Source organism: Trifolium pratense, linkage group LG1, assembly GCF_020283565.1.
Source record: "Trifolium pratense cultivar HEN17-A07 linkage group LG1, ARS_RC_1.1, whole genome shotgun sequence".
Taxonomy (NCBI): domain Eukaryota; kingdom Viridiplantae; phylum Streptophyta; class Magnoliopsida; order Fabales; family Fabaceae; genus Trifolium; species Trifolium pratense.
The window spans coordinates 34,785,170-34,928,210 of record NC_060059.1 but is presented as its reverse complement, the minus strand read 5'-3'; the positions used below and the strand labels follow the sequence as shown (position 1 = coordinate 34,928,210).

General features: G+C 32.8%; 14 protein-coding genes and 4 non-coding genes across 25 annotated transcripts; 7 read left to right on the top strand and 11 right to left on the bottom strand.

Moving 5' to 3' along the window:
* Positions 1-680: 680 nt before the first annotated feature.
* On the top strand, positions 681-6,298 carry LOC123923739 (esterase-like). 4 transcript variants are annotated; one of them, XM_045976468.1, is made up of 6 exons: positions 693-966; positions 3,781-3,990; positions 4,129-4,298; positions 4,561-4,825; positions 5,054-5,344; positions 6,285-6,298. In XM_045976468.1, exons 1-5 carry the CDS (start codon positions 699-701, stop codon positions 5,314-5,316), a joined length of 1,176 nt encoding a protein of 391 aa, XP_045832424.1. In that variant the 5' UTR covers positions 693-698; the 3' UTR covers positions 5,317-5,344; positions 6,285-6,298. The 4 variants fall into 4 exon arrangements, with proteins under 4 accessions (XP_045832421.1, XP_045832424.1, XP_045832428.1 ...); XM_045976465.1 differs by lacking the exon at positions 6,285-6,298 and having other exon boundaries at positions 681-966; positions 5,054-5,505; XM_045976472.1 differs by lacking the exon at positions 6,285-6,298 and having other exon boundaries at positions 4,132-4,298; positions 5,054-5,505.
* Positions 6,299-8,216: 1,918 nt separating this feature from the next.
* On the top strand, positions 8,217-12,869 carry LOC123923719 (esterase-like). The gene is made up of 5 exons (XM_045976446.1): positions 8,217-8,588; positions 10,957-11,166; positions 11,293-11,462; positions 11,980-12,244; positions 12,469-12,869. The coding sequence occupies exons 1-5, from the start codon at positions 8,318-8,320 to the stop codon at positions 12,789-12,791; spliced, it is 1,239 nt and encodes a 412-aa protein (XP_045832402.1). The 5' UTR covers positions 8,217-8,317; the 3' UTR covers positions 12,792-12,869.
* Positions 12,870-19,644: 6,775 nt separating this feature from the next.
* Positions 19,645-29,284, top strand: LOC123923729 (esterase-like). The gene is made up of 6 exons (XM_045976455.1): positions 19,645-19,781; positions 26,167-26,399; positions 27,196-27,405; positions 27,486-27,655; positions 28,432-28,696; positions 28,918-29,284. The coding sequence occupies exons 1-6, from the start codon at positions 19,747-19,749 to the stop codon at positions 29,178-29,180; spliced, it is 1,176 nt and encodes a 391-aa protein (XP_045832411.1). The 5' UTR covers positions 19,645-19,746; the 3' UTR covers positions 29,181-29,284.
* Positions 29,229-37,186, bottom strand: LOC123923705 (long chain acyl-CoA synthetase 9, chloroplastic-like). 2 transcript variants are annotated; one of them, XM_045976426.1, is made up of 11 exons: positions 36,584-37,186; positions 34,627-34,707; positions 34,211-34,474; positions 33,660-33,791; positions 33,355-33,528; positions 32,624-32,853; positions 32,191-32,308; positions 31,201-31,332; positions 30,814-30,948; positions 30,274-30,480; positions 29,229-29,563 (listed from the first exon to the last, which is right to left on the bottom strand). In XM_045976426.1, the coding sequence occupies exons 1-11, from the start codon at positions 37,028-37,030 to the stop codon at positions 29,396-29,398; spliced, it is 2,088 nt and encodes a 695-aa protein (XP_045832382.1). In that variant the 5' UTR covers positions 37,031-37,186; the 3' UTR covers positions 29,229-29,395. The 2 variants fall into 2 exon arrangements, with proteins under 2 accessions (XP_045832382.1, XP_045832391.1); XM_045976435.1 differs by having other exon boundaries at positions 34,627-34,696.
* Positions 37,187-38,242: 1,056 nt separating this feature from the next.
* On the bottom strand, positions 38,243-49,095 carry LOC123923673 (small glutamine-rich tetratricopeptide repeat-containing protein). The gene is made up of 10 exons (XM_045976382.1): positions 48,878-49,095; positions 48,476-48,702; positions 44,956-44,989; positions 44,225-44,358; positions 42,039-42,105; positions 41,698-41,797; positions 40,114-40,277; positions 39,637-39,683; positions 39,510-39,560; positions 38,243-39,005 (listed from the first exon to the last, which is right to left on the bottom strand). The coding sequence occupies exons 1-10, from the start codon at positions 48,954-48,956 to the stop codon at positions 38,655-38,657; spliced, it is 1,254 nt and encodes a 417-aa protein (XP_045832338.1). The 5' UTR covers positions 48,957-49,095; the 3' UTR covers positions 38,243-38,654.
* Positions 49,096-53,261: 4,166 nt separating this feature from the next.
* Positions 53,262-58,948, top strand: LOC123923671 (UDP-galactose transporter 1). The gene is made up of 5 exons (XM_045976371.1): positions 53,262-53,671; positions 55,675-55,924; positions 56,014-56,221; positions 58,032-58,263; positions 58,631-58,948. Exons 1-5 carry the CDS (start codon positions 53,561-53,563, stop codon positions 58,856-58,858), a joined length of 1,029 nt encoding a protein of 342 aa, XP_045832327.1. The 5' UTR covers positions 53,262-53,560; the 3' UTR covers positions 58,859-58,948.
* A 985-nt stretch (positions 58,949-59,933) lies between these two features.
* Positions 59,934-60,050, top strand: LOC123903331. The gene has a single exon (XR_006807913.1). It is a non-coding gene; the product is annotated as a U5 spliceosomal RNA (small nuclear RNA).
* A 1,329-nt stretch (positions 60,051-61,379) lies between these two features.
* On the top strand, positions 61,380-61,495 carry LOC123903336. The gene has a single exon (XR_006807918.1). It is a non-coding gene; the product is annotated as a U5 spliceosomal RNA (small nuclear RNA).
* Positions 61,496-63,206: 1,711 nt separating this feature from the next.
* LOC123903332 lies at positions 63,207-63,325 on the top strand. Its single transcript, XR_006807914.1, has one exon. It is a non-coding gene; the product is annotated as a U5 spliceosomal RNA (small nuclear RNA).
* A 3,189-nt stretch (positions 63,326-66,514) lies between these two features.
* Positions 66,515-68,546, bottom strand: LOC123899182 (esterase-like). The gene is made up of 5 exons (XM_045950258.1): positions 68,291-68,546; positions 67,807-68,019; positions 67,264-67,433; positions 66,898-67,162; positions 66,515-66,805 (listed from the first exon to the last, which is right to left on the bottom strand). The coding sequence occupies exons 1-5, from the start codon at positions 68,544-68,546 to the stop codon at positions 66,543-66,545; spliced, it is 1,167 nt and encodes a 388-aa protein (XP_045806214.1). The 3' UTR covers positions 66,515-66,542.
* Positions 68,547-71,358: 2,812 nt separating this feature from the next.
* LOC123903366 lies at positions 71,359-71,465 on the bottom strand. Its single transcript, XR_006807943.1, has one exon. It is a non-coding gene; the product is annotated as a small nucleolar RNA R71 (small nucleolar RNA).
* Positions 71,466-81,512: 10,047 nt separating this feature from the next.
* On the bottom strand, positions 81,513-89,336 carry LOC123921561. Of its 3 annotated transcripts, XM_045974165.1 has the most exons (15): positions 88,919-89,336; positions 88,586-88,693; positions 88,219-88,386; positions 87,553-87,852; positions 87,326-87,442; positions 86,987-87,205; positions 86,375-86,434; positions 85,561-85,640; positions 84,600-84,919; positions 84,418-84,509; positions 84,198-84,327; positions 82,714-83,888; positions 82,341-82,636; positions 82,031-82,213; positions 81,513-81,928 (listed from the first exon to the last, which is right to left on the bottom strand). In XM_045974165.1, the coding sequence occupies exons 1-15, from the start codon at positions 89,063-89,065 to the stop codon at positions 81,769-81,771; spliced, it is 3,555 nt and encodes a 1,184-aa protein (XP_045830121.1). In that variant the 5' UTR covers positions 89,066-89,336; the 3' UTR covers positions 81,513-81,768. The 3 variants fall into 3 exon arrangements, with proteins under 3 accessions (XP_045830121.1, XP_045830113.1, XP_045830127.1); XM_045974157.1 differs by having other exon boundaries at positions 84,198-84,509; positions 88,919-89,266; XM_045974171.1 differs by lacking the exons at positions 88,586-88,693; positions 88,919-89,336 and having other exon boundaries at positions 87,553-87,662; positions 88,219-88,328.
* A 1,187-nt stretch (positions 89,337-90,523) lies between these two features.
* On the bottom strand, positions 90,524-93,567 carry LOC123885238. Its single transcript, XM_045934514.1, has 6 exons — positions 93,099-93,567; positions 92,381-92,495; positions 92,058-92,269; positions 91,934-91,961; positions 91,031-91,139; positions 90,524-90,853 (listed from the first exon to the last, which is right to left on the bottom strand). The coding sequence occupies exons 1-6, from the start codon at positions 93,360-93,362 to the stop codon at positions 90,751-90,753; spliced, it is 831 nt and encodes a 276-aa protein (XP_045790470.1). The 5' UTR covers positions 93,363-93,567; the 3' UTR covers positions 90,524-90,750.
* Positions 93,568-94,831: 1,264 nt separating this feature from the next.
* Positions 94,832-98,678, bottom strand: LOC123902103 (gamma-glutamylcyclotransferase 2-3). Its single transcript, XM_045951760.1, has 8 exons — positions 98,302-98,678; positions 98,133-98,209; positions 97,089-97,142; positions 96,524-96,580; positions 96,367-96,407; positions 96,210-96,281; positions 95,235-95,314; positions 94,832-95,154 (listed from the first exon to the last, which is right to left on the bottom strand). Exons 1-8 carry the CDS (start codon positions 98,408-98,410, stop codon positions 95,087-95,089), a joined length of 558 nt encoding a protein of 185 aa, XP_045807716.1. The 5' UTR covers positions 98,411-98,678; the 3' UTR covers positions 94,832-95,086.
* A 3,441-nt stretch (positions 98,679-102,119) lies between these two features.
* LOC123893051 lies at positions 102,120-102,546 on the bottom strand. The gene is made up of 2 exons (XM_045942974.1): positions 102,295-102,546; positions 102,120-102,209 (listed from the first exon to the last, which is right to left on the bottom strand). The coding sequence occupies exons 1-2, from the start codon at positions 102,544-102,546 to the stop codon at positions 102,120-102,122; spliced, it is 342 nt and encodes a 113-aa protein (XP_045798930.1).
* A 2,460-nt stretch (positions 102,547-105,006) lies between these two features.
* On the bottom strand, positions 105,007-105,778 carry LOC123902101 (probable calcium-binding protein CML44). The gene has a single exon (XM_045951759.1). The coding sequence runs from the start codon at positions 105,705-105,707 to the stop codon at positions 105,252-105,254; it is 456 nt and encodes a 151-aa protein (XP_045807715.1). The 5' UTR covers positions 105,708-105,778; the 3' UTR covers positions 105,007-105,251.
* Positions 105,779-105,817: 39 nt separating this feature from the next.
* LOC123902100 (bifunctional protein FolD 1, mitochondrial-like) lies at positions 105,818-111,287 on the bottom strand. Of its 2 annotated transcripts, none has more exons than XM_045951757.1 (6): positions 110,941-111,287; positions 110,054-110,281; positions 107,949-108,265; positions 106,836-107,072; positions 106,376-106,543; positions 105,818-106,283 (listed from the first exon to the last, which is right to left on the bottom strand). In XM_045951757.1, exons 2-6 carry the CDS (start codon positions 110,244-110,246, stop codon positions 106,113-106,115), a joined length of 1,086 nt encoding a protein of 361 aa, XP_045807713.1. In that variant the 5' UTR covers positions 110,247-110,281; positions 110,941-111,287; the 3' UTR covers positions 105,818-106,112. The 2 variants fall into 2 exon arrangements, with proteins under 2 accessions (XP_045807713.1, XP_045807714.1); XM_045951758.1 differs by having other exon boundaries at positions 106,047-106,283; positions 110,945-111,265.
* Positions 111,288-117,976: 6,689 nt separating this feature from the next.
* Positions 117,977-124,605, bottom strand: LOC123903307 (WAT1-related protein At1g44800-like). Its single transcript, XM_045953258.1, has 7 exons — positions 124,269-124,605; positions 123,728-123,790; positions 121,062-121,178; positions 119,830-120,070; positions 119,167-119,325; positions 118,892-119,043; positions 117,977-118,375 (listed from the first exon to the last, which is right to left on the bottom strand). The coding sequence occupies exons 1-7, from the start codon at positions 124,592-124,594 to the stop codon at positions 118,171-118,173; spliced, it is 1,263 nt and encodes a 420-aa protein (XP_045809214.1). The 5' UTR covers positions 124,595-124,605; the 3' UTR covers positions 117,977-118,170.
* Positions 124,606-143,041: the final 18,436 nt, after the last annotated feature.

Here is a 143,041-nt window from a genome sequence, read left to right as displayed (position 1 = left end):
TTCTTCTTCTTCCTTCACGGGTAAGTGATGATTTTAGGTCATCTACATTTTTTTCTTTCTCTCTTTTAATTTAAATAAGTGATTTCACATATATTGTGTTTTTAGTTTCTTTCTTTTGTTGTGGTGTCATCGTTTGATTGCGGCGTTTTGTTGGTCGTCGTCTTTGGTACGACATTGTTTGATTTTTTGTCTTGTTGCGGTGTTCTCTAGTTCATATTGAAATATCAACGTCAATCAATTGCAGATTCAATTAATTATTTATGCGCCAATGTTGCAGATCTGGAAGCATAGACATTCTGACCACTTTGATTTTATCATATTATTTGTAGGCATTTTGCCGTTATATGTTATTAACTTGGATGTTGTAAGTTTGTTCGCAGATTCATCCCTTTTATTTTTAGCGATGTTAAATTTGTATTTGCATCTAATGTACTCTATCAATTATTGGAATGATTGAATATCTTTATTTTCTTGTAATAAAAAAGCAAGATAAAAGCCACTAATTTTGATCTAGTACTGAGAGATTTAAGTAGTATGTTATAGGTCAAAGGTTCAATTCTCACTCATGGTAAACCAAACAAAAATACACCGTACTCGGTCAAACCAAAAAAGGGTAATCATTGAATTCAAATAATCGGCTATAAATTCAGGTTTTTGTTAAGCATATTATGATCATATTCATTCCTATATGCTTCATCATGAAAATTTTCATGTCTCAAATTGAGTTTCTTAGACACATACCACTTGTGTCTTTGACTGTGCTTATTTTATGTACAACTACTACTGTTCCAATATTTGCTACAAAGGGTTGTGATTTTCCAGCCATTTTCAACTTTGGTGCTTCAAATGCTGATACTGGTGGATTGGCTGCTGCCTTCCAAGCACTGCCGTTGCCATATGGAGAGACTTATTTTCATAGATCAACTGGAAGGTTCTCTGATGGCAGAATCATTCTTGATTTCATAGGTAATATCCAAAGTTTATTTTCTCTATTTCATTTTATAGTAACATATCTATTGCTTTATTTTGTTGATCACTTTTGAAAATGGTCTAAAACAAAGATTTTAATTATATCACACTTTTGATAAAGAACTATGGTCACACTACGATGAGTTTGGATCCTTACAACAGTTGCATATTCAGTACCGGTGGAAGCCGTTAGAATTCGAACTAGTGAGAGAAATCGTACGGAATTGGATTTTATGCAAATTCTGTTGTAACTGCGTAACATAGTTATAGCTTTCAGCCATCTGATTTGATTAGCGTATGAAACTGTGTGGAATCTTTACTATAGACAATCATAATCTTATAAATTTATAATCTCACGCACAATATATCATATTTGTCATAGAAGTTTAAGTTGCACCGTAGAAATGTTTAAAAAAAAAATACATTCTAGTAGCTCTGAACTTCTAAATGAAAAACATATTTATTTTCAAAGCTTTTACTTTGGGATAGAGCCGAAATTGAAATTAAATTGTTCACAATTATTATTAATGCAATAATTTTGACTACTTCATCTAAAAATGTATATGTTTGTTTTTCTACTTCTTCCGTCGTCTCATAAAAATGTTATATTTTCAACATTTCTATCTTAAAATAATTGTCACTATAAAATATTAATGAAATATTAATTATTAGGCTTTAATGCACTTTTGACCCCCTATTTTGAAAAATATGAACTTTTGATCTCCCTATTTTAAAAGCTAACTTTTTGACTCTCTATTTTGAAAAATCTGAAGTTTTGATCCCCCTAATTTAAAAGCCAACTTTTTGATCCTCCTATTTTGAAAAACCTGAAGTTTTGATCCCCATTTTAGATTTTTCTGAATTTTAGTCCCCGAACTCAATTTGGTCAAATTTTTGCTGATGTGTCAAACTCATTATTGACGTGACAGTGTCCATGATGACAAAGTATTAAACAATAAATTAATTAATTAATAATAATTTAAAAAAATAGTAAAATTAACTAAAAAAAAGTAACGAGTGTGATTATTTGTGTTTTTGATTTCTTAGGGTGTCATGATTTGGAATCAACGTTTGTTTTTCTGACTTTTTTGAGTAATTTACTGATTTTTAGCTATATAATAATGTAAAGAGCTTTATTTTAATTATTATTATATAATGTAAAGAGGTTTATTATTTTTTTTAATTATCATTAATTATTTTATTATTTTAACATTTTTAAAATATTTGATTTAAAAAAAATTAATGACATGAAAATGTTTTATCAACATGAAAAATGTCATGACATTAATGAGTTTGACACATCAGCAAAAATCTTACCAAATTGAGTTGGGGGACTAAAATTCAAAAAAAAATAAAATAGGGGATTAAAACTCAGGTTTTTCAAAATAGGGAATCAAAAAGTTGACTTTTAAAATAGGAGGATCAAAAGTTCAGATTTTTTAAAATAGGGGATCAAAAGTTCATGTTTTTCAAAATAGGGGGATCAAAAATGCATTAAAGCGTAATTATTATTATTATTATTATTATTATTATTTCCACTAATATATTCTTATTTGTTGTATTTCAATATATCTAACTACTCCACTAATCAAATTATTATTATCATTTTACATTTTACACATGTATAGACATTTGAGATTAAGAACAATCTTATAAAGTGACACTATACATATGATCTGATTTCATTAGATGTATATATAAACAAGTTTTATAGTATACTATCAATTAATCTCATATTTTATTATTATTATAAAATCAACACAATTAATTAATCAGCTGCCTCAACTTCAACAATAATTTGCAATAATTGATAATTGGATAGTATTGCAAATAAAACTCCTAAATATGTAGGTTGTCATTGTCCCTCCTAGTCAGACAAATGATAAATGTTGATGTTGGTCAACATGTATTGTACGAAGTATAGGCTTCATTTGTGAAGCAGTACTGTACAGAAATGAGTTCCATAATCAAACTTTGAATGAGTCCTTATTAACATATATACGGATGTTACACAATTTTTCCAACTAGTACATATGATATTTATTATACGCTCCATTATTTTTCAACTAGGCCCTTACTCACTATATGTAGCATTTTTTCCCCCAAAAACAAAAAATATGTTAACTAATTAATAATCATTATAGAGGAAAAGTCACAAGAAATATCAAGACACAATTTTGTGATGGAATATTCTGTTTAAAAAATAAATAAAAATTAAATTAAATAATGTCTGTCATAAAATTTGTCTCCTTATTGGGATAGAATTGTCGCAATACGGGAAAGGAATTAAACAATTATGTCGCAATATTGGGACGTAATTAATCATTGTGTTACAACAAATAATTACATTATGTCCTAGATTCCGTCTCGAAATTGTGACGAAAGATAAAATTCCATTCTTAACAAATTGCGCCAGGCAATTTCGTCGCAATGGGGGGAAGCATAACTGGAATATTAATAATAAATGTGGAGAATTCATAAACATAAATGGTACAAAAAATGTTGTGGGTTCGTGTCGAAATCCATCAACTAGAGTGGTATGGGATGAAACCCATTATACGGAGGCAGCTAACAAAATTGTATTTGATCAAATTTCTACTGGAGCTTTCACAGATCCTCCCATTCCCCTAAACATGGCATGTCAACAAAAATTCCCTTAAAATCATATGTACTAGTTAATGAAATTTTTTGTACTATCATGCGAGAAAATTTCCGTCCCATATGAAAATTTTCCCTATAGTAGGAGATATTTGTTATGTTTTTGAAAGAATTTAATTCTTAATTTTAACTTGTAAAATTTTGTAATTTCAGCACAGAGTTTTGGACTTCCCTATCTTAACTCATATCTTAATTCTCTTGGATCAAACTTCACACATGGTGCAAACTTTGCAACAGCAGGATCAACAATCAAAATCCCCAACAGTATTATACCTCATGGAATGTTTAGTCCATTTTCCCTAACAATTCAATACATTCAATTCAAAGATTTCATACCTAAAACAAAATTCATTAGGAATCAAGGTAAATTAAGAAAAAAAAGTTCAATGAATTTTTTGTTTTGGTTAAACATATTTTGGTGATTATTATGAGTTTAATTAAGGACACACAAATTACTTTTTTTTTTCCTTTCTTTTCTTAATTACGAAAATTTCTTTTCAGGAGGTATATTTGCAACCTTGACTCCTAAAGAAGATTATTTTTCCAAAGCTTTATACACATTTGATATTGGTCAAAATGATCTTACTGGTGGTTTTTTTAGCAATGCGACTATACAACAAATCAATGCTACGGTACCCGATATAGTAAACAATTTCATAGAAAATATTAAGGTATTGAACACCCTTCTTTCATAAATTTATTTTTGTTTTTGTTGAACCAAAACTTAACTCATACTCGCTCCTGGTAAATTGTTTTTTTTTTTTTGAACAAGCCAAAATGAGATATATTAACATAAATAGCTTTTCAGGTTAAATTTTCTTATAATCAATATTATATCTTCGGAATAATAATTTCATTGTCTTATAAATTTCTAACTTTTTTATTTCTTCTAAGTTTCTTGTTCTAATTTAATGAAACTTGTTGGTGATCTAGAACATATACAATTTGGGGGCAAGATCATTTTGGATACACAACACAGGACCAATTGGATGCCTTCCTTTAATTTTGGCTAATTTTCCATCCGCAATAAAGGATAGCTATGGTTGTGCAAAGCAATACAATGAAGTATCTCAGTATTTCAATTTCAAGTTGAAGGAAGGATTAGCTCAACTTCGAAAAGATCTTCCTCTTGCTGCAATCACATATGTGGATATCTACTCACCTAAGTACTCACTTTTTCAAAATCCAAAAAAATATGGTGAGCAAAATCAAGATGATCCCATATTTAAGTTAGTGTATATATATTTAGATTGACCGTGTGTTCGACAAAATTATGGTCATACCGTGATTTTTTTAAAGCTCCAAAGTACAACTTTTATTAAAACCATGGTGTCTCACCATGATGATTCTGATAATGTCTACGAATCCAAACCTATGTATTATAATGTATATATGTTATTAATTTGAAAGCTTCATTAACATGTAGGATTTGAGCTACCATTTGTTGCATGTTGTGGCTATGGAGGGAAGTACAACTATAACATTCGTAATAGATGTGGAGAAACCATAAACATAAATGGTACAAAAAATGTTGTGGGTTCGTGTCGAAATCCATCAACTAGAGTGGTATGGGATGGAACCCATTATACGGAGGCAGCTAACAAAATCGTCTTTGATCAAATTTCTACTGGAGCTTTCACAGATCCTCCCATTCCCCTAAATATGGCATGTCAACAAAAATTCCCTTAAAATGGGAAGCTTGTAAACTAAAAATGAGGTGAACCCTATTATCAATTTAAAAATTTATCTGACATATGGTATAAATTGAATAATGATAGTGGATTAGATTATAGCTAATTAAATAATTTAGATATTAGTAAGAGGTAATATTTATATTGTGAATTGGACTTTATTCAATTGTTTAGTTGTGTCTTTTTAATCTTTGGGCTTTTTTAATCTATTATCCAATAGAAGTCTATCTATCAATATAAAGGATCCCGATCTATGCAGTCGAAAGGCACTGCCGTCATGCAGTCAATAGATTTCAAGTCTTCCAATTTTGATCAGACGACCCAGTTGTTATTTCAGGATTTTATATTAAACAAAAATAGAAAACTATATTAAGATCTCAACCGCCTACTCTTAATCGGATAATTCTGAATCACTGACTGCATGTAGTCCAACTGCATTAAATCAAATTTCCAACATAAATACTACATGCATCTTACTAATATATAAATTATTTAATATTAATTTTTTTCCCCTTCTTGTCGTGTGAATTTTAGTTTTCTTTGTGACTATCCAAATATTGAATGTATATGTCAATTTTTAATTGTGCTCAACTATATGAGTTTATGTCTATACTGAACATGTACTATATTCTCATATTTCAATTCTTTTTCTTTTTTGACGAAATCATACTTCAATTCTTTCAGACTTATATTTATGTTTTTTATTTGGTTTTATATGTTAATTTGTTCAATTCACTACACAATTTTTTATATTATTTTTTGTTTTCTTATTTCTTATTCTCATATACTATTTTCTTGCAAATATATACTTAAATTTTAAATCATGACAATCTATTTTGAGATGAATATATGATGCATATTTTTTATCGGTAAGTAATCACAAAATTTGAGTTTTTTATTATAATTTTGTCAGTGATATTGTGTGTTGAATTTAATTATTAATTATTTATTATATTTCATTTGTAGGTGTGTAAAAAGACAAATGAATTAAAATCAAAATATTTGCAATTGAACTTGATGAATTAGTGGTAAATTCCAACTCCAATCCGAGAGAGACGTTTGATAGTTGTTTCTATTTTTTTTTTAATTAGTAAAAAGTATTTTTAGTCCCTATAAAATTGGCGAATTTAAATTTTAGTTCTTGTAAAAATAAATTCCATTTCGCCCCTATAAATTTAAACTCGTAAATTTTACTTCCTCGTGAGACCTGTCAGCAAATTAAACCATGACGCGATGCTTCACTAAGATAATGAAATTTACTAAAATAAATACAAAGAGCAGCATAAAATTAAATGGTAAATTTTACCATAATGAAATTCACTATTTGGTTCAAGATTTGATTTCTTATGACATTTAGTACGACGAAGTAATAAACTATCCCACCATATAGTCCAATCAATTTTAACCATTTGATTAGATTAAATAAAGAATATAGTTTTATGATAGACTCTCAATATATGAGGTTTTTTTTTAGTGTTCTCTTAAAAAGAAGAAGAAGAAAAACAAGAATAATGATGTTGTTGTTGGTTCATGGGAAGAACCTACGGGTGATGAAGCCTTGAGAGAAGCAATTATTGAAATTTTTGGGGTTCATACTATTGATTTTTTTTACACCTATTTTGATAAAACAAAAATTTCTTTATCTTAAAAGATAAAATTGTAAAAATAAAAAATTGAATATTTTTATATAAATAAAGTATGTTTATAAAAAAAAATAAAATTGGTCCTTTCTATTTTAATAACTGATTTTTAGATCTCAAATTAAATTCTTGTTTTAGAATTCTGATTAATTTTTTAATGATACGACATTTAAGTTTATAACATGACAATGTTTATTGAATATTGTTTGTTGACATATTCAAAATGAAGCTATTATTTTTTATATAGTCACATTTTTACCTGTGCTTGACATGAGTCATGAGTGCGTATTCTAGTGTTATCATTTTGTCTTGAAATACAAAAGATAATTTAGTCATATACTTTTAAAATAAATTTATTACTTGAACAATTTTATATACAAAATCAGTAATAGTCGTATACTTTTGAAACAAATTTATTATTCTAACAATTTTTCCGAATATCTTTTATAAAGAAAAATCTAATATATATGATATTTTTTAAAAGTTCGTATAATAAAAAACAGAGTGAGTATCATACTTAAAAGTTGACATTTTTTGTGTGTTAACGATAGAGCTATAGACCACTTCTAAGACCTTTAACATATTACTCAAACTTCGTAACCACTTGATTAAACATAAGAACAATCCGTGTGAACTCCGCCATCATCCAATAATGCAGCAAATAAGTCTCGTGCTTGTCATGTCTCTAGTGTGGGTCCTTTGAGATTGAATTCTATTTTAAATAAGTGATATATTTTCTAAATTAAGTTTAGCATGTGATATTTTCTATGTTTGGTTGTAGTTTAAATTTATGAAACAAAACTATCTGTATTTTTATAATATTTACGTCTTTCGACACTCTTTAAATATTGCTGGGTTGTCTTCGAGTATTTAGAGTTTCCAGACTAATAATAAAAATAGACTCTCAACAAAAAAAAAAACAAATAATGCAGCAAACCTTGTCATGTTTCTTGTGGCCACGCACCCACTAGCATTTCTCTTTGGATGCTCTGATATTATAATATGCAATAATGCTGTATGTCTCGATATTTGGACAGCACGCATGATTTTATACGATCTCTATAAATTTTGGAATAAATTATAGTGTGTACGATCTTTATAAATTTTTATTATTCAATGAATCTAAAATATAATTTTTTTTGCTTATAAGTAGAACTAGAGCGAATAATTTTTAAATTTATAGAAATTTTGATATATTTAATCTATCTATGATGTAAATTAAATACATTAAACAATTATGAATAAAAACAAACAAACAGTTTCTTTTAAAAAGGAGAGATAGTACTAAATAATTAGCTATAAACTAAAGTTTTTGATAAGCATATTACAATCATATCTTTGTATCCTTGGTGCTTCATCATGAAATTGTTCATGTCTCAAATTGAGTTTCTTAGGCACATGACACTTTTCGTGTCTTTCATTGTGCTTATTTTATTATGTAGTAATACTTCCCCAATATTTGCTACAAAGAGTTGTGATTTTCCTGCCATCTTCAACTTTGGTTCTTCAAACGTTGATACTGGTGGATCAGCTGCTGCCTTTGAAGCACTGCCATTGCCATATGGAGAGACTTATTTTAATAGATCAACTGGAAGATATTCTGACGGCAGAATCATTATTGATTTCATTGGTAATAATATTGTTTCTTTCTCTATTGATTTTCCATTAAAATATCTAATCTAATGCTTTATTTTGTTAATAATCATTTTTTGTTTTGTCAAGTAGTATAGTAGTTAGAAATTCAACTCTAAAAGTTGATAAGTAAGATGACCGACCCCTGCATATATAATGCAATGCCTTGTCAACTGAACTAAGTTCGGGAGGTTAATAATCACTTTTTATAAAAGGTCAATTAAGCACGAACCTTTAATATCAGTTTTAATAGTGGAGAGAAATATAGAAAGAAGACTATTTGTGTGGATGGATCCCTTGCATTAATTGCATAGTGCAGCTGAAAGATATGAATACTGATAGATTTAGTGAGAGAAATACTTATCATTTTACAATAAAACTGATGATCAAATTCAGAATCTCTAACATGTTACTCAAACCTTTTTCTACTAAACTAGACTTAGTGGCTTCAATGCTTCTCTCTTTTTGAAACATCGACTTGATTTTATTTTATTTTTGTCAAGTATGCAGCATTTAGTATGGGGAAGTGATAAATTTGTCCATCATGGTCTAGTTGATTTCTAACCATTGGATTAACTATAGAACACAAATTTATTGTAGTCTGTCAACATTAAATTGTTTTCACATTATCTTTCAGTTCACTACCATCCATCTCCTTCACTCTTGTGTCTTTTGCTGAGAACGGAAAATAATCCATGATTGTTCTTCCTCCGTTGGGAATATTTTAATCTCAATGCTACCGTTTCTCAAGAAAGAAACCCAAAAATAAAATAAAATCAACGTCTCAAACGTAAAACTTGTATGAATCATAGATCCGAGTTTATTGAAATTTAATTACTATAAGATTTATTTTTTGGAAACAGTAAAATTGGGAGGTTTTATGTTTATGACTTGTGAGTTCGAGATTGAAACAAGGGGCTTCTTGTTTAATTTCTATAATATTGGATATTAGTTTATCTTGCATAAATTTTAGATATATTTGTGGAAGATTAGTTTGAAAGTTTGAATATGGGTCTTGAGGTTGATGGTAATGGTTGGACAAAGAAGGAAGATGGGTTGTAGTGGGTGGGTGAAAATAATCAAGTGTTGCTGCAACTATTGTAAAATTGTGTTTTCTATTTGATCAGATGATTAAAAGTTAACTTGACCATGGTGGGGAAAAACGTTACTAGACCAGGCTAAATGCCACCCTTGATTTTTAAATTTCTTCTAAAACATCAAACATACTAATTAATAAACTTTCTTCTTTTAGGAGATATAAGATAAGAAATGTTTGATAGTTCAGGTAGGGGTGTAAGCGGATCAGAAAAATCCAATTGAACCGACGATTCAAACCAATTCAAACAAAAAATAATCAATTTTTATGGTTCGGATTTAAAACCGAATCGAACCAATTGAAAACCGATGTGGTTTGGTTTGGTTCTCGGTTACATTTTTAAGATCCATTGGACAAACCGAACCAGATCTATTATAAAATCTGCTCACTCATCACTTTACTTCTTCTAACAAAACCCTAACTTATAAACTTAACAAAACTCTAACACAAAAACACAGCCGCAGCTCTCTTCACTCTTATGGTTGTATTATGCATTTTATGTTTGATGAACTTATTAACTTTATTTCAATATGGTTGTATTTTATATTTGATGAACTATTATGAACTTAATGGTTGTATTATGTATTTGATGAACTTATGAGAATTGTATTTTGGATTTGATTTTAATATGGTTGTTTTATGTATTTGATGAATTTATGGTAAAAGAGATGTATTTTGTATTTGTTGTATATCGGGAAAAAACATAATAGCATGGAAATACATTGGAAATAATGCATCAGAAAAAATGCGATATAAAACCGATCAAAGTATCCGAAACAAACCGACGAGTTTGGTTCATATTCGTTTTTGAAAAACACTAAAAACCGAACCAATAGAGGGTTCATTGGTTCGGACATAGATTCACTCAAAACCGGTCCAAACCGGTACAATTACACCCAAGTTGAGGTGTAAGAGATAATGAATAAAAAGTCATAAATAAGTCAATAATTTGATTCCACCTCTAGTATAAAAAGTAATAAATCGTTAGTTGGTTCAACGATGGTGATTGACGCTGAACTTGGTAGGAAGATCACGGTTCGATTTTTCACAACTGCAATCGGGAGAGGGCTGAAATCATTTGATGTCAGAACTGACCCCAAACCAGATTAAACTGTGGTGAAAGTAAAAAAATAATAATGTTAATATTTTTCATTTAAAAAACCCAAAAACAAACACACATAATTTTACATCGATGAAAGATTATTGATATATTTTTTAAATATTTTATTCTTAATTTTAACTTGTATAATTTTGTAATTAATATTTTCAGCACAAAGTTTTGGACTTCCCTATTTGAGTCCATATCTTAATTCTCTTGGGTCCAACTTCACACATGGTGCAAACTTTGCAATAGCAGGATCAACAATTATAAACTCAGATAATATTTTACCTGAAAGAAGGTTTAGTCCATTCTCCTTTATAATTCAATACAAGCAATTTCGAGATTTCATACCCAACACAAAATTCATTAGAGATCAAGGTAAATATTTTTACTTTTTTTTGTTTTTTAATTTTATTAAATATATCTTATGGTGATTGTGATTTTAATCAGGAACACGAATTGAGTTTTTTTTTTCCTTTCTGATTTTCAAATTTTTCATGTTAGGAGGTGTATTTGCAACACTGATGCCCAAAGAAGATTATTTCTCCAAAGCCTTATACACATTTGATATTGGTCAATGTGATCTTGCTGTTGGGTTGGGTAATAATGCGACTATAGAACAAGTCAATGCTACTGTGCCGGATCTAGTAAACGAGTTTATAGAGAATATCAAGGTATTGAACACGCTTCTTTGATAAATTATATATGAATAAATAAAGGTGTTTGTGGCTCGGTTTGAATATATTAATTTGAAGTAAAAACTTAATAAAGACCAGAATGACTACCTAAAAACAAACTTGTGGACCTAATTTCAATTTCAATACATTCAAAGACGAATGTGATATCGAGATACAGACACCAAAAAGGTTATTTGCTCCATTATAAAGGCACGCTAGTATAATATGTTTGATGTAAAAATTTAGCATATAATAATATATTAAAAACTAGGGGCGGCACAAATGCATGTGCCACATAGGTCAAACGATACCTAAGTGTTTGTCATAGGCCAATTATAAAAGTAACATTGTAGAATTTCCCTTAATCGTGTACCACAAAAACAAACAAAAAAATAATTCTATAACCGATATTATATCTTTCCAATGCCAATTTCATAGTCTACCATGATTTTCTAATTTGCTTATTTCTTCTCAATTTCTTGTTCAAATTTGATGATATTTGTTGGTTATTTAGAACATATACAACTTAGGGGCAAAAGCATTTTGGATACACAACACAGGACCACATGGATGTCTTCCTATAACTCTGACTAATAATCCATCTGCTATAAAGGACAGATATGGTTGTGCAAAGCAATTCAATGAAATATCTCAGTATTTTAATTTAAAGTTGAAGGAAGCATTAACTCAACTTCGACAAAATCTTCCTCTTGCTGCAATCACATATGTAGATATTTACTCTGCTAAGTATTTACTTTTTCAAAATCCAAAAAAATATGGTGAGCAAAATTACAATGATCTCATTTTAAAATTAGTATATATTTAGATTGCTTGTGAGTTCGACAAATCTATATGGTTACATCGTGATTTTGTTGAAATCTCAAAACATATTTTTTTGCCTAAATCACGGTGACTAACCATGATTTTAATAAAGTCACGACAGATCTAAAATTACGTACAATAATGTATATATATTGTTAATTTGAAGGCTTCATTAACACAGGATTTGAGCTTCCATTTGTGACATGTTGCGGCTATGGAGGGAAGCATAACTGGAATATTAATAATAAATGTGGAGAATTCATAAACATAAATGGTACAAAACATGTTGTGAGTTCATGCAAAAATCCTTCTACAAGAGTGATATGGGATGGGGGTCATTACACAGAGGCAGCTAACAAAGTCATCTTTGATAAAATCTCTACAGGAGCATTCACAGATCCTCCCATTCCCTTAAATATGGCATGTCACCGAAAATTCGAAAAGACGGATACTCCTCGTTCATCGTCAGACAATCACCTTGAAATGACGAGCTTTGTAAACTAATAATATGGTGATGAATCCTATTATAAATATCCCTGACATGTGTTATAGATTGAATAATATTTCTCTAGTTTATTTTTCTCTTCGATCTGCATATTATATTTTTCCTTAGTTTACCAACAATCGATGAATTCGAAGCAGAAGAGAGAGTTGGACACAAAGTGCATGAGAGAATCCAATTCTTATATAGTGTCTAGCATTTGCATTATTATTTGCGATAGAAGTTTAGAAGAAAAAAAAAATATATAAATTTATTATTAGGTTTTATGGTCATTAATATAGAGATGACTTTCATTTTTCTCCTTTTAAGTTTTGCTATTTTAAGTATGGACCATGCTTAGAAGTTGATGTCTTTTGTAAGGCATACAGTACAATACGTGTGAACACCGCCATCATCCAATAATGCAACAAATAAATTTATAGATTTTTTTTTTGAAACAGAGTATGTTATTTGTCTTTCGTTTAAATTTTATTTTTATAGTTTATTATACAAAATTAGTTTGCACTTAATTTTTAGTTTATGTTTTTGATTCAATATGTATTTTTAAATAATTTTTTGCATGCATATTTAAAATATTATAAAATCTATTTTACAATAAATGAATTTAAAATTTGATTTTTAAGTCTAGATTTCAGTTACTTTTAGTTTGAACGTTTAATTTTAAAAAAAATAATATTTAATTTATCTTATAGTAAAAAATTGGCTAAATTAGATATTTAATCTCTTAATATGTATATTAATTTTATTTTGGTCCCATAATTAAAAGGAAATTAAAGGAATTGAGATACCAAATTATTTTCTTTGAATTTTCAACATATACTGTAGTTTATTGTTTTTATACTGTCATGTTTTTCTTCACCCATTTTTGTTTCCTTCCTTCTACTACAACCGCCAGCGGGATTTTTGGGTTTGAAATTTGAGCTTCGGTTTTGACTTATTGGTTGTTGGTAGGGGTGATCGTATCTGAACCAATACAAAAGTAAAATTGCAAATTGAATCAAATTAAACTGAAAATCGCATTTGGTTTGAATGACTTTCTTATTGAATCGTATACCGCAAATCGCAAAAACTACGGATACTGCAAAAACCTCATTAAGTCGACCAAATTAATGGAACATCGATCAAGTTGTTTTTATTGTTTGTACTGTAATATTATTTTGGTGTTGTAATGTTATTTTAGATAAACAATTTTTATCGGTGTTGTAATGTTATTTTAGATAAATAGCTTTTATCGATACTGTGATGTTATTTTGAAAATTAAGTTTTTTTTTTATATTTAAATTACATAAGATACTTGGGTTTTAGGTTTATGGATTTTGAGTTTCTAGGTTTTGATGAAAATTGTGATGAAGGAGAGGAAAGAAGAAAGGAAAATAAAATCAGTTGTGGAGTCTTTGGTGTGTGATCACCTTGGGACACCAGGCGTGATTCCTCATAGTCTTTGGTGTATTGAATGGAACAAACTTATGTACAGTTTCATATACACAGTTTTTACTGTGCTAAATATATGGAGGGAAATTACTTTTATTTAAAAACATTTTCCTTTTTTTTTTAATAAAAAATATAAATAACTACTTTTTATGAGAGAAACAAGAAAAACAGCAAAGAAATGCATATAAGTTTTGTCCATATTGAATTTCTTTTGTTCAGCGCAGTTTTCAAACAAATGATAGAGTGAGAGCTCTGCAAATGTTTCAGTGATGTTAAGTTGGGCAATATTATTAATAATAAATTTTAAGTATTAACAAAATAATTTAATATTTAATTTAAACTTTATAGATAAGTTAATAAGATTAAATATTAATTAGTTAAATCGATAAACTAACGATATTTTTAAAAAAATTCAATGACATATCATCAAAACAAATAATAATTGGAATATGCATATGTAGCAAGAACTTTTATAAGGAATTATGGACTAAAATTAAAAACAGAAAATTTTAAAGACCAAAATTTAGAAAATTACTTTTAGAAAACTAAAATTAAAAATTGATATATCTCAAGGGAAAAAATATTTAATCCTTATTTATATTTTAGGAAAATATGTACTAGTCATTAGTGAAATATACTAATAAAGAAATTTAATTTTGAAACGTGTGTTTTCAATACTTTAAAAATATAAAAGGTTATCTTTTTAACGTTAATTTTATCATTATATATTTTTTAATATATTAACAAGTGTCCCAAAAATATTGTTTATTATGACCCTATATTTTATACGGAGTATACTACTATAACACATTTAATGTTAACGAGTATCCCCGGGACACTCTTTAAGCATCTTCGTTTTAAAAAAAAATTATTCAAAAGTTAAAATACTACAATTTCCAATGTGTGTACTTTACAAATTTTTATAAAAATTTTATAAAAAATTATTATTTAAGATCTTAAATATTATTGCACATGCATCCTTTATATTTTATACTATTATAGCACATGCATCCAAGATTTACTCCAGCTCAGTGATCAATAGTATTATTCTCTTCTGTCCTATAAGATGCAAACCATTTTTTAATTCATTGAGCAAGTAATCTATTTTGTTTATAATTTGTTGAATTAACTTGTTTTTTATAAGTAAAATGCATTGTGTCTTTTAAGTTTTATATTTGTAATAAATAGGTTCTTTAAATTTTAAATTTTTTAAGTAATAAATTGATCATTTAAGTTTTACGTTTATAACATACTAGTTTAAAGACTCGTGCATTCGCACGGGTCCATTGATTTTTATTTGTATTTATCTTTTTTTTTTTTAGTGAAATTACAACGAAGGATATAAAAAGTCTTCCAATAAATATGTTAGATAAATGTAATTTTAACATATCATGACACTTTTGATGCAATTTTAACATATCAGTACACTTTTAACATAGCAGCACACTTTAATTAACATATCAGCACACTTTTAATATACCAACACACTTTAACTAACATATCAGCATATTTTTAACATACCAACACACTTTAATATAAGGGTAGAATGAGAGTATTTTAAAATATGTCGGGGATAAAGAGATAAATATAGGATATAGGGGTAGAAAAAAAAATTGGTCACATCTTAGTCATTCACTAGTTTATTTTTCTCTTCGATCTACATATTATATTTTTCCTTAGTTTACCAACAATCGATGAATTCGAAGCAGAAGAGAGAATTGGACACAAAGTGCAGGAGAGGATCCAATTATTATATAGTGTCTAGCATTTGCATTATTATTTGCGATAGAAATTTAGAAGGAAAAAAAGTATTTATTATTAGGTTTTATGGTCATTAATATGAGATGACTTTCATTTTTCTCCTTTTAAGTTTTGCTATTTTAAGTATGGACCATGCTTAGAAGTTTATGTCTTTTGTAAGGCATACATTACAATACGTGTGAACACCGCCATCATCCAATAATGCAACAAATAAATTTATAGATTACTTTTTTTTTGAAACAGAGTATGTTATTTGTCTTTCGTTTAAATTTTATTTTTATAGTTTATACAAAATTAGTTTGCACTTAATTTTTAGTTTATGTTTTTGATTCAATATGTATTTTTAAATAATTTTTTGCATGCGTATTTAAAATATTATAAAATCTATTTTACAATAAATGAATTTAAAATTTGATTTTTAAGTCTAGATTTCAGTTACTTTTATTTGAACGTTTAATTTTTAAAAAATTAATATTTAATTTATCTTATAGTAAAAAATTGGCTAAATTAGATATTTAATCTCTTAATATGTATATTAATTTTATTTTGGTCCCATAATTAAAAGGAAATTGAAGGAATTGAGATACCAAATTATTTTCTTTGAATTTTCAACATATACTTTAGTTTATTGTTTTTATAGTGTCATGTTTTTCTTCACCCATTTTTGTTTCCTTCCTTCTACTACAACCGCCGGCGGGATTTTTGGGTTTGAAATTTGGGCTTCGGTTTTGACTTATTGGTTGTTGCTTGGGGTGATCGTATCTGAACCAATACAAAAGTAAAATTGTAAATTGAATCAAATTAAACTGAAAATCGCAAAAATCGCATTTGGTTTGGATGTATTTGGATGACTTTTTTACTGAATCGCAAACCGCAAAAACCTCATTAAGTCGACCAAATTAATGGAACATCAAGTTGTTTCTATTGTTTGTACTGTAATATTATTTTGGTGTTGTAATGTTATTTTAGATAAACAACTTTTATCGGTGTTGTAATGTTATTTTAGATAAATAGCTTTTATCGATACTGTGATGTTATTTTGAAAATTAAGTTTGTTTTTTTTTATATTTAAAATACATAAGATACTTGGGTTTTAGGTTTATGGATTTTGAGTTTCTAGGTTTTGATGAAAATGGTGATGAAGGAGAGGAAAGAAGAAAGGAAAATAAAATCAGTTGTGGAGTTTTTGGTGTGTGTCACCATATTTGGGACACCAGGCGTGATTCCTCATAGTCTTTGGTGTATTGAATTTTTTTTGTTCAGTGCAGTTTTCAAACAAATGATAGAGTGAAATCTCTGCAAATGTTTCAGTGATGTTAAGTTGGAATATGCATATGTAGCAAGAACTTTTATAAGGAATTATGACTAAAATTAAAACAGAAAATTTTAAAGACCAAAATTTAGAAAATTACTTTAGAAAACTAAAATTAAAAATTGATATATCTGAAGGGAAAAAATATTTAATCCTTATTTATATTTTAGAAAAATGTTAAACAGTGTTGGTAGGTACTAGTCATTAGCTATGAAGCACGGACACATCTATGATCAGGCGTGTCACGGTGTCCGACATGTGTTGGTGTCCGACACTCGTATGACACTTGTACGACACATGTCGGATAGCTCAGATTCGTGTTTCAAAAAAAGTCAATTTTTCCTTTTCTTTGACACTTTTTTGATCGATGCCCGACACCTATATATAAGACGCTCATACGACACGTGTCGGACAAGTGTCCAACAAAAAAAAAAATTTGCTTATACTTTCAGATATATCTAAATAAGTAAAAAATGTGTCGAAACAACAATATTGATCAATGAGGGATTGAAGATATTACATTTTGATTTCAATATTTTTAGTTTTTTTAATAGTCGATAGATAAATAAAGGTAAAATATCATCATATCTTGTTTTAAAACCTTTTTTAAGAAATAACTTGCTCAACTTAGATTTACATTTATATATTTTGATTATGAATTTATATTTTTTCATAAATATGTAGCGATGTCGATGTCCCATATTTTTTACATTAGCGGTGTCGCTGTGTCCGTGTCAGAGTCGGTGCTGCATAGGTCATTATTCAAATATACTAATAAAGAAATTTAATTTTGAAACGTGTGTTTTCAATACTTTAAAAATATAAAAGGTTATCTTTTTAACGTTAATTTTATCATTATGAAAGAATGATAGTTTAAAAGTTGGTATGACAAAGTTATTTTTTTAAAAAAATAATAGCACAATAATAATTAATTAATAAACAATATAACTAAAGTATGTTCTTCATAAAATTTATTTATTTTGTCAAGTATGAAAAAAATTTGAGTAGTAATTTTTTTTATTTGGTTTATTTATTTAAAGTAAATTTTTGCAAAGTGCAAATTATATTTATGCATGCATAGTTTATATTTTATGTTTGGTAGTGTAAAATATGAAAGAGTATATATATCTATTCATTTTTTCTTTTATAATTTGATCTTTTTTTTTTTGTCTTTTTTTCATTATTACTATTATTTATGTTTACACTTGCTACTAATTTAAATTACTTGTCACTTGAACTTCACATGTATAATTATCAACATCAATATATCATTTTTTTTTTGTTCTTTGCAAAAAAAATATTGGGAGTCATTATTATTGTAACATATAGATAATTACTTTGGAGGATGAATGGACATACAAAATAAATTGTGGGACAAATTTTAAATAGATATGAGAGCTCTCTAAAGCATGCCACATCATCACAATGAAGGTCTAGGAGCAATTCAACATTCCTTTTACTAGTAAATAAAAGATATTTTTTAATATATTAACAAGTGTCCCAAAAATATTGTTTATTATGACCCTATATTTTATACAGAGTATACTACTATAACACATTTAATGCTAACGAGTATCTTCGGAACACTCTTTAAGCATCTTCGTTTTAAAAAAAAAAATTATTCAAAAGTTAAAATACTACAATTTTCAATGCGTTTACTTTACAAATTTTCATAAAAGTTTTATAAAAATTTATTATTTAAAATCTTAAAGAGTGTGGCGATATCGATTGTTAGCATTTGCCTATATTTTATACAATATTATTGCACATGCATCCTTTATATTTTATACAATATTATAGCACATGCATCCAAGATTTACTCCAGCTCAGTGATCAATAGTATTATTCTCTTCTGTCCTATAAGATGCAAACCATTTTTTAATTCATTGAGCAAGTAATCTATTTTGTTTATAATGTGTTGAATGAACTTAAGAAGTAATTTGTTTTTTATAAGTAAAATGCATTCATGTGTCTTTTAAGTTTTATATTTGTAATAAATAGGTTCTTTAAATTTTTTAAGTAATAAATTGGTCATTTAAGTTTTACGTTTATAACATATTAGTTTAAAGACTCGTGCATTCGCACGGGTCCATTGATTTTTATTTGTATTTATCTTTTTTTTTAATGAAATTACAACGAAGGATATAAAACTTGCAACGTGGTTACAAAAAATATGGATAATTTAGAAATTTTGGTGGTAATCGATTTTAATATATTAGTAATTACTAATTAGTAATTAGTAATAGATAAGTCATTTTGAATTTTTTAAGTATGAAATAATTCTTTTAAGTTTGTAATTTATAACAACCGGTTCCAACTATCCTTTGTTACTTAAAAAATAAGATATGGTCAAACCAAAAGGCTGCTAATTTTGATAGTAATACTAATCATAATCGGCTATAAATTCAAGTTTTTGTTAAGCATATTATGATCATATTCCTTTGTGCTTCATCATGAAATTGTTCATGTCTCAAATTGAGTTTCTTAGGCACATGACACTTGTGTCTAGATTTCAGTTACTTTTAGTTTGAACGTTTAATTTTAAAAAAAATAATATTTAATTTATCTTATAGTAAAAAATTGGCTAAATTAGATATTTAATCTCTTAATATGTATATTAATTTTATTTTGGTCCCATAATTAAAAGGAAATTAAAGGAATTGAGATACCAAATTATTTTCTTTGAATTTTCAACATATACTGTAGTTTATTGTTTTTATACTGTCATGTTTTTCTTCACCCATTTTTGTTTCCTTCCTTCTACTACAACCGCCAGCGGGATTTTTGGGTTTGAAATTTGAGCTTCGGTTTTGACTTATTGGTTGTTGGTAGGGGTGATCGTATCTGAACCAATACAAAAGTAAAATTGCAAATTGAATCAAATTAAACTGAAAATCGCATTTGGTTTGAATGACTTTCTTATTGAATCGTATACCGCAAATCGCAAAAACTACGGATACTGCAAAAACCTCATTAAGTCGACCAAATTAATGGAACATCGATCAAGTTGTTTTTATTGTTTGTACTGTAATATTATTTTGGTGTTGTAATGTTATTTTAGATAAACAATTTTTATCGGTGTTGTAATGTTATTTTAGATAAATAGCTTTTATCGATACTGTGATGTTATTTTGAAAATTAAGTTTTTTTTTTATATTTAAATTACATAAGATACTTGGGTTTTAGGTTTATGGATTTTGAGTTTCTAGGTTTTGATGAAAATTGTGATGAAGGAGAGGAAAGAAGAAAGGAAAATAAAATCAGTTGTGGAGTCTTTGGTGTGTGATCACCTTGGGACACCAGGCGTGATTCCTCATAGTCTTTGGTGTATTGAATGGAACAAACTTATGTACAGTTTCATATACACAGTTTTTACTGTGCTAAATATATGGAGGGAAATTACTTTTATTTAAAAACATTTTCCTTTTTTTTTTAATAAAAAATATAAATAACTACTTTTTATGAGAGAAACAAGAAAAACAGCAAAGAAATGCATATAAGTTTTGTCCATATTGAATTTCTTTTGTTCAGCGCAGTTTTCAAACAAATGATAGAGTGAGAGCTCTGCAAATGTTTCAGTGATGTTAAGTTGGGCAATATTATTAATAATAAATTTTAAGTATTAACAAAATAATTTAATATTTAATTTAAACTTTATAGATAAGTTAATAAGATTAAATATTAATTAGTTAAATCGATAAACTAACGATATTTTTAAAAAAATTCAATGACATATCATCAAAACAAATAATAATTGGAATATGCATATGTAGCAAGAACTTTTATAAGGAATTATGGACTAAAATTAAAAACAGAAAATTTTAAAGACCAAAATTTAGAAAATTACTTTTAGAAAACTAAAATTAAAAATTGATATATCTCAAGGGAAAAAATATTTAATCCTTATTTATATTTTAGGAAAATATGTACTAGTCATTAGTGAAATATACTAATAAAGAAATTTAATTTTGAAACGTGTGTTTTCAATACTTTAAAAATATAAAAGGTTATCTTTTTAACGTTAATTTTATCATTATATATTTTTTAATATATTAACAAGTGTCCCAAAAATATTGTTTATTATGACCCTATATTTTATACGGAGTATACTACTATAACACATTTAATGTTAACGAGTATCCCCGGGACACTCTTTAAGCATCTTCGTTTTAAAAAAAAATTATTCAAAAGTTAAAATACTACAATTTCCAATGTGTGTACTTTACAAATTTTTATAAAAATTTTATAAAAAATTATTATTTAAGATCTTAAATATTATTGCACATGCATCCTTTATATTTTATACTATTATAGCACATGCATCCAAGATTTACTCCAGCTCAGTGATCAATAGTATTATTCTCTTCTGTCCTATAAGATGCAAACCATTTTTTAATTCATTGAGCAAGTAATCTATTTTGTTTATAATTTGTTGAATTAACTTGTTTTTTATAAGTAAAATGCATTGTGTCTTTTAAGTTTTATATTTGTAATAAATAGGTTCTTTAAATTTTAAATTTTTTAAGTAATAAATTGATCATTTAAGTTTTACGTTTATAACATACTAGTTTAAAGACTCGTGCATTCGCACGGGTCCATTGATTTTTATTTGTATTTATCTTTTTTTTTTTTAGTGAAATTACAACGAAGGATATAAAAAGTCTTCCAATAAATATGTTAGATAAATGTAATTTTAACATATCATGACACTTTTGATGCAATTTTAACATATCAGTACACTTTTAACATAGCAGCACACTTTAATTAACATATCAGCACACTTTTAATATACCAACACACTTTAACTAACATATCAGCATATTTTTAACATACCAACACACTTTAATATAAGGGTAGAATGAGAGTATTTTAAAATATGTCGGGGATAAAGAGATAAATATAGGATATAGGGGTAGAAAAAAAAATTGGTCACATCTTAGTCATTCACTAGTTTATTTTTCTCTTCGATCTACATATTATATTTTTCCTTAGTTTACCAACAATCGATGAATTCGAAGCAGAAGAGAGAATTGGACACAAAGTGCAGGAGAGGATCCAATTATTATATAGTGTCTAGCATTTGCATTATTATTTGCGATAGAAATTTAGAAGGAAAAAAAGTATTTATTATTAGGTTTTATGGTCATTAATATGAGATGACTTTCATTTTTCTCCTTTTAAGTTTTGCTATTTTAAGTATGGACCATGCTTAGAAGTTTATGTCTTTTGTAAGGCATACATTACAATACGTGTGAACACCGCCATCATCCAATAATGCAACAAATAAATTTATAGATTACTTTTTTTTTGAAACAGAGTATGTTATTTGTCTTTCGTTTAAATTTTATTTTTATAGTTTATACAAAATTAGTTTGCACTTAATTTTTAGTTTATGTTTTTGATTCAATATGTATTTTTAAATAATTTTTTGCATGCGTATTTAAAATATTATAAAATCTATTTTACAATAAATGAATTTAAAATTTGATTTTTAAGTCTAGATTTCAGTTACTTTTATTTGAACGTTTAATTTTTAAAAAATTAATATTTAATTTATCTTATAGTAAAAAATTGGCTAAATTAGATATTTAATCTCTTAATATGTATATTAATTTTATTTTGGTCCCATAATTAAAAGGAAATTGAAGGAATTGAGATACCAAATTATTTTCTTTGAATTTTCAACATATACTTTAGTTTATTGTTTTTATAGTGTCATGTTTTTCTTCACCCATTTTTGTTTCCTTCCTTCTACTACAACCGCCGGCGGGATTTTTGGGTTTGAAATTTGGGCTTCGGTTTTGACTTATTGGTTGTTGCTTGGGGTGATCGTATCTGAACCAATACAAAAGTAAAATTGTAAATTGAATCAAATTAAACTGAAAATCGCAAAAATCGCATTTGGTTTGGATGTATTTGGATGACTTTTTTACTGAATCGCAAACCGCAAAAACCTCATTAAGTCGACCAAATTAATGGAACATCAAGTTGTTTCTATTGTTTGTACTGTAATATTATTTTGGTGTTGTAATGTTATTTTAGATAAACAACTTTTATCGGTGTTGTAATGTTATTTTAGATAAATAGCTTTTATCGATACTGTGATGTTATTTTGAAAATTAAGTTTGTTTTTTTTTATATTTAAAATACATAAGATACTTGGGTTTTAGGTTTATGGATTTTGAGTTTCTAGGTTTTGATGAAAATGGTGATGAAGGAGAGGAAAGAAGAAAGGAAAATAAAATCAGTTGTGGAGTTTTTGGTGTGTGTCACCATATTTGGGACACCAGGCGTGATTCCTCATAGTCTTTGGTGTATTGAATTTTTTTTGTTCAGTGCAGTTTTCAAACAAATGATAGAGTGAAATCTCTGCAAATGTTTCAGTGATGTTAAGTTGGAATATGCATATGTAGCAAGAACTTTTATAAGGAATTATGACTAAAATTAAAACAGAAAATTTTAAAGACCAAAATTTAGAAAATTACTTTAGAAAACTAAAATTAAAAATTGATATATCTGAAGGGAAAAAATATTTAATCCTTATTTATATTTTAGAAAAATGTTAAACAGTGTTGGTAGGTACTAGTCATTAGCTATGAAGCACGGACACATCTATGATCAGGCGTGTCACGGTGTCCGACATGTGTTGGTGTCCGACACTCGTATGACACTTGTACGACACATGTCGGATAGCTCAGATTCGTGTTTCAAAAAAAGTCAATTTTTCCTTTTCTTTGACACTTTTTTGATCGATGCCCGACACCTATATATAAGACGCTCATACGACACGTGTCGGACAAGTGTCCAACAAAAAAAAAAATTTGCTTATACTTTCAGATATATCTAAATAAGTAAAAAATGTGTCGAAACAACAATATTGATCAATGAGGGATTGAAGATATTACATTTTGATTTCAATATTTTTAGTTTTTTTAATAGTCGATAGATAAATAAAGGTAAAATATCATCATATCTTGTTTTAAAACCTTTTTTAAGAAATAACTTGCTCAACTTAGATTTACATTTATATATTTTGATTATGAATTTATATTTTTTCATAAATATGTAGCGATGTCGATGTCCCATATTTTTTACATTAGCGGTGTCGCTGTGTCCGTGTCAGAGTCGGTGCTGCATAGGTCATTATTCAAATATACTAATAAAGAAATTTAATTTTGAAACGTGTGTTTTCAATACTTTAAAAATATAAAAGGTTATCTTTTTAACGTTAATTTTATCATTATGAAAGAATGATAGTTTAAAAGTTGGTATGACAAAGTTATTTTTTTAAAAAAATAATAGCACAATAATAATTAATTAATAAACAATATAACTAAAGTATGTTCTTCATAAAATTTATTTATTTTGTCAAGTATGAAAAAAATTTGAGTAGTAATTTTTTTTATTTGGTTTATTTATTTAAAGTAAATTTTTGCAAAGTGCAAATTATATTTATGCATGCATAGTTTATATTTTATGTTTGGTAGTGTAAAATATGAAAGAGTATATATATCTATTCATTTTTTCTTTTATAATTTGATCTTTTTTTTTTTGTCTTTTTTTCATTATTACTATTATTTATGTTTACACTTGCTACTAATTTAAATTACTTGTCACTTGAACTTCACATGTATAATTATCAACATCAATATATCATTTTTTTTTTGTTCTTTGCAAAAAAAATATTGGGAGTCATTATTATTGTAACATATAGATAATTACTTTGGAGGATGAATGGACATACAAAATAAATTGTGGGACAAATTTTAAATAGATATGAGAGCTCTCTAAAGCATGCCACATCATCACAATGAAGGTCTAGGAGCAATTCAACATTCCTTTTACTAGTAAATAAAAGATATTTTTTAATATATTAACAAGTGTCCCAAAAATATTGTTTATTATGACCCTATATTTTATACAGAGTATACTACTATAACACATTTAATGCTAACGAGTATCTTCGGAACACTCTTTAAGCATCTTCGTTTTAAAAAAAAAAATTATTCAAAAGTTAAAATACTACAATTTTCAATGCGTTTACTTTACAAATTTTCATAAAAGTTTTATAAAAATTTATTATTTAAAATCTTAAAGAGTGTGGCGATATCGATTGTTAGCATTTGCCTATATTTTATACAATATTATTGCACATGCATCCTTTATATTTTATACAATATTATAGCACATGCATCCAAGATTTACTCCAGCTCAGTGATCAATAGTATTATTCTCTTCTGTCCTATAAGATGCAAACCATTTTTTAATTCATTGAGCAAGTAATCTATTTTGTTTATAATGTGTTGAATGAACTTAAGAAGTAATTTGTTTTTTATAAGTAAAATGCATTCATGTGTCTTTTAAGTTTTATATTTGTAATAAATAGGTTCTTTAAATTTTTTAAGTAATAAATTGGTCATTTAAGTTTTACGTTTATAACATATTAGTTTAAAGACTCGTGCATTCGCACGGGTCCATTGATTTTTATTTGTATTTATCTTTTTTTTTAATGAAATTACAACGAAGGATATAAAACTTGCAACGTGGTTACAAAAAATATGGATAATTTAGAAATTTTGGTGGTAATCGATTTTAATATATTAGTAATTACTAATTAGTAATTAGTAATAGATAAGTCATTTTGAATTTTTTAAGTATGAAATAATTCTTTTAAGTTTGTAATTTATAACAACCGGTTCCAACTATCCTTTGTTACTTAAAAAATAAGATATGGTCAAACCAAAAGGCTGCTAATTTTGATAGTAATACTAATCATAATCGGCTATAAATTCAAGTTTTTGTTAAGCATATTATGATCATATTCCTTTGTGCTTCATCATGAAATTGTTCATGTCTCAAATTGAGTTTCTTAGGCACATGACACTTGTGTCTTTCATTGTGCTTATTTTATTATGTAGTAATACTTCCCCAATATTTGCTTCAAAGAGTTGTGATTTTCCAGCCATATTCAATTTTGGTGCTTCAAACTCTGATACTGGTGGATTGGCTGCTGCCTTCGAAGCACTACCGTTTCCATTTGGAGAGACTTATTTTCATAGATCAACTGGAAGATATTCTGATGGTAGAATCATTCTTGATTTCATAGGTAATATGCAAAGTTACTTTCTCTATTTCATTTTATATTAACATATTATACCTCGAATATGTAAGAAGAAAAAATACTTTTTAGATTTATTGAATATAAGTTAGTTACTCAATAAATTTAGAAATTGCATTTTATTTTATATTATGGACTGTAGTTAGTATAACTTTTTGTACCAAAAAAGAGAGTTAGTATAATCTAATGTTTTACTTTGTTAATAATCACTTTTTATAAGTGGTCAAAGACATCTTATATGAGATAAAACAAATATATGTAGTTTGCATACAACAATTTGCATAGAAACTGTGAAATCTGTTAAATTTAGTGAGAGAAATTAGTCTCATCATAAACAGTCTTCAATTCACAGTTGTTGCATAGTACAATTGCAATAAGAGATTTTAGTTCAACCATTGTAGTCTCACGCACAATTATATTTTATTGTAGAAACATTAATTAATTTGGACAGAAGACCATTATTGTAGAAATATAAGATATTTTATATTTTATTGTCAAAAAAAAAAATGTTGGACAGAAGACCATTAATTTGGACAGAAGACCATTATTGTAGAAATATAAGATATTTTCTATTTTATTGTCAAAAAAAAAAATGTTGGACAGAAGACAATTAATTTTTTTTTTTTTAATGTTGTAGTCAAACGATAGAGTCTATAGTTCTAAACTTTTTAAGAGGAAAACCCAATAACAAACACACATGATTTTACATAAATGAGGGATTATTGCTATATATTTTAAAAGATTTTAATTCTTAATTTTAACTTGTATAAATTTATAATTTCAGCACAAAGTTTTGGACTTCCGTATCTCCATCCATATCTCAATTCTCTTGGGTCCAACTTTACATATGGTGCAAATTTTGCAACAGCGGGGTCAACAATCAGAATCCCGAATAGTATTTTACCTCGAGGAATGTTTAGTCCATTCGCCCTTATAGTTCAGTATAGACAATTCAGAGATTTCATACGCAACACAAAATTCATTAGAGATCAAGGTATATTAAGAATTTTGTTTTCGTTGATTTTTTTTTTTTGTTTTCACTAAATATGTTTTGGTGATTGTGATTTTAATTAGGAGGTGTATTTGCAACATTGATCCCCAAAGAAGATTATTTTTCCAAAGCCTTATACACATTTGATATTGGTCAAAATGATTTTGTTGCTGGGTTGAGTAATAATGAGACTATACAACAAGTGAATGCTACTGTACCTGATATAGTAAACACTTTCATAGAGAATATCAAGGTATTGAACACCCTTCTTTGACAAATTATATACAAATAAATAGGGGTGTTCGTGACTTAGTTTGAATCGATTTTGAAGTAAAAATTCATTAGATTTAAAGATAAAATTATTCGCGGCTTTTTTTTTTTTAATGACTAATTAAAAATTTGATTCAATTCAGCCAATTATATGCGGTTTAATTTGGATCAATTTTTACATATCCAAATTACAAATTTTAATTTTTTTTGTTAAATATTAATATTATAAAAACACTATAGAATAATACATTTGATGTAAAGAATTAGATGCTTCTAAAGTGATGACTCAGTTAAGTCCCTCGCCCGTGAATCAGTAGAAAAATACTAATAGATTAATGGTTTAGACTTGCCAAAATAATAATTAGATAATTTGTATATTCCACCACTTGATTTTTTTATTTTTTTTTACCTCTCTCCCCCATCTATGTTAAGATTAAGAGTGTTCAGATTCCATATTGTGACTCAATTTTTTTTTCATGAAAGTTTCATATTGTGTGGTTCTCAATTATTTTTTTCAAAATTAAAATCCGAATTGTTCAGATTTCATAGTATTTTTACCATACTGGTACGAGCTTCTACTAAGTTTCATGAACCACTTCAAATTAGTTTATTATAGAATTTTTCTATAATCTTGTATCAAAAAAAAAAATCCTATGATCTATATTATATCTTTCCAATTCCAATTTAACATAAATTTCTAATTTGCTTATTTCTTCTGAATTTCTTGTTCAAATTTGATGAAACTTGTTGGTGATCTAGAGCATATACAACTTAGGTGCCAGATCATTTTGGATACACAACACAGGACCAAATGGATGCCTTCCTGTAACTTTGGCGAATTTTCCTTCCAAAATAAAGGATAGATATGGTTGTGCAAAGCAATTCAATGAAGTATCTCAGTATTTCAATTTAAAGTTGAAGGAAGGATTAGCTCAACTTCGAAAAGATCTTCCTCTTGCTGCAATCACATACGTTGATATTTACACTCCTAAGTATTTACTTTTTCAAAATCCAAAAAAATATGGTGAGCAAAATCAAGATTATCTCATTTTCAAAGTAGTGTATATTTGGATTGCTCGTGAGTTTGACAAAATTATGGTAACATCGTGATTTGTTGAAGTTTTAAAACAGTTTTTCGCCTAAATCACGGTGGCTAACCATGATTTTGATAATGCCTCCGTAAATCCAAAATCATGTACAATAATATATATGTTATTAATTTGAAATCTTCATTAACACGTATAGGATTTGAGCATCCACTTGTGGCATGTTGCGGCTATGGAGGGAAGTACAACAATAACGTTAGGAATAAATGTGGAGAATCCATAAACATAAACGGTACCAAACATCTCGTGGGTTCATGTAAAAATCCATCTAAAAGAGTGGTATGGGATGGAACTCATTACACAGAGGCAGCTAACAAATTCGTCTTTGATCAAATTTCTACCGGAGCATTCACAGATCCTCCCATTCCACTAAATATGGCATGTCACCGAAAATTCCCTTGAAATAACGAGCTTTGTAAACTAATAATAGGTGAAGAACCCTATTATCGATTTATCAATATATTTGGCATGTGGTATCAATTGAATAAAGTTTTTTTCAGTAGACATATTTGTTATTATTTCATGCATGGATTTCAAAATTTCTTGACAGTTTCTCTAATCTCTTCGATGTAAGAATCAAAAACCTCAATACATCCAAATACCTAGTTAGTGTTAGCCTATGAAGAGTATAACTTCACAAGTTCTTCCTGGAAAGTTTTCTTGATGACCTCTCTCTTGATCTTGAGAGCAGCAGTGACTAGGCCAGACTCAGGTGTCCAGGGATCAGAAAGCAATTTTATTTTTGCTGGAATCTCAAATTTCTCCAAACGAGCTTTCTTTGCTTCCTGCAAATTGTTTCATAAACTATAAATTAATCATATTTGCATAATAAAGGCAACAAACACTAAACACATCGCATGATACAATTGAACTTCTAAGAGTGCCTCTAGCAACATACTTAGAGTTTTTAAGTTCTAAATGTGTTCTCAACGAGTTCCATCGATATAGAAAATTGACATGGCAACAACTTGCAAAAGACCATTGCTTGTTGAAGCAACTCGTGCTTAACAATATGTTGTATATGTTGTGGCATCCATCACAGATTATTAAGGGTTGGGCTATTAGAAGAAGAAAAAACATGAGTTGCTTGGAGTCCACTTAAGCCACCCATGATCGATTGTGTACCATGGCTTTAAATTGAGGTTTGCAACCACAATTGTGGCTATTGTAGATTTTTAAAGTCTCTGCAACGGAATCACTACCGCAACTTTGGCTGCATTTTTTTGCAATATAAAGGTTCTCAGCATAACCGCGACCATGACTGCAATTTAAAACCATAGATTGTACCATGGCACTATGAAGTAGTTCTTATTTCAAATTTTATTCGTGTTCAAATAACCCATGATACCTTTGGATGTCGCTCTGATGTACCGAAAGCGTAAACAATTTACTCAATAGTTTGCTGTTGACTTGACAAATATATGCATAATCTAAAAACTGAATAATTTATGAAACATTAGCACTGCTGTTATAGGATTTTGATATGAAGGCATACCTTTACTAGTGACGCATGCACCTCTTTCACGCTTTCTTCTTTAGAGCAGAGTTCTGAAAAACTAGAATAAGGAATTTCTTGCTTTGAAGCCCATTCTTCCAATGTGGACTGAGAAGTCACAACAAGTGCCACACAGTAACTATGGAAAGGATCAGCATGCAACATTATATTGTCCACATAGGGGCTGACAATAAGAGCTGCCTCAACCTGTATTACAAGGGAAATCACTATTTTGATCTTCAAAATTGTAGGAATTTGACAATTTAATTTCTTAGATTTACGAAACAGTAACATTGTCTATTAAATTAAAAAACTGTCTGATCAAAGTAGTCACTCCGTGTACATCATTAGTAGGGTTAACATTAGTGTTAGTTGCTAACAAGAACAAAAAAGATGTCAATATTGATTAGAATTCTTCTTCTGGTAATAGTTTGGAGAGTACTTAATTTTAAGATGGAGAGTACTATTTTGAGAACCAAAATATAATTAACTTGAAAAATAATTGAGATTGATGTATATTCTACAAATTAATATTCATACCTTTCCCAGTGAGACATACTCTCCATGCTGCAGTTTAACAATGTCCTTTTTACGATCGATGATCTCAAGGCAACCATCTGTATGAAACCTCCCTATGTCACCAGTGTAGAACCATCTCATTCCTTTTTCATCAACCTATCCCCACCAAGCAAATAATAAAAATAACGATAAATATATAGTGCAGAAAATACAACTTTCAGATTATCTGTCATTTAAGCAGAAAATCAAGCTATCTCCATCTTATATTATCTGTCATTTAAGGCTATGTACGCTTCTAAGAAAGATACTTGATTATACTAATTCTTATAGTAAATAATTTTCTACCATAATTATACCGCCTTATCTTTTTTCCTCTCAAAAAGAAAGACAAAAAAAGCAGATGCTTACCTTGTATGATTCGTTTGTCTTTTCTTCATTCTTGAAGTACCCAAGAGTAACATTTGGACCACCGATTACAATTTCACCACGAGGCATTGGTGAGTCATTAGTTAAATATCCACCTTCAGACCAGTCGATTAACTAAAAAAACAAATTGTCATATATAAGATAATGATATATTTTTTAAGTAAAAAATAATGACAGGTTATTAAAGAAAGATAATTATTTAGGAAGTCATTTGTTTAGCCAATTCAATATACTGCAATGAAAATATGTAATAATAATGGTTGAGAAATAATATTCAGCTTTTTTATTCGTTTAAATGACGAGTTTAATTAATATGCACTTTCTGTATAAAAAGGTTCTACACTTTTGCATCTTATCATGTCTCATCATGTAGATAATCGTGGAAATACGTTAAATTAATATAACAAAGTGACATAGTATGAATGTGTAAAACTGTTAAACACTGATAATTTTTTTTAGTGACATAGTATGAATGTGTAAAACTGTTAAACACTGATAATGTATACCAATTAAATCACTAAATGAAAACTAAGTCAGAAATGTAGGTTAACTATGCTTACGACGTGCCATGATATAAGCATTGAGGATACTGTAAACCAAATCGAGAAGTATGAGATGAAACGCAAATAAATTTCACAAGAAAGAATAAAAATTACACTTACTTCAGTAGTACTATAAGATTCCTTAAAGTTAAGCTACTAGCATAGGAGTGTACTAGTGGTCAGGGATTTAAGCATTTGCTAGAGGTAATCAAACCACCACGTTACCAAAAGGATTCCTCTAAGACAAGGAGTTATAAATGTCGATTCTCTAACTATTATATGTCACAACTTGCACTTTATTAAACCAACTATTATAACTTTCACTTTTATTCTCTAAAATGCATTCCTTACATTAAACGAAATAGATCTTTACACATAAAAACGAGTCCTTCAAGTATATGAAGGTAAAGTTGGTGTGATCAATTATTACCTTAACAAATGAGCAAGGAAGAGGTGGTCCAACACGGCCAACAGATGTATCATCAAAATCCGAGAATGTCCCACCAGCACAAGTCTCTGTAAGACCATATCCTTGACCTATTGGAGCACTGCAAATGACTATACAATATAAATATGATAAATTATAAAAAAGAAAAAATAATAAGCAAAAATGGTTTAATAAGATAATAAAATAAAAATATAATGATATTTTCCTTTACACAAGGAGACAAAGTATATGCTGGTGCTTATGATTGGAGAGGAACTCAATGCTGATTCTTTGTTGTTTAACATGTTAGCATTTTAAATTTAAATGTTGATTTGTTTTAGGAGGATATCTAATCCTCTGATCTTCCTCACTCATTTTTTTTCAATAACCATATCACATTTTCCAATTGAAAAATACTAATATATACAAGACTGACCCAAGACATATGTTGATGAATTGCTGAGTATCACCAGAAAGGGGAGCACCACCAGACAGTATAAAACGGATACGACCACCTAGAATTGCTCGGACTTTACTGAACACAAGAAAATTCCAGAGGGCCTTTTCCAAGCCCCAAGCTCCAAACCAGCTCCCATTAATTGCTTGCAACCTCCTCTCATAGGCTAAATAAAATAACTTCTTTGATAATCCTCCTGCTGCATTTACCTGCATTGAAAAGTTTTTCAGTCTTGCACTACTGAGAGAAGCAAGTGATGTTAATCTTCAAAATTGTTGGAAAAAACAATTTCATTTGATCCCCTAAATTTAAAAAATGACAAATTAGTTTTCAAGTTTAAGTTATCAACTAATTCAGTTCATATGTTAAACAGTGTCAGACATGTGGCGTTGACATGTTTATGAAATGCTCATTTGAAGCATGTTTCGAGAAATCTGTTTAGGGTTTATGTTGATTTCTATTTTACAATCCAGATTCATCAGAATTGATTAAATTTTTTTTGAAGAAGCAGAATTGATTAAATTAATTGACAGATGGACCAGATTGATTGACGACCTTCAAATTTGAGGGACTAATTTGCTATTTCATAAATTTGGAGATCAAATTGCTCAATCTCTATATTGTAGAGGAACAAAATAGTGATTTTCTTGTTTAAAGAGAGGTTTGATGTCACTAGCGAACCAACACATACATGAAGCATATCAAAATACCTTCTTAAACACTCCATCACGAACGCGGTCAAGAATTGCAGGTACAGCAGCCAATAAAGTTGGCATCAACACAGTAGCATCCCCCTTTGTTCCTTTCTTTATCTTGCTTGATGTATCTGTTAGAGTCAAAGGAGATCCGTATCCTATAGCAATCCCAACAGCTGCCATCAAATTCTAAAATGAATTTGAGTTTGTCAATACACGAAAACACAATAAAGTGGAAACAGAATGCAATGCTAAACACTAAAACTGAAACATTTACTGAATCTATTCACAAAAGTATGTACATCTATCCCTTTGCATACCTCAGCGGCTAGTTCAAGGATATGAGCCAGTGGCAAGTATGCTAGATATACATCCTTTTTCCCAAGTTTGGGAACAATTGTCATCACAGCAGAGAGTGTAGCTAAAACATTACCATGTGTCATCATCACACCCTGTGCAAAATAAAGAATGAAAGAAACTTTAGCGGACAAGAGAAAGAAAAATGGTATAAAGTAATCAGCATTTTTTATATTCAAAATTGCATATATCAGATTATGTAGTCCTCAAATTTATTAAACGATAAATTGGTCACTAAGATTGAAGACCGTCAATTGGTTCAGCCCGTATATCATATAATAAAATAAAATACTTAGTTGATAATATTGTAATCCAAATTCATCAATTAAATTTGTTGAGAAATGAACTGAATTGATTGAGGAACTTCAATTTTGAAGACTAATTTACTATTTTTTTAAATAAAAAAGTACATAAAATATTTCCATTACAAAATAATATTTTAAACATTCAAATTCAGTGAAAGGAATTATAAACTAATATTGGAAGAGCTACATATATCTCAGAAGCTTCAAACCTTAGGTAATCCGGTACTTCCACTTGTATACATTATAACTGCAACATCTGCTGGGAGAGGTAAATCAGCATCAACAGGATTTTCTTTACCAAGTCTCTTAACATCAGCAAAGGATATAATTGTCCAGCCATGTCCAACAGATGAGGCATCAGATGGGATATCATCATCCATGCATATCACACGTTTCACTGAGTCGATTTGTCCACTAATATTTACAAGTGTTTTCAATTCTTTCTTCCCACAAATTACTGTCGTAACCTCTGTCTGAAACAACAAAATTTGAGGGTGACTTCACAAAGAAACAAAGCAGGAAAGAGTGCATAGCATACTGGCTAATGCATAAACATTTCAGTAAGCCATAGCAGACAGTAAACAAGTTCCTGAAATAAACAAGAGACGGAGAAAAAACAAATGACCTCATTCAGTGAGTGACATATAGCTTCCTCTCCCAACGATGCGTACATAGTTACAACTGTTACATTTCGCCTGAAACAACCCTGAAGCAGAAAACTTAAGTATAAAAGGAAAGAACGAAAAGAAAACAATTCAAATTCTTTGTCCATACTATTTTGACTTTTGAGGCCCAATAATTTGCACAACCAATGTAGAGCGGTTATTTTATGATGAGTGTAAGAGAAAGCTATAAGATTTAGTTTAAATCATTCCGAATAAATAATAAGGATGTAATAGATATGCAATGTTAGTGTCCAAATAATTTAGACATACATGATACATCCAATAATATCTCACTACTCAATCACATCTATGTGGTGAAATAATTAACTCCTACAGCTAAGTCTTAAAATAATTTTATTAAGGTTACATTCGTTTAAACCTGAATTAGAAGAGGAGGTAAGATATTTCAAAGGATGGAGGAGACCAGGGAGATTTTTAAATTTTAAATACATGTTTAATTCAGTTTAATGAGAGAGGAGATATTTTAATGGAGAATAATGATAAAATTATGCTTTATAATATTGAAACCAAACAAATAAAATTTAAAAACTGTTTTTTTCCTCTAAAAACTGGAACCAAACAAATAAATTTTAAAATAATCCCTAATTTTTTTGGTAGCAATGACATATCACAAACGGGTGCTCTTCCATACTAATCACATGGAACCTTAAAGAATCTAATTATCTAGCAATTGTGTCACGCTGTCAAGCAATGTTGGTTATACTTGCTCATCGTAATGACTTCAAAAGCATTCTTTCTGTCTCATGTCATAAGTCATTTTAGAAGAAAAAAATGTTGTCTCATTATGTATATTGTTTTGCAAATTCTAATTATAATATTATCTATTATACTTTTAATAATTATTAATGTATGTTTTCATCAATGAACTTTTTTCTTTGCAATTTTTATAAAAAAAAAAACACTAAAGAGTGTATTAGAAAACTATATGATTTTTTTCTAATGTATTTTTTTAATAAATTTTACAATATTAATTATATTTTTTAATTTGTGTCAAAACTATAAACAACTTCTAAAATAACTCCACAAATATTTATCTCATGATATCTCATTGGGTGCATTTGTAAAAAGAATTTATAATTATAATGCATACAAATTTATTTAAATGATATATAATACTTTTTTTAAAAAGAGATTAAGAGACATACACAGTTTGTAAATCAATTTGACATTGACATCTAATGATAATTTATTATTTTGCCACTTAATATCATTATTTTTAAGGGAAATTGCATTGACCTCCTTTAAAATCTTTTTAAATGACACTCATACCTCCTCTAATTTTCAAAATGCACTTGCTTCCCATATACTTACTCAAAAAACTGCGCTAAAAACATTTTTATCAGTCACACACATCTCATTCATTCACCAAAAAGTCATTAGAATACACACTCTGGTTGTGTCACTATGAACATAACCATACTTTTGAAATTGCATATTAAAACTATGAACTTAACCATACTTTAAGTGTGTACAATGGAAGGTTGGTGCTTTTTAAAACTAAATGAAGTGAGTGTCATTTAAACTAGCATTTGAACTAACTTATAAACATGAAATGACATAAAAAATATATTTTTAATTAATATTTAATTTTTTTGGCTCAAGTAAGATGACAAGGGTAAAATAAAATTGTAAGAAAAAATGAGAAGTTATAACCTAATTGAATTAGCTTATCAAAACAAAGAGACATGCATAGCAATGTTGTGTCTCCCGACTTCGCTAGACGTAGTGTTTAAGAGGATTGATTTTGTGTGTATGAACTTATAAGCTATAAACTCATCATAAGAAATAAGTGTTATCAAACAGTTTTATGAACTTATAAGCTATAAGTTATAAGCTATAAATTTGACATTCTAGAAAAAACAGATTATAGAATAGAGTAGAGTAGTGATAACGAACCTGCAGAGCAAGGAACCACTCTTCCCTAGTATCAGCAAAGATAGCAGCACGTTCATTCCTCTCATGTCCCAATGCAGCCAATCCACTACCAAATCTCAAAACATCTTCAAAAGCATTAGCATACGATAACCACTCATAATTTCCATATTCAACTTTCTCGAATCTTCTACCATCACTACTCGTTTCCGTTTCTTTCGATATAATCAAACGCGTTCCAAGCAATAATCTCTCACCATGTTTCCTGCAAGCTTCTTCGAATAGCTCCACTAAAGTGCTTACTCCTTCCCATGCTGTTTCCACCGGTGAATCGAATCGTCTGTTACGAATTGTGACTCCGGGATCGCCGCTTCCGTCAGTGACGGGAATTCCGCGGCGTTTGGGATGGTTAGTTCGGAAGATGAGTGTGGCGAGAATGGGGAGAATGACGCTGAAAATGTAGGGATTCATTGTAGCTTAGAGAGAGAGAGAGAGAGATATTAATAACAAAGTTGAAGAAGAAGTGACTCAGAGTGGAAATTTTTTGTTTAAAGTGACTTTTTTCATCACTTGCTTACTGGTTCGTGTGATATTTTGTGGTTACTTTAGATTGAAATGATTGGTTAAATGAGTCTTTATTGGTTATCTTCTTTCTTCGTATTTGATGGTTGGTTTCTGTTGGATTAGGTTGGATTTGTCTATAAAATAAAAATGGGTGCAAAAAATATTAAAAACATACTCCTAAAATTTAGACTAAATGTGATACAAAGTGAAACTGTGAAAGTGTTACATAAGTGATAATTCCTAAAATTATAAAAAAAAATTGTTAATAATTCACTAAATTAATTTAGTTTTATTCCCGTGAGCTTAGCTCAGTTGGCAGAGATATCACACTATATGTGCAATAGTCAGAGTTCGAACCCCGGATACTCCACTTATTCACCTTTAAGATGGATTTTTCAGTCATTAGGCTACTTGACCTAAAAAAAAATTAATTTAGCTCTTCCATAGTTTTGGTTGAGTTTAATTAATGTTTTTAATGTATGTTTATGTTTTTTTTTTTTTTGACAAATAATTTATGTTTATGTTAAATACCCATTTTAATGTACTAGTAAGTTATTATTATTATTGAAAAAGATAAGTTTTCTACACTGGTTCTTGTATCAAAAACGTTCACACGCAACATCTTTCGCACATTACATTACTATGCCTATGCAAACGACGTTTCAATTTTTACATTTTTTTCAATGCTCACTTTCTATAAATATCGTACATAAATGGAAGATGAAGAATTCAAGTTGGTTCACTTAATCATCCAACCAAGATTTGACTTCAGTGTAAATTAGCCTTACACGTTTGAACTTTTAGTTTGTTTATGTTTCGCTTGTAGTCGATGTCTTTTTGGTATGTGGACTTCTATTAGTAATGAAATACGGAGTATTTTAGATCCTAACTTTGAATCTTATAGATACTCATGCCCAAGTTCTTATAATAAAAAGAAACATATAGCACTACTTCCATTTCTATTAGAACCTCCAATCATCTTTCCCTCTACCCAGAGGTTTTTCTGGTAGGGGTTGCAGATTTACAGCACTACTATGTTATCATAGAAACCAATTTCAAAATTATTAAATAAAAATTACTATACGGTAGAAGCTAAACCATATGACTTGTACGCCAACATCAGAATTTAATCGCAGGTTTAGAAAATAACTTAAATGGACTGTCAAATATGATCTGTTATGAAGTTTAGACAAGCACTCAAATGTGCGTTCCCCACATAATACCAAATTCTAGGTCAATATTTACCAAAAAACTAGAAGCATTATACCTTCCATGCTCTAACAGCCTCCCTATTCATTCAACTTGTAAATCTATCTTGGTCAGATCCACAAGAAATTTTGCATCACAGTATATACAAAACAGATTGCAATTAATAATCATCCAACTTAAGTCACAATAATGCGCTTTAGTAAACTACACATCCAAGCCGCAAGATATGTAACCTGTAAAAGTATGGTTGCCTCGGTGAAACGATAGTAACTCGAAGCTCTGTAATTGGAGAGTCTTTACAGCCTCAGAATGCTTAAATAGCTTAGTTTGGTGGCGTTCTATCATTCATTTGATCATGTGGTTGGCCAGGAGGTGCATTCCCTGAAAATATCCCCATCACATTTTGAAGGACACCACTTAGTTCCTGAGGGATTTGAACAGAGTTTAAATCAACATGGCCCCCAAATTGAATTCCGGGTTCGTCAGCTTCACTACTATTGCCATCTTCTTGACTTTCCTGAGGATGTGACCTCTGATACGCATTTGTGGCCGCCGTGAACATGCTTGCGAGGTTGCTGGGGTTAAATGGCATTGAGGCAAATGGAGGCGGAGCTGCATGGCTTCTTGATCCCCTTGCAGAATGGTTTTGGAATTCTTGAGATGATCTTGAATTCTTTAAAGAATAAAATGTTAGATTTTGATATACAAAGCAAATTGAAACAATGGAAAGAGCACATTGAAACAATGGAAAGAGCACAATGGAATGAGATAACAAGCTATATTGCATTCCAATACTACATGTTTGTTTCGAATATGAAAAGCAAATAGCTAGAGTGAATTCGTAGATTTAATTTGATACAGAAAGGTAAATGAACAATAATGCATAAAGTAATGGCTAACTAAGTGAAAACATTTGTACGACTCCTGTAAACTGTGGGGGTTGAAATGAAACAAAGCTGTGTGGAACAAAACAATAACCACTAGAACCAGATCATGTGTTACATAACATCTGCCAAAGGCTATCCATAATTGCTTTCCCACAATTTCTTCACCAAATAATTATTTTGCAAGAAAAAAGAGAAGACTCGTTAATTAGGACTGGTATGGTATGTATTCCAGACACACAGCATATATAATACCTAATTGTATTTAAAAGAAATGATAATGATAATAATACCTGATTGTGATCTGCATGATGTCCCTCTTCCATCAATTTATCCTCAGCTGCCTGTGATCAATAAGAGCATTATGACCACAGAAAAAGTAAATAGAGAAAAAATGGAAAACAGAAAAACAGAACAAACCCTCATATTTTCTTTAACAGACTCGTTGTTGGGATCCAATTGCAAGGCTGCAAATATATAGATTCATGTTAGAGATAAATAGCTTGAGTTCTTAAATTTAACGCATCCATATTCCAACCAGCTTTGATCTGATACTCATAACAGTATGATAAATCAGCAATGGTTTGAAATTCTTCACTTTCTAATAATAATTTTGATTAACACAGAATGATTTTTTGGTGAAAACAATTCTTTAATATTTCTTTTGACTAGAATGTTCAAAACATGCACCGGCAATTGTAGGAAACTCAAATAGCAAATAGAAGCTAATCAGTAGAAAAACCAGTTTTTATTAACATTGAATTAGGTGACATGCACCATTTTACCTTGATATGTAACACCAGATGACAATAGTCAACATTCTCAGGAGGAGTACCAGTAAATATGTCGAGCAGATTATAAAAACAAAAAACAAAAAAAATATAATACTTCACGGACCTTTTTTAAACCCTTTATCAATAGCATCTCTGTAGTTTCCTTGTGAATAATAAGCAAATCCCAGACGACTGTATCCCTTGCTGTAGTTCGGATCAATCTCGATAGATCTAAGACAATCTTGGATTGCCAATGTATATTTGTTAATTTGAGTATAAGCAGCTGCCCTGTAATATACATAGAAAAAATGTCACAAACACCGCTCCAATCAGTTAAATAAACAGGTCCCTGTGGTATTCTGAGCCAGACAATTGTCCACTCCAAAAACAATTCATAGGCGCACACACGGCACACACCAGAAAAAGAAAGATATGTTTTGTTGAATGAGAGAAAATGAGAGAGGCTATGGTGAAAACCATGTGTTTCAACTATATTGTGGTCTCTTTATGTAGACATAAAGCAATAGATGCAAATAATGGCAGGAATGTTTACAGTTCTTGTGGCAAGTGTGAGGTGAATTAAGTCCCACATTGGTTATAAAAGTCGAGGTTGAGCACTTTATAAGTGAGAGGACCCATAAACCTAATGCCTTAAGGTTTTGGGTTAAGATGTGGTGGTGTCCAACTCACTTGTATAGTTGCTCTGATCCCAATGTGGATGATCCCCTGGTTGCCCCCTCATGACCATACAACAGTATATTCTACTCCTAATCATATGATATTCTATATGAATTATATGATTGTATTTTACTTTCAACACATTTGAAACTAGAGAAATGCATATATACATGGGGAGTGGGGACCAGGGTCATGCGATCCACCATCACTCCATCTATCTCTTTTCTTTTTTGTATTTTTGGAGAAAAGGGACAGAATCAGCCTAAAACAAATATTCCAAATATCCCAAGTTTAAATCACCATTGAGGAGCCCTAGAACACTTAGTCTTTGGCCCGCACTACCTCCTACAGTGCATTTTTTTATTCTTACCACCTACACTCTTTTGCGCCTCTCTCCTGTTATTTTGGCCCTCTTGTCTTGTTTGAATAGATAGGTCCAAGAAACTTAGTTGCCAAGGTTGACAAGAAGGTAAACTCTATCATAATAGGGGAGCAAAGTGAAATTAAAGTGCTAGTTGGAGATGTGGAGGTAAAGGAAGAGCATAAACTTTCAGAGGATGATAATGAACTGAGTGACATTGATTTGGGATGATGAATGAAACCATAGTGTAGTTACATTATTTGTTCTTTTGAGGGATTGAACACTTGAACTTTGTATTCCTAAGTTTTTTTCTACACTCCATCAATGATAAATATTTAAAACCTTCTAGAATTTGTTTTTCACAATTATTTGGTAGAACATATTCGGTACAGCATAACAAAGAATACTTCTTAATAAAAAAAATTCCATCCCAAAAAATCTTAAAATTACCCTAAACAATGAAATTGTATCCCACAAAAAAAGGTGGAAGTTTCTGGTCAAAAGCATAACGCCTAACCCACAATTAGCACTTGCAATTAGTTATTTATTAAATATAAAGAAAACTTTTTTTTAGACAATTACATTCCACACTGAAACTACGCACACAAGGATATACTAAAAAAAGGATAGTAATGTATATTTGAGAAACAGTATAAACAAGTGGAATACCTGTTGCAGTAGTAAATAGCACTCTTTTCATATATCGCAATTGCACAAGTATACAACTCAATTGCATCATAGTATCGCTTGGATTGCATTGCCTTGTTACCTGAGTGAAAACCAAATTTCATGCATTAAATGGTCTTATGAAAATCCATCACTGAAGATACTCTTAAGAAAATCCATCACTAAATTGAAAGCTTTCATGTATAAAGACGTTTTTGCATACTTCAACTTTGAGCAGTGAAGGATCTTTTGTGTCGTGTATGCCGCAGTGTGAAGTAAGAGAGGGAGAAAGAGAGATTTCAAGGCAAAAGAAAGCTTCTTGAAGTCAAATTTGTTTATCGTACCTAGTGATTTTAGTGATTCAGACAAATTCTTCAAATTAAACTGCCGACACCCAGATCTTTCCATCTCCTACATAGAAGCAGACTACATCAGACTTAAACAGTTTTAGTAAAAAATTGGTTTTGATAAATCCATCAGCCAATCATGCTGATAGATCCATGTAGTCAACCCCAACTAGGCACTAATGACTAAATGCATGGCTAATGTTCAATTGAACAGAATTATCAGCAAGAAGATACATACAATAACAAGCAGCAGTTGTAGTAGTAGAAGAAATTATAATATGCATATCATCAACTACCTTGAGATACAAACTGACATGAGAATCTAATGGAATAAAATGGATAAAGGTACATTCATAGAATGAAAGCCATGTACTAAACTAGCATCTGACATAAGTTGAAGAAATGAAACACAAAATGGGACACAGTTCATTAATTTCTTCTCATTTTAATGCACAGATTAAACTTTCACCCAAGTAAAATGTAACACCGCGTTTTTCTAGTATTTCATAAATATTTATCTGTGACAGTGTGACTAATTTAAAAATTAGAAAACTAAATTTTAATTTTATAGTTATTAGATATATGACAAGAAACGGTGCCAGTAATTCAAATTTGAGTTTGGAATTCATGGAGTCCGAACTGTGTTGTGACTGGCAGGGCAGAATACATGGCTGGGGAGACCCAGATTTGGCCCATAAATGAAAAGTCTTCATTAACTAGTGCCTGATCCGATAGTTTGCAATATATATTCAACAACAGCATTTCTCTCTTTTTCTCTTCATGATTTAGAGCTCCTCGTGCCCTTCTTAAAGAAATTGCCTTGTTGATTTGGAAACTACAAGAGGTTTTAAGGGTGACACCACTAATAATAAGATTAGATAATTCCATGCATTGTATGTTTGATGTGGATGAAACTCTTTTTGGAGAATTCGATCATTTGGTTTGAAATTGATGTTGTGTGTTGGGTGTGTTGAAATGTTGTAAATGAACATACTTCATTTAAATGTTAATGTTTTATAATATTGTGCAAATTTTGAGTTGATGATAGACATGAACTAAACATATGACAAGTACGAATATGCATGATGATGTTTGTTATAATTACTACGTGAGTTGTGAGTTGAAGCATGTATGTTGGTTTGTGATTTGAAGTTGTTGGGTTTTTGTGGTTGAGATCTCTTGGAGGTGACTAAAACGACTGTAGCCAAGACTACCATGGACCCCAATGTTATTTGGAAAATTAATCTATTTGGCTAATACTCGTCCAGACATTGCCTTTCCCGTGAGTGTTGTAAGACAGTTCATGCACTCTCCTTCTTTATGAAGAACACCAAGAGGCAATCTACAAAATTTTGAGATATTTAAAGGCTTTGCTAGAAAAGGTCAATTTTTTGAAGAAAAAAAACTAGTGTGAGGATTGTATCTATCTTACTGCTGTCCAGACAGCGTCAATTACAGATAGAAAAGTCCACTTCAGGTTAGTGCGAAAATTTGATAACTTGCAGAAGAACAGGGGAGTGATGCAAAATTCGAATTTAGAGCAACAACTCAAGGAATTCGAGTCATACAGAAATTCAAGAGGACAGTAGAACTTCCATTGAAGCTATATTGTGACATCAACGATGCAATAAGTACCACCCACAATCCCATCCACTGTGATAAGACAAAGTACATTAAACTTGACTGCCACTTCATTGAAAAGAAATTGAAATCTAACAATAATTATCTGCTCACCCTTTATGCCCTCCATTGAACAATTAGCTAACAACCTATGTTCCTAACCAATAGCCTAGCAAGACAGAGTTTTGAACATTTGACAAGCAAAGTTAGGCATGATATGTATCTACGCACCAACTTGAGGAGGTGTAGAAGATACTGCAAATCTCCTTGATTGGGAAAATCAGTATTTGATTTAACTTTTAATACTGAAGATCGGTGTATATTTCTTTTTCTTTTTTTATACAACCAATCCATCAAGCAACATACTTCAATGTAATTCTTCTGTTTAAGCAGCACATATTCACCTGAATAGTACACAACAGTATTTTGCCTCTTAGTTTGTACATGTAGCTTACCCTACCAAGTGGAAAATGTTTTTGTTTGTTTGTTGTTGTAAAAGTTTAAATCACTATCATGATAAAAACCAAGCCATGTATGCATATTCATGATATATAATATCATACCATAAAACCATCATCGAATGAGCGAGATGCTTTCTCCAATCGCACAATGTCATCACCTCCATCAATATTGGTCCTGAAATACCGTTTTTTCTCCAGAACAGCAAAGAATTGTCCACACAGTTCATCTTTAGACACTGTTGTCAAAAGTTTCAAGAAAATATCAAGATAGTTCACCTTCTACGAAATACTACAAAAGTCAAATAAATCCAATATACCATTGGACTAGACCAAAGAGGAAGCCAACTACAGTGCAAAACAATTATGGTAAAAAATATCATGCTATGTACAATATTCTGAAATTTTAACCATTCATAATCAGATAAAGCATAAATAATATAATATATTAAGAAATTGTTTTTCAAAATACATTACAAAATTTTAATATTTTGACCCCCAAAAGTACCACCAACCAATGGAAATGTTAGGTTGAGAAAACTTGTCATGCAAACAAACAGAAAATGGTTTACAGTATTTACTAATATCTGTAGCAATGTTTGTCAAACCGGTCCAAACACTACTAGAGCATGCGCATGGTACAACAAATAAATGATTATTTTTGTAACATTTAAGCAAATAAATGAGTTTAAATATTACAAACTATAAACTTTTCCAGCAAGAAACGTCCACTCGGTTAGAAGCTTGAGATGATAAATGACAAAAATTCTCGGCAATACATTATTATTTATGATCGCTCAAATTTCAAATAAAATAAAGGGAACAGATTTGCCTACCGGAAATGTGAGGGTCCAGCATCCAATCTTCATCCTAATGAAGACACATTGTGAGATAAATCAGAGCCAAAAAATCAAAACTTCAATACAATTTGAAATTGGTGTGATAGAGTAATGTACTTCTAGAACCGTGAAAACAGTATAGACAAATCATACTAAGCTTAAGGTGAGAGAGTTGGATACCTACCAAAAATTTCATTATGTCCTTATTATATCTTAGAAGTGTTTCCATGATTCATTATTTTTTTCCTTATTTAAAAAGGATTTCATAGTCTAGTATGAATACAATTGAAAATTGGACTAATGCCTTCTAAAAGGAAACTATACAATCTATCTAATAATACATTGATTCTTATGCATTCATAACCAAATCAGGAACTAAAGGAAACAATATACATACAGATGTACACATCAACTCTTCCCCTCAAGTTGGTGCATAGATATCGCACATGCCAACTTGGACATAACTGAATCAAATGGAACAGTATGGACTGCATGGGTCATCTATCGGCTAGCTGATTAGTTCTGTTAATATAGGGTATCTTGTCAGCATTTAGTTTAACTTATCCTTGATTTAGTTGCTGCCAAATTCAACATGCTTAGTCTGAACATGTTGCACTAGAGTGTTTGTAATCTCAATTGCTGTCGAGTTATCACAAAAAGGTGACATAGGTTTTCCGAACCGAACCCGAGTTCAATTAGAAGAACGATCATCCATATAAGCTTCATAGTCACATGATGAAGAGCACAATATAGCGGCTAAAAGTCTCGTTAAATAGCAGCTATGGCATAGTAAAATTTTAACAAATAACTAATTCCGCGATACACGATCTAGTACAAAGTGTTGTCAAACAGTGGCTATAACACTATAAGCGTAGCTATATTCAAACAAACCATTAATTTTTGCAATCCACAATTGACAACATCGGCTTCTACACTAGACAATGACACTACATTTTGTTTCTTCTCCAAGTCACCAAATTTCCCCCATAAATAATAAATACCTGATGCAGACTTTCTGTCTAGTTTAGACCCAGTAAAGTCAGAATTTGTCTAACCAACCATGTTACGTGACCTAATTTTGAGAACATTATACCCTTGCCATTAGAAACAATTGAAACATCCTCCTCAGTCATGGTATGGAAAGCGGAAACTAAGAGGCTGTATCTAATGGGTGGCTACGGTTCTGCTAAGTGAAAGATAGCAGCAGAATATTTTTTTTCCCAAAGTTGTGATAATTTGAAAACATGGCTGAATAACTTTTTTCCATATATCTCAAGAATATTTAGAGTACAGACTCCACTATTCTAATAAGGACAATAATACAAGAAGCTAATTAATAATACATTGATTTTAAATATAGCCACTATTTGTAGAGTTAAGGTGTACAGCTGTCTACAAATAGGCTTATCATAGCATTGCATTGCATTTTATAGTGTTATCAATAGAGGATTGCGGGAAATAGCAAAACGCCAAAAACCAGTCATGTGAAATAGCATATAGTGTTGCAGGCAAATAACAGAAGCCGCATAGTGGTTGAAACACGTCAATTTTATAAAATGATAGGCATGTTCCACCGACTCTTTAGTTTTTCAATTTTCACAATCGGTCATGTTTGGCACAAATGCAGATTCTTCAGTTTTATTATTATAAAAAGCCCTAAAATTCTCGCTTTTTCCGCTATTGCCGCTATATCAGCTGGCAGAAACTGGAATAAGCTATTGCCCTAATAGCGAAACTAGGATAGTGTCACGGTTTTCATAGCGGATTTTGATTAATCCGCTATGCTATAGTGCTGTTTGACAACATTGATTTTATAACATATATTACACACTATACAAATATTATATATTACACACTATCACAGATTCTTCGGTTTAATTATTGTAAAAAGCCCTAAAATTCTCATTTTTTCCCACTATCGCCGCTATATCAGCTGGCTGAAACTGGAATACGCTATTGCCCTAATGGCGAAACTAGGATAGTGTCACAATTTTCGTAACAGAATTTGATGAATCCTTTATGCTATAGCGCTGCTATCGCCGATTCCCCACTATTTGACAACATTGATGTTATAACATATATTACACACCATATAAATATTATACTACACACTATCGCAGATTCTTCGGTTTTATTATGGTAAAAAGCCCTGAAATTTTCTCGTTTTTTCCGCTATTACCGCTATATCAGCTGGCAGAAACTGGAATACGCAATTGCCCTAATAGAAAAACTAGGATAGTGTCGTGGTTTTTGTAGTGGATTTTGATGAATCCGCTATGCTATACTATAGCGCTGCTATCGCCGATTCCCCACTATTTGACAACATTGATTTTATAACATATATTACACACTATATAAAAATTATATTGCACAATATTGCAGATTCTTCGGTTTTATTAATATAAAAAGCCCTAAAATTCTCATTTTTCCACTATTGCCGCTATATCAGCTGGCAGAAACTGTAATAGCGACCACTATTGCCCTAATAGCAAAACTAGGATAGTGTTGTGGATTTTGTAGTGGATTTTGATGAATCCACTATGCTATAGTGCTGCTATCGCTGATTCACCACTATTTGGCAACATTGATTTTATAACATATGTTACACACCATATAAATATTATATTCTATTATTCAAAGTTTGTTCTCTCGTTTCCTACTGCTCAACTTAAATTCCTATAATTTCAACAGTAAAACTATTTAGTAGAATAAAAATCACATGTGAAAAAAGACATTGCATAATTGAAGGATTGGGTACATACATGGTAAAACACGCAGTCCCTGTTCTTTTTCTTTCTTGGGTACAGCCAACACAATGTCAGTGTGCCCTATACATATGCTTTTACTTTTTAAAAATTTCAATATCCTAAATAGCTATCCCATCTTCAAAGGTAACGCTTATTTCTATAAATATTCTCTCATTAAATAACGATTGAAGGGCTCCATTATAACCGCTAAAAAGTTAGCATGTGTATAACAAAAATATTTATTCTACTATTACATTGTTACCAAAAGATAGGTACTGCTGCAATCATCATTTTCCACATTTAACGAAACCATTTTCAAAACATGATTTAGTTGGACACTATAGTTATAGAGATAGCCCTTACATTGTCATTAAACATCAAATAGTAGCAGCAGAACTAGAAGTTATACTACTACATATTTACGATTTACCCCTATAGCATGCTCACCAGTTTCAATCATGAAGAACAATTCAAGGAAAAACATGAAGACAGAAGAACAAAAACAAGCTTTAATCAACCAAACAAGTATGAGAAAACACATTGGCTCATCAAATCCATCAAATGTCATGGCAGCTTCTAGGGTGGACCGTAGTCCACAAGTCAATTATTACTCGCAATCAAATGTCATGTTAGATTTTAGTATATTCAACGGTAATCTACCCGTCACCAACGGTCCACCCTAGACACAAACATAAACAATCGACATATGCCACGAGTAAACTATCATAATGATAAATTGAAAAAAAAACAAAAGGAAAGTAAGAATTAACCATGGATTTCGACGCATCATCAGCAGCACTCGGTGCAGAACTTGAAGCTTTCACAGAATCTGACTTACTTCTATCACAGTGCTTGTTTGAATCAAATGACTTGAAAATGTCAATCAATGAATCAGGATCACCAGTTCCAGAAGATGAACTGTTAATCTTAAAAGCCTCTACCAAACACTCCTTAGCAACTTCAATCCCTTCAGCATCAACACCATGGCTAGGTTCAACTATTCCACACAAACCAAAACCAAAATCAAAATCTATTACTGTTCATTGCAATATTAATAACAATAAATCAGCCAAACCAACAAAATTTGCAGCTAAAAATAAAATCAAGCAACAAAACTATAAATTTGAACCTCAAATGCGAAAGGGAGAGTAATGAGAGAGAAATGTACGAACCATGGTTGAGGAAATGGAGGAAAGAACGAACTATGCGACGAGAGAGAGGGGAATCGGTGGTGATGCGATTGTGAGACATGATGAGTGCGGGAATTGAAGAAGAAGAACCCTAGATTATGAAAGTGTTCATGTATTATTCTTGGAGTTTATATATAATATGATGATTCTAGAAAGTTCGTAGGACAAAGCTGATAATTGTTGGTTGAAAATTTGATTTGAATTTTGATAATTGTTGGGGTTTTGATAATTGTTGGAGTTTTGATAATAGTTGGGATTTTGAGAAATTGTTGGGATAATTAGAAGAATTGTTGGGATCCATTTCACTAAAAAAAAATTAAAACTTCAAAAGAAAAACTAATTAGAAAGATAATAATAGATTAAGATAGTGAAAAACTTGGTTTTTTTTCTGTGTCCAAATGAAATGAACCAAGTCTCTATTTGTAGAGGAAAAAAAATCACGAATTTTGGTAAAAAAATAAAAAAATAAAAAAATAATTTGCAATGAGATAATTGAGTTCAAAGGATAAAAATCATAAAAATCCAGCGAACCAATCAGCAGCTGACAAGTGACAGACTCAACATGTTGAATAATTTCATCATCTCCCTCCTCCACATCACATTAAACATTCCACTACAATGGTTTCAACATGTTGATTATCATTCAACACCCTAAATCCAACACCATTGTAAGTAGTTTAAGTGTAGTAGTAAATTTGTCAAAAGATTATTTATGTTTTTTTTCTTAGTTATTTTTGCAATCGATGATATTATAGGGTGATAGAAATAAGAATTTTAATTTTTTTAATGGTAAATTAAAGGGTGTGCTAATTAGTGTTCTTATGGTACTACTACTTAATGAACTAAAAATGTAAGTTTTAACATGATGTTATCTAAATGGAAATGTCTTCTACTATTTAATCATATATAACATGAAATATGATTAAATAGTAACACAATTTTTAGGTCTCTATCTTAAATGTCATGCTATGTTCACTTTCCTTATGCACCAAATGATTAACATGATATATATACGTCCTTAAATGAATACTAGGCACCTTTATTATGCTTCCTAAGTGTTTCTCATGCTCCTAATTGCGTGATTAATTGATTATTATTGTTCTTCTTAGTTCTTACCCATGCCATTCATGATTTTTAACCACTCATTTCCGTTAGTTGTCTGTGTGTGCGTTTGCGAAGCCAAGATATAGTTGGTTGTCATGTTATTGAGGTTCCTTTTTTTAAAAAGTTTTTGCATGGTCTAGGTAGAATACACTTATCCTTTGGTAGGTGATCCAAGATCTACTAGGAATTATTTTAAGTTGAGCTTTGTGATTTCGCCCTTTTTTTTTGTCGGTTATAATGGAGTTATAGATGATCGAATCTAAGACCTCCTGCATATTACCCAAACATTTCACCACTAGACCAAACTCAGTGTCAAGTGGTAAATTCACTGAACTTAAACTCACATAATTGTGAGATCCTGTGTTTGAACCCGGGTCACGACGTTCGATCTAACAATTTCGACATTTTTTGTCAGTTGGGCTAGGACTTATGAGAGACTAATTTCGCCCATCTATTCTCTTTAAATAAAAACATGTTTGTAATTCTAGAACGACAAAGGATGAAAGGAATAACAATCGAATAAGTTATTGACTATGCTATCATAATGTATTCAATATTGATATTTATATATTGATATTGGCCTTTTATATTTACTCAATTGTCATTTTGTAGTTCTCTCAATTTTTCTTCAAAACTTTCATGAGGTGATATAATTTATTAATGTGATATTCAATTTTCATGTCCAAGGTGAATTATTTAGCTTACCCTTGATTCTAAGTTCGATCTCTGACTTAGAGATGTGGTCGCGTTAAAACTCTTAAGGAGAGTTTGTCGTCCATTTAAATTTTACAAGGTTCGACTGATTAGTTTCTACAGTTACACACATAGATTATCCAATTTACTCAAACAAAAACCAAAAAGTTGAAAATTCGAATTAAAGATTTCATTCGATCTCACTTCTCCTAATTAGAGATTTCATTCGATCTCACTTGTTCGGACTAATTTTTGATATTTATAATTTCAAAGAAAAGTAACATTGTCTATAAGACTTTGATGCCACGTCAATAATATTGATGCTCCCTCAACTATAAATTTCGGAGGAAATAGGGAGGGGACAACTAAATTATAAGGGAGGAAATGTGAAACAATGTGAATAAAAATCACAAATCATAATATTTAGAGGACTAAGTATGAAATTAAACTAAATAATTGGAACAATTTTTTAGTACCGAAAAGAAAAGAAAAAGGGCCAAATTTAAGATAGGTTAAAGTTTGCCGCTATCTAAAATGTCATTATAGCTCACAGCCTCACGCAATGTTTATTTCAAGAAAAGAAAAAAAAATACATGTCAAAAAAAGAAAAAGAAAAAGAAAATACTAGAACAGAAAGTTTTATTTTTATAATATATACTAGAAATAGAATAAAATGTTAGTATTTGTGGAGAAAAAATATATATATGAGCAAAAATTCACGAATATACTCTGTCATCATTATTTTTTTGCAGACACTTGTCAAAAAGGAAAGAATCTATCTTATTTTTGTACAAGAAAGAAACTACACTTTTGATATGTTTTAAAGAATTTGAGAGAGGATGTAGTTAGGGATGATAAAAAAATTCAAACTCGAGAGACCCACTCGAATTCAAACTAAAGTCAACGGGCAAAATTTGATTTGACTGAGTTTGAGTTTAGGTTCGGGTGACACCCGATAATATGGGTGTGGGTTTGGTATCAGTCAAACTCACACCCGAAACTCATACACCCACCCGAAATATTTTATAATTATCTAATTACTCTCATAGTCTCCATCAATTTTCTTGGAAGACCTTAAATTTTAGTTGTAATTTAATTTCATGAAAGTCTATGTTGTAATTTCTTGAAAGTCTATGTTTGAATTTTCTTGAAAGACCTTAATTTTAGCTGTAATTTAATTCAAAGTCTATGTTGGAATTTAATTTCTTAAATTTGCAAATTATTTTCAAATGTGCTGCGGGTTTGAGTTTGGATAGAAAAAACCCGAACCCAATGGATGTGGGCGTGGGGTGTTGTTTTGCCACCCGCAAAAAATACCCATTACGGGTAGGATAAAAACCTGCATTTTGAGTACGAGCACGAGTATGAGTAATTACCCACCCCGCCCCATACCCACATAATATATAGTTATTTATTTTTATATAATAACATATGTATAATAACATATGTATACCAATTTAAAAAAATATAACAACTATTAAATTATTACACATTTTTAATAAAAATATTTATTTATAATATAATACAAACACAATGTGAATATGTCAACAAAGAAATGAACTTTAACACGAGGTTGATAAATTTTTTGTTTATTATTTTCATGAGTCAACATTAAATTTTTTTTTTAAAAAATTAATTATATTAAAACGATATAATATTTTAAATCGATCGATTTATTTTTTGCAAAACTACAGGTAACGGGTACGGGTATGAGTACTTAGGTACCCATAGAGTATGGGGACAGAGACAAATATTTTTACCCACGCGGGTATGGGGATGAATACAATTTTTTTTTCAAACTGCGATATGGGGATGAATACTATAGTACCCTACCCATACCCTACCGATTGCCATCTCTTGTTTGGGTTTGAGTGATGATTTCGGGTGTAGTTTTGATTAGTGTCAAACCCGCACCCATGGACGCCCGTTGTCATCCCTAGATGTAGTCTCCGTGAAATTAGTTTAGTTTGTAGATATATTTAAGGGTCATGTTAACATGTGCATCAAAGGCACATGTTAAGGTTCTAAATATAGAAAATTGCATTTATTGTTAGAAAAAAAATTAATGCTTAAGAAGTTAAATGCACATATTTCAATATATTATTTCTACTTTTACTTCCTTAACATGTGCATTTGGTGCACATGTTAACATTTTCCTTATACATGAATTGAAGTTCGAATTTTGAACACTCCACTTATTCATTTTTAAGGTAAAATATTTAACCACTAAAATATTAGATAAAAATAAGAGAGCCGCAAATAATGAATAAGTAATAATAATAACTTAAAAACAAATTTACTTTTTATATTTGGTGTACTTATTTCTTTTTTATTCTCTATAATAATATAAAATATAATTTTATATTAGAATATTTAGATAATGTATTAAATGTGAATATCTTATTCCATTTTGTTTCACTTTTTACTAATGTGACATGAAACTATAAATATTTTAACAAAAATAAAAATTGTTAAAATTGTTAGGTTGTCAATAATTTGTCATTTTGTCTATTAATTACTAAAAAAAAATAATCTAATAATAAAAAAATTAGAACAGTAATTTGTTTTTGTACATTTTAGTAGTAGTAAGAAAAAAGGTTGTGTCAAAAAAGAAGAAAAAAAAGGGTGAGTGAGGTAAATCAACGAGATTGAGAAAAGAAAAGTGTGAGAAAGAAAGAAAGAGGTACGCTACAATCTCATTTGTTCAATCAATCCTTCTTGAATCTATTCATTCATTTCTTCACCGTTACAATTTTCACAAATAACAACAATATACAATACATTATATATATATTCTCTCTCTTGCGAGAAACTCTCTCGGAGAAAAAAAAAAGAAAGTAATTAATAACGGTGGTGGTGGTGGTGGTGATGGAAGAAGGCCTAGTTTGCCAGTGGAGCGTCTTTAGATCTCTTTTGGCAATTCTTCAATGGTGGGCTTTCAATGTCACTGTCATTATTATGAACAAGTGGATCTTTCAGGTTTCTCTCTCTCTTCAAATCTAATAATCATTTTTATATTTTTTTTAAACAATGAGAATAATTAGACTTTATTAATATTATTTTAAATTTCATGTCTTAAAATAATGTTTATCATAAGATCTATTGTTATTGCTTCATGTTATACCTTTTTAATTTTTGTTGATCTATGATTCTGTTTATGTGCTGTTTGTTTCTGTACATTAATTTGTTTTTTTTTAATTTTTTATAAGAGTGTGGATTTGTTGAATTTGATTTACTTAATTGGTGAGTTTTATATGTGTTTTTGTTAATTAAATGTTTTGTTCCTTTTGAGCTACATTCAATGTTTGGTGAAAGTTGTAGAATTCTTTTGTTTATTGTGTGTAATAACAATTTTAAGAGTTAATTTGAATATTTAAAATCGTATAATCTATGTTGGGAAGAACCCGAGTTTGATTCCTGGTTGGAACAACTCTTGGCCAGACTTTACTTACCTTGTGGCCGAACTCTGGATTACCAGACCCCTTTCCCTGGGAACTAGAGGATTAAAAACAAAAAAAAAAATCGTATCATCTAGATGTGATGTGGTGGACCAGGATATATTTAGTGATTCCTTAAAATGGAATGCAGCTACGAAGATATTACACAAATTTTAAATGCTATGGAATTAGCTTTTAAGTTTGGAAATGTCTGTTTTTCATCGCATGGAGTTTGGCCTTCTGGCCACTTTTACTGGGACTTAGGAAAGATCCAAGATCCACCGACGTTCTTATTTTGTTATATTCGAGGCTCTCATAGTATATGTTTTCATTATGACTTTGACGCGTGCAGCGAAGCTTTTTAGTTAAGATCTTAAATGATTCTGATCATAAGATCTTAAATGATTCTGATCACTTAGATTACTTAGATATGAAGACATTACACAAATTTTAAATGCTATGCAATTAGCTTTTAACTTTGGAAAATGTCTGTTTTTCATCGTATGGAGTTTGGCCGTCCTGGCCACTTTTGCTTGGACTTAGGAAAGATCCAAGATCCACCGATGTTCTTATTTTGTTATATTTGAGGCTCTCATAGTATTTCTTTGATTATGACTTTGACGCGTGGAGCGAAGCTTTTTAGTTAAGATCTTAAATGATTCTGATCACCGAGATTACTTAGATCGTTATATTCTTGTTTCATCTGTGACTGTGAGGGAAAAGGCTTATCAATCTTCATCACTTTCTTAAAGATATAGGCATTGACTGTTCTTCATTAATATATAACTATAATCACAATTTTCATAATATATTTAAACCCTTATGTTAATATATCAACAAAAGCACCATTAAAAAAACTCAAAACATGTCTTGCTCTATGGCAATAGCCAACAATTCAAAAGCATTTTTAATGAATTATTGTCTAATGTTAACTGATTCAATCACTTCTCCCCTTTTATCTTAATCCATAAGAAACATGGCTTCTAAGTCTAATTCATCAAGAGACAACTCTGCCAATTGAAGAAGTCCTGCACCATCTTGATGTTGATCATGTACATCTTCATTATGTCCCGCAACCTTGTCTCACATTTTTATACTCTTCACCTTTCCTAGGATTAGTACACATCTACGCATATCTATGAAGTATCTCTTACGTTTTTGGTAAATTTAAAACAAAATTCTGATACTTCTAGGATACGTATCGGTGGGGTATCAGTATCAGATACGGATACTTCCCCAATTTTTAAGTACCCAGACTTCATATATTATAATGAATAACAACAATAAAAGTTTTTTTCCACGAGATGGACTTGGTTACGTGGATCAAAAGATGTCATATTATTCTATAGTAAATAGTAAATCTTGTCTAATGACAAGCCATTTGAATATAAATACAGTAACTCTTAATGATTTGACTTGTAATTTTTCATAGTCATTGTTGTCCACCGTAACATTCCAATCATTGCAATATTTCATGTTGTTTACCATCCAACATGTATGGATGATAAGAAAAGCCTTAAATTTGAACTTTTTCTTCTTTCGCAGAAATTGGATTTCAAGTTTCCCCTATCGGTATCCTGTATCCACTTTATCTGCTCAGCCATTGGAGCATACATGGTAATTAAAGTGCTGAAGCTTAAACCACTCATAGCTGTTGACCCTCAAGATCGCTGGAAAAGAATATTTCCTATGTCATTTGTGTTCTGTATTAACATAGTTTTGGGGAATGTGAGCCTGCGCTACATACCAGTTTCTTTTATGCAAACAATAAAATCATTCACTCCTGCAACAACAGGTAATATTCTTTAATTGATTACTTAGCTGCCGTCTGCTTTAGTTGTAGTTTTAAGGATAATATCATCTGATATTGGTGAACTTGCACAGTTGTTTTGCAGTGGCTAGTATGGAGAAAATATTTTGACTGGCGCATTTGGGCTTCTCTCATACCCATTGTTGGAGGGATTCTTTTGACATCTATTACAGAGCTAAGTTTTAATATGTTCGGATTTTGTGCTGCCTTATTTGGCTGTTTGGCTACTTCTACAAAGACTATCCTTGCAGAGGCTTTATTGCATGGTTACAAATTTGACAGGTACGTAATTTATGCTTTGCCTTTTATCTGTTATATGTTGTTTTTTTATAAAAATTCTGATAGGTTTCAACTAGATTGATTCAATAGAAAGTCAACGAAAACAATGTTTTATTAAGTAAAAAGCCTCTGGATCAAGATGATAAACTCTTGGGCTAATTTGAGCATGCCCCAAAACTCTCCCCAATTCTTACTTTTTGTAACAACCCCTTTATTGCCTCCTCTCCTATTTATTATACCCTGTTAGTTAGTTAGTTAGTTAGTTAGTTAGTTAGTTAGTTAGTTAGAGCTGTTAGCTAACAGATATGTCGATTACATTTCCTTGTCCTCGAGATAAATATGTGGGAAAGTGTGGATCACATTAGAAACTGCTTCCCAGGAATTCTCAAATCCGGACAAATTCTGGCACCGAATGATGATTTCCAAATTCCCTGTTTTGACATAACAATTGGCCAAGACCTCCAAGGGTTGCTGCTGTAATTCCCACTGTTTTGACATAACAATAGGACACATTCTTGATGATCAGTAGGGGCAACTTCAACTTGTAAACATAAAGTACAGAGTGAATTCTGTTGTTGGGTGGCAGCTGCAACTCGTAAGCTACTTTTCCCACCCTGTCTAGGATTTGGGAAGGGCCATAATATCTAGGGCCCAACTTCTCATTCCTTCTTTGTGCAAATAATCACAGCCTGTATGGTTCGGCCTGAAGCAAACCCAGGCTCTCAGTAAAATTGCAGCTCTCTGCGCTTCTTATCTGACTTTGCTTGCTTGAACAGTTCTGACCTAAACTAACTGAGAAATAATCTGTTCCTATTAGTTACAATTGATTCTTGGGAGTCCATGTAATCTAATGCTAAAAAAATTTGCGTGCTGTTAAATTTGATTGCAACACTAGCTACCAACCAACCAGCATGTAGCAACAATGAAACATGATAATATATAAAAAAGAAAAAAATCTTCTGGATTTACACAACTAAAATTTTGTTAGTCTCCCTTGATCCGTACCTGCATACATATGGTAATTTAAGGTGATACTTATTCACAACAAATACCTTCTCTAGTGCTTGATGTTTTTTGTTATATGATACGATTAAAGTAGACAAATGTTTATGCAATCTGGATATGACACAGTTGACAGTTCCATTAGCACTTTCATATTAATTGGAGAAGTACATACTGAACTAGCAGATATTTTTTATACAAGAAGTTATAAATCAGGTAGGTTGAAAATTAGCACGGTTGATGTAAACGATTTCAGGCTATCTTGATGTTACCGTTGGATGTAAACTCCAAAAACTTTAGAACTGTTCAACTTATATTTTCTATTATTCTGTTTATGATGAGGTAAGTTTTCAAGTCAAGTTCTTTTTATTGGGTTACATTGTGAAAGAACAAACGTCTAATATCAACTGCACACTCAAGTCTTAGGACGACACTAACTGAGCTACAAGCTCATTGACAGTGTTTCTGACTTTTTATTTTCTTCAAATACTGTATCCTGGACTATCCTGTGCTTCTGGAATACTCTCTTAATTCCTCAATTAAATGGCCATTTTTGTGTCAATTAGTTTCCAAAAGTTTCAATGATTGCCAGAACTCTAGAGTATGAACATCTTTACTACTGTAGTCTGTCTGTACTGTAACATGTATAAAAAATATTCTGATCAAAAGCCACTTAGGTACTTTGTTTTTAACATTTACTGTTCTTATCTATGCTATGCTATACCTTTTCTGTTCTGTTCTTGTATAGGTTTCACTTTGGCGTACTTTTTCTGCAGTACATAGACTAATTGTTCTTGTTTTGTATATGTAGCATAAATACAGTTTATTACATGGCACCTTTTGCAACCTTGATCATGGTATTACCTGCTTTCTTACTTGAAGGCAATGGAATTCTTGAGTGGTTCAGTGTTCATCCATATCCTTGGGCGGCCATGATCATTATTTTCAGCTCCGGTGTTTTGGCATTCTGCCTTAATTTCTCTATTTTTTACGTGATTCACTCCACCACAGCTGTTACATTTAATGTTGCTGGAAACCTTAAGGTGAGATCGATGAGACATATTCAAATCCACTATACTATTTGGTCTTAAATTCCGATTCATCATATTTATTGACAATTAGTTCATTTCATATACTTGAGGAACTACTTGTACTTTTTCATTTAATACCTGGAGAAAATTGAACTCTTGCAACATTATCATTATAGCTTTAACATGCACATTTTCTGTTATTTCTGCCTTATTTAATACTCTACCACATACTTTCATATCGTTTCCTCAAATGATACACTTCAAATTGCGTGTAAATCACACACTGATGGGATGTATGCGTGATTGGTGTGCAACGAAACGGCGAGGTCTTAAGTCATTCTGCAAATACCAATTAACAGTAATCATGCTTTTTGTGCAGGTTGCGGTTGCTGTCCTTGTTTCTTGGCTGATATTTAGGAATCCAATTTCATATATGAATGCGGTTGGATGTGCCATAACTCTTGTTGGATGTACATTCTATGGTTATGTTAGGCACATGCTCTCCCAACAACCACCAGTTCCAGGAACTCCTCGGACACCAAGGACGCCTAGGAGTAAGATGGAGTTGCTTCCTCTTGTAAATGATAAATTAGATGATAAGGTCTAATTGGTTTAGTTACTAGTGAGGTGTCTGTTGTTTGAAATTACAGTAATAGCTAAAGGTAAAAAAAATATAAAAGTGACTTCGATTCGATTATTTATTCTGTTAGATTTTCCAGTTTCTAATACATATAGTTCTTTTTTGAGCCGCTGACCTCTCCGCCCTCCCTACATGTTCGCTTGATTTGAACGTGATTGTTATCTTCCAGTTTTTCTATTTTATTTCGAAATATGATCGCTGATGCTGCTAGCGCTGTTTCCACACAGGCTGCACAAATTAATTTATATACCAAAATTTGCAATTGTTTTAATTGAAACCAAACTTTGAGTATGAATCTTCGAAGTTTGAGAACCGATGTCTAAAAAAAAAAATCTAAAGAACACAAAGTGGATAGTGCCCTCGATAAGATTTTTCCATTTATGAAAACAAAAATTTAAATTTTTGAGCATTTGCTTAACGAGTCGGAGTCTTTCTCATTTTAATCAGTCTCATTTGGTAGGAAAAAATTTCCTACTCTTTTGTTAAAGAACATTGAAGGTTCACAGAACAACTTGAATCAAGATCTAACAGGAACAATGACCATATGTAATGTCAATGAGAGCCAATATAGAGGAAAAACTTTTCCTAGCTTTCAATATGAATTTGGATGTACATATGATATCTATAAAAAAGAAAAAATACTAATTTTGACACCCTCATTACCCTATATGGTAAATCCTTCCATTTGATTCACACTGGTAACATCATATCTCTACAATAGAACTCTTATGTTGCTTATTTCTGAAAGACACTGCCTTTCCATTTAGAAGCCAAGCAGAGATGTCAATCTTAAGCACTTATGTCAATCTTAAGCACAAATGTTAATCTTATAGCTTTGAGATATTAAAGATATCTAATATGATTTTAAACATACCAACTAGAGGTGTATGGATGAGTGAATAGGGGTATAGATTGTGACAACAGGTTGTTCATTGGGGAAAGTGAGTGGGTCTATGACTAAAGTCCCACATTGACTGATACATAAACTAAACTAAGATGCTCACATATAAAGTGAAACGACCTCTATTGTTTATAAGCACGGAGCCGTGTGATGATCACATAGCGAACTATTCTTTCGCCTTTTACTAAAGAATACCGTGTGAGCGTCACAATTAGCGGCATACGCTAGTTTTTGGAAGAGTCCTCTCTACCGAGGACTCTGCAATATTAGTTCAAATTTTATTAAAATGGAGTTGCTTTGTAGGTTTATTCTGTTGGATTTTCCACAGTTTCGAATTCACGTATTTCATTTTTGAGCCCTATCTCTCATGCCCTTCCTGCATCTTTTCTAGAATTCATCATGATTGTTATCTCCCCATTTTTCTATTTTGTTGCAAGATAGGATTGCAACCCACATCATTCATGTGATGATAGCTAATGATTATTCTGTATTTATGTGAGTGAAAATGAATTGATTCTTTTTTCAGAATTGAATGTATAAATCTAACATTGAATGAAGTTAACAACTTACAACAATCCTTTTATTATTTGCACCGAGTCAACACAAAAATACTGTGTAAAACAGTGTGATTCATCAGAATGTTGTGAATAGTATACATTGTAGATTTGTCATTCTTCAATTGAGTTAACCATAAATTTTGTTGTTGAATTTGCAGTCTTTCCTGTTTCTCCCTTAAACTAGTATTTGTAGTCCTTAGATTCAAACTTGGCGGGGCTTTCTCATTTCTATACATTCTGGCAGTACAATTATCGCAAGAACTTCTAGAATCAAGGGCTGATGTAAATGATTTCTTTTACCACCTGCTGTGTGGTCCTGAATCTATAGCCTTAGGTTGTGGCCTGTGATATGGTATATGATTTCACTGAAATGAATTTTGTACATGTTTGGAAACATGGAAATTCACGGTGCCACCGTGTGAATGACTGAAATTTGGTTTTGTTGCCTCAAAGTCACATCCAAACTGCATAGGAATGCTAGAAATGAAGACGCAATGCGCAACCAAACAACAGGCCAGAAGTTCTTATGCCAAACAACAGGCCAGAAGTCTCATTCATTACTTTACTTCTCTTCTTGACTTCCACTGTTAATGCAAGTATGCAATGCTCAGTAAACTCCTCACCGCAGTTGCCAGTGCTGCTTCCACACATACTGCACAAATTAATTTATATACCAATGTTTTGAATTCTTAATTGTTTTAATTCTAACCAAATTTTGAGTATGAATCTTCAAAGTTTGAGAACTGAGAGACACTTTTCCCACCTTACAATAGAACACTTATGTTGCCTCAAAGACACTAGCTTTTCATTTACTCCAAGCAAATAACAGACCCAAAATTTCCTCAAAGCTTCAACAAATGTTTATTGTGTATGGATGAGTGAGTAGGGGTAGATTGTGACAGTAGGTTGTTCATTGTGGAGAATAGAAAGAGAGTGGGTGTATGACTAAAGTCCCACATCGAATAATACATAAACAAAACTATGATGCTCCCATATAAAATGAAGGGACCTCTATAGTTTTAAAGCACGGAGCCGTGTGATGATCACATAGCGAACTATTCTTTCGCCTTTTACTAAAGAATACCGTGTGAGCGTCACAATTAGCGGCATACGCTAGTTTTTGGAAGAGTCCTCTTTATGAGGGCTCTGCAATATTAGTTCAAATTTTAGTAAGATGCTTATAATTTCTCATGTAAATGACAAATTAAATTGAGATTAATTCAATTTTATGAGGTTTTTTCTTATTTGCCATCCAAGAAGTACTTTTGTTAGCCTCTCATTTCTCATGCCCTTTCTGCATATTGGCTTGAATTAAGCATGATTGTTATCCCCCCCCCCCCCCCCCCCCCCCCATTTTTCTATTTTGTTGCAAGATATGATTGCAACCTGAACTTGGCTACATCATACATGTGCTGATAGCTAACGAGTGATTATTCTGTATTTATGTGAGTCAAAATGAATTGAATTTATTGCACAAAGCCAACAATGAATGAAGTTAAAACTTAAAACAATCCTATAATGAAAATAAATAGTTCCTCAAAATTATTACAAAAGCATATCTAACTTGAAAAAGGTTCTCGTGATGAGAAACCACCACTGCCGATTGAGTTTATAAGAAGTTATCAAAATAAGAAAAATTGAGCTTCAAGCACTGGTGGAGTAGTCCACACCACAAGATGCAAGGCTCATAACGACATTGCACTAGATATCGTAAGTATTCAATCCACCCTTATATTGTGTAATTCTTGGTGTCGGCAATTTCTATTGTGCACGAGTCTGAGGCTTAAAAGAGAGCCTGGTTTGTTGCTAAACTAATTCAATTGTGGAAAGAGGTTGATGGAGCCATGAAAGTTCAATTGTGGAACCTCATAGTAAGGACATATTATTATTAAGATAGTACTAAATGTTTTGGATTCCGGTCGTGCAAGGGCTAAGAGGTTTGAGACTGTCAAAGAAATCTGAGTAATGAACACTCAATTGATATACTCTAGTAGCGGCCAACGTCAATTACTTGGAAAGAAATCATAGCGAAAAGGATATACATATCTCTAGCTACAAATATAGTTGCAATCTAATGCATCGAAGAACCGCCTCTTACTATTTGTCGAGAGGTAGCCATCACGCCCGTTGATGTAAGAAGTTTACTGCTGGAATTGTATGAAATGAGAACCTCCTCTTACTATTTATTTTAGTTAAGTTTAACAATTTATAATATTGTGTGTCTTATATGAATGGTAGCCCATAAAAGTCCATTCATCTATCAAGTACTTGTATATCCCATTAATGACAAAGGTAAATACGCGAAATTCTCAGATAACATACGATCTATGGCTGTTTTATTGTTTTTATTTTTGTCCAAAATTGTAGCACGGCTTAAATTTTTGCTGCAGAAAGTGCAAGCTATTTTTATAAGTCAAATTATTGTCTAAATTATTTTCATATAAGTTTTAAGCTATTTTTATAAGGAATTAAGCTGAACACAATTACTAAACATGTATGTTTTAATTAGTTCTTACATATGAGTGTCACAAAATTAAATTTATATTAGTAGATAAATTCAACGGCACAAGTCTATGGTTGTGGTTGCTGTGTAAAGCCAGGAGGCGGCGGCAGCAGCACCAGGAAAATTGCACTCATTGTAACTTCCAATCACAGGGTTGATCAATCTTGTGGCAGTTATAAATAAAATCACAAAAAGCAACATATGTAAGATAGTATGAAACTTGTATGGATGAGTGAATAGGGGTAGAAAGAAACTGATGGGGTCTATGACTAAAGTCCCACATCGACCGATACATAAACCAAACTAAGATGCTCTCATATAAAATGAAATGACCTCCATCGTTTACAAGCACGGAGCCGTGTGATGATCACATAGCGAACTATTCTTTCGCCTTTTACTAAAGAATACCGTGTGAACGTCACAATTAGCGGCATACGCTAGTTTTTGGAAGAGTCCTCATTCTACTGAGGACTCTGCAATATTAGTTCAAATTTTAGTAAAATAGTTGCTTTTTCTAGCTACTAGTGAAATTGTAAAATAAATCAAAAGTTAATATTGCAAAGGCAATATTTTTTAAGTCGAACTTTTTGGCCCCTCTTTTTTTACATTTATTATAATTTTAGACTCAACTCATGGGTTTTGCCATAACTATTTGTGAGTTTTTGTGTAAAAATTGTGAATTTTAAGATATTTTGTCATTAAATTCAATATTGGGGCAAAATGACACTTTTTTTTAGTAAAAATAAATATAATTTTTAGGGGAAAAACATCCACTCAGATCAAATTTATAATAGAGCCCAAAATGTTTGATTAATAAAGAGGGACCATTTTCATAAGTTTAATAAAATAAGACGGATTAAAGGTGAAATTGAACAATAGTATAACAACATACTGATATATAAAAAATTAGAAAGAATTTAGGGGGGACCGTGGCCTCTGCTGGTCCCCCTTCTAGCTCCGTCCCTGAGTACATGGTTGGCAACATGGAAAGTCACACTGCCACCGTGCGATCGACTAAAATCACGGTCCCCCTTCTAGCTCCGTCCCTGAGTACATGGTTGGCAACATGGAGAGTCACAGTGCCACTGTGCGATTGACTGAAATTTGGTTTTGTTGCTTAACTATAGTCACATCCAAACATGTTCCGAGCAGGCGATCTTAATCCTAATCCTAACTATCAACTACAGACCTAAGTCAGTAGCCAGAAGTTCTTCTGCCTGAGGTAGTCATTCATTACTTGACTTCTCTTCTTCATTTCTACTGTTAATGCAAATATGCAATGCTTAGTAAACTCCGCGCCGCTGTTGCCAGTGCTGCTTCCACACAGACTGCACAAATTAATTTATAAACCAAACATTGAGTACGGATCAAAGACACTAGCTTTTCATTTCCTCCAAGCAACTAGCAGACCCAAAATTTCCTCAAAGTTTCAACAAATGTTTATTCTTATAGCTTTAAGATATTGATGAAAGCTAAACTGATTTTAAACGTTCCAAATAGAAGTGAATGGATGACTGAATAGGGGTAGATTGTGACAATAGGTGAATGGATGTATGACTTAAGTCCCACATCGACTAAATATATCAACAAAACTAAGATTGCTCACATATGAAATGAAAGGACCTCTATTGTTCTCAAGCACGGAGCCGTGTGATGTTTTTCTAAAGAATATCGTGTGAGCGTCACAATTGGCATACGCTAGTTTTTGGAAGAACCCTCTTTATAGAGAGGCCTAAAGAGCAATTTTCGTATTATAATTGTCAAGTCCGACCTATTTTGGCTCAATGGTCCCAATTACATAAATGAGGAAAATTTCTCCTCACCCCCAATATAATCTAAATATTTTGGAAAATTGAATCTGAATTATATATTTATGTGATTCGGATTATGCATTTCCAATTAAAACACATTAAAAAAAACGTTAACATGTCGTCTCATAAGTTTTAGCTCAACTAGCAAAAAATATCAAAATTGTTAGGCTGGACGTCGCAACCCGGGTTCGAACCTGAGATTTCACAATTATGTGAATTTAATTTCAGAGAATTTACCACATCTAAGACAAAAAAAAAAACTTTAACATGTCTCATTAAAAACAAGTTCAAACGATACAAGTCCATAATGACATACAACAAATATTGACATAAAAACATAAGATCTAGATGAAAAAATGTAAATAAAATACAAACGAAAAAAAAATAAAATCGGATTGTATTTTTTTTTTTTTACAATGAGCTGGGGATCGAACCCAGACTTATAACGTATTACTCAAACCCCTCACCACTAGATCAAACCTGGTGGCTTAAAAAAAAAATCGGATTCTAGAATATACAAATAATTGCATTTTTTCTTACCTAACAACACTTTATTTGGAAATACAAATTAGGGGGAATAGTCATTTTGGTCCCTCAATGTGCAACTCGCTGTCATTCTGGTCCCTGACTGAAGAAAAAATACAAAATAGTCCCTAACTCTGCAATCCGTTAGTCATTTTGGTCCTTGGCGTTAAAATTGATCGTTAACTTTACAAAAAAACTGACGTGACATTTTTTGGAGACACGTGGCACGCTGAGTATGCATTAGTTGTACATGTGGCTTTATGACATGGCCATGGACCAAAATGATAGTACTTTTTTTTTCTTCATTTTTTCATCCTCTCATTCTTCTTCAACTTCTTCATACATTCATATAAAATCCAGAAATTGCATAACTCGAAATCGTGGTAAGGATGAAGATGTTGGAGATTTGACTTTAATGTTTGAACCAAAATCTTGCTCTTGTTTGTTTATGTTTGTTTTCTTCCTAACTATGTTCTATATATTATTCAAAGTTGCTGCTAGTCTCTATTTTGTAGCTAAACTTCTGTTTGGTTCTTCACCAGCCCTGTGCATATATAGTGGTAACAGGGGTGTCCTTATAGTGTTTGTCTTTTTGGGAATGAGATGCTTAAATTTATGTTGTGTTGGCTGGCCAATTTTTTGTGTTAACTTTCATCTATAGTGAGACAATTATTTGGTTGGATAGTTTATGAAATTAGGACCTTAGCTAGTTTTGTGCAAAAACAGTTGTAAAAGGGGAGACTCTTGTTTTTGTATTGGTGGTTCCTTTGGCATATGGTAACAAAGTTACTCCTTTTTTCATCACATACTATTGAATTGATGAACGTTTTATCAGCTACAATTGCATAAACATTTTTTTTTTTGTTTTGTGTTTCTTAACTTAAACCAGTTTCCAATGTTTGAACCATAGTTTTTAGCTCCAACATCAACATACACAATTTATGTTCTTCACATACTTTGTATCAACCATTGAAGATACATACTTTATATTTTTCACATACACATGAATGTATGAAAAAGTTGAAGAAGAATGAGAGGAAGAAGATAAAGAAATGGAAAAAAAAAATTACTGTCATTTTGGTCCTTCGCCATGTCATCAGGCCATTTGTCCAACTAATTCCTACTCAGCGTTCCACGCGTCTCCAAAAAAATGCCACATCAGCTTTTTTTGTAAATTTAACTGTTAATTTTAACGTCAGGGACCAAAGTGACTAACGGATTGCAGAGTCAGGGACTATTTTGTATTTTTTCTTCAATCAGGGACCAAAATGACAGCGAGTTGCACATTGAGGGACCAAAATGACTATTTCCCCTACAAATTATTGCATCGATGAACAATAAAATCTGAATAGTCTTAGGTGGAAGTTTTATGACATGCCATGTTCAAAGGAATAGGTGGATCTGAGAAAGCCCCAGTAGAAATTTCATCAAAAACATATTTATTAGCTGCTTCTGTGAAATGAATTCCATCCCAAATTACTCTTGTAGGTCGATTATCACATGAACCTACAAATACTCTAGATCCATTCATATCTATGCTTTCTCCACATCCAGCACTAGTGTTGTAGTTGTACTCTCCTCCATAGCCACAACATGTAACTAGTGGTTGCTCAAATCCTACACATATAAATCATGATAATATTCACTATAGTTATTAGAATTTTATTTTTTTTGTCACTTGTCAATGTTATAATTTTAATTTAACTTACCAAATTTTGTTGGGTTGCTGAAAAGAGAATATTTAACGGAGTAAATATCTACATATATGATTGTACTTTGAATAAGTTCTACACGAAGTTGATCTACAACTTCCTTCAATTGTTGGTTGAAATTTTGAGCAACTTCATTATATTGCTTTGCACAACCATATTGATCCCTTTGGGCTAATATAAATACTAGGGAAATATATGGAATGCACCCAAGTGGTCCTGTATTGTGTATCCAAAATGATCTAGCCCCCAAAATGTACAATGCCTAACAAGAGTAATTAGAGTAAAAAGATAATTAGAGTTATTTGAATTTTTAATGGATTTTATAATAGGGAAAATGGAGTATATAGAAAGGGTGAGAATTACTTTAACATTGATTGAGAAACTTTTAACTATTTCAGGCACTGCAGCATTCACTTGTTGTATAGTCTTGCCTAGAAAGAAGGCACCACTAAGATCGTTTTGACCAATATCAATTGTATAGAGAGCTTCTTGAAAATACTCTTGTTTGGGCATCAAGCTTGCAAACACACCACCTTTGTGAAGAAAAATATTTGAATCAAAACAAATGCAATAAAATATTCGCAAGTAAAATTTTAATGTACTTGTCCGGTCAGCTTAGCTCAGTTGATATAACATTGCATTATATACGCAGGAGGCCGAGATTCGAACCCCGATCATCCCACTTACCTTAAGGGTGAAATTTCTAGCCTTTATGGGCCTAGTTGCAGACCCTTATGGCCGGCCCTAGACACCGATTAAATCACTGTCTCATACATTCATATATAGATGAGACTATAAACTTCTACTTCTAAAGACTAACGTCAATCATCGTTTGAGGACGTCTCCCTTAATTGTCTAAAATAATTGTGAGTGAGTGTCTTCATTAGTACTAAGTTGTTTGATTACCTTGTTGTTTAATAAATTGTGTCCTAGCTTTGAACTGTGTAAATTGAGCAGACTGAATATCAAGAAAGAAAGGACTGAGTCCAGGCAATTGAGGTAAAATTATAGGTGGGAGTTTGATTGTTGCTGATGCCGTTGCAAAGTTTCCTCCATATGAGTAGTTAGCTCCCAATGAATCAAGATATGGACTTAGAAATGGGAGCCCAAAACTATTAGCTGAAATTGCAAAGAATATATATGAAACAAACAAATTAACATTGTAGTGTAGTCATGTTTGAATGCAATCAAGTGCGGTCAACACCTTAGTACGGTTCGATTATCAGTATCTGGCCCACTAGACCGTTTAATATGGTTCGGGGGTCAGTTTTGGTATCAAGTGGTTCCAGCCCCTGATTGAACCGTGGTCCACCCTACTAAGTTCAGCGCCAATCACAACTGAACCGACTAAGGATTAAGTAGAAAACTAACGATATTAATAAATAGTTACCAATGAAATCAATGATTAGTCGACCATCAGAGAATCTTCCTGCAGGTCTGTTGAAATAAGTCTGTCCATAAGGTGGTGGTGGTTGTATAAAAGCAGCAGCTAAACCACCAGTATCAGAGTTTGAATCCCCAAAGTTAAATATGGCAGGGAAATTGCACTCATTGCTACTTCCATTCAATGTGGTAGCTATTGATAAAATCACAAAAAATAACACATGAAACTTGTTTCTCCTAACATAATGCATTGGACTAGTCATTTTGTCTTAAAAATAACCAAATGCAATTGTGGTATATATATGCTTTTCAATTATAACCCCCACCGTTTATTGCACTATCAAGTGGTTGGACTAATTAAGAAGAATTTATATTTAGAATAAGACTTGAAACTTGTTTTTACCAGACAATTTTATTTTTTTAAAATTGTTTATGTTGTTCCAATAAGACCGTATTTAAGGTGGGCGAAGAGGGTGACCGTCCTAAGTCCTAAAAAATAAGTTCAAAATTTAGGTCCTAACTAACTCACACACACAAATATGCATACAAATGAATTTCCGGGATGTATGGTCACCGGAGTATTAACGAGTTTGTATCTAGAAATGTTCGTATGAATTTTGTATCAATATTTGAATATTAAATAAAAAAATTCAATATTTTTTGGAAATTCAAATTTTCTAGACTACTTAATAGTTAGGGCCCAAATTGTAAGTTCGCCCCTAAGCCATTAAAATCTAAGAAACGGCACTATGTTCCAGATATTGATATTCCTCGTAATTTCCCACTAATTTGTCATTCCTCAAATTGCACCTAATGTTGTGGATGTTTCCGCATTCCCGCTAACGTGAATCATACATTACAGCTAGGGTCGTCTCCGATTATTTGGAGACATTGTAGCAATTCTCTATTTAAATCGTAATTTCCCACTAATTTGTCATTCCTCAAATTGCACCTATCGTTATGGATGTTTCTGCATTCCCGCTAACGTGAATCATACATTACAGCTAGGGTCGTAATTAAATAACATAAAAAAATAATTCTCATAGAATATATAACAATATAAAAAAAAGACTGATGACAAATCGTCACACTCTATAATCTAGCCTTATTTTAGCAACTTTAGATAGTTTTTAATTGCTTTTGATCAATAAAGTTGAGTGAAATTGAAACTTATGCGTTGTTGCTTGTATTGCAAGAAAACAGGTTTTTATGCAGGATTCTGGAAAATTACACTACGCTGGGGGCGTGGGAGCATCACGCGCAGCGTAGTCGTGCCTGAGAAGATTTTGAAATCCAGAGTGCAGCCACGCGCGGCGTGGAACAGGCCACGCGCGGCGTAATCCACAAGTCAGAGAGCTGTTTTTAGGGGTTGAACTACGCGCGGCGTGGAAAGTCATCACGCGCGGCGTAGCAGATCATCAAGTTGAAGAATGAAACCCAGGATCTCTGTCACGCGCGGCATGGGCAGTTTCACGCGCGGCGTAGTAGTGGAAAGAGCGACCACGCGCGGCGTAATGGATCTGGCGCGCGGCGTGGTCGCGATGTTATAAAACAAAATCTGTTTTTCTGAGTTTGGGTTGGACTTTTTCTGCAATTCTTGACTATACTCTTGATCCAGTACTTGAAGATCACGATTCAACACTCCATTGGGGAGCTCCAGGCGCATCGGATCATGGAGATTCAAGCCGTGATGATGAAGCAAGGAAGCGCTCAAATGAAGATGAGGAGCTAAACTCCTTGGAGGTAGAATCTAGGGTAGTTTAGAATGTAATTAGCAGAAATGTAAGCTTCAAGGTGTAAGTTCATACTCATTCCAATATGTTTATTAAATGAATTCAGTTCTTAATGCTTTATGGTTCTTAATTAGCGTCGTAATGATCTTGAGTTGAGTCACGTGCGAGAGCATTGGTTCAATGTCTGATTTGAATTCATTTAGCACGCGGGCGTTCTCCGGTCGAGAGATTATGTGAGGCGTAGTGTGTAGCGAACGATTGACGCGCGTTAATCTCATTCGTTGTAGATAGCTGAGCACCCGAGAGGGGGAGCATCGACAACGAATAGAGTGATTGTTAGACAAGAGATTGCATTTCACCAAATTGTCAATCTAGTTGTGGACATTTGAGTATGAGTTTACGCATTTGAAGATTGCATGATGCTAGCTATAGACTAAACGATCCCGATGATTCTACCTTGTTTTACTTAATTGCTAAGCACTAAGTTTCTACCACTTGATCACCAAACACACCCCCAATTATGTTATGTTTTTACACAATGAATTTAGACACCGTTACACTCGTTTGATCACACAATCCCTGTGGATCGATAACTCATAAATACTATTACTTCTTGATATTCGTACACTTGCGAACTATTCATCAAGTTTTTGGCGCCGTTGCCGGGGATTGTGATAGATTCGACGAGGCAATAGTGTCTATATTTGTTCTGTTTTTCTGTTTTTCAGTTTTTCTGTTTTGGTGATTTTTCTCTTGTGAGCTTTCTACTCGTTTGCTTGCGTGTTGCATGCGGAGAACAGGTACACCCGAGCTGCTATTCGATCCGGAGATTGAGAAAACTGCTCGTGCGAATAGGAGAGCTGCAAGAGAAGCTCAAGCGTTGAAAGAAAGGACTCCAACTACTAGTGCACCGGAACTTGAAGAGGGTGCAGCTGTCATGGAGGAAGAGCAAGAGCCACCGCGAAATGTTCCACCACCGAGACGCACTCTTGGTGATTATGGAAGGAGAGACAACGATGTATTGGCTAACCAAGGGTTTCAACCGGCTAATCCGGTCTCATTCGACATCAAGAATACGGTTCTTTCAGCTCTTAAGGAGAATCCGTATTCCGGTTCCGAATCTCAATGCCCAAATCTCCACCTATCTCATTTCTATGAAGCATGTGACTATACCGATCCACCCGGAGTGAGTGAATCGGACAAAAGATTGAGGCTATTCAAGCATTCCCTCACCGGCCGTGCCAAAGATTGGCTAGACACGATACCGACTGGAACCATTGAGAGTTGGAGGCAGTTGGAGCGGAAGTTCTTAGACCGCTACTTTCCCATCCACAAGTTCCTAGAAAGAAGAGCTGAAATTAGCAACTTTGAACAAGCGGATGGGGAGACACTCTATGATGCGTGGGAGAGGTTCAAAGTGTGCCTTAAAAGGTGTCCACACCATGGTTTTGATGGGCATAATCAGATGCAAATGTTTACCCAAGGCTTGAGACCTCAAACACGGATGATTCTTGACGCGTCGGCTGGTGGTTCATTGAAGAATCGAGATGAAAATGAAGTTAGGGAATTGGTGGAGAGTATGGCTCAAAACGAGTACAGAGACACCACGTCTAAAGGAGCCAAAGGAAAAGGAAGAGTTGGGGAGCTGGACACACAAGAAGCATTATTAGCTCAACAAAAGCTAATAAGTAGTCAAATGGAAGCAATGATGAAGTTGCTATCCAATCCGCAAGTTCGATCTTTCCCAATAGGTAAAATTGACAATGTGCGCTGTGATTTTTGCTTGCAGGACCACCCAAATGGCGGATGTTTCCCGGAGGGTTCAGAGGAAGCTCGCTACCTCGCCAATTTCCGGAAGCCGTCCAATAGTATCAACAACGGATCTGGTTGGGGAAACAATATGCAAGGCCAAAGCACACCGCAACAGCAGCAAAGGCAGCCCTCACGTATGGAAGAAACCCTCAATCAATTCATGATGATGACTCAAGGTAATCTAGAGGCGTTGAAGACAAGTCAAGAAGCTTCAAACAAAAATCATGAAGCCTCGATCAAGAACCTTGAGGTCCAAATGTCTCAACTTTCAAAACAGTTTTCGTTATTGACCCAAGGAGCCTCCGGTGGAAACAAGCATGATTTGAATAGTGTGACTTGTAATGGAATAACTTTGAGGAATAGAGAGGTTCCGGAACGGCCAGCTACCGAGAAACATGTGAAAAAAAGAGTCGTTGAGGGAGGAGTTGAAAATACAAAAGAGGGTGAAGTTGAAAAAGAAAGAAATGAGGGAGAAGTAGAATTTGAAATTCTGTCCAAGGAAGTAGAGAATGGTGAGAACAAAGAAGAAGAAGTAGAAAAACAGAGGGAGATGAAGGAAAGAGAGAAAGAAAGGAAGAAGAATTTTGAGAGAGAAAAAGGGTGTGATGAATTACCCTATGCTAGGATGCCTTATCCTAGGAAGAAGAAAACGAAGAATATTGATAGAGAGAAAGACTTCAAGAAGTTCATGAAGGTGTTAAATAAGCTTGAGATGGCCATACCCTTAGTGGAAGCGTTAGAACAAATGCCAAGTTATGCAAAGTTCTTGAAGGAGTTACTTACTAAGAAAAGGAAGCCTCTCGATGACGAAATGGTAAGTATGACCGAAGAGTGTAGTGCACTTATTCAACAAAAGTTGCCTCAAAAGAGGAAGGATCCAGGAAGCTTTACCATCCCTTGTTCTATTGGGGATCTTGTTATCGGGAAGGCCTTGTGTGACTTGGGTGCTAGCGTGAATTTGATGCCATTATCGATGATGAGGAAGATACCGGGGGCTGTTGCAAAGCCGACAAAAATGAGTCTTTCATTAGCGGATAGGTCTATTGTGTATCCGGAAGGAATCCTCCATGATGTGCTGGTTAGAGTCGGGGGATTTGTGTTCCCGGCTGATTTTGTTGTGTTAGACATGGAAGAAGATCGGAATTGGGAACCTTTGCTTTTAGGAAGACCATTTCTAGCCACCGGACGTGCTCTTATCGACGTGGAGTTGGGAGAACTAAGGCTGAGGACTGATGGTGAGCAAATTCTTTTTAATGTGTTTGAAGCAATGAAACAACATGATGATGATTCCCAATGTTTTCGAGTTGAGTTGGTTGACGAAGTCATTGAGGATGTTTTCCCTGTTCAACACCCTTATTCCTCTCTCGACAAGGTGTTAGTCAATTCCAAAAGTGCCTTAGAAGAGGAGTGGGAGCAAGAGATCGAGTTGTGTATTAGCAATTTGGGTGCTGATTGGATAGATGGAAGCCCAAAGTTTGAAAACTCGTTTGGAGTCGAAACCAAGGATACAATGAAAGAGGAAAGAAAAGCACCCGAATTGAAGCAGCTGCCCTCACATCTTAAGTATGTTTTCTTGAGTGATGATGATTCATTTCCAGCCATCATTAGTAGCAATCTCACTCAAGAAGAAGAAGAAAAATTGTTGGAGGTTTTAAAGTCTAACAAAGCCGCAATGGGGTGGACTATATCGGATCTAAAGGGTATAAGTCCGACCTTTTGCATGCATAAAATCAAGTTGGAAGCTGAGTTTAAACCGGTTGTGCAACCTCAACGTAGGCTCAATCCTACCATGAAGGAGGTGGTGAAGAAAGAGGTGCTGAAACTCTTGGAAGCAGGAATGATATATCCCATTTCCGATAGTGCATGGGTGTCTCCGGTTCATGTGGTGCCCAAGAAGGGGGGCATGACTGTAGTAAGGAATGACAAGAATGAGCTTATCCCATCAAGAACTGTTACGTGTTGGAGGATGTGCATTGATTATCGCCGGCTGAACACGGCCACACGAAAGGACCATTTCCCCTTACCATTTATGGATCAGATGTTGGAACGGTTGGCTGGACAGGAGTTTTATTGCTTCCTCGACGGTTACTCGGGGTACAATCAAATCACCGTCGATCCGGAGGATCAAGAGAAGACCGCGTTCACTTGCCCATTCGGTGTTTTCGCTTATCGAAGAATGCCTTTCGGATTGTGTAATGCACCGGCGACATTTCAACGATGTATGCTAGCCATCTTCTCAGACATGATGGAGGACACAATGGAGGTATTCATGGATGATTTTTCAGTTTTTGGTAAGTCTTTCGACTTTTGTCTTTCCAATTTGAATGCTGTTTTGAAAAGATGCATAAGTACCAATTTAGTGTTGAATTGGGAAAAATGCCACTTCATGGTGAGAGAGGGGATTGTTCTCGGCCACAAAATCTCCTCGAAAGGGATTGAAGTGGATCAAGCCAAGATTGAGGTAATCAAAGAGCTACCTCCACCGTCTAATGTAAAGGGAGTCAGGGGTTTCCTAGGACATGCCGGGTTTTACCGGCGGTTCATTAAGGACTTTTCAAAAATAGCGAAACCCTTGTCATCCTTACTTGTCAAGGATGCGGTGTTCAATTTTGATGAGGCTTGCATGGCCGCTTTTAATTACCTTAAGAACAAGTTGGTTACTGCTCCGGTAATAGTTGCCCCACAGTGGGACCTTCCGTTTGAGCTAATGTGCGATGCTAGCGATTACGCGGTTGGAGCAGTTTTAGGACAGCATCATAACAGGTTGTTCCATGTGATATATTACTCTAGCAAAGTTCTTAATGAGAACCAAGTTAATTACACCACTACAGAGAAGGAGTTGCTAGCGGTAGTCTTTGCATTGGAGAAATTTCGTTCCTACCTAGTTGGGTCGAAAGTGATTGTTTTCACCGACCATTCAGCCCTTAAGTATTTGTTAACAAAAGGGGATTCCAAGCCGCGGTTGTTGCGCTGGATGTTACTCTTACAAGAGTTTGACTTGGAGATTAGAGACAAGAAAGGTGTGGAAAATGTGATTGCGGATCATCTCTCAAGGCTAACCAATCCGGATGTTACTAGTAAAGAGGAAGCAATTCAGTGTGAATTTCCGGATGAAAGGTTACTCGCTGTGTCTGAGTTCCCGTGGTTTGGTGATATTGCTAATCTCAAGGCTAGCGGGTTCATTCCGGACGACATGACAGCGCAGCAGAAGAAGAAGTTGTTTGCGGACTCGGGACACTATTTTTGGGACGACCCTTACTTATTCAAAATGAGTAACGACGGGATGATTCGTCGATGTGTTGATGATAGCGAGATTCGAGGCATCATGTGGCATTGCCACAATTCGCCATGTGGAGGGCATCACAGTGGCCATAGGACAGCTGCGAAAGTGCTGCAATGCGGGTTTTATTGGCCGACAATCTTTCACGATTGTGTGGCATTTGCAAAAGGTTGCGATGCTTGTCAGAGATCAGGGAGTATCTCTAAAAGAGATGAGATGCCACAATGTGGTTTAACTGAAGTGGAACCATTTGATGTGTGGGGAATTGATTTCATGGGACCCTTTCCGTCATCCCAATCTAATATGCACATCTTGGTTTGTGTGGATTATGTGACAAAGTGGGTCGAAGCTGCGGCATGTCAAGCCAACGATTCTGCCACCGTGGTGCGATTTCTCAAGAAGAATATATTCACACGGTTTGGAGTGCCAAGGATTCTAATCAGTGATGGGGGGAAGCACTTCATTAATCAGCACCTTGAAAGCTTGTTAAGGAAGTATAACGTCAAACACAAGGTGGCCACTCCGTATCATCCTCAAACCTCCGGGCAAGTTGAAGTGTCAAATCGCCAATTGAAGCAGATTCTTGAAAAGACGGTGTCATCATCAAGAAAGGATTGGTCTTTTAAGCTCGATGATGCGTTGTGGGCATACCGTACTGCATTTAAAACCCATCTCGGGTTCTCTCCTTATCAACTGGTTTATGGGAAGGCTTGCCATTTACCGGTGGAACTTGAGCACAAGGCATATTGGGCAGTCAAACAGCTGAATATGGATGCCACTCTCGCTGGTAGGGCTCGATTGTTGAAGCTAAATGAGTTAGAAGAATGGCGCGAGAGAGCATACGAAAATGCAGTCCTATACAAGGCACGGACCAAACGGTATCATGATGCGAAATTGGTTCCAAAAGAATTCCGCAAAGGACAGTTGGTGCTATTATTTAACTCTAGATTCAAGTTATTCCCCGGGAAGTTGAAGTCTAAATGGTCTGGCCCTTTCGTGGTGAAGGAAGTTTTTCCACATGGGGCGGTGGAAATCCATAAAGAGGGGGAGGAGAATCAGAGTTTTAAGGTGAACGGTCAAAGGTTGAAAGTATATCAAGGCGGAGAGATCGTTCGCCACAATGTGGCATTGTTCTTTCAGGATCCGTAGGTGTGTGGCCGTCAAGCTTAGCGACGTTAAACAAGCGCTGGTTGGGAGGCAACCCAATAATGTCTAACGTTTAAAGTTGTGTTTGTTTTGTAAGTATGCAGGAATTATGCAGTTCAGCAGGAAACAGAGGCACATCAGGTACGACGCGCGGCGTGAAGGTAGTCACGCGCGGCGCAATTACTGAAATTAAAGAAATTGGAAATTTTGGTCCTGTCGCGCGCGGCGTGGTTCAGCCCACGCGCGGCGTGGTGCAACCTAGAAGCTGGGAAGTGTCACAGAGGGACTCTCATGCGCGGCGTGAAGGTAGTCACGTGCGGCGCAATTACTGGGAGTGATGAAAGTGGAATTCTTGGTCCTGTCCCGCGCGGCGTGATTCAATCCACGCGCGGCGTCGTAAGGTCAACATGACCGTTGGATTTTTGGTCAGACTGCAATTTGAAATTTTAAAATGATATGTCACGCGCGGCGTAGGGGATCTCACGCGCGGCGTGGTCATGGTTTCAGGTTTGGTTATTTAAACTCATCAGCTTTCAGGTACAAACTCACAATTCACTAAGGTTCGAATTTATCTGCTTGGTTTTAGGCTTCAGATCTAACATATCATCAAATTCTCAAGTGTGATGTGAGGCCTAAAATCAGTGCAAGTGAATATAGAATCCTTGGCTTGTTTCAATATATGAGAATTTCAAAAGTATTAAGGTATGCAGTTTTGTGCTTGGTTTTAGACCTCAGATCCACCATCTATTCTGACATTCCATGAAGGATGTGAGTCCTAAAATCAATGCACGTGACTGCTATTCACCTTCTTCTCATCCATGTTTTATGCAGTGTGTCGCAAGTAGAGTTTTCTTGAGGCCCTCTAACTTCTGCTGAATTTTCATGACTTGTTTCACTTACTCTTTTAATTCTTGTCTTTTAAATTCTGTTGGTTTGTAATAATTGCTATAATTGCTTGGATTGGCTGGATAATTACTTTTGTACTCCTAATTTGAACTTCCTCTTGGATAATTGTGGAATGATTTTTACGTTTAGAGTCTATTTCGGTATGTTGGCATGTTCTTTTAGTCACTTGAGTATCAATTGCTTGATTGTTTCCGTGTGCAATGTGTGAAACTTGCAGTGCAATAGCTTGTTGCACTCACGCGATCAAGAGGCAAAGGAGAGGAAAACACACTTTTTGACCGGTCCTTGGATTCGACCCATCCGTGAGGTATCGAACCAAACACTCTTATTCTTTCTATGTGTGATATCCACTCATGTATTGTCTCTAGATTTTGCGTGTCGTCTCTTTGTTTGATTGGTACTTTTGTAGCACACACGAGGCATGTTTATTGGTACATTTGGGCCTTTCTATCCACCCTTACATTTATATATCCGTTGCTTACCCATTTTTGAGCCGAAAGAAAAGATGTCATTTTTGCTAAACCTTAAGTTTTTGATGAAAAGAAAAAAAGGAATGACTTTCTTGGAGGTTAGACACCTAATTGGTGGTTGATGCGCATTGCTCACCACTAAGTTTGGGGTTGCTCTTGGGATGAGCAAATCTTTAAGTTTGGGGTGGGGGTACTAAAGAATTTGCAAAGTAGTTTTGATGAATTGTGATTTTGAAAAGTTGTGAAAAATGTCAAAAAAATTGCATAGTCATGTGAAAGAAGAAATGAAAACAAACAAATAAGAGAAAAGTATGTGAAAAGAATTGAAAAAAAAAAGTGATAGCTTTGAAGTGTGAATTGAATTGCAAAACTTTTGTGTTGATATGAAGGTATTCTCTAGTACCCTATGTTTCAAAAGAATGAGGGTTTTCGGTTTATGAGTTTTTCTTTGACTAATAGGGTGATTTAACTCCAAGTTTTTCTACTACTTATCCAAAATGTCACCATCCACCCTAGCCGAGCCACGTTATAACCCTTAAAGTCCTCTAATGTGTGTGCACAAAGTGAACCGGACGAATTTTGAGATTACTTGCAAAATTATAAGCTGACTTGCATTGATGTGTCGATTTGAGTGAACTACCTTGTATGAGAGTATGTGAGTAGTGTGATGAATTCTCAAGGACCATGGTTGGGAAGTGTGGACTAATTGAAAATGCCTTGCGGGAGCAATTTGTGCAATTGAGCATTGTTTGCAGGTGGATCACGGATCATTAGGTGACTCTCACGTATGTATGATTCGAGTGGTTTTAAGGAAAATGCCAAAATTCCGACGTGGAAGCTTGAGGTAAAGGTTGTTTCCTTGAGGACAAGGAAAGGTTCAAGTTTGGGGTTGTGATGACAAATCGTCACACTCTATAATCTAGCCTTATTTTAGCAACTTTAGATAGTTTTTAATTGCTTTTGATCAATAAAGTTGAGTGAAATTGAAACTTATGCGTTGTTGCTTGTATTGCAAGAAAACAGGTTTTTATGCAGGATTCTGGAAAATTACACTACGCTGGGGGCGTGGGAGCATCACGCGCAGCGTAGTCGTGCCTGAGAAGATTTTGAAATCCAGAGTGCAGCCACGCGCGGCGTGGAACAGGCCACGCGCGGCGTAATCCACAAGTCAGAGAGCTGTTTTTAGGGGTTGAACTACGCGCGGCGTGGAAAGTCATCACGCGCGGCGTAGCAGATCATCAAGTTGAAGAATGAAACCCAGGATCTCTGTCACGCGCGGCATGGACAGTTTCACGCGCGGCGTAGTAGTGGAAAGAGCGACCACGCGCGGCGTAATGGATCTGGCGCGCGGCGTGGTCGCGATGTTATAAAACAAAATCTGTTTTTCTGAGTTTGGGTTGGACTTTTTCTGCAATTCTTGACTATACTCTTGATCCAGTACTTGAAGATCACGATTCAACACTCCATTGGGGAGCTCCAGGCGCATCGGATCATGGAGATTCAAGCCGTGATGATGAAGCAAGGAAGCGCTCAAATGAAGATGAGGAGCTAAACTCCTTGGAGGTAGAATCTAGGGTAGTTTAGAATGTAATTAGCAGAAATGTAAGCTTCAAGGTGTAAGTTCATACTCATTCCAATATGTTTATTAAATGAATTCAGTTCTTAATGCTTTATGGTTCTTAATTAGCGTCGTAATGATCTTGAGTTGATTCACGTGCGAGAGCATTGGTTCAATGTCTGATTTGAATTCATTTAGCACGCGGGCGTTCTCCGGTCGAGAGATTATGTGAGGCGTAGTGTGTAGCGAACGATTGACGCGCGTTAATCTCATTCGTTGTAGATAGCTGAGCACCCGAGAGGGGGAGCATCGACAACGAATAGAGTGATTGTTAGACAAGAGATTGCATTTCACCAAATTGTCAATCTAGTTGTGGACATTTGAGTATGAGTTTACGCATTTGAAGATTGCATGATGCTAGCTATAGACTAAACGATCCCGATGATTCTACCTTGTTTTACTTAATTGCTAAGCACTAAGTTTCTACCACTTGATCACCAAACACACCCCCAATTATGTTATGTTTTTACACAATGAATTTAGACACTGTTACACTCGTTTGATCACACAATCCCTGTGGATCGATAACTCATAAATACTATTACTTCTTGATATTCGTACACTTGCGAACTATTCATCAAAGACATTGTAGGAATTTGAACTAAAGACCTCGCAATCAAAAATATTAGAGGCCACCATTAATTTACGGACACACATTTAATATTTTATGAACATTAAAAATATATAACTATTATTAGAGGCCTCAAAATTTTGAGCCTTCAAAATAGCCTTAAAATTTTGAGATCCGATACAACCGCAAACTCAATACATGAATATAAGCCGCCCTGATTATAACTAAAGTTATAGATACGTTCGCTAATGTGAAGTCAAATATTACAACAATTCAAGCAATATCGATAACTTTTACTATAAAACAGGTTTTTGAAAAAGAAAACACGATGGTGCGGTTTCCACCATAACATCTAACATTTCTGCGATAAATGAAATGAACCTATCAATGTATAGAAGTTAATTCTGGAGAATGACAGCACATGGGATGACATATCATATACTTGAAATGTTTAAGGTACTGGGCGTACTTAATCAATGATATGGATTGCAGTGCAGCATTGGTGCAAAGTTTTGTATGGTAGAATGATAATGTGGTAAATAGAAATAATGATTAATGTTACACTAAATAATTTAATTTTAATTTACATTAAAAAAAAAATTAACAGAGTAAATTATAATAGGCCGAATATTGTAAAGTGCGAAATTTTTCCCATTACAAAATTACTCCCCAGTGCAAGATTGCAAATTATATATAATTCATAGGATTGATGTTCATTCATTGTATCTACCTAGATTGAGGTAAAATTACATGTGATAATATGCTTGAAAACTATCTTTCTATCATTTTGAAACGGAGGGAGTAGTATAATTTTAATATAAATTTTTACTACATCGTACATACTTGCAGTTATTTTAGACATAATTGATAAATATTTTTGTCTAATCACTATTAATTGATAATATTTATCTTGTATTTTTTTGTTTATAATTATCAAATATTAATATATTTACAAAAGAGGGCAAAAGCCCGAGGAAAAAAACTAAAAACTAAAAAATTACACGAATATTTTGAGGTATGTAGGCGTCACAAATGTCATCAAATAAGAGTTTATGAAGATTTATACGAAAACTCAAAAACATAAATATCAAAAGAATTTAAAGTAAGGCCAATCAACTGATCTATTTCCTTCACAGCAAGTGTTGGTATGAACTAGCCAATTCATACGCTTTAACTCACGACGAATTAGGGTTGAAAATGCATCGTTAAAGGTTTTTCTTCTATTATCTCAACAGTGACAAACGACCTTTGCCTATGATGGAAAAATAAAGGTATCTACCGATGATGAACGTCACATGAGATCTACCTATTTTCTATTGGTTGATCTATTTTTCAAGTTCATTATCAAATTTGTTTTGAGTTGCATTTTCAACCTGACAATTATTTTTATTATCTATTTCTAAGAGTAAAAACACTTTGATAATTTGTAGTTTGATCGGGAGATAAGTAAAATCCGACCTATGATTTTTTTCCCAACGTGTTTTGGGAATAATATGTGCATGAAATAAAATGAAATTTCAACTTCAAACCAAATCATTACAAACTGTGAACATTCCTACATGGAACAATTCAGCTGTTAAAACTCTCAAAATGAAGTGCCAAACCAGAAAATATTAAAGACTTGAAGTTCCCTTTCGACGAACAAATCAACATACTCTAAGATAGGAATGTTAAAACACAAACACAAGGCAGCTGATATACAATTATAGTGAAAATAAGATTATTTAAAAATGATAGTGTACAAATAATGAATCGTTTTTACTATTTCCGCTTATTCAAATCCTATCTTATTCGAATCCTATCACTGCTCTATTTAATTTACAATGCCGACCCACAATCATTGGGGAAAATAACTATATGAGCCTAGTCCTATGCCAATCATCAATGAAGACACAGATTCTTGTATATGCAACTAATATATGTCAAGAATGAATGGCCCTATTATTAAATTAAATATGAGCTACAATGTTTAATCCTGTGCAGTTGCTTTCCATGTTAGCAGCATACTGTGAAGATATCTTTCTATACAAGTCACCTTCACACACCGATGATATATCTTCAGGAGACAACACCATTTTACCTCTGCTCAAATAATGTTCAGCATTCCGCCTGCATTAAAACATTAAGCAAATCATTTAAGAATTTTTCTAGTTAACTTTTTCAATAATTCGAAAGACTGAAAACAGCTTGATTTCCTTCACAAACATTTACCTTCCTTTCCTCATCTTTTTAACACCTTGTGAAATGCGGAAATCCTCTGAAATTGAAATTTGGCGCAGTGAAGAAAGATATTCACTAAATGCAATGCCTTTAATTGCCGTTGTTGATGATTTTGCAGGAACAATGGATCTGATCACGTTGAACAGAGATGTTCTTCTTTCTTCATATTGCATGCTGCGAAATTGAAGCCGATATTAAGAAATAATGAAAAGTAAGATTTTAAAAATGACAAAAAAAAAGGATAAGAGTGCCCAACAGGTGTAGAGAACTACCAAAATGAAAGACACGGCTATATATATACCTCTTCTTATCATTCCTTGGGTTGTTCACCTCTAAAAGCTCTTTGCTAAAGTTACTCATGGGTTTGGTGTGTTCCTGTCTTGATAACTTCCCCAGAGCCATAATGTTTGCAGTAGAAGCCAACATCTCTGAAGTTATGTCGACCCTGTTCGCAAAACCCAATTTGGATCCGACATCTACTATATGCTTGGCATAAAAGCAAAATCCATGTACAGCAACATTTGACATCATCATTTGTTCATCATACCAACTAAATGTGGATTCATCAGACAGGAAAGTTGGAGGCTCCATAATACCCTGCATGTTCAGTATTATCATAACTGGAGTACGAATATAATACAATTGAAGAAAAAATATTTTATCACAAAACTTACACATTGTTTTTGCTGGTGATTACAAAACAACAAATCAGCTTCTGAAATTAGATTGCTTAGTCCACTAGCAAGTTTAACAACCTCTATAGCACCTATCTGTTCTGAGGCAGCATGCTGTTTTAAATCTGTTCGACAATCCCGAAGTTTCGTCCAAAAACTTTGCACCAAATCTATCTCCATAGATTGACTAGAATCAACAAAATTTGACTTCAGCTTGACATCAGTTTGACTGCACTCATCCAACGTGTTATACACAGTTGGGATTTCCATGTTCTCATCAATCAAATCATGTGCTGTTGTTCTTGGAGAAGATTTGGGAATTTCAGTATTCACCAACAAATCTCGATCTTGAGGCACTTTGGCCAAGCGCTGACAAACACCAAAAGAGAATGGTGTCATCTCATTACCCAGAGAAGCATCTATCGGACAAGCAAGATGGTCACCATATGACACTACTCCAGACTTTGTTTCTATTCTATTTTGAATTGCAGTCTCGGAAACAAGTCTTGATTCTGGAAAACAAGACATATCAAGTGATTTAGGTGTTTTGTTTAAGCAGGCATCATACGTTGTTTCTAAATATTTACACTGTTCCTCCTCTGAATTTTCCAAACCAGAACGCAGCAGCTCGCAAAATGACATACTGGCATAGCTTTGATTCAATAGAAATGCAAAGGAAGATTCACGGTTGCCTTCAAGGCATTGTTTCTTGTAAGCTTCGTCATGAACATCTACAGAATGTCTACTATATGGATCCTTATTCATAGCATCCGAGGACATCACTACAAGGTTATTTTGGTCGTTTTGCCAAGAGGATGTTACTGAGGATCCAGAACAATTACAAAGCTCAGAGATAGCACTATATTGACTTTCAAACTCACCGCAGTCTGTAATAGGTGCAATCCTCTTTGAGACCTCTACTTTGGGCTCTAAATAATCAGTTTCCATACACTGCACATCTAAGTTATTTTGCTTGTCATTTATGCAAAGCTCTTCATTAGCTAACCCTTCCCAGTTTGAGTTGTTTTCCGTTATGGTTATTGACTTGGCAACTTCCTTCTCGATTAGTTCGGATAACTCTGAGGGAAAACTCCAGGGTATTATCTTTGGTAGTATCTTATGACCAGCCTCAAGATCAAAAGGTAGTGAGCCATATACTGTCTGCACTTTCTTGTCTGGACAGAGAAGAAAGAAATCAGAAGTTTTACCAAGCCATTCCAATGGAAATAAGATACAAGGGAATTGTAAGAGAACAGTCAAAAGCAACACAGTAATGATCCAAAATTTTAAGAATCGTGGTTTTCTTGTAAGTCATATACATGCATATATGCAATCTAGTTCCAAACATAAACCACATAATAATTTGAAGATAAGGAATATAGCTAACAGAATATATTTGGATCTATTTATCGGAATGATTATCAAATAAATCTATGATTATCAATTAAACAATATCTTCCTCTTAAAAGGGGATGCTATGTTACCTTTGCCATGTTTTTTCTTCTGGAACCAGAACTGAATATGCATAATGGCTTTACGAATATCCCTATCACAAGACTGGATAAACTTCTCTAATAAAAGAGGATTGATGTTGACTTCTTCTGCGACACAAACCTGCAGGTCATCCACCGAAGAGTTAAATTTCACTTTCAATCTTTTCATTTTCCCGTCTTTTTTACAAGTTGGAGAGCTTAAAGCACATACCGTGAACAAATGGCAAAGCAACTCATCCGGCAATGGCAATGAGAAAGAAACATGTAGTCTACACAAATTAATTGGCAGGCCAGCATTTTTACCTAATTTACAAAATTGAACAAATTAACATCAACACGTTGATAAAAGCAATATGTCGAGCAATAATGTAATACTGAAACAAGCCATCTCACTGTTGCTGGTCAGTATAATTGGTCCTTTTGCTGTCTCAGCAATGTGTTGTATGGCAGCAATACATCCACGATCTTCGGGAAAAAGGATGTCCACATCCTCAACTAGAATTAAAGTTTGCATAGAATCATATGTAAGCGCATTATTTGTGTCATATAACTTCTGAGATGTTCCACCAGGACTATGCGCTCCATCATCAGATATGGTTATCATTTCAATGACATCATCATCCTTCTCATCAGCTGCTTTAACATTAGGTGAAGCCGGGGCTGGGAGCAGTTTCACAGTTTTCTTCTGTGAACTCACAGTGTGTTCCACTAACCTGAGATACACAACATATAAAATACGTTACACCGTAGCTTAATAGAAGTGCTTCTTAAAACAAGTAACTTGATTTTATTAAAACTGAATTGAATTAAGGAAGGACTCTTTCACAATGAAGAATGAATACCAGAACCAGCTCAGCCATCATTAAAAGCTTAGAGCTTGAGAGTTAGAACATCTATGGACTCCAAAAACACTTAATAATGCTTAGCTCATGTTTGTTTACAATTCTGAAGATCTAAAATTTGTTTTTCTATCTTCAATTGGATAATCATCATACCAGACGCTAAAAATATCAAATTACTGAGATAAATACAACTTAAAAAGAAATTAATGTGATTTTACAATAGCTACTAACACAAAGCTTTTTGCTATCCAGCATAAAGCAGTGTTTATGCTATAGAGTTTCTACATCAGCATGTAGGGATGACAATGGGTAATAGCTATTTATGATTTTCTTGCTCAAGAATTTTTTTGGAACGTTTATTCAGCATTCAAAATAAGCCAATAAAAAATGCAGGAAAGTGAAAGCACAGGTATCAGACTATCGAGTAATGTACTGTTCTGAAAAAAAACACTCAGCTACAGATATTTTTTTGCAATAGTTATTAGTAAGCATTGACAGGAAAATTAACAAACCTTTTGACACCATGTGATCCAAGAGCATCTCCAAAATACTGCTTGACAGCAACCCCATTTCGAGAGTCTGATGTATTGAGCTGTTGAAATGAGAGATAACCTTTATAACCTTTAATTTTTTTGGTTAAATTGATAATTGAAATTATAGATACATAAAAACAATGAAAGGAATTGTTTTTAGCAACTTAAAGATATTTTTTTAGAAAGGATGCTCATATAGGACTGCCAAGACGCATGCCATGTCATTTTCTCAATATACTTCCTATCAAAGATTAGGCCAGTAAGTCAAGACTCTATCTATATTGTTAAGAAAGGGAGACAACAGGGTTGTTGAGAAAGTAAGTCAAGACTCTATCTATATTGTTGAAATCCAATAAGTGAAGACTCTACTCCAAAACCGCTCACCCCACAACACTAATTCATCACTCACAAAAACTAAAAAATAAAAACTGATATCTAATCCTCCACTCATAAACCAAAATCCCCTAATACCCACTCTAAATCTACTCATACCCCTGCCACCACTAAAACCCCACTGATATGAATCTAGATACAAATGACTCCACAAAGTTCAGAATTCCGGTGGAAAAGAGATATAGGTGCGTGCTAAAGCATTTTCAGCACGCTTTGGACTGTAGAGTTTTCTCTGCACTCAATGTTGAATACAATTGAAGTGGTTTAAGTAGAAATCAGCTTTTACAGACTTAAGGGAAGAATACGAGGACAGTTGAAATAGTCACGCAAGCTGAAGCATAGTCACCTCTAAAACATACAAGTGGATCAGTTGAAAATAGAGATGTATAAATAGTGATACCTCTAAAACGTCAAACCCTTGCTCCCGGGCACAAGCATAAACAGCTGCAGACTTGCCACTCTGCAATATCACAGACTCATGATTCAGAAACCAATATGAAGTTATGAACAAGAAGTGTATACACAGAAAATTTGAATCTGGGAGCAGAGTTATAACTCTGAATTCTCAACAACTACGTTTGACTTAACTATAACAAGCAACTTTTAAAATGCACACATGGGACAGTTTAAATTTGATACACATACACATACCTTTGATCAAAATACCAAAAAACAGCCATGAAAATCATTCCATACAAGTAACATGCTAAACAAGATTCAAAACTTAAAGAATTTTACTTGACAGCTACTATACGTATTTGAACAGAGGTGCAACTATGTTACACTAATTCATGCCAAGAAAATTTTAGAAAGCACAAATGGAAATGTTTGGACTTCATATACTCACTTATTTCATTAAAATCAAAATACCAAGAAAAACAAAGATAGTTGTTGTGTATTATCATTATAATAGACTGAGATTTCAATCAAATGATCCTTAAGAACTCAATTCTGAAATGGTTATGTATCCATCGAGTGTATGTCACGGTTGTGACAATATAATTCCACATACCCCAACTGGTCCTGTAATTAAAAGAACATTCTTCAGGGAACCCTCCTCGTCAACATCTTTTGAATCATAGTCACAATCAGGACAGTTATAATCACCATCATCATTTGGCATGTCAATTTGATCCTTGTTAGAGGAATCCTTTCTGTTTTGATAACGTCTTTCACGCCAAAGATTTAACCAGCCACGCAAGAAATTCATGGATTCATCATTACCGCATACCTAAATAAATATCATGAAACAAGAAAAGTATGATTCAGGAAGTATGAACATTTAGACTCAAAGCATGCAACTTCAATTTTTACTTTTTAAAAAAGAATTTTCTATCTAGTAAGATCACACCTCTGAAGCTTTTGTTGGCTTGTACTTGTGTATCCATAAGCTACTGTCAGCCTTATCTGATTTTCCGTTAATGCATGCTCTCCTGGATACAGTACTGACTTCATCCAGCTCCAAGTCCTGGAAATAGTTTTTGGAAACAGCAACAAGTCATTGCCATACAGTTGTGCACAGGGGGCAGGTTACTAAGAACAGAAGGTGTTAATTAGATTATACAACAAATAACATACCACTATGGCATCTTCCAGCTTTGAAGTGCATTTTGCCTGTTCATTAGCTAGCACAGTTGAGTTTTCTGGTGACATTTCCATCATATTTTCTGATTGTGTAGATAGTTTATCTGAACAAGACAAGGCATTCTGAGAAATTGAAGTGCTTGAGGGTTTTACACCACTAAGAAAGTTATCAAAATTTAAGGATTCAATAGAACCCTCCATAACAGATAAATTTGAACTTTCTGGACCACAATCCACAACGGTGGTATTTCCTAAAAATTTCCAGTCACTCCAGTCAACTGATGAAGTATCATCCTGCATTAGCAAATTTTATGGCTAACTCAAACAAAAATCAAATAGCAGAATTTAAAACCCAGAGAGCAGGGAAACACACACTCACACACATAAAGTGAGTGAGCTCTCACTTTAAAGGCTAAAATATGGAATCTCAACTGGGTTTCTTATGCATGTACATGTAGATACAATATGACGTCAATTGATTTCATCACCAACAGATGAGATTCCTTACTATACCCTCTAAAGTAAATCATTCCCTACTTCCCTCTATACACAGACAAAACCCAAAAAAAAATGGTACGTGCTTTATGCGGAATAGACATTAAACACCTAATCTTATCTGAAATCAATCTGCCACATTAAATCATAGAAAGAACTCCATACCTGACTATCTTCAAATACATGAATAGGAGGGCAAATAGTTCTTCCATTCTTCTTCTTAGCATCAGACAAAATGCATTCCGAATCAGCAGACTCCCGACTTTTCTTCTCCCCTTTACACGTTAAAAAGAGCGGATGTAATGGTAGTCCCGCAGACAACCGTGAATTTTCCTGATCCAAATAGAGGTAGAAATCTCATTAAAAGAGATATATCATATCATACAACACAAAACAAAACAAAACAAAAACACAAATAAACCCAAGTTGCACACACTCACAGTCATAACCCATAGTCAAAGGTTTAAATTCAATGCGGTAAGATCTCATAAACAGACGTATTAACCAAAACGCCGATGAACTGAAAACTAACCTCAGCTGACAATTTCGCCTCACCCCGCAAATCAATTTTCCAAGCCACATCAGGTGAAGCAGTCCCATTAACTCCATTAACCGAAGCGTTTTTCTTCGGCGTGTTGTTCTGCATATAGTAATAATAAACATACATTACAAATAGATACCTCAATTATACTAATAAACATACATTACAAATACATACCTCAATTATACTAAAAAATCAATGCATACTAGAAAAAAAGGGCATAAGTTCAATCCAACAGTGAATTACTCCAATTCACCACATTGCAGCTGTAATTAACAGCATAACAACAAGCACATCACAATAATAGTGATTATAATTAATTACCTTAGAGCTTTTTTTTCTAGGAGTGAATTTTGCAGGGGATTTTCTCTTCTTGTTTGTTTTTTCAGGCGTAGAAGATCCTTGAAGCTGTTGTTGTTGTTTACCTACTGATTGGGGATTCGGTGTGCCGAGATCGATGGGGTTCTTCATGGTATATGAGAGAATTGGATTCAATTTGAGGAATTGAGGAATTGAGGAATTAGGGTTTTTGGTAGTATATATTGGGAATGTAACGGAAAACTGAAATTAGTTAGGACAAAATTTATTTTATTAAAAAAAACATGTTAGTACTCATCAAGTCATCATTACTTAGGAGTTAGGAGTAATCAATTCTAGTATCCTTACCTTAAATATGTCTTGTCAAAAACCAAAAACAGAAAAACCCTTAATGTGTGAAATTCTGTTAAAAAAAACTATCGGTACTGAGGGTCTCATGTGATTTTAGCTAAATTGATTGAAAAATTATATTTTATGAATATTAAAAAAATCAATTACATATACTAAAAAAATAAAAATAAATGAATTACATATAATGTTTTTTTTTGTTTTATATTTTTAAGAGATTTAGTTACACAATTCTAAAATATTTTTATTAGATTTGTTTTCTTAATTAGTGCTAATGGAATATTGATTAAAATTTTCCTAAAAAATAATTGATATTCCTGAAATTTATTATTTTACTAAATCTTCCCTCAATTTTAAAATGGATAATATTATAGAATTTTTTTAATGTATTGTTTCTAATTATACCATCTAAAACATTTACTTACACTAACCAATTTAGTTGTTTTAGTGGTGATTGATGCTAAACTTGGTAGAGAGTACCACAGTTCTATCCCCAACAACTACGATCGAAAGGGGCTGAAATCACTTGATGCAAGAACTGACTCCCGAACCAGATTAAACTGGTAGTGAAAGTAAAAAAAACATTTACACTAATAGTTAACGGGTTTTTATTTTTTTGGAACAAGTAAAAGGAAAATATTAATATTTGCTCATGTTTATTTAATGCATTTTTTTTTTTTTTTTGGTTTACAATGAGATGACCTATAACATAGTATCCGAATTTTTAATCACTAGACCAAACTTAGTAGCTTAATGCAATTTTTTTATATTTAAATAATTTAACATATATCCACTTAAAAATATTAGTTCGATGAAAATGTGATGTCTTTTTACATCATTATAGTTTTTAATTTATGTATAAAAATCTTAGATAACACTCATTTTTAAATGTAGTGAACAAAATAATTATTACTCCCCAGTACTCCGTTTTAAATCTTTAGTCTTTCTAATTTTTTTATCCCACCGTTTTAAATCTTTGATCTTTCTAATTTTATATTTTTAGTTGAGCTAAGGATTAAGAAGCAGGAGGTCCAAGGTTCAAGTCCTAGCAAAGGAGACAAAATTAACATAACATTGTAATACTAACAATTAACGTTGGTTATAAAAAAAAAAAAAAATTAATGAAGTTTTACCATTTGTACCCTTAAAAAAAGTAGTAAAACATCTATTAAATGAAACTTTATCTCTGTTAATAAACTTTTGTCTAAGTAAATCAGCTGGGAACCACTGATTCATTAATGAGTACATAGATTTTTGTCGAAATCTTAAAACGAGCATTAAATCATTCATTAATTTCCTTAAATATTCAATACAATTTTCAAACGAGGTAGCAACATGGAATCCAATGCAGGGTTTGTAGCAACAAATAGCAAAGAACAGTGTTATTTACAAATTATATACAAAAGCAAGAACTTGTAGGAATGAATTAACAAATTGGTTTTCTTCAAACAAGGGCACTACAAGCTCCATGCATTATACATTTGCCATGTTCATGGAGCAGCCATCCTTAGAGCCCTCATCTTGAGAGCGAGTTTACCGCCCGAATGAACACCCTTGGCCGCAACTTTTATCAATGACCGGCTTTGGTACAGCCTGTTACAAAAACATTACATATAAAAAAACTGAAAGATTAGAACAGGAAATATGGACACACATTTTGGTAGCACTTAATCTTAATGAAGTTTAATTAAGGCTAAAAAACAGCGACTTTAATTTAAGTGAAAAACAACTCGAAAGCATGACAACAGTTTCATAGAGGGAGATACTTACCCTGCCAAAGCAAGTCCCCAGGTAGATAACGCATAAAACAACTTTCCAGCATTCCAAATATCTAAAACCCTTTCCAGTTTGCTTGTACCAGCAAAAGCTTTTGATAGATCTGACATCAGAAAATTTAAAACATGAGATAGAAATATTTTGTTTCTTAATTTATCACAATAGCAAAAGTTTATGGTTGTATACTTCATTCAAAATCACGTCAATGTAAACATTGTTGGTTGAATGAACAAAATAATTAGTAAGTCTACAGAGCAAGCATCAGATATAGAAAGTATGACAGTGGTTCCAAACTGCCAACCCCCAATGAATCAGAAGTTTTGATATAAACTCATTAATGAAGTGTTTGGTTGAAAAGTATACCGTTAAGGAAAATCCTAGACATTCTATTTGATTAAGAGGAGGTGACAAAAGGGGAAACAACCCTCTCTCTTTGTTTTCTTTCCAAGTGGTACGGAGGGAAAACAAAAATAATTTACTCTTTTATGATTCGTTTGGCTTGTTTTTCCCAGCTTTGGAGAGAGCAAAAGAAGATAGTGAAGGCTTGAGTAAGAAGAAGAATGCTATTAAGGATGTAGAAGGGTCGTGTGTGGTGGCAAAAATGGAAGAAGTAGAAAATGGGAGCTTAATGGGGCATAATTTCTCTGATGTAGAGGTGAGTTTGACCAGGTGGGTCAGCAATGATGAAATTGCTGTGAGGATAGAATTTGAACACTTGCATTCCCCTCCCTAATTTAAACCAGACAAGAATAATTTATAAAAATTCCTTGGGTGAAACTCATTACATTGAAAGATTAACAGATAAAATAGTATTTGCCTCATCTAACATGTTTAAAAGGAACTTCGTATACAGTAACAATTCATGCTATGTAATAGTAATCAGACACGAAAACTTACTTTGTTGTAGTTCCTCTGGTGACAACTTCTGCAATTATAATGAGGCAAAACAATGTAAGATACAACATATCAAGTTTATAATAAATGAATTTTAGTGTAGGTGTCGATAAGTGAGAGTATATACCAGGGCTTTTGGGTTTGACATAATGCATCGTGCCATAAAGTTGGCAACTCCATCAACCACATGTTCTTCGCTGATGATCAAATAACTCTCATCATCAATTCCACTGGATTCCTCATAATTAATAGGATCCGTCTCATCAGCAACCCAAACCCACCAACTGGGTTCTTGAGAGTCCACGTTGATTAAAATATCAGCGGATTGATAATCAACCTCTATCAAATGCCAACAAAAAACACAAGAACAAATTGTCATCGTCAAAATAATCCATCACACACAAGGCATGTCATGTCATCAACAACAGCTGAGAAATTTAACTAAAATACCAGTAGCCTCCTTAAACGGAAATTGATTTCCTCCATTAGCAGTTTCCTGCTGTATACACTTGAGCCGAGTCAAGTACTCATCAGACCTCACAGTAGCAGCTAATCGCACATGCAACTACAACCAAATAGCCAACCAAAACATAAATGTTGAAAATAGAAACCATAATAATAAGTTGCAAACATTCTAAGAAGCACCGACACAAACATCAAATGTAAACACTGCTAATTATAACTTAAGAAAATAGAATAGATTGAACATAATGACACATGACTCATTGTCCTATAACTGTTGGACTATAGATGTCGGACACTTACACATGTCAGACACCAGACACACCTTCAATCTAGATTGTCAGTGCTACATAAGTAACATAAAAAACACAATGCTCCTAAAACTAAAAAACAACCCTCTGGAATTAAAAAGCATCCTATTTAGTAATTGTAGGTGAAAAAACATTCAATATTGCATAACATTTCCTTTATAAAAAAATATTGCACAACATGATTAACAATTATTTTTCAAAGTAACTAGTCTAACAGCACCCAATTTCCAAAAATAATAATCACAAAATAGTTTCTTATTTTCTATATTTTTCCATAATTTATCAGCTCAAAATTAAACTAAAAATAAAAAACAGATTTTTTAAGAACAAATTAGTATTTAATTAAACAATAAAATTAATAGCCTTATGAAAAAATTCAAACAAAAATAATATACATCGGGAGGACAATTGTTGATGAATGAATTTGATTCGGAGAGATTATATAGAAGCTTAAGATTCTGATCAAGCAAATTCCTGAGGCGTCGATTTTCCGATTGGAGAGACTCTAAGTCATGGTCGGAAGGGTAATTATCGTTATCATTGGGTGTGACGGTGTGATCATGGTGACGGAGATGGTGGCCGCATTCGACGGCGGTCCAAGCGACGTCGGCGACTTCGAGCACCGTTTTTGCAACCTCTACGGCGTGGTGAGTTCGCATGATTTGATTGAATTAAAGGAATTGAAAATTGAAATTAGGGTAAATGAATATAATTGATTTGTGAAATCCCTAATTGGATTTGAGTTTGTTGGAGGAAACGGGTCGTCGTCGTTTTCGTGTTGTTGTGAATTTTTGTGGGATATGGATATCCACTTTATTTATTATTTTTGTTTATTTTTTTAAGGATTTATTTTATTTTGTTGACAGACAGATACTCCCTCCGGTCTCATATATAAGCAAATTTTCAAAAAAACACACTTTTTAAGAAAGTAGTTAAATGCATTGGTTGAAGAGAAAAAATACTTTGAAAAATGTAAAACAATGCATTGATTGGTTGAAATTGGAATAATGTCATAAAACATAATGATTATAATACACTTTTGCTTATATTTGAGACTTTCAATTTTTTTTGTTTTGTTTCTTATATTCGAGACCGGAGGGAGTATATTATATCCTTTTTATTATTGCTGTTAATTTTGTTTCAAAAACAAAAATGAAAAATAATAATTAGTCAAAAAAAAAAATATTTCTTTTCTTTTTATGTAAATTTTTTTTCCAGCTTAATGGCTAGAATTTAATTCAGGTGAATATGTCAGTTATCCTTTTTTTTTGTTCAACGAGGAAGGTATTATTTTAGGCAAAGATTGGAGCCATGAAATCAAAGTTCAACCAAGCAAGCAACATAGTGACTAAAAAAAGTGTACCCAAGCATATGATAGAGAGAAGCAACATACATGATTACCAAGCTTGAATACTTTTGGATTTTAATTTAGAAGGGTGGATAGGAGGATTATTATAACTATAAGATTGATCAAAACTACGTAGGCTTTGTGCGGTAAAAAATAGCGGATAACTGATAAGTTAGCTTATAGCAGACGACCTTATAGAGAATAAGCTAACTAATTGAATTTATAATGTTTGGTAAAATTAGTAGTTGAATCAGCTTATAAGTATGAAATGACATAAAAATATATGTTTAATTAATATTTAATTGTTTTCAACTAAGATAGTAGGGGTAATATTGGAAAAAAATGATAAGCTATAAACTCATAAGCTATTTGAAATAGAGTTTGAAAAATAAGCTATAAGCTAGTAAAATAAGCTATAAGCTCTTTTTTAAAAAATGTTACCAAACAGAGCTTTTAGCTTATAAGCTAGTTTATATGTCCGAATAGAGCCATAGTATAGATTAGGTACGATTTTTGTAGAGAGAGGAATGAAAGCTTTTCAACATGACAAGAGCAAAACAGTGTGTTGAAGAGTTTTATCCCTTAGCTTTCCCAATGATGAAAAGGAAGAAAGAAGTGAGCAGTTGGGGGCATGCTTAGATCAACTTATTTGAGCTTATCTACTAACATAAATATTTGTGGGACTCTTTAGAAGAGTGTGTCTATAAATTGTTTTTAGCTTATTACCATGAGGTCTCTAGGATTGCTTATGAAAATAGTTTATAGCTTATATGAAAACAGTTTGTTATAAAATAACTTATAGTTATACATAATCACTTATATAATAAGCATTGTAGTTTGGTTCTACTATTGCAATGGTCGGTTCCACTTCTACTCAGCTGCATTAAAGCAGAAACAAGATATTACATGAGAAGATCAATATTCAATATTATCTCCCGATAACATTTTTGAAAGAATTGAAGTTTCCAATGGATTATAAATATAGGGCTTGCTCAATAGTCTCAGAATGTCTGGTGCTAATAACACTTGAATCATTCAGTTCTCTTCTGAAATTATACGCCTGACTTCATTTGCAAGATCAATAACATGCTCGTCTTTGCTTCCTAAGAGGTTATCAACACAAAAGAAACTCAGAGATTATAATATTAAAATGATCTCTGAAACTTTAGTTAAAGATACTAACCAATTTGAAGGAGAGCGTTTTCAAGTACGAATAGATACTCTCTATTAGGTCCTGAGGGGCCTTCAGCTTGAACAATTTGCCTGTTTTATGAAAAGAAAGAAGTAAATAACTTCAGTAATGAGTCTAAATTTTCACAGGGCGTGCAAAACACAGTTACAATACATAAACCATATGCATAAAGAATAAAAAGTAGACACAATGTTTCAGCATGATCCATTATCTAGGTAATCTGATTCCTAGACTTTGAAATGAGTGACTCAACTTCAGCTATGTATTATAACACTAACGATTCAAAACAAACTAATCGCCGCCTTTTAGATTCAGTATCCTGCATGTTAAACAATACTACCTCTGCCTCTACATATAAGCTCTCTTTATGAAAAAAAATTGTCCATATAACCTTCATTTCAAATTACTAGTACAATTATTGTTTTTTTCCCCACACACACACACACACACAGATATATATATATATCTGTGTGTGTGTGGGCAACAAGCTGCGCTGCTAACCCTATTTGGATGGCAAAACCAATCCTTTTGAACACTACATCTTGAGACTAAATATATTCCTTATGCTCTGTCAGCGTAAATTAATTTTACACTGACATCCAATAGAAATCAACCATTTCTCCATATCATATAATTAAAGTAGAGTGTATTGAAGTGATTTGGCTGGAATACATGATTGCTATTGGATGACTGTGTAAAATTATTTTAGTAACTTCCATACACAAAGTGGATACATTAATGCAATATCTGCTTTCTTCATATATACATGAAAATGACAAAAGGAGCTTATAATTAGGGAAAAAGGTAGTAATGCTTAAAAGACTAATTCATAAGCCACTTGAAGCCAAGATCTTCATACCAATTATAATAATGAATTATGAATAATCAAGTGAAGTTTAAGTTTATGCCACAAATTGAGACTAGTAAATAGTTATAACTCTGAATGAAAGATGAATAGTTAAATACCTTGCAATATCTTCAACAGATGCAGGACCTAAATAATTTATATTGACTTTCTTGTCTGGCGATGCTATATATCTGTAGAGTGGCCAAACAGATCGAGTTAGCCATGATCAAAACATGCAAAAAGCGAAAAAGTTCCTAGGTTGTTACATTCACTTACACCAATGCCCCAGAAACGGCTGGCGTTGCAGCATTAAGCTCCTGAAAAAAGATTCAGTCGATGCAAACCTTCATTAGTGGAATAACTACTGCTATTATAAAGCAGAACAAAATGATGCAACTCATAGGTTTAAAATATCTTGGCATGTGACACTTACAGTGAAAATATCCACATATTCCTTTCGGTCGTATTGTTTCTCCCTCACTTCAAGATACTGTGCAGTAATTACATACAGATATAACAATGTAAGGCACTGATATAGTGACATTTGATGAATGATGAAGAAAATAAGAAAGATAGAGACATAGAAAGTCTCTTGGTACTTGGTAGTGAGGTGTTAGGGAAAGTATAATACTGATTGAAGCAATTTCAAGTTTGAACTGAGACTTGAACCTCTATTTTTAAATTGATTACATCGAAGTCTGCACATAATAAAGATTTGTTTATCAGTGTTTCTATTTCTAGAATGGGCCTCGGTGTGAGGTACACATTGTTGTTCAGTAAGATTTTCTGATCACCTACAGACCTGTCAGGACTGCATATCGATCCCTATCTGACTCGGCATGTATTGGCCATTAGAGAAAAATGAATACATAAACACAAGTTTGAACTTTTTTGGGTGAATCAGGTTTCTCCATACACAAGAAGAGCCAAAGTTCGAACCCTTGGCCACTTCAGTTGAAGCAAACAAAATATTGATGTAAACACATTTTAAAACTTACCGTCAATGCAATTTCTTGATCTTCTTCCTTTGAGATCTTGTAAGCAGCTCCCCACTGTCTTCTTGCAAAACATAGTAAGTATCCATTTCAAATATCGATTGCATACGAAATGATTTGACTTATAAAAAAGTTGCAAATTACTATATTACATGATAAATTCACAGAATAATTAAAGCAATGAAACAAGAAACACTAAGAAGGCCAATGTAACTAAGTGAAGAGATCAAAGTTATTTGTGGAAGCAAGAGTTAACAAAAGATTAAATGCCATACAGCCAGGTATAATAAACAAAGCAGCTATAACATTAACTTAACAAATCTTCAACAGATGGTAAGCAAAACATACACGTCAACATGTTCACAGTCAATTCATAATTTTCAATAGCCAACACAATCCGGATTCCCTACTGTCAAGATAACAAAGTAGTCGTGCGATCTCAGCCTTTTGATCTTAATCTGACTGCATGTATTCTTACTTTGCAAAGTTCCAAATCCACAACATGTGATTACGTGATTTGAAGCAATCCATTTCCCTCAATCTAAGCTAACCTTTCCGCAAAAGATTAAAAAGGGAGTATATTGCACAACATCATCTTTAAGGTGCAACAATTTTTCAAGAAAAAAATAAAAATAAAACTTAAGTGTTATCATTTCTTTTTTTTGGTTTACAATAAGCTGTGGATCGAACCCAGGACCTATAGCATACTACCCAAACCCCTCACCACTAGACCAAATCTAGTCTCATTTGCACAAACATTTTCAAAACCAAACCAGACAATTCAACCGATTGAACTATGAACCAACACTATATACTACAGTTCAGTTAAAAGAATGGTTCAATCGCCGTTTTGTCCCAATTCAAACAGTTTAAAGTAGTTTAACCATGACTCGGAGGTCTCACCGGTCAATGTCCAGTTTGGAATTTAAAACATTTTTTTTTGACAGGATTGGATTTTAAAACATTGATTTGCACATAGGAAATGACACCGAGAGAATTTGAACTATAAATCAATTATCATTAATAAATAAAAACTGATTGACTTACACAAATTTCTCCTTCAGCAGGCTCTAATGTGACAGTTCTTCCAGGAAACTCAGGGGTTCCTCTATGATCAGTAGAACCTAAAAATTGAAAACCCCATTAAAGAAAAACCCATAGAGATTATTAAACAGTTGAATTAGAAAGTGCAAGAAAAATGAATGATCGTAGTTACCTTGGTAAAAAACACGTCGATAACCTTTGATGAAACCAACAAGACGTTCATCGTAGTTAAAACCAGCTTTTGAGATTAAAGAACCATAACCAAATACCCATATTGCCATGTTGTTTTTAAGGTTTTCAATTTTCACTTTTGTTGTTGTTGGTTATGGTAATTGATAGTGTTGAAACACACACAGAGAATAAAGAACACAAAGTGAATGAGTGGGTAAGTGAAGGAAGTTGTAAAATTGTGAGTTTGATTGGAATTTGGAACTGAGAAACTTGACAATCACTTGGAAACTTCACTCACTCATTGGATTGGATCATCTGACTGATCTCTCTGATTATTTAATTGCAGTTTTGGTTTTTTAACACCTGACATATAATCTAATGATGAGATAATATCAACATTGATGAAATATGTGTTGGAGGTAGAGCTGTCAAATGGGACGGGCTGGTCTGGCCCGGCCCGGCCCGGGGAGGCCCGAACATTTAAAGGGCCTGGCCTGGCCCGGCCCGTTAACATTATGGCCCGACCCGTTATGTCCGGCCCGATAAACAAAAGCCTACATGGCCCGATGGGCCGGCCCATTAATTTTATTTTATTTTTTAGCATTTTTTTTTGACAAAAGCAGAATTTTTTTAAAAAAATGTATGAATGACACACAAATTAGTATTCATAAAATAAAATGGGTATCATGATTTTATGAGATAATAAATAATGCAAAATATCCACGCAAAAGTCAAGAGATAATAAATTCACAAAGTGCACACTCAAAGCTAATAAATTTCAAGCTTACATCACAAACTAAACTTTTAACCTAACAATTTAAAATGCATAACGTAAATTATAAATTAAATAACTTCTCGGCCTTAGTCTCTTCTTGAACACTTGATTTTTCATACAATGATATCTCCTCGACTTCTGGTATATCTGCAATTCATAATACACGATAACTTGATAAGTCAACAACTAAAAAGCAAATTGCAAATAAAACAAAAAGATTATTAATTAAACTTACCAGAAGGTCCGATTTCCTTAAAATCATGCAACCAATTACGTGTACAAATGAGAGCTTGCACAGTTTCTGGGAGTAAGCAATTCCTATACTTATTTAAGATACGGCCTCCGATACTAAAAGAAGATTCAGAAGCCACCGTTGTGATTGGGATGCTTAAAATGTCACACGCCATTATTGCAAGTTGAGGAAATCGAATACTATTTGACTTCCAATATTGAAGAAATCCACATCATCATCCAGAAGACACTTTTCATCCAAGTATATTTCAAGTTCAGACTTACCATCATTTGAGATATGTTGTATCTTTTCTTGACGGTATTCCTAGAATTAGACATACGAAAAATATTTAAATTAAACTTAAATAGAATATAATAAGCTTCATTCATGAAGAAAAAAAAATGCAAGAAGTACTAAGAATGCAACACAACAATTATTTAACAACAACAGTAGAAATAAATACAACAGTAGAATTAACTCTTCTTTTTTTTTGGTACATGAGAATTAACTTATAGTAACTTTTATTTTGATTTTTCTAAGGGAAACATATTAACATATTAATGACACCAACACAACACTTATTTGATACATTTACTACTAATTAGACTTTAATTATAGAATTAACACATTTACTATTATTTAAACTTTTAACTATCTGACTTACAATAGTAGAAATAAGTATCTGACTTACAATAGTAGAAATAAGTACTTTCATAAGGATTTAAAACAATTTATAAACCTTACCTTCATAAACGATGTATTCTTCAATGGTTGGTCAATTGAGTGAGAATGAGTGTTTCTTGATGAACTAGCTAAAGATGAGCTTGCTGGAACCATGTCTTGTTTATATGCATCAAAGAGATCAAGCAAACCATCCTTCACTTTTTTAATCTTGTTTTCATAATTACTTGGGTAAAGTTTCTTAAAGCAAAATGTCAAAAAGTTCAACTTTGATGTTGGATCAAGAACATTTCCAAGTGAAAGAGTAACTGAATATTCACTCCAAAAAGTTTTTTGTCATATTATTATTATTATTATTATTATTATTAGCGGCCAGTGTCAGTTTGTGTGATCCACATTTTCTATTTTGCCTTATGTTTTGGTGAGTTTGTTAATAAAAGATTTTTACAGCTAAAAAAAAAGACGCGTCTTATGTTATGGTGAGTTTGTTAATAAAAGTTTTTTGCTGCCCAAAAAAAAAATTAAGGGTATTGTTGTTATTATGAAAAGTTCACACCAAATTTTTTTGTATCCTCTTTATACATAGGTATAGATTTCCACCTCGTATCTCAGTATTTTATATCTACTTCTAATATAATCAAATTAATTACTACCAAAGTTACTAATTTATCCTTAGTAGTTTTAACTATATTCCAAGTTTTATATCCTTCATTGTAATTTCACAACAAAAAAATATAGAAAGAATATAAGATAAATACAATAAAAACATGATATGCTTAGAAATATGAATAAAACAGATTATAGATAGGAACAAAACACAAATAATAACAATAAAACGATAATTTGTTTTAAAAAAAATAATAAAACGACAAAACTAATAAAAAAGATTATATATAATTTATGCGTAAAAATAGGATCAAAATATAACAATAAAAAAATTATAGAGTTTTTTAAAATATTTTTTAAATTTTTTAAGGGGCCGGCCCAGAAGCCCATGGGCCGGCCCATGACGGCCCATGAAAAAGCCTGGCCCGATAAGGTCTGGCCCGATAAGGCCCGGCCCGCTAAAGTCTGGCCCGATAAGGTCTGGCCCGATAGGCCTAATAGGCCGGCCCAATAGCCCAACCCATTTTGACAGCTCTAGTTGGAGGGATCAAAATTGATAAATTTTAAAATTGAAGGATCAATTCTACAAAATAGTAAAAATAAGAGGACCAAAACTATTAAACCAAAATAAAATATAAGGGGACCAAAACTATAATTAAACTAAAATAAAATTACTACCAAAAAATAAAATAAAATAAAATGGTCTATGCAGAGAAATAATTCGAGGGATCGAACGGTTGCAATTATTGTAGGATAGACAACATGAGAGATCCAAATTCATGGGAAAAGAGAAATCCGAGAAATAAATAAAAAAATTGAATAGATTTAATGTTTTTTTTATATAGATTTAATGGATTGGTTGATATAAAAAATAAAAGACTAATAAAGTAAAGTATGATATAATAGTTTTAATTAAAAATCCCATTTTTATAAGAACAACAAAGTATAATAATTTTTCCTTCATTTTTTTTTTGAACAATAACTTTTATAATAATTTTTTGTTTTTCCTTAAAAAAAAAGTATAATTTTTGTTTATACCAAATGTAAAGTGATCAAAGAACGCTTAGAAGAGATAATATGAGTCTCTTCTAGGTTTTTTTTTTTTGAAAAAGCTAAAATGATATATATTACCACAACAGCCTCCCCAGCACAAGACGTGTCGAGATAGACCGCAAAAGTTTACAAAGAGTCATAGAACCAGAATCATAAATAAATCATACAAAACCCAAACAAATCATAGGACTAGACCACCGGCTATGGTAGTTATAAGCTAACGTAACACTCGTCGACTTCAACCACCTAAAAGAGAAAAGCTTGATCTTGTCCAACAAAATATAGGATGTATCTGCTGAACCTGTGAACAATCGATGGTTTCGCTCCGTCCATACAACCCAAACACAAGTGAGCCAAATGAGCTGTAAAAAAGATTGACGCGCGCGGGAGCCACCTGCTGAAGAAGTAAACTGAACAAGATGGTCGCGCAGTGTAGTGAAACCGACCAAAGGAATACCAATCCACAAGCGCACTAAATCCCAAAGAGAACCGACATTACTGCAGGAGATAAATAAGTGATAGGCTGACTCAGCCTCTCCACATCCAAACACGCAAGAATGAGCTGTAGAAGATAAAACACCTCGAGTAACCAGGTTTACTTTTGTGGGCAACCTGTCACGCAATAAATGCCACGCGAAGATGGAAACCTTCAGAGGAACCTGAGGATGCCAAATGAGGTTATCCGCATCATCCATAGTAACCGAAACATGAGAAGTAAGAAGCTGATATGCGCCTCTAACAGAGTAACCCGTGGCAGGATCAGGGCGCCACTGCCACCTATCAGTAGAATGAGCCTGCAAGAAAATGTTAAGAAGTAAAGACTGACACTCCCCCAACATCTCCTCCTCCCATGCCCTCAACTGCCGCCTCCACTCCCTCACCCACCCTAAAGCAAACATCTCTGCCACCGTGCGCGATTTGGTCTCTGCCAACTCAAACAGGCGCCCAAATCGCTGACACAAAGGAATCTCATCCACCCAAGGATCGGTCCAGAAAAAAGTATCTGACCCGTCCCCCACCCTCTTCACAACCTGCTCCTGAACCACCTGCCCCCTGTCTCACTCTTCTAGGTTAATTAAAATCTTGAGTTCGATTATTGACTTGGACATACAACAGCATTAGAATACTTACAAAGAGTTTGCGAGATAGTGTCTATAGTTCATGCAGAGAGTACTTAGTTTACACACAAAAAAAAATGTAAAGTTATAAAATTAATTGATGTGACTGTAACAACCTCTTTGTTACAATTACTTATAATATTTTCTTATTTATTAATAACCAGTTAATGTTACTCTTTTTCTGAATAAATTAGAGGAGGGATACGTTGACTTAGGAGTAAGTCTCCATTGACTTACTCCGCTTAATAATTCGATATCAGCATTATATTTCTTCAATCCAATCGTTGAATTCAAAGATCTCATTGAGTAGATCACCTCCACAAATTTTTATAAAAATTCAAAAAATGTAGTTATGTATTCAGACTATTGAAATTCAACGGTTTTTCTAAAGTTTCTTGTACGTTCAATTGAAATTATCAGAAAAAGTATCAAACGATTTTGAATATTTATAAAAATTTGTGGAGTTGATCTACTCAATAAGATCTTTGAATTCAACGGTTGGATTGAAGAAATATAATGCCGATATCGAGTTATCGGCTTAGTAGTAGATGTCGAGCCTTTGCTGGAGCTTGGGAAAACTGTTAACCAAAATTGTTTTTAACACTTCCGGTTTTTAGATTTTCTTTGCGACCTCCTCTCTATCAACAAAATAATCGATCCTTATTCGCACACATAACTTGATATTTCACTCATCCAAATTATATACAAAAATCGAAGACAATGTTTATTCTTAAAACAATAACATAAATACTGCTACTATTACTTTTTAGGTAAATTAAGAGCATTATAAGACATCATAGTGACTAGTAGACATCAGAGAGAGAGACATCTAGGAGCACTAATACTATACCTCTTTGCTCACTACTACTATTACTCGTTGCGAGTTTAACTAATTAACTCAATTAGTGTAATGATGAAGACCAACATAAAGAATTATGTGCCTAGCTTCAAATTATAAGCTTTTCCAACAAAAGTCTTATTTGTAAGCCAAGCTTAATACAAATTATCTGTCCTGTTATGAAAGAGGCTGCAGGTACCTAAGCAGAGGAATGCCACCAAGGAAGACACCTTTTCTGGTTCTCCAATACATCCAAGAGGGCTTCTTGTAAATTACAAGTTGTAATGAAACCACTAAGAAGTTTTTCATCTTTTAAGTGATGTAGGAAGGAAATAATGTCATGATGATGCTCTCAGCTCATAAAAACAAATTAACAAAGATATAATAACACTTGAATAACTATTCATTAACATGTAATTTTTTTTACATATTTATTAACATGTATCCAATCTAGTAAAAGCAATTAAAAGCAATTAAAACATGGTGTTGACAATGTAGCCTTGCATCTGCTTACTAGTTTCTTATTACTACTATTACTACCATTCTTTGTATAAGGTTCATCATCAATATTGTTTTTATAGCTTATAATCTATGATTTCTATCTGCATTCTTTCCTTCATATCGATCATTGAAAATGGCTTTCAGGCCTCAGGGCCGGTCTGCTATACCTGCCAGGCTTTCTCAACGGCATGGCGTATTCATACAGCTAGGCTGCACATGCTAGTGTTAGCAACAATGTCTTAATGTTATAGTAGTACCTTTTTACCAGTCATCAGTGTTCTCAAATATCAGGCCACGGTGGATATCGGTGGCAGATTTTTTGAAAACCAATATGGTCATTTTGTGAAAGATTGCGGCGTATATGGCTGTGGCGCATATGTCATCCATACCGGGTTTTTGGCTCTCACCCATGGTCTGCCATATGCCATCAATAACATTGCTGGTGATTTTTTCATTATGTATACTAACATTTTGCTATAAGGGTATTTGTTAGTATTTTTCAATATTTACTACGTTTTTTTTGGGCTCAATGATTAATTTTCTAAAACAAAAAATTATTCATTACTAACATTTTTAATTATTGAAAACAATATGTCTAAATATCTTTTGGAGATTATAGATTTAAATATATTTTAGATTTATATTTAAACTAGATAATATTAAAAATTATGATTTATATTTAGTTTAGAATTTTTAGGTTTTGTTTGTTATTTAAAGATATGATCTAAAAATTTGTGGTTTTTTAAGTTTTATATAGAGTCATATAGCTATGGATATGAGAATAATGAATAAGCGAATTGGTTCACATTTAAAAATACTTATCTTCTACGAATAAATATATCTCACCTAAATTGTGCAATACAAAACACACCAAAAAAAATAGTACATCTTTAATTATTTATATAAATAAATCTTATAAACCAAGGTATTTTGCATGTCGATAAATACAACTCAAATGATAAAAAAAGTATAGGTACATTTGATATGTTGGGACACACATTCAAATTTATAATTTGCTACTTCTCAATATTTAATATAATATGAGTGAGTTTTTCCGCAAGACTCTTTAAAAATAAAAAATAAACTTTTTTACATGATTGCACGATCATGTACACTCAATAATTTTTTTTCATGATTTAGCAAAATTCTAAATAGGTTGTTGTGTTAGCAACATCATGTTCTTAAATTCCTTGAAATCAAGCTTGCCATCTAAATTAGTGTCATATGAGTAAATCATTGATCTACTATCCTTTTCTTCATCCCACATGCCAAGTCTCTTCAACACATATTCCAATTCTTGACTAGTGATGAATCCATCTCCATCCAAATCAAACACCTTAAAAGCCTTCAAAAGGTCACTTTCTATCTCTTCAATCTCATCAACATCACCATTTTTGTGATTCAATATGGAATCATAAAAGAACATGAACTCACTCAAGTCTAGACTCTTTTTTCCCACTAGAGATTCTAGCTCCTCTATGCTAAACTTGAAACCTGTTCTCTCTAACAAAAGGTTTAGCTCCTCAAGGGTTAAAAATCCATCACTATTTATGTCTAGCTTCTCAAAAATCAGCTCCAATTCTTTAGGAGTTAGGGGACACATAGTGGCAAAGATTCACCAAAAGGGTATATATGGATATGATAAGATTCTCCACTCACACACACATATAAATACTCATACGTGTAAGGTTTAAATTAATTGCACATAATAAATATGTAGGGACAACTTTATCATTTGGATGGGACATATTGTTGAGGAGATTTTGCACAAAATACACGTCACACTATGTAGTGTTGAAGACTAGAATTTTCTAGTATTTGATTTCCCATTTTGATGGAGACAATACAAAGACTAGAATTTTCTAGTATAATAGAAAATTATTGACTCAGTCAAAAAATAAGTTGAAGACTAGAATTCTCTAGAATTTTCTAAAGAGCCAAATTCAACAAAATGTTCTATAATAACACAAAGGGAACCGTTTCAAAAAAATAACACAAAGGGAATAGATCAAGTAAAATTAAGCATACGTTTAGCAGAATCTAAAGTGTTAACTAGAAGCATAGTAACTGTCATTGGTCCAACCCCACCAGGCACAGGAGTAATAACGGATGCCACCTTTATGACTTCTTCAAAACATACATCACCTACTAGACGATAGCCATCCTCGCAGCTAGGATCCTGTCACATTTTATCCTTAAGCTTGGTTAACCCATATTCAGCAAGCACAATGTGAAAAAGAAAACATATCAAGTGGCAACTTGAAAGCTCACCTCAACAGGACTTGTGCCAACATCGATCACAGTTGCGCCAGACTTTATCCAGTTGCCTCGGACCAAGCTAGGAACTCCAGCAGCCGAAACTACAATATCAGCATCTGAGGTGATCTGTTCAGGGTTTTCTGTAAATGCATGTACGATGGTGACTGTTGCATGGTGTCTCTGCAAACATAAAAGAATGTTACTACTAAAATGAAAAATGTGGTGAAACCATTATTTCAGGCTTTTGAATGAGTTTAATTTGTATGCACTGTCAGTCTAAAAAAACTTCACACATACATCAAATCATATCTCACCACGTAGATAATTGTGAAGATATTTTAGGAAATAATATAAAAAGGTGACGAAGTCAAAAAACAACTAACAAAGTGATATAACTGTCAGATATGATTGAATGCATGTATAAAAATTTCATACACTGACAATATAATACAAATTAAATTATTTTAATTACCTGCAATAATAACGATGTTGGAAGACCAACAATATTACTCCTTCCTATCACCACGGCCTTCTTCCCCATAATCTTAACTCCAGATCTGATCAACAACTCAATGCAGGCCTTTGGAGTACAAGGGATAAACAATGGCTCCCTTCCTCTTAGAGAAAGATTCCCCATATTAAGAGGATGAAAACCATCCACATCCTTTTCAAGACATAGAGCATCCAAAATCTTTTCCTCGTCCAGATGCTGTCCCAAACATTTTGCAACAAATCAGTCACAGTACAGCTCTGAATCTTGAACATGCGTGCTAATCCTCATTTGGTTAATTATTTGTTATGAATGTACATCTGACATGTAAACTTATTATTCAGAAAAATAGAAGAATATTGCATCTGCAAATGACTCCTCCGAACAACAAAACATAGGGTTGTAGTAGATTGGTTTATTTTGATATACTATCTCATTTAATGAACGACAGAAAACAATTCAGCTTTTGATGTGATCCTAATACGATCTCCTTTTACAAGAAGAATTAATTCAATATTGAAATAAAAAGAACCAATTAATTTCAATATTGGGCATCTCATGTTCAAATTCACGTTAAAAATAATACTAGCCTTGAAAATTCATTGCCTATTATTTTATGCCTTTTGGTTCTTTGATACATTAAGTGGAGAGTTAATTATCATAAGCTGCCAATGAGGAGCCACTCATATCAATTATTTCTATGTTTGCTAATAGTAATTGGTTCATCACATTTACTTGGATCAGCTCACAAATTCACATCATGGCATTCAATTTGAGAAGCTCAAAGGATCTCACGTTTTGGACAAGTGATAGTGTTTTTCTAAAACTATTAGCCTTACAATTATTTTTCTAAAAGAAAACACTATCACTAATGAAGTGAATAAGAGTAAGATGCTGTTTTCAGCAATAGATAGCATTTATAAGTGTAGTGCAAACCTCAACTTTCAAGCTAGCTTTTGTGGTTGATTGAGTATAGACCTCCCAAAGATTGTGGTTTGCATTTGCACACAGTTTTCTTGAATAAAAACTAAGTCGAGACTAAAATTGTAAAAAATTCATCATATAATGATAAAACGTCATAGATCCAGAAATTACTTGTGGTAGAGGAAGCTGGACAAGAATCCCATGAATTGATGGGTCCTTGTTAAATCTCATGACAGCATTTTGAACATCAGCATCTGCACAATCAGTAGGTAATTCAGTCACCACGGACTTCATTCCAACTTCTTCACAGGCAATTATCTTGTTGTGAACATAAGTAAGAGAATCCCTCCTCTGGCCCACTAAAATAACAGCTAACCCAGGAACTTTTCCTAGACATTTCTTCATTTGTCTTACCTGATCAGCTATTTTAGATCTAATTTCCGTTGCCATCAACTTTCCATCAATCACCGTAGGAGTTTTCTCATTAACTGTAGCAAATAGAAGCAAAACAGTTTGTGTCAATGGAATGCCAATTGTTGGTTGTTAGATATCTATGTCTAAGACAGCATGTAAAGCATTACAAGAGCAATTGGACTTAGAACCTCGTTCCTCTTCCTCTAGAGATGTCGTTTGTTGGTTGTTTATGTTCATGATATTGTCATTTACAAGCATTGATCATAATGGCATTTCCCAGATAAAACAATATATTTCTCAACACTTTCAGGCAAAAGAGCTTAGTAAGCTCCAATGCTTCATGAGATAAAGGTGACATAATCCATGGGATGACATTGTAACTTCTTGTATAAGTATGTCGTGTAAATTCTAGAGGAAACAGGTTTGATGACCTATTCTTTCCTGTGAAATGCACAGGAGAGAATGCAACTAGACCTGTTAGATATCTATGTCTAAGACAACATGTAAAGCATTATAAGAATACAACCTTCCTCATTGCATTTCTATAATAATACACTCTTTCATTTATTGTCTAATTCTAAACTTTATTTTGTTGCCTCATAGAAAATTCTCTTAAATAAGTGGCATCATCACTCATATCCCAAATTTTTAACCGTTCACTCTTGTAGCTCTTAGAAAATCGTGACTGTAAACGGATATTTGAGTGAATATAAACCAATTTGACCGCTCTTGCACAATTTATTCCATTTCTCTTTACAGTGTGAACATAGAAATAAGTGCTTCAAGATCTTTCAGCAAAAGAAATACTTATCGGTTGAGAGAGAATCTTTTTTGCTATCTCGGGAGTGTCTGATCCATACCACCAATCAATAACATTCATGGTTACTGCATCCAATTGAATGCAACTAATGCATATGTCACTTTCTTTTTGTGAAATGCACCAAACTGATCACGTAAAAGTCTTTGTTCTTCTGAATTTTCTGATATTTTTTTAAAGGCCTCCATTACTGCAATGGTCTATTCTTTATCCTGATTTGGATCTTTTTTAGATATACCTCTTGGAGCAGGTGTTGCACTAACCTCAAATTCTAAGCCTTCAATCCTGATTTGTTTTCCTAGTGGACACTTATCCTAATCACGATTCCCCCAAATAAGTGTCTAGAAAAAACGGCTTAGGATTTGGGGTTAGTGCAACACCCGCTCCAAGAGGTATAACTAGAAAAGATCCAAAATCAGGATAAAGAAGAGGTCACTGCAGTGATAGAGGCCTTTGAAAAATATATCAGAAAACTCATAGTAGCAAAAGCTTTTACATGATCAGTTTGACACATTTCACACAAAAAAAGTAATATATGCAATTGGTTACAACTCAATTGGATGCAGTAACCATGGATGTTATTGATTGATGGTCCACATATGGATCAGACACTCCCGAGCTAGCTGAGGTGGCAAAAAATGTTCTCTCTCAACTGATAAGTAGTTCTTCTGTTGAAAGATTTTGGAGTACTTATTCATATATTCACAATGTCAAGAGGAATCGACTCAAGTGTGTAAGAGCGGACAAATTGGTTTATATTCACTTAAATCTCGTACCACGTATTGAAATGAATGGTGTGATCTATATGCTCCACGTAGAGGCAGAGTATGATAATTTTTGTAAAGAAGTAATATGGTCTAGTAGTATCATGTAAATATAGTAAATAGGATGATGTTAATATTTGTATTTGTGTTACTACAATTTAGTTTATACTTAACATGCCTACATTGTGTAAAATGCAAATTAACTCATGCTTTCTCACTTTCTTCTTTCTCAAACAAATAGCAATAAAATAACTAACAAACCAAGCGAAATAGATGCTTACAGCTTTTACGTATGTCTGGAATACTCTGACATGAAGAATTAGGAGTCCAGGTGTCAGGAAGGTCCAGAGATGCAAGAGAAGGAGACATTAAAATTTGGTCTGATTGACGGCCTTTCAAGGTGTGAAGAAACCTTGTTTTTTGTGGAAGACGCCTTCTTAGACAATTCATCCATGTGACTGCCACCAAGCCCATAATACTTGTCAAGTTTACATCAACGGCACTTCTATCTGTAGCAAGGTTATTCGAGAATCAGTTTTCTTTCCCTCTCTTCCTCAGTCCATAAAAATTATTGTCTCCAAGGAAGGAACATTAAGTGATGAAAAAAGAAGCCCATGTCCAATTTATAAAGATATGGCATTGATAATTTGATATAAATACACCAGGAAAAGAGTGAGTGGTGACATTAACGAACCACTCTTACTTATCCCAAGTATAACCATCATATGAAACTTCAACTTAGGAACTCTAGGAAAATTCACTCTTGGTCAAGAAATACATATTTAATTCACTGCATATATTCCAGAATTTGCACTGCATATATTCCAGAATTTCTTTCACATAGTAAAACATATCAAAATGCAACCAATTTTAACATGCAATATAAAAACACATATAGGAACACCTATAAATTTTTAATTTTCAGAAAAATTATCATAGTTTTTTTTAATAATCCAGAGTTCGGCCGCGAGGTAAGAACGAAAACAAATTTTGGAAAAACACAGTATTACATGCACACATTTCATCACATTTGAACCATCAAAAGTAACTAGAGAGCCAAACATTGACAAAAATCACAATTTTTCATAACAGCAGCAGTATCAACCAGAAAAATAACAAAGGAGCATATTTAAACCCTTAGGGTTTTGGAATTTGGGGAAAATTATACCTACTGAAAGAGGAAGACCGTAGAAATGCAGAGATGCACTCTGGACAGCTCCACGGCGGCGATGGGGATGCAATCTGGTGACGGTTTGGCTCGCCGGAAAAAGATGGTGGCGTCGACGGAGTTCTTCAATGAGAGTGCGTGTGTGAGTGAGGAGGGAGTGGCAGCGTATGGTGTGGATTTAATCTGGAGAGGAAAATTGAATCTGAACCATTGGATATATGAGAGTGTAGGAAGAGGTGTATGTTATGGATCGAGCTGCTATGAAAGTGAGCAACTCACCATATGAACAATGAACGACTCGGTGAGACTGTGAGAGTGTGGGAAGAGGGATTTGGACCGTTGATTTCAAATCAATGAGAGTAATCATTTATAATTAATTTACTCATTGTGTAATTTGAGTGATTTTTTTTTATTTTTTTAGGACTCATTGGTTCAAAGACCGACTAATTTAAAGGACATATTTGATGTGGGGATGTATGTCTCGGTATGTGAGTAGTTTGATTTTTGATAACGGGGCAACTGTCGAGAGTTTATGGGGAATCAAAGTTATTTTAAGATGGCTTGAACTACTAATTTCAGGATTAAATTTAAAATTTTCAAAGAGTAAATTGTATGGGATGAATGTGAGTTCAAGCTTCATGGGGTGGCAGTTGACTTCCTTAATTGTAAGGCGGAAAAATTTGATGTTCATTGGCTTATATAATGGTCCCTAGAGAAATTGGCTTGATGACATTTTTAGCAAAAGTATTGGTAATGATGGTTCGGATTAGATTTTGGCATGATCATTGGATTGGTAACTCATCTCTTAGGAAGGCTTTCCCTCGTCTTTATAAAATCTCTCTTCAATCATATCTTACCATTCAACAAATGGATAATTCGAAAAATACAAGGTGGTCTTAATATTGGGTCTGGTAATCTCTTAAATGTTGAGGATATATGGAAGTGTCGACCGGATGGTGGAGGTTTGTACTCGATGAAACTTAGTTGTGTAATCTATTTTTCCCGAATTCTTTTTTGGATCCAAACAAATTAATGTCGGGTGCTAGAAAAGGTTTTGAGTGGTTAGGCTCCATCAAAGGTTGTCGTCATTTCATGGCAAATTTTGTCCGTCTACATACAAGGCAAAACCTTGCTAGATGAGGAGTCATTGTTGATTTGAAGGAGGAGATTTCTCTTAAATATGTTAATTCATCCGTATATAACATTAATTCACCTTAAATATTTGACGTTAAAAATCATAAAAAATGATCAATTCAAATAACGGAAGTCACAAGTACAATTAAAGTGTCTACGTTAAAAAAAAAAGTACAATTAAAGTGTCTATATAAAACAAAATATAGTAGTTATGAAACTTAAATAAAACCACAATTTAAGTTAAGAGATTTTCCTTCAAAAAAAAAAAAATTAAGAGACAAAAAACCCATTTAACCATAATTAATTAGCAGAAAGTTGGGCCACCATATGCATGACACAAATTGTGTTAATTTATTTTGATACCATATGATCTCGATCCTCTCCTTCCGAATTCTCTACATCAGTTTCTCAATCTTCTATATTCATTGTTAGATATATCCGATAGATGATATAGAAAAACATTAATGAGGTGAAATAAAAATCTAAAAATATAAAAGGAAATAAAATAACATTGAAATCCACACGGGAATTTTTAAATCATGTAATATTATTGATCTTTTTTGCAAGAATTATTTGTCAACCAAAATCAATATTCAACACCAAATTAAAATCACGTTGGAGGGTTTTTTATTTTTTCAAGAATTGTTAACATTGTGTTATGAAAAAACTACATTATTTGATATATTATAATTTTAATACACCAAATACTTTATATTTTCCGGGTACTTCTGTTTTTAAAATTTATGATTTCAAAAGAATAATCTTTTAAAAATTATTAATATAATAAATAGTGTATAATAAAAATGTTCATAACTTTTAAAAACAAATAATAAAGACTACTACTATTTTATTACCTGGTGTGATGCATTACTCTTCTTTGATGTGAAGATAAATAAAAATGATGAAAAAAAATAATGGGATTGTAGATTTTTTAGAAATTTGATGGGTGAATTAATCTGGAATTCGGTGTTATTTTATTTCCGTTTATATTTTCAGATTTTTATTTCACTTCATTAATGTTTTTCTATATCATCCATCGAATATATCTAACAACGTATATAGAAGTACTACTAGAAAAAAATTAATCTGGGACGGAATTTTCCGTCGCACAGTAGTACAAATTTCCGTCCCGATTTCATTTTGGGACAAAATCTGGACAAAATATTTTCGTCGCAACTCGCTCATCGCAATTTGTTGGGAACGGAATTTTTACTTCCGCGCACATTCGAGACGGATTTAAGGACGAAATGTCAACCCGTCTCAAATTGGAGACAGAATATACATTCCATCCCAAACTAATAAATGATTTTTTAATAAAATATTAAGGATAGAAAATCGTTGCAAATTCCATCCCAATTTAATTATTTTGGGACGGAAAAAATTTCCGTCACAAAGTTCCGTCTTAATTCAATTTTTTTCTTCTAGTAGTGAGGTTGAGAGACTGATGTAAAGAGTTCGGAAGGAGAGGATCGAGATCCATCATGGTGTGTTGTGCTTCTTTTCTTCTATATATGTTCCTTCTTTTCATTGGTAAGTTTTTCGTCTAGTGCTAAGTTGATGCATAGAATAGAAGCAGAGCAGCCATGTTGGTCTTGTATAAACTCAACATATTATAATATTGTAGTATAAGTTTGGAATATAGGCACATTCACCAAAATCAGAAAAAGGTGAAATAGAAAATAATTTAATAATACGCCTTTTTGAAAATAATTAAAGGATATATATATTGTTTTTTTGAATGTGACTAAATGACTTTTATAATTGTGATCATACAAGTATTTCTCCTTGAAATAATTGGCTAGAGGTACAAAATCACATAACTCAAGTGTTGTATAAAGTAAATCTTATAGAAAGAAAGAAAGAAGATCTACCTTATATATATATATATATATATATATATATATATATATATATATATATATATATATCCAACAACAATATATATAGAAATTACTTGGCGTTAATTTGGGTAAATTTCATAAATCCATATATAATAATATTGTTCTCACACAAATGAAATAATATCCATGTTAAAATATAAAAAGTGTCCCCATAAACATAACCAAGATGATAAAAAAATAATGTAGAGATTTTAAAATTGAAAATTAAGTCTAATTTAATCTATAAAATCAGCTTGTTATATAATACTTACCTCTGCTTTTTTGATAGCATGTGGTCCAACATATTTTAGAGAAGCTCTGGTACCATCTTAAAATTGAGAGTTAGAATTAACTCAACCATACAAAATTGATTTGTAAGATGAGAATTACCTCCATTTTGTAAACTCATGTCCAAACAATCTCACATTCGATGTAAGACTTCTTAACGAGAGATATTTGATATGTTGGATGAGAGTTCAAATTTGTAATTTATCATTTTCGACCCTAAATATGTGTGACTTTCGTAAACATATACTAAGATGATGATAAAATAATGTAGAGATCTTAAAATTGAAAGTTAAGCTTAAAGTATTTCATTTCATTCTAGCACTATTGAGCTTGGTGTGTCGATAAATGGTGGGTGAGCTGATAGCGGAAACCTGCAAATATAACAGGTGGCCCAACAGGTTTTAGAGAAGTTATGATATTATCTTAAAATTGAGAATTAAGAATAACCTTCATTTTATAACCTCATGTATAGATTATCTCATATTCTATGTGAGACCTCAAAATCTTAACAAGAGATTTTTATTTTTTATTTTGGCTTTTACTATTAGTTTAATCTAGTTCGGAGATCAGTTCTGACATCAAATGGTTTCAACCCCCTCCCGATCGCAGTTATGGGATCGAACTGTATCATCTCTACCAAGTTCAGTGTCGATTATCACTAAAACAACTAATGATTAGTTTAATAAGAGATATTTGATATGTTAGATCTGAGTTCAAATTTGTAATTTCTCATTTTCAGCACTAAATATGTGTGACTTTCGTTACAATAAAAAGAAAAACATGAGAATTTTTTATTTTTTTTTAAGAACTTTGCAATTAAATTTAAAGAAAAGGTGAAAATACTTTTGATTGAATCATTTATGTTAATTTTACATACCTTGGATGGATCAAAAACAAGTAAAGTTGGTAATGACATGCAACATGATTAGGCCACCACTAAAACTCCCATGATAGGAACAACCACATAATCTTAATAGTAATTGTTGTCTGTATTTGTTGAGTGGTGGCAACGGCTAACGTTGACATCATTGACATGAGATAGCTAATATTTTGAGTGGGGAAAAACAATCTACCTAAAAGTAAACTGAAAAGTGCACTTGATTGTCTCTATGATCAACAACGTATAAGAAGTCTAGAAGCATTTTTTATTTTACATTTTGATGATAAGCTGAAGCTAATTTCTTAGAAGGGGGTTATGATGTAATCACAGTATACAAGTTGTTTTTTAGTAGTCCGCTATAGATACAAAGTTTTTACCATCATAAATATTAACTAATTTTCATTGAATATTTTTTTTTTTCGACTTAAAGAGTAAAAAATTGAACCTTATAACCACGTATACTTAAGAGATCTTAATCTTTTGTGTAAGACACTTTTTTTTTATGGTATGGTAAAAGAGAGTATAAGCCGCAACAATCTATCATCCAAATTAAATTAAATTTATCTTTTTCTCATTTGTAGGTATGTAGGATAACTCAAGTACTATTTTAAGCTAAAAAAAATTTAAAAAATAAATAAATACTTCTCCTAATTTGTTTTCTCTCGAAACTGTTGGAAATTAACAAAATAAGCCATGAATAGTAGACAAAAAATTATATTATATATTTACTTTAATCAAACGAATCAATCAATTAAAGGAATTGTGTACCTTCAAGGTTCTAGAGCAAATCCATCATGAGCAGAGAGCAGAAGAGAGTGATAACTACTCTCATTCCATTTAATTAGTGTGTCAGAGGTTGGTTTTCACCGTATGTTAACTGTCTGATGGGATGTCAATCCATAATTAATTAATTAAATAATTAATCCAACATTCTTCCACTTGAATGAACAATAATTAATTACTAAAGTAATATGAATTTTTGTTCTTAACGTCTAACCAAAACTTATTAAAAGAGACAAAACTCTAATTTTTTGGTAAGCAGCAACAAAAATCTTTAAAAGTTAATTTTTGTTTTGTTTTCACCATCTAGACCATGTAATTTGGTTTGGAGACCAGTTTTGGAGGTAGCAAGTGGTTTCGGTCTCCTTCCGATCGTAGTTGCGGGGGAACGAACTGTGTCCTTCTTACTAAGTTCAACGTCAATCATCATTAAACCAACTAAGTTAATTTAAATAATTCATAAAGTTACTACTCCCCCGTCCCAAATTGATTGACACAGTTGACTATATTGCACTATTCACACATATTGTTTTGACCATATTTTTCTACTAATAAATAAAAATAAATATTAGCATATAAGATGTTGTTGGATACGTCTCGATGAGTATTTTCAAAATATCAAATTTTTATAATTTTTACTATAATATAATTAAAAATATTAATCTTCAAAGTTATGCATCGACATACGTGAAATAATCAACTGTGTCGATCAATTTGGGACGGAGGGAGTACTATTTATAGAAGGTATATATTTTTTTTATTTTTTTATTTTATATTTGCACATTTTCACTTTATATATATATAGATACATGAACTAGTCTGATATGGAGAAAGAAGATTATTTTATCATAAACTAGTCTTACAAGTGAATTCACAATATTTGATATTTCTCTTACATGTTGTTTAGAAGTGGATGATTACATAAGTTGCAATTTAGAATCTGAATTCGATTCTCTTCGTTATAATGTTGTTCGGTAATGGAGTTGGAGGCTTAATGGAATTGCTGACACACTCACACACCCATCCACCTAATCATCATGAAATGGTAGAATATAAATTTTGATATTGTACAAAATAAAACATCAGCTAGCTAGTGTAACATATATTGGATCATCTATCCATCAATCACTCAATTTAAGTTACTATTCTCTTTCCATTTATAGATGTAATCTTTGCTTTAATTAGCAATTTTTTTTTAACAAGAGATTCTCAAGAGAATTGAGGCCGACAATTAAGAGTTCAGTAGTGAAATAAATAAAATTTGACTAAGAATTTGTTTTATTAGTAGTTAAATTTGGATTCTTTCAAATAATTCATCTTTGAAAACCTGTCCCTTTTTTATATATACAATAGAGGGCTACACACCCATTTTTTTTATATACATAAAAATCTAAATTGTCCCATTTTTCCTAAATCTCTATTTTTCTTAATTTCATGCTCTCTATTTGTGTAAAAAAAATGCTCTCTCTTTATTATAAAATGATTTTATGATGAGGAGAGGTGAGTGAGATTAAGAGGAATATAAAGAGTTAGCAGATAGATCGACGAAGATGAATATTAATAGATATGTAGATGAATATTAAAGGAGAGGAACCAGAAATTCAAAAATCATAGTTCGAATTCCAACTATTTATTTTAGGTATTTTCATATCTTACTACTCAAATCAAATACATTTTCACCCTTAATTGCACCTTTCTCACACGATTGTGTGACTTTAGTCACTACTTGTTTTGATGATTTTGGCCTCTTACATTTTTCGCTTTGTAATTTGGTAATTCCCTTCCAACTAAGTTGATCAAAAGTGTAATTAATTAATTTTTCTTTAAGAAAAATTATTTAAGCAATTTGTGTCTTTGGCCAAATAAAAAAAAAACTTCAAAACTCAATAAAATATAACATAGATATTTATGTATTATCTATCAACAATATCCTCGTACCTATACCAAAATTCAAACTCAAATCTCTGTGAGATCTGAACCATTACCAACAGTTGGATCAGGTCAAATCAAACACATATATTGATCCTTGTTTTATCATAAGCAAACAAAATAAGAAAGGAAATGATAATAGTAATAAAGAGAAACATTATTTCATTTAAACTCTTAGTTTCAGAAACATAAACAAAAAGTTAAAGTAAAAATATATGAAAATGGAGCCAGAAGGGCATTGGGAAAGATTAGTACAAGTGCACAAAATCTCTCTTGACTTCATTTAAGTAGGAAAATTTGTGATGTTAATTAATTCTAATAAAGGAACTTTGATCTTGCTTATGTTTTGACATTCTTTCCTCCAAGCTTAATGTCACTAGGAACATTGACCTCAACACTTTCAAAAATGTCTGACCCTGTTTTTGTAGCATCCTTTATTGGCAATTCTTGTCCCTCATTTTGTGTTGTATTGTTCACACTGTCTTTGCTTTTCCCCCACACCACAGTGTATAGTCCACACACAATGATAATAGCTCCAATAATACTACAAATTTCATAAAAAAAAAGTTTAATTAGCAAAATACATTTGAATGCGTCAGATATTAACACGCGTCAGACACAATATATATTGTAAAACGCGTCAGATATTGACATTCGTCAGACACTTGAACATATTTTCAACTCAATTTATTGAGTTATATAAGTGTCGGATATTGACACACGTTAGACACTTGACGCAATTTACAATACCATAGGTTAGCAAATGAGAAACTACTACTTTTATTTATGGATTGACCTACTTCTAATTTCAACCACATATAATAATAAGGACAAGTAATTTGATGGACATGATTTGACGCTGTTATAACATTCTGCTGTAACTGATCTGGACTGTCTGATTTCAAATCGGCGGTTCAAATTGTTTTGATGTATAAAACTGTGTATGAAATATGTATTGTCCGATCATAAATAAGCGGTCCAAATAAGCGGATCCGTAATTTGATCATTCAATTTAAAAATAAAAGGGGTAAAAATAATAAATTAATGAAACATTATATACCTTCCCAAATGAGTTTGCTCAGCTAAGACAATAGAACCCAATGCAGCTGTGATGATCATACATAAAGGGCTGAATGAAGTAACAAACACAGGCCCACGTTCTCTTGTCACAACTCCTTGTACATAGTATGCCATTCCAGAACACACTATACCCTATACATCTCAAATTTGAATTATTACATTAATTAATAATTATCTAATTAATCTTATTAACAAATTACAAATTAAAAACAAGCATAGGATATATTATGAAGAAAAAAAATTAAAAGTACTTACAGAGTAAACACAAGCAAGAAGTCTAGAGTCAAAACCTAAGGCCCAAACACTCATGTCACGTTCAAATATGAAGGTTGCAATTCCACCTTCAAAGATACCCAAAAAGCAAATCCAAGCAGTCATAGAGAGCTCTGCTGGGTACATCTTTAGAGTGAAAGACTGAAAATCCACAACTCACATTTATTAGTTCATGTACATTTTTTTATTTAATTACAAAAATAAATTAACGACAAAAATTAAAGACGAAAAAAAATTAATCAGTCGCTAAAACCATCAATACTAAATTTAGAGAGCGAGTTACAGATCAATTTCGGATATTTCCTGTATACCCTCAATGGCCTCAAAGATACCAACAAAGAAAATCCAAGTGTTGAATAGCGACGCAAAATTAGAGACGTAAATTATGAAACTCGTCTTTAGTTACATCGCTAAGTGTATTATATCTTGAGAATGGAAACTATTATTACTTTCCTCGTCTTTGATTTTAATCAGAAATTCAATTTTTTCTAATAGTGATATGCGATTTAATAAAATCCAAGTGATCTCAGCTAAAATACGTGACTCACAAATTTTTCGAATACATTAGACCTACGTAAGTTTTAATATCGAAAACAATGTGTGTTAGAGAATTCGTTGTTAGTATAATTAATTAAGTATACATACTTGCAAGATAAAGAAACTAGCCCAACCACCACAACTGCAAATGAGCATTATAGTGCCAGCCACAAAGTTTTGGTCAGAGGGTTCTGTGCTTCCACTTTCATGTTGGTCTGATGAATGTCCCTTAATGAGCTGAAAGGCAGGGCCTTTGTATAATGTCATAACCATTGCTCCTGATACAGTTACTACTGTTCCAACTACCTTAGCTATGCTGTGAATTTTTCTGAAGTTTACTGTCTCTAACCTGAAAATTAAGATCAATTAATTAATTACAAGATTAATTCAAGATTATTTGTTAATATAATTATTTTACAACTGTATTCGATAAAAAAAAATTTAAACTTTGTCGTTTAAGTTTATAAGGTCAAACTTTTATTACTATATTGACAAACTCATCATGGTCGAAAATTTGTTTTCCTTGTTGCATAAACACAACTTCTAAAACTATGAACATATTTTTCTTTTTTCTTTTTTATTCTAAACATGAACATATTCTATTTTGTGTGTGTGACAAGAACATGAACATATTCTTAAAGAATGTGAGTGTGACACAAAATAAATACTGCTATTTTTTTTTTTAAGAGTTCGGAAGATATTCTAAAGAATGAAAATTTTATGTCATGACTTGTCTCCAAATTAAACATGTATTTTATTGATCAAATTAATGCTAAAAAACTAACACAAGGACTAATTTAATTAGGCCAATACACATTCAAAATATAATGAGGAAGTTGCTTAAGAGAACAAAGTAAATAGTCACCAATGTTTTTATAAGAAAAATATAGTTGATGTTATATACACAAATGAATTAAACTCCATAATTTTAATTATTGATTTTTTAAAAAAATTTCAAATAATTTAGCAGCGAAACTCATATACATTAAACATTAAAAAGTAAAAAATTGTTGATTTTAACTCGCATCTCAACATATTAAATGTCTCAACAACCTTTTCATCGTATACTTACGAGACAAAACTATTAATGCTATATTATTTAAAATATGTTTTAATTTGATCTCATAAAAGAAAAAGAAAAAAACTAATTTGATTATTTTCTCCATTAATTTTCATGAGGGTCCCTTGCAAAGCAAAGTGTGCCTTTCTCCACATATATATTTTGGACTCTAGCCAGAAATGCACCTAGCTTTTTTCTTGCTTGTTGCTTAAGTGCACAAGAAGCCATTAATTTCTAATTATATTATTGTGCTAAAGTGATTAAATCTTTTTTAAGTCACCTGAAAATGATTGCCATTATAAAAGTTATAGCTGGAAGAATGTTAACGGTGGCAGATGCAAACGTTGTTGATGTGTTCTTCATTCCCAAGTTGTACAAATTTTGATCAAGCACTGGCCTGTTCAAAACAAATTAAGTAAATATCAGAATATAATTAAATTGCCTAAATAAAATAAATAAAAAATTATGTAATAAATAATATGTAGCTTCTTATACAATTTTGCCGGATGAAATCAAAACAAAATCTATGAAAATAAAAAGTTACTAGTTATTTCCAACATCTCCAAAAAGTTACTAAAGTGCGGTATATCACAAAGTACAAAATATGTGCCTAATTTCCTAATTAAGTAATGAAGATAGATTCCTTAGAGTCTCTAGCTTGATGCTCTTTATCATATCTGTTACTTAGATTTTTAAGCCTATGCCCAATTAAAGTATCGAATCTTCAATTTATAATTTGTACTATATATTCATAAAAAAAGTAATATTATATCATGAGGAAAAAAAAAAAAAAATACATGACTCTAGTAATTTGGAATTTGGTCTGAGATATATAGATAAAGTCTTGTTAAAAATTATTTTACTCAAAAAACGATCAAACTCAAATTTTTTCAAATAATTCGTTATTTAGTTAAGCTCATTAACCACTTAAAATAATTATTTAGTGTTGGATATAAAAAATACACATTCAATAATTGATGACATTATGTTAGTTAGACCTTAAGAACCCTAAAGTAGTGCGATACAACTCTTTTTTTTTAATACTTCTTTTCATAGGGTGATTAATTAAAATAATAGACAAATTAATCATCATGAATTAATTGGTTTACAAAAAATTAAATTATTAAATGAATACCTAAGACCAATTTCTAAAAACTTATCATGAACTATAGTCTAGAAAAAAAAATTAAATTACTAAATGAGTAGTACATAAGAATTATTTTATAGTACAAACAAGACAATTTCCTAGCGATAGTGCATAAATAATGTAGATTCACTTATTTTGCAAACAAATAAACCATTTTAGACTCGAGTTTAATTGTTGTGCACCGTCGGTGTAATTTTTTTTTTACACATACATTTAATGACTGGTTGCCACATCATTTAATGAATGTGATATATCACGTATTTTTAATTACCATACATGATGTGTCGGTATATTATTAGACGCATGTGCAAAATAATTTTACACTGACAGTGCATATAAATTAAATTCTTTAAACTCAAAGCATGAAAATGGATATACTCCTATATAGTCATAAGTCGTATATATAGAGAATCTCTTATTTTTGTACCAAAAAAATAAGAAAGAGAATCTCTTATTTTGAATTTCACATTTGTTAATATGAATCTAAAAGGTGGGGTAATGATAATAATACAACAAATCACTCGGATATGATTTTTTTTATTCTTTAAAATAATTTAAGTAGTAGTGAAAACACGTGTTTAACATTAATATTGTCGGTGGGTATGTATATATGAAAATATTTTTTAATTGCATAAAATTTGCTCTTTGTTAATTATTTTTGTGGTGGGTAGCTTAATTTCTTCCTAAGAAGTGTCCACTAGAAAGGGCACATCAATATTAAGCATTATAGCTACTTAAGTCAAAAATGTGAATCAGTAGCACCATTGTCTTGTCGTCGCATATTGTTTGAGATTATTATGGATTACGTACGCACGCACAATATTATTCTTTAATTATTATTTTGTCCTCTTTAATTATTTTTTAAAAATTATTTGGCTTTTAGTAGGATGCATACGCATGAACCAATAATTTATAGGGCAATTGCTTGTAAGAAACATATCCGCCAAACATATAACTTAGAGGATTAAAGTTAATTCTAAGTAAATATGATCTCATTTTAGTAAAGCCTACCAACACGTTGGATCTAATTATAATTCATAATAAATTCTTAATAAAATATTATAAATGTTTTATTTTTATATTAAAATTTATAAGTATTTCTTAAATTAATTAAAAGAGTGATTGAAATAAATTAGGGATCGTTGATTTAATCCATCAATTGTAAAATGATCATTATTAATTACCTTTTTAATTAATAAAGTTTTCTCACTTTGCTTATTTAAAGTTTTATAACGAACATAAAATAAAGCTAAAATTATTTTTGTATAAGATATAAGTTATTTTTATAACCTAATGTTAGAGAGACAATAAAATAAGTTGAAAAAATTTCAAGAGAATATAATAAGCTATTTTTATATGTTCTCTTAAATAGTATTATTATTATAATTTTTGTTTTAATCCTTTAATATCAAGAAGAAAAAAAATGAGGTTTCGGTAATTCAGAGTTCGACGTGAAATAAATAAAATCTAATCAATTTTTTTTAAATAGAATTATTAAAACTTACGTAAATAGATAAACTCAAATAGATCGACGAAAATAAATTCATATTAGAATATATTTTTTTAGAGAAAAACTCATTATAAGTTGGGAAATAATGAATACTATTTATTATAAAGATACAGGTGTATATAAACCATAAAAAGCAATCATGCATGTATAGTTCAAAAATAATTTTCACATGGCCCCATGAAGAGACATGAAACTAACGTTAGAAGAAAGAAACATGACAAAATGTATGATTCTATATGCCACAAATATAGTGATAATTAAATATTGGAGAGTGATTGAAGAGCCTTACTCAAGGAAACCAAGAACCGCCAACCTCAAGAAAATTGGGAGTGTCATCTTTGGCCTAATTTTTCTGTAAAAAAAAAAAGATGATGCATGCAACAAAATATAATTAGTTGATGATCAATGAAAACTTAATTAAAATATTATAGATATCATAGGGAAAGAATAAGAAAATATGTGCTTTTGTGTACTTGAAGTGGGTTTGATTATGAGTTTGATATTTATAGATCGAGCATATATGATTAATTTGGACTAAAATAAAGTAATTTTTAAAGATATAATATTTATTTGTCCAAATAATGTTTTGTCATTTTTCATATTCTAAACCAAACATGTATTATTTAGTTTAGTGAAAAATTTGGCATCAACCGACGACAGTCTCAACATGTCATTGACGTCCTGACTTAGTAGACTCTAAATGAGAGTGGGTTGGGCTTTAGCTAATGACAGTCTCAACATGTCATTGGCGTCTAGCCCAGTAGTTTCTATATCATCAATATTTTTATAAAAAAGAAGTATATAGTGATGAGGGAGATCGGATTAAAGACCTTTCGAGGACGAGGGCAAAAGGAGCCATGAAGATAGTAGCGACAACATGACGGTACACGGAGAGAACCCAATGACTCATGCCATGCTTGAATGAAACCATAGTGATGATGTACATTCCTGCATAGCCAAATTGAAGGGACACCATAGCAAGATAGGGCTTAATACTTTTTAGCCCCTTGCTCATTTTTTCACATAAATCCGTCATATTTAACTCCTTTGGTGTGTCTTTTCTAAGCTTTGGAAACAAACAAAGAGAGAAGACACACTCACAAACTCTCACAATGGAAGAATTGTTTTGTGACTTGTGAGTTTGTGGATGACACATTTGAAAATGTGATATTGCCTTCTTATAGGCCCAAAAAGCAAAATTTAAAGAAAATATATTAAGAAAAAAATACAAAACTTAAAAAAGAAAGCCACAGTTTTTCATAATAGCGTATGCCACTAACTCTCTCACCTCATTTCATTCCCACAGATATATTCCCTTATCCATTTACAAAGAAAATAAATAATATTATTGAGAATTTCATAAAATAAAACAAAGGTTTTTAAGAATAAGTATCAACTAAGTTGTCGTACGTCATATTATTTACCTTTTTTTATATTCTCTTTATTGATCCTAATTATTAATTTAAAAGTTATGATCATTTTTCAGATGGTTTCTTAATTATTGAGAATTTTAAATATATATATATATATATAAAATATGTGTGTGTATGTACTGACAAAGTTCATGGAGAGGTAACAAATTATTGAATATTGAAAACATGATGGGTTTAAAATGGTCAAATTTTATCTAAAATAATTTGATGTAAATTAACTTAAAATAAGTAATTTTATATTTGTGCAAAATTTTAATAGATATGATATGATACCCAACTATTCATCATGCATGTGATCGATCATCAAACCAAAAAAGACATACAAGACATGAGTAATAGTGTACAGTCTTTCACATAAATATTTTTTTAAGTATCGCATTATATCCACAATAAACATGCCAAATTAAAAAATATATATTAAAATCTTAGAAGAGAAAATCACAAAGAAAACAAAGCCTTTATTTTTTATGTTGTTTCTCTTGAAAAATATATTTTACATGCCCATATTTTCACATTTTCATTTTACAATAGTTTTGCATGTTGGTTGTTTTATTAAGGATCTTGGTGTTACCTATGCTTTTTAGGTTGCTTTTACAAATCCGTCTATGATTTCTTGGATCCATCGTAATCGATGGTTAAATTGTGTTGAGCTTACAAAACATATGTTTTTCATTACCTCACATATCTATAGAGAAGACAATCAGTGTGTTGATGATATTGCTACTTTTGGATTGTGATGAATAATTTCGCAAGTGCACGAAAATCACGTAGTAATAAAAATATCGATCCACAGGGATTGTGTGATCAAACTAGTCGAATGGTGTTCATAGACATTATACAGAAAATACACATAAATTGGGGGTATGTTGAGTAATGAATCGCTAGAAAATGTGCTTTGATATAATGGAAAAGCGAGGTAGAATCATCGGAATCATCTAGTCTATAGCTAAACCACATGCAATCTACTATGTCATAGGAATTTACTCAAGTGTTCACAACTAGATCGACAAATTAGTGAATCGCAATCTCTTGTCAAAATCCACTCTATTCGTTGTCGATACTCCCCCGATCTCTCGGGCGGTAGCTACCTACAACGAATGATATTAACGCGCGTCAATCGTTCGCTACACTCCATGCCTCAATCTCTCGACCGGAGACACTCGAGTGGTCAATACAATTCAGTTCAGAAATTAAATCAATACTCTCGCACGTGACTTAACTCGACATCATTATAACACTAATGAAGGATTATAAAGCATTAAAAACAGATTTGTATTGGATGAACACTATAGAGAGAATAAGTTCTTACAACGTTGCAGATTACATACAGTTGAACTACATCCCAAACTATCCTAGATTCTACCTTCAAAGGAGTTTAGCTCCTCATCGTGCTTCGTTCGCTTCCTCGCTTCATCGCCATGGCTTGTGAATCCATGCTCTCGACGTGCTTGGAGCTATCCTCTGGAGTCTTGAATCGCGATCTGGAAGTTCCAAAACCAGAATGTAGATCAATTTTGCAGAATTTTCCAACCCGAAAACAGAATTATGCAGAAACTATATATACAGAAGGCAACCACGCCGCGCGCCAGATCTATCACGCCGCGCGTGGTTGCAATTTCATCAACTACGCCGCGCGTGGTAACAGAATCACGCGGCGCGTGATCAAGTCAGAGAGCAATCTTCTTCTTCAGCAAAGCTTCACGCCGCGCGTGGTAAGGCATCACGCCGCGCGTGATCAGAGTAAAAATCCTGGCTCCCTGTGAGCTCCATCACGCGGCGCGTGATGGGCTACGCCCCCAGCGTAGTGAAAATCAATCAAATCCTGCAGTTTTTCCTGTTTTCTTGTAAAACAAGTAATCAAGCTAATGGTTAGATTTCTCTTATATTTATTGCTAAAAACCTACTAAAATGCATCTAATGTTGCTAAAATAGGCATGGATTAGAGAGTGTGACGATTTGTCATCACAACCCCAAACTTAAACCTTTCCTTGTCCTCAAGGAAACAACTTTTACCTCAAGCTTTTGTGTCAAGACCTTGGCATTTTCCTTGAATTCACTCGAATCATACATACGTGAGACTCACCTGATGATCAATGATTCACCTGCAAACAATGCTCGATTGCACAATCGTTCCCGCAAGACATTTTCAAGTAGTTCACACTTTTCGACCAAGGCTCTATGATTTCATCACACTACTCACATGCACTCTTCAGTTTTTGGTAATTCGCTCAAATCAACACATCAATGCAAGTCAACAATAATTTTGCAAGTAGTCTAAGAATTCATTCGGTTCACTTTGTGCACACACATTAGAGGACTTTTAGGGTTATAACGTGGCTTGGCTAGGGTGGATGGTGACATTTTGGGATAAGTAGTAGAAAAACTTGGAGTTAGATCCCCCTAAGGTCAAAAATATTTCATAAACCAAACCCCCTTTTTCCTTTGAACTATAGTGGACTAGAGAACTTTTTCAATCATCAAACAAAGTTTTGCAATTCTTTGAATTCAAGGCTATCACTTCTTTTTGTACTTCTTTTCTATTTTTCTTTCACATTCATCTCTTTTTTTTTCATTTTTTGTTTTTTTCTTCTTGCCTTGCAATTTTTGAAAATTTTTTTCTCAATTTTTCAAATCAAAACTTTTTGTAAGTTCTCTAGTACCCTCACCCCAAACTTTATTTGTTGCTAATTCCAAAGAGCAACCCCAAACTTAGTAGTGAGCAATGCGCATCAACCACTAATTAGGTGCCTAACCTCCAAGAAAGTCATTCCTTTTTTCAACAAAAATTTCTTTAAGGTTTTGCAAAATAACATGTTCTTTTTCAGCTCAAATTGGTTAAGCAAAGGATAATCATATGTAAGGGTGGATAGAAAGGCTCAAAGGTACCAAGAAACATGCCTCGTGTGTGCTACAAAAGTACCAATCAAATACAAAGACGACAAGCAAAATCGAGAGACAATACATGAGTGGATATCACACATAGAAGAAAAATGAGTGTTTGGCTCAATACCTCTCGGTTGGGTCGAATCAAAGAACCGGTCAAAAAGTGTGCGTTCCCTTCCTTTGCCTCTTGATCGCATGAGTGCAACAAGCTATTGCACTGCAAGTTTCACATATCACACACGGAGAAAATCAAGTAATTGATACTCAAGTAACTAGAAAGAACATGCCAAAATATTGAAACAAACTCTCGAAGTAAAAACCATTCCACAATCAAACAAAAGAAGATTCAAATTTAGAGTACACAATTAAAATATCCAGCTAATATCCAAGCAACATCAGAATATTATTACAAACCAAGCAAATAAAAGACAAATGAAGTAAAGATAGAGATAGAGTAGTAGAATAGTAGCAGCAGCAGCAGTAGAACATCATCACCAACAACGTCAAACCGCGTCATCCGGTTGGCCAGTGAAGTAGTTTGTGAACGGGCTATTCAAATTCAAATTCAGCCCATCCACATCCAGCATTTCCCTCTCCATAGCAGCGGCCTCATCCTGCTCAACCCGGCGTCGCCTCTCGATCTCAGCCAACTCAGAAGCTCTCAAGCCAGAATTATAAGCTTGTCTGGCCTGGAATGATGTCAGCTCCCTCGCCTGATGCGCCTCCCAATCAGTATCAACGGGATACAAAGTCCCAAAAGTAGGAGGGGGGAAGGTAGACCGGTAAGTCATCGCCTCGGTGTACATGGAAGAGGCGGTATCAAAGTAAAGATTCGGCAGCCCGGAATATTGAGAAATTTCCATTTGATGCAACATGGAAGCAAGCTGATTCATATCATGAGAGTAAGGAGGAGGAGCATGGGCCGGTATTTCTTGAGACTCATATGCCGGATCCCCCTGTTGATCCGGATGGTTACCCTCTTCAAACTGATTAATTTCTTCCTCCTCCCTCAAGGCTTCTTCCCTTGCAGCATTCCCCTCACCTCGGGGCACAATAGGACCTCTCTCAAACTTTTTGATGAAGTATGATAAAGACAATGGACGGACGGGATGAAGATCACCTTCTTGCACATTCATGGGAACATTATTCGCCCTACACAAAGCAGCGATGAAATTACAATGTCCCAAAGTAAAAGTAGGATTCGGATGATTGGCTATTTCATGAAGATCTTTTTGTAACCAATACCCGAGATTAATAAACTTCCCTTCAACCAACAATCGGACCGCGTGCGCATTATCCAGCTGAATTTCTGAATTGTTGCCAACAACCCTCACATTTTTCAACCAAAATTCACCCCAAGCTCGGTGAACCGGATTAAAACTTGTTAAGCTCAACCTTCTAGGAAGAGAAGCTGCAGAGTGGGCTAGCCACATTGCTCCCGGACGACACACAATATTCTTTAGTTCCTCCCTAACTTCGATCCCACTCTTATCAATCCTTTCTCTATCACGCAAGAGTTCACACACTCCTCCAGCAGCACAACCAAGCAGATTATTTATAGTTTCAAAAGAATAACTCACCTTAACACCCCTAACCACAGAAACATACTCCGGAAACATTGATTGATCCGGTAAATAGGCATTTGCAAAGAATTCCCTAGCCCACATCTGATTTCCAGGATTCATTTCATCTTTAATCATCAATTTATTAAATCTCTCCCATCCCCTAGACCTTATCTCATTCCCTAACTCAGCTACACCCTTCAACAAATCCTCACCAAAACCCTTCTCTTGATTAATAGTAAAGGTTCGAATTTGCGAGTACCTTTTCTCATGAACTTCACTGATGAAGTGGGGATGAACCTGTGGCCGAGTCACATTGCTCCGGCGAGGAGGAGATGCTTGAGCAGACCGAGAAGATTGGCCCTTGCTTGCACTCATCTTTGTTCTTGGTTTCTTCGGAGGCTCTTGCGGTGGGTTAGCATCACTCTTCTTCTTTCCCTTTCCGGTTAGCCGTGTCAACATCTCGATATTGTAAGGGGTGAAATGGGTTAATTAGTGAAAATGGTGAAATGAGGAATTTGGAAATGGGATTTGAGTGGGTGATATGAGTGGTATGTGAATGTGAAGGAGTTGGATGATTGAAGGTGATTAGAAGTGAAATTGGAGAAGTTTGAAGAGTGAAAATGGGTTGTCAATGGAGTTTTCCGTGTGGGAGACCGTGTGAATTGATGATGGGACGGATGGAGTGGTTGAGAAGATGAGGAAATTCAAATTTTACACGCCTTCCTGTGTAACCACGCCGCGCGTGACCCCTGCTACGCCGCGCGTAGTACCAATTGTAACGGTCAAAAACTTATTTCCTCAAGGCCACGCCGCGCGTAATAACCATCACGCGGCGCGTAATCACTTAGTCAGAGACTCCATATTTCTCCAGTTTTCACGCAGCGCGTGATATACCCCTACGCCGCGCGTAATGCCTTCTGAAAACTTCTTCCTCTGTGATGAAGGATCACGCCGCGCATGATTGTACTGCGCCCCCGGCGTAGTGGAATTCTGGTCTGCCCTGTTTTTGCTTCCGTCCTTGCTTCTGCTGCACACCTACCTACATACTTCAAAACAACACAAACTAAAACATTAGAAACCGTTGGGTTGCCTCCCAACCAGCGCTTGTTTAACGTCCCGATGCTTGACGTTCCATACCCCTAGGGGTTAAGGAAAAGAAGTGCCACCATGTGGCAAGTAGTGTGCATTCCAAGGTATCTTAAGAGCATGTTTAACAATCTGATCATAAACCTGGATTTTAAAACATTGTGGGTCTCCATCATCACACTCCATCTTGTCAAAGACATTGAATGTAACCTGCTGATCATCGGTCCTTAGCATGAGTTCGCCCATCTCTACATCGATTAGGGCACGGCTGGTTGCTAAAAAGGGTCTACCAAGTAGCAACGGTTCCCACTCCCTAGTTTCTTCTATGTCTAAGACCACAAAATCTGCGGGAAACACAAACCCAGCAACCTTAACCAACACATCGTGGAGAATACCTTCCGGATGCACAACCGATCTATCCGCCAAAGAGAGACTCATCTTTGTCGGCCTTGCTACCGCTCCCGGTATCTTCTTCATCATTGATAACGGCATCAGATTAATGCTAGCACCCAAATCACACAAGGCTTTTTCAATAGTGAGCGTTCCAATGGAACATGGAATTGTAAAGCTCCCGGGATCTTTCTTTTTCTGCGGTAGCTTCCGTTGAATGAGGGCGCTGCACTCTTCAGTCATACTTACCATTTCATCATCTAGTGGTTTCCTTTTCTTTGTGAGCAGCTCCTTCAAAAACTTTGCATAACTTGGCATTTGCTCCAATGCCTCAACTAACGGTATAGCCATCTCAAGCTTGTTCAACACCTTCATGAACTTCTTGAACTCCTTCTCCCGCTCAAGATTCTTAACTTTCTTTCTCCTAGGAAAAGGCATCCTAGCATATGGCGATTCATCAACTCCTTTCCCTTTCTCAACCTTCTTACTCTCTTTTTCTTTTATCTCCCTCTGTTTTTCAACTTCTTCTATTTCATCCTCACTACACTCAACTTCTTTAGGCACATTTTCCTTTTCTACTTCTCCCTCATATCTCTCATTTTCAACTACAACTTCTTGCCTATTTTCAACTTCTCCCGCAATGACCTTCTTTTTCAAGGGTTTCTCCACCGCTGGCCTTTCCGGTATCTCTCTACTCCTCAAAGTGATTCCATTGCAAGTTTCATTTTTCGGATTGTCGTGAGTGTTTCCACCGAAACCTCCTTGGTTTTGCAACATAGAAAACTGTCTTGACAGCTGACCCATTTGCACCTCAAGATTCTTTATCGAAGCTTCATGATTCTTGTTAGAGGTTGCTTGACTCGATTTCATCGCTTCAAAGTTGCTTTGGGTCATGAGCATGAACTGATTTAGAGTCTCTTCCATCCTTGATGGAGGCCTTTGCTGCTGTTGCGGTGCACCTTGACTTTGCATACCGTTCCCCCACCCGGAACCGTTGTTATTATTGTTGTACGGCTTCCGAAAATTGGCCAAGTAGCGAGCCTCCTCTGAACCCTCCGGGAAGCATCCGCCATTTGGGTGGTCCTGCAAACAAAAATCACAGCGCACATTGTCAATTTTACCTATTGGAGAAGTTTGGACTTGCGGGTTGGATAGCAACTTCATCATTGCTTCCATTTGGCTAGTCATGAGCTTTTGCTGTGCCAATAGTGCTGTTTGAGTATCCAATTCCAACACTCCGCCTTTCTTTTTGGCTCCTCTATCATTAGTAGCTCTATACTCGTTTTGAGCCATGCTTTCCACCAATTCTCTTGCTTCAGTTTCGTCACGGTTCTTCAACGAACCACCGGCTGATGCGTCAAGTATCATTCGCGTTTGAGCCCTCAAACCTTGGGTGAACATTTGCATCTGATTGTGGCCATCGAAACCGTGATTCGGGCACCTTTTAAGACAAACTTTGAACCTCTCCCAAGCATCATACAACGTCTCACCATCCGCTTGTTCGAAGTTGCTAATTTCAGCCCTTCTTTCTAGGAACTTATGAATAGGGAAGTAACGATCTAAGAACTTCCGCTCCAGCTGTCTCCAAGTCTCAATTGTTCCGGCGGGTATCGTGTCTAACCAATCTTTAGCACGGCCGGTGAGAGAATGCTTGAATAACTTCAGTCTTTTGTCCGATTCGCTCACCCCCGGTGGATCGGTATAGTCGCAGGCTTCATAGAAGTGAGACAAGTGTAAGTTCGGGCATTGAGCTTCCGAACCTGAATAAGGATTCTCTTTTAAGGCGGAAAGGACCGTGTTCTTGATGTCGAATGAGACAGGATTCGCCGGCTGAAAGCCTTGATTTGCCAACGCGTCATTGTCTCTCCTCCCATAATCACCAAGGGTACGCCTTGGCGGTTGAGGAACCGGTGGAACCTGTTCTTCCTCCATTGTTGCTGCAGTCCTTCCTTGACAGTCCGGTGTATCCCTTAGCAAAGTTGTTCCCCTTGAAGCTTGAGCTTCCCTTGTTGCCTTTCGAATTGCGCGAGCTGTCTTTTCAATCTCCGGATCAAATTGCAGCTCTTGAGGACCTGTTCTCCGCATGCACAATGAAACACACAAGTAGAACGCTCCGGGAGAAAAATGTAAAACAGAAAATAAGAAAACACAGAAAATATGAACACTAACGCCTAGTTGAATCAATCACAATCCCCGGCAACGGCGCCAAAAACTTGATGAATAATTTCGCAAGTGCACGAAAATCACGTAGTAATAAAAATATCGATCCACAGGGATTGTGTGATCAAACTAGTCGAATGGTGTTCATAGACATTATACAGAAAATACACATAAATTGGGGGTATGTTGAGTAATGAATCGCTAGAAAATGTGCTTTGATATAATGGAAAAGCGAGGTAGAATCATCGGAATCATCTAGTCTATAGCTAAACCACATGCAATCTACTATGTCATAGGAATTTACTCAAGTGTTCACAACTAGATCGACAAATTAGTGAATCGCAATCTCTTGTCAAAATCCACTCTCCAACGAATGATATTAACGCGCGTCAATCGTTCGCTACACTCCATGCCTCAATCTCTCGACCGGAGACACTCGAGTGGTCAATACAATTCAGTTCAGAAATTAAATCAATACTCTCGCACGTGACTTAACTCGACATCATTATAACACTAATGAAGGATTATAAAGCATTAAAAACAGATTTGTATTGGATGAACACTATAGAGAGAATAAGTTCTTACAACGTTGCAGATTACATACAGTTGAACTACATCCCAAACTATCCTAGATTCTACCTTCAAAGGAGTTTAGCTCCTCATCGTGCTTCGTTCGCTTCCTCGCTTCATCGCCATGGCTTGTGAATCCATGCTCTCGACGTGCTTGGAGCTATCCTCTGGAGTCTTGAATCGCGATCTGGAAGTTCCAAAACCAAAATGTAGATCAATTTTGCAGAATTTTCCAACCCGAAAACAGAATTATGCAGAAACTATATATACAGAAGGCAACCACGCCGCGCGCCAGATCTATCACGCCGCGCGTGGTTGCAATTTCATCAACTACGTCGCGCGTGGTAACAGAATCACGCGGCGCGTGATCAAGTCAGAGAGCAATCTTCTTCTTCAGCAAAGCTTCACGCCGCGCGTGGTAAGGCATCACGCCGCGCGTGATCAGAGTAAAAATCCTGGCTCCCTGTGAGCTCCATCACGCGGCGCGTGATGGGCTACGCCCCCAGCGTAGTGAAAATCAATCAAATCCTGCAGTTTTTCCTGTTTTCTTGTAAAACAAGTAATCAAGCTAATGGTTAGATTTCTCTTATATTTATTGCTAAAAACCTACTAAAATGCATCTAATGTTGCTAAAATAGGCATGGATTAGAGAGTGTGACGATTTGTCATCAGATTGCAACTTCAAGAATTTCAATGGTGGGATAGGATTCCTAATAGTATAAGCCATGTTTTCATTAGAAATAAACTTGGTTGCTTGAATATAGATTTTGTTATTTTATTTTGAAGCACTGCTCTCGTTTTCTCTTCACTTAATTTTTCCTACAGGTTTTACAAGTAAGGTTTTTAATGAGACAATTATATTTGTTCGCTCCCATTTGGATATTGAGTTGTCTTTACTTTTCTTGCTAATTAGCTCTCTCCTTTTTCCACTAAAAGAAAATCACAGAAGAAGGTTTGGTATGCCCCCATATAAGATCAAGATGGAAGGAACCATATATATGAGTCCTAATTAGTATGCCATATGATCTAATTTGATGGTATATTGAGTTGAAGTACCTCTTATTCTACCTTTAATTATTTTGTTTATAAAAGAAGGAAAGGATCAATGTTCTTTTTTGAATAAAAAGAAACCAATCTTTAATTTTAGTACTTTTTGTGAATGATCTTTTCATTCACTTGTTATATGTCACAATTATATGTATAATTGCATAACTAATCATGCAACATGTGGCGTCTTCTTCCATTTTTTTTTTGTCTTTCTATATCTTTTTATTTTTAATTTGTTCTTTATGATCTTTTGCTTTTATTGTTCTTTATGTGCCATCCTCAAACTTAAATTTTGCACCTTTACTCAATTATTCATCTTCATTTTGGATTAATCGTCGTTAAAAGCTTATGCCATTGTAAAATAATTAAAAAGCCCTAGTTTCTTGTAAATAATTACTAGTAAATTTTTACTTGTAACACACATGCGCAAAGTGAGATTAAATATAAAGATGCTCGATCGACCTATATAAAGGGTATTCGAGGAATTTGAATTTTCTACAATAACCGATTGCATGCATGCAATGAAAATTTATTTATTTATTGTTCGGTTGAAATTGGTCGGTCTAAATAAATCTCAAATTCAATCATTTTAATTTTTTTAAAGAAAATAAAAAAACTACACGAAATCTAGACTGTTACGAATTTCCTGATTGCATGATTGCGTGTAGTCAATTATTATAGACAAAGTAGCCTAATGAACTTTCTCATCAATTTTCCTTTTTACAAAAGCAAAATGAATTTATAAGTAACACTGCCAAATTAAACGACACCAAAACCAAACATAAGATCTAAATTGGTACTAGTGTGACAAGATCAATGGCTCTGTATCAACAAATGACATTTGACTTTCACTTGCTTCCAACAAAACAGCATGATAATTGATGTTACAACATCATACACTTCCATATATGATGGAAATGTAAATCAAAGACTTCCCAAATGCTAGCTCCTATAATGAGTTGAGCAATTTCTTTGATGTGCTAAATCCCAAACATACAAAGGATTAGTTACTTGCTCTATCAGTACTGTTCTAAAAATTTAGGTGGCATAGGAGTTAATACTTTTATAATCACTGTTCTAAAAATTAATTAGACCGTATATAGGATCGAGTTAATACTTTTATATTTTTTAATTGGTGTAATGATCCGTTAGTTTGCATTCAAAGCATCTAATGATTTTCTTTTAAATTGTAAGAATTGAGTGCACTTTGTGTTCTTAGAATTCAATTTTTGTTTATACAAAAAATCTGTTCTAAAAATATACCCCTCATTTAATAATTTAAGAAAAGTGAGACCTCTATAAATAGCTTGAAAAGTAATTTAAGTGATGTACCTATTTAATTTATTCTTTATTTTATTTTTGGATTTAATTGATATACATCGACAGTATAAAATATTTTTACATTGTCAACCAATACCAACCATGTTTTCCGCACATCACCCCACTTTCTTGACATGACATGGCAAAATGATGGTTATTATTTATTGTTGGACGATCGTGTAAAATTATTTTACATCATCGGTGCATATCAATTAAACTATTTATTTTTATATGGTCAATGAATATTTAAAAATTAAATAAATTTAACAAATTCTTCATAATTTATAAATTAAGTCTATTAAAGATATAATGTTAATTAAATTAGAATTAGAACTCTTGATATTGTTGTTTATAAATTAAATCTATTAAAGATATAATGTTAATTAAATGAATTTTTTATTTAGTTTATGTATTATAAATTTTTCAGCGGCCCCCTCGTATTTTAATTCCTGGTTCCGCCACTGATTTTATGACTATAAGAGAGGGACACTGTTTTCAAACAAAACTTTAAAGTATAAATGTATGAGTGATATCTTATATATATATATCCAATACATTTTGCTTATTCATAGAAAATATAAGATTAATCACTCATATTTGAATCCAACAATTTTTTTTCTATAGTGAGTTCCCATGTCTTATACTTGATCTAAATCAAAATCCACTCCAACTCCTCCACCAAGCTGGACTATGCTCTAATACCACTTAATGGAGAGTTTGAGGGAGCGCTGATAACAATAGATCGTGTAAAATTATTTTACATCATCGGTGCATATCAATTAAACTATTTATTTTTATATGGTCAATGAATATTTAAAAATTAAATAAATTTAACAAATTCTTCATAATTTATAAATTAAGTCTATTAAAGATATAATGTTAATTAAATTAGAATTAGAACTCTTGATATTGTTGTTTATAAATTAAATCTATTAAAGATATAATGTTAATTAAATGAATTTTTTATTTAGTTTATGTATTATAAATTTTTCAGCGGCCCCCTCGTATTTTAATTCCTGGTTCCGCCACTGATTTTATGACTATAAGAGAGGGACACTGTTTTCAAACAAAACTTTAAAGTATAAATGTATGAGTGATATCTTATATATATATATCCAATACATTTTGCTTATTCATAGAAAATATAAGATTAATCACTCATATTTGAATCCAACAATTTTTTTTCTATAGTGAGTTCCCATGTCTTATACTTGATCTAAATCAAAATCCACTCCAACTCCTCCACCAAGCTGGACTATGCTCTAATACCACTTAATGGAGAGTTTGAGGGAGCGCTGATAACAATAGATCGTGTAAAATTATTTTACATCATCGGTGCATATCAATTAAACTATTTATTTTTATATGGTCAATGAATATTTAAAAATTAAATAAATTTAACAAATTCTTCATAATTTATAAATTAAGTGTATTAAAGATATAATGTTAATTAAATTAGAATTAGAACTCTTGATATTGTTGTTTATAAATTAAATCTATTAAAGATATAATGTTAATTAAATGAATTTTTTATTTAGTTTATGTATTATAAATTTTTCAGCGGCCCCCTCGTATTTTAATTCCTGGTTCCGCCACTGATTTTATGACTATAAGAGAGGGACACTGTTTTCAAACAAAACTTTAAAGTATAAATGTATGAGTGATATCTTATATATATATATGGGGGCTGCTAATTTAGACCCAGTTGGGTCTAAATTAGCAAGGTGCACCTTTTGAGTTGGACAAAAATACCCTTTCTTTTTATAAAAAAAAAAAAAAAAACATATTGGCGCTGATCCAGTGTCGCGCGCCTACCGCAGGACCACCGTTACAGACCGTTGATTTCCATCAGACGGCCAAGAGATGATCTCATCATGGCTGTCGGATCAATCAGACAGTCTAGATCATCCAGCTCCATGATAAGCCAGCGCGTGCACCACACTAGATCTGCGCCTGGAGAGAGAAATTTTTATTTTAAAAAAAGCAGGACACGTGTCAACTGCTGGGTGGTTGGCGTGTTTTTTTTTCATTTAATACTTTAAACTCAATTATTTCGTTGTAAATTAATTTTTTATTTTTTTATTTTTATACCAAAATTCATAATTTTTTTTTGTCTACAAATAGAGACTTGGTTCGTTTGATTTGGACACAGAAAAAAAAACTCAATTTTTCACTACCTTTAATTATCTTTATATAATACTGTGAAACCATTTAGCTGGTAGAATGGTTTCACAGTATAACTCTCTGAAACCATTTTACTGGTAGAATGGTTTCAGTGAGTAATTTCTTAATTGTTTGCTTCTGAAACCATTCTGAAACCATTTAGCTGGTACAATGGTTTCAGAGCGTTGTACTTTGAAACCATTTCACTGATAGAATGGTTTCAGGGGAGTTGATTCTTAATTGTTTGCTTCTGAAACCATTTTACTGCTAGAATGGTTTCACAGTATAACTCTCTGAAACCATTCTTCCAGCTAAATGGTTTCATAGTAATATATAAACATAATTTTTCACTTCCTTAATCTCGTTATTTATATGTTCTATTGCATTTTAAATTATGTGTATCGTACTAAGTACGTTACTTGTGTGTTGTAATTTAACACGCACCACTCAATCAACTCACTGAAACCATTATACCAGCAAAATGGTTTCAGAATATAACTCTCTGAAACCATTCTACCGGCTAAATGATTTCATAAGCAAATAACTAAGAATCAACTCAATGAAACCATTCTACCAGTAAAATGGTTTCAAAGTACAACTCTCTGAAACCATAGTACCAGCTAAATGGTTTCAGAAGCAAACAATAGTTTTTAATTACCGTTTTATCTCATTTAATTAACGAAAAATAGTTTCAGGTCTCCAAAAATTTCATAAAATATACCAAAAGTTCCAGAATATTATCCAATATTTTATTAGAAACAAATAAAAAAACAATTGGTTTCAGAGTACAAATCTATGAAATTATTATTATTATTTGTTAAATGGTTTTAAATAATCAGCGGAATTTGTGAAAATAATTTCATGACTTGAACTAGGGAGAGTGAGGTACACAAGAGGGTTCTAAATAATTCATAGTACTTTACATAAAATTTTGGAAATTTTTTATGGAATTATAATATTTTTAATTACCTTTTTAATCATTTAATTAACTAAAAATAGTTTCAAGTCTCCAAAAATTTCATACAATATACCAAAATTTCCAGAATATTATCTACTATTTTATTATGAAAAAAAACAAAAAAATAGAGCCTCCCTGAGGTCGCACGCGCCCCCACGCGCCTCCGGTGAGAGTGGGCGTGGGCGACGCGCACTGTTCATCGTCCCCCCCACCCGTTTTATGCAGAAACGGGTCGCGCGACCCGGTTTTTGACCCGGTTCGATCTCCCTCAATACTCAACGAAACTCGACGTTCCTTATATGGATTTTGATCGTTTTTCAATTTTACAAAGGTTTCCGGTATTAGATTTTGAAATCGGCGTTCGATTCGCACGTAAAATGAGGTCGAAATTTGGAAGAAATTTAAAAAATGTAATAGTTGTTGTTGTTGCATGGGGGCGCGCTATTTTATGATGCAAATTACATAAATGCCCCAGTTGCTCTATTTTATGATGCAAATTACATACATGCCCCAGTTGCTCTATTGTTTCAAAAAAAAAAATGGGTATTTTTGTCCAACTCAAAAGGTTACATTTTGCTTATTCATAGAAAATATAAGATTAATCACTCATATTTGAATCCAACAATTTTTTTCTAAAGTGAGTTCCCATGTCTTATACTTGATCTAAATCAAAATCCACTCCAACTCTTCCACCAAGCTGGACTATGCTCTAATACCACTTAATGGAGAGTTTGAGGGAGCGCTGATAACAATAGATCAATGCTCCAAAACTATAAGAGAGGGAGACACCACATCTCTATCCAAAATATTAAGACATTAGAAATATGATTCATCTCTCCTATATATCCAACATTGTGTGAGTTAACCACACTCACAATTAAACTCAACAATTCACTAACAACCAGTCCCCAAGTACCCAAGTATACCGAGGGATTAGGATTGAAATATTCTTTCATTGTTCACATATTACTAAGACCTAGTTCCAGAGCATTTCTAGCTAGGTGTATCCACAGAAATAACCTTCACAAGAACACATATACCCCTTTTATCTAATACTCCTATGTATAAAATTTGTTTCTTCATTATATGCGTCTTTGTATATACTATCATCTACAACGTTTTTAAAATTTTGTTAGCCTAGAAACGAACCTACAATTTGGACCCTAATTATAGTGAGTAACATAAAACAATTGAATTTCCAAAAAACATTGAACTCCTTTATGTGTTGACATACATATGGATATTGCAAGATGAAGAGAAGTGCACATGTATAGTGAAGAGAGAATAGTGTGAGAGGCAGTAGAGGAAGAAATATGTTGATAGTATGCAAAGAGAGATTGAGCAGCAAGAAAATAAATAAGAATTTTGGTGTGTATATATATATATATATATATATTTAAAATTTCATGAACTATAAAAATATTTTAACGCTCCAATTAATTAAAACTTTTTTTGGGGCGTAAGACGAAAATGGATTAGGTACAATTGACTTTTTAGTGCAGTCGTCTTATCACGATCGGACGATTATAAATGACACAATTGTACAGAAAAATCGACTGTATAGAATTCGGATCTGGCTAACACTATGCTCTTGACCTTTTTTTTGAAGAAGCTAAATTAGCCCACCCAAATTGGCGCCAGAGAGAATCGAACCTCAGACCTCAAGAGAAGCACACTTTCAGGTCCCAAGCCAATACCAATACACCAACTCGTGGGTTTACTATGCTCTTGGCCTTACCTCATATACAATCTTGACTATCACAATCCTTAATCATATCAAGTTGTGATGTCATATTCTGAATTGAATACATGTGTCTCACACTCAACTCTGTCTACTGTGTGATTTAGAAACTCATTATTATCTACTACTAATCTGATATTTCAACATCAAATTTAATAAGGAGATCATGCTAAACATTGTTAGTTTGATATTGATGTTTATTTGCAGATATTTTGTTGAGGCTATTATAATTACACGAGTCACGATCAACTGTGAACTGTAATAGGAAAACAAGGTTAAGTATTGCTTGCTACAAAGTTAGTGGGAGTGACGTTGGTAGTCATTCACGAGATACCACAGAATTCATAGTGGATGAGTTTGAATTTGAAAGACAATAAAAGCATCAATAATTTAACATATATTAGTAACAATAATTAATAATAATATACACCAACTATAGGATTAATGTCTAACAAAAGATTCTAGGCTCCTAAGAGAGACAGAACAAAACAAATTAGTTTTTTTTTTTTTTTTAATCAAATGATATTATATTATAATATAAGGGGTACTCAAACCCTTACAACAAAGAACAAATAACTCAAGAGTTTTGGATACACGACAACGGATCTAAACACCAACTAGAAAAAGGAATACAAGCTTTACGACGAAACCGACGGAAGAACCATAACCAAGAAGTAAGCTTAATCTCTTCCAAAAGCGCCGACGCATCCATAATGCCAAAACAAATTAGTGATTTTGGTCTCCGTAAAATAAGCGAATTTGGGTTTTAATCCCTATAAAAAAAAACTCTCATTTCATTAATGTAATAAATTATTTTGGTTTTAATCTTTAATGTGGTAATGTCACACAAAAACACTGACATTGTTAGAATCTACTGATTGGACCACTGCCACATATTTTTAGGGACTGACATGGTAAATTACAGGAACAAAAACCAAAATTTACACAAATTATAGAGACGAAAACCAAAATTCACTCAAATTATAGGGATGAAATTTAAAATTCATAAATATAAAAACTCCTTCTCCAATTCTTCGTTTTCTACGTTGTTATCACCACCCTTGGAGAACAGTTTGGTCCTAAAATAAATAAACTTAAAAAATTAATAAATTTTGAATATTGTTCTTTTTTTTCTTTCAATTGCACTTACTTCTTTGATCATGAAAGGAGGTATTATTTTAGTTAGTTTGATAATGTAATATAGTGCAATTTTTAGTCCCATAAAAAAATAGAAGCATCAATTTACTAAATAGAAAGTACAATTTGTTTCCTTAGAGTTCAAAAATTTAATGATTTCATGATTGAAGAAGAAAATGCAATTTAATGAAGAATAAAAAATATTCAAAATTTACTGGTTTTTGGTTTTTAATTTTTTTTAAAGCCGAGTAAAAAAAAAATATTTTAAAGCCAAATTATCCCAAAAAAATGTTGTAGGCACCTAAGTTCTCTATTATTGTGGTTTAAAATACTAGCTATATAGTGTTGATTATGTGCACACACACACATATATGGACTCTCTCACATTATGCTATAAAAGTGAAAAAACAAATTCTTCTTAATTTTTTTTGTTTGTAATAAAAATTAAATTGTTTCTATTTATTTTTATAAGAGACTAAAAATATCATTTTTTGTTAAAGACTAATCTATCCTCGTTATTTTTTGTTAGAGATTGAAATGAATGATGATTCAAAAACTCAATAATATACGTGTTTCATCGTCAGATGGGTCATAATCAAATAATATATATATTTTAAGAAGGAAAAAAGAAAAAAGGACATAGAGGGAGTGGTTAATTGGTTTACCTTGAAGATGTATATATAACTAATCAAAAGTAAATTAATGCTAGCTTCTCTGGATTTCAAATTACTCAAAATTACAGTTTGCTTATTATGGTTCCCACCAAGGAAAAATTATCCACTCATTTATGTCGCTTTTGCAATGGAGTTGCGTATGATATATCTCAACTTGATCAACATATACCCTATGACGTTTTTGAGATTATAGAATTATTATTTGAAGAGCACAAATGTTTAGTCTTTAGAATAATGAGTTTGATTGGTAGGGTAAATGTTACAATTATATATAATATTATTTGCCATTAAGAAAAGAAAATGTGAAGAAAAAAAAAATGTGACAATTATATTCTGATGTAAGGTGTTTGACTTTAAAATTGTGTTGGGACAACTAGTAATGAAAGGAAGTAATAACAAATAAACACAAACAATATTAATGAACACACAAAAAATTTGATAACATAATTTTTTAAGTGGTGAGTAGTACGTTTCTA

Excerpts from the sequence above, each read along its gene's own strand:
- LOC123923739 (XM_045976468.1), top strand. The coding sequence starts at position 699 with ATGAAAATTTTCATGTCTCAAATTGAGTTTCTTAGACACATACCACTT. Across the intron at positions 967-3,780 it reads AATCATTCTTGATTTCATAG|CACAGAGTTTTGGACTTCCC; the intron begins GTAATATCCAAA and ends TTGTAATTTCAG. Across the intron at positions 3,991-4,128 it reads AAAATTCATTAGGAATCAAG|GAGGTATATTTGCAACCTTG; the intron begins GTAAATTAAGAA and ends ATTTCTTTTCAG.
- LOC123923719 (XM_045976446.1), top strand. The coding sequence starts at position 8,318 with ATGAAATTGTTCATGTCTCAAATTGAGTTTCTTAGGCACATGACACTT. Across the intron at positions 8,589-10,956 it reads AATCATTATTGATTTCATTG|CACAAAGTTTTGGACTTCCC; the intron begins GTAATAATATTG and ends TAATATTTTCAG. Across the intron at positions 11,463-11,979 it reads AGTTTATAGAGAATATCAAG|AACATATACAACTTAGGGGC; the intron begins GTATTGAACACG and ends TTGGTTATTTAG.
- LOC123923729 (XM_045976455.1), top strand. The coding sequence starts at position 19,747 with ATGAAATTGTTCATGTCTCAAATTGAGTTTCTTAG. Across the intron at positions 27,406-27,485 it reads AAAATTCATTAGAGATCAAG|GAGGTGTATTTGCAACATTG; the intron begins GTATATTAAGAA and ends GATTTTAATTAG. Across the intron at positions 27,656-28,431 it reads CTTTCATAGAGAATATCAAG|AGCATATACAACTTAGGTGC; the intron begins GTATTGAACACC and ends TTGGTGATCTAG.
- LOC123923705 (XM_045976426.1), bottom strand. The coding sequence starts at position 37,030 with ATGAATCCCTACATTTTCAGCGTCATTCTCCCCATTCTCGCCACACTC. Across the intron at positions 33,529-33,659 it reads TCCTTGAACTAGCCGCTGAG|AATTTGATGGCAGCTGTTGG; the intron begins GTATGCAAAGGG and ends AATTCATTTTAG. Across the intron at positions 29,564-30,273 it reads TGCATGCGTCACTAGTAAAG|GAAGCAAAGAAAGCTCGTTT; the intron begins GTATGCCTTCAT and ends AACAATTTGCAG.
- LOC123923673 (XM_045976382.1), bottom strand. The coding sequence starts at position 48,956 with ATGTCTCACAATCGCATCACCACCGATTCCCCTCTCTCTCGTCGCATA. Across the intron at positions 44,990-48,475 it reads ATGATGCGTCGAAATCCATG|GATGAAGATTGGATGCTGGA; the intron begins GTTAATTCTTAC and ends TGTCTTCATTAG. Across the intron at positions 39,006-39,509 it reads ATCATGCAGATCACAATCAG|AATTCAAGATCATCTCAAGA; the intron begins GTATTATTATCA and ends TATTCTTTAAAG.
- LOC123923671 (XM_045976371.1), top strand. The coding sequence starts at position 53,561 with ATGGAAGAAGGCCTAGTTTGCCAGTGGAGCGTCTTTAGATCTCTTTTG. Across the intron at positions 56,222-58,031 it reads CATGGTTACAAATTTGACAG|CATAAATACAGTTTATTACA; the intron begins GTACGTAATTTA and ends TTGTATATGTAG. Across the intron at positions 58,264-58,630 it reads ATGTTGCTGGAAACCTTAAG|GTTGCGGTTGCTGTCCTTGT; the intron begins GTGAGATCGATG and ends CTTTTTGTGCAG.
- LOC123899182 (XM_045950258.1), bottom strand. The coding sequence starts at position 68,546 with ATGACTAGTCCAATGCATTATGTTAGGAGAAACAAGTTTCATGTGTTA. Across the intron at positions 68,020-68,290 it reads ACTAATCATTGATTTCATTG|CTAATAGTTTTGGGCTCCCA; the intron begins GTAACTATTTAT and ends TTGCAATTTCAG. Across the intron at positions 66,806-66,897 it reads CAGCAACCCAACAAAATTTG|GATTTGAGCAACCACTAGTT; the intron begins GTAAGTTAAATT and ends TTATATGTGTAG.
- LOC123921561 (XM_045974157.1), bottom strand. The coding sequence starts at position 89,065 with ATGAAGAACCCCATCGATCTCGGCACACCGAATCCCCAATCAGTAGGT. Across the intron at positions 87,853-88,218 it reads ATGTATTTGAAGATAGTCAG|GATGATACTTCATCAGTTGA; the intron begins GTATGGAGTTCT and ends TTGCTAATGCAG. Across the intron at positions 83,889-84,197 it reads GAAGAAAAAACATGGCAAAG|ACAAGAAAGTGCAGACAGTA; the intron begins GTAACATAGCAT and ends TTCTCTGTCCAG.
- LOC123885238 (XM_045934514.1), bottom strand. The coding sequence starts at position 93,362 with ATGCGAACTCACCACGCCGTAGAGGTTGCAAAAACGGTGCTCGAAGTC. Across the intron at positions 92,496-93,098 it reads TCAACAATTGTCCTCCCGAT|TTGCATGTGCGATTAGCTGC; the intron begins GTATATTATTTT and ends ATTTGGTTGTAG. Across the intron at positions 90,854-91,030 it reads TGGGGACTTGCTTTGGCAGG|GCTGTACCAAAGCCGGTCAT; the intron begins GTAAGTATCTCC and ends TTTTTGTAACAG.
- LOC123902103 (XM_045951760.1), bottom strand. The coding sequence starts at position 98,410 with ATGGCAATATGGGTATTTGGTTATGGTTCTTTAATCTCAAAAGCTGGT. Across the intron at positions 98,210-98,301 it reads TCGACGTGTTTTTTACCAAG|GTTCTACTGATCATAGAGGA; the intron begins GTAACTACGATC and ends TTCAATTTTTAG. Across the intron at positions 97,143-98,132 it reads CTGCTGAAGGAGAAATTTGT|TGGGGAGCTGCTTACAAGAT; the intron begins GTAAGTCAATCA and ends GCAAGAAGACAG.
- LOC123893051 (XM_045942974.1), bottom strand. The coding sequence starts at position 102,546 with ATGTTTGCTTTAGGGTGGGTGAGGGAGTGGAGGCGGCAGTTGAGGGCA. Across the intron at positions 102,210-102,294 it reads ATCCTCAGGTTCCTCTGAAG|CTCATTCTTGCGTGTTTGGA; the intron begins GTTTCCATCTTC and ends TATCTTCTACAG.
- LOC123902101 (XM_045951759.1), bottom strand. The coding sequence starts at position 105,707 with ATGTGTCCCCTAACTCCTAAAGAATTGGAGCTGATTTTTGAGAAGCTA.
- LOC123902100 (XM_045951757.1), bottom strand. The coding sequence starts at position 110,246 with ATGGGCTTGGTGGCAGTCACATGGATGAATTGTCTAAGAAGGCGTCTT. Across the intron at positions 108,266-110,053 it reads TCCAGACATACGTAAAAGCT|TTAATGAGAAAACTCCTACG; the intron begins GTAAGCATCTAT and ends TATTTGCTACAG. Across the intron at positions 107,073-107,948 it reads TCCAGCTTCCTCTACCACAA|CATCTGGACGAGGAAAAGAT; the intron begins GTAATTTCTGGA and ends TGTTTGGGACAG.
- LOC123903307 (XM_045953258.1), bottom strand. The coding sequence starts at position 124,594 with ATGTGTCATCCACAAACTCACAAGTCACAAAACAATTCTTCCATTGTG. Across the intron at positions 123,791-124,268 it reads TTTGCCCTCGTCCTCGAAAG|AAAAATTAGGCCAAAGATGA; the intron begins GTCTTTAATCCG and ends TTTTTTTTACAG. Across the intron at positions 118,376-118,891 it reads GAGCAAACTCATTTGGGAAG|TATTATTGGAGCTATTATCA; the intron begins GTATATAATGTT and ends TGAAATTTGTAG.